Source organism: Schistocerca gregaria, chromosome 1 (genome assembly GCF_023897955.1).
Source record: "Schistocerca gregaria isolate iqSchGreg1 chromosome 1, iqSchGreg1.2, whole genome shotgun sequence".
Classification (NCBI taxonomy): domain Eukaryota; kingdom Metazoa; phylum Arthropoda; class Insecta; order Orthoptera; family Acrididae; genus Schistocerca; species Schistocerca gregaria.
The window spans coordinates 790060693-790204871 of NC_064920.1; the positions used below are offsets into that span (position 1 = coordinate 790060693).

The 144179-nt window shown below is 42.3% G+C and overlaps 1 protein-coding gene across 1 annotated transcript; it reads left to right on the forward strand.

Annotated features, from left to right (window-relative positions):
* The first annotated feature begins 29681 nt into the window (after nt 1-29681).
* Nucleotides 29682-115310, forward strand: LOC126273768 (zinc carboxypeptidase A 1-like). The gene is made up of 8 exons (XM_049977061.1): nt 29682-29843; nt 33466-33599; nt 42913-42988; nt 47180-47324; nt 52297-52457; nt 71231-71305; nt 101197-101281; nt 115111-115310. The coding sequence occupies exons 1-8, from the start codon at nt 29682-29684 to the stop codon at nt 115308-115310; spliced, it is 1038 nt and encodes a 345-aa protein (XP_049833018.1).
* Nucleotides 115311-144179: the final 28869 nt, after the last annotated feature.

The window sequence follows — 144179 nt, forward strand, 5'->3', positions numbered from 1 at the left end:
ATATCAGATTTTGTTTCTACACGCTTCTAACATAAATTTTCAACCTGCCCTTTTTTGTATTTATATGAGACAGTCACTGTAGTGGAAACTGCTGTTGTAAATATTTCGGTAAAGAAGGTAAGTGACCTTGACGTAATGCACTGTGGGTGCCCAACTGCATGACAGTCACCTGGAAAAAAACCATTAGCGTGTGCCTTTCAGAGGCACAGATATGGAAAAAGAGGCCATTAACCTAGCTATTGACATTTCTGTGTAGAAAGCATCACAAATATGAGAGCCGGTCGCAGTGGTCTCGCGGTTCTAGGCACGCAGTCCGGAACCGTGCAACTGCTACGGTCGCAGGTTCGAATCCTGCCTCGGGCATGGATGTGTGTGATGTCCTTAGGTTAGTTAGGTTTAAGTAGTTCTAAGTTCTAGGGGACTAATGACCACAGCAGTTGAGTCCCATAGTGCACAGAGCCATTTGAACCATTTGAACAAATATGACACACTCATACTTGACAACATATGATTACACTCTGGAGCTCGTGCTTTCTGATATTTATTGAAATGCCTATAAAATGATGAGAAATGTTTTACACCTACACACCTGATTATGACTACCGTCTTTCTAGTTGACAGATTTTATTGCCTTATGAAGTGCCATATGGCTTGTGAATGACATCTTTATACTTTGCCTTGTATATACTTGCTTATTTTGTTTGATATCTAGTTTCTAGCTGCGCTGCAGCATTGGTTAAAATAAAATTTATTACATGCACTAATCTAAATATTTTCTGTCTACAGATCTAGTAAATAATAATCTTATGATCTACTTTCTTAAAAAAAGAGGAGCACTAGGAAACATACAAACTGTAGGAAGGAGATGTGATATAGATTTTAGGATGTAAATAGACATTTCCCTTCACAGGAATTGCATACATATTTTTTTTAACAACTTGGTAACTTGTTTCGTAGAGTAAGCCATTGTGATGTATCACTCTTGTGTTAAGATGTGACATAGATATTAGACATTTCCTATCTTTACTGTAATATTTTTTCTGCTTGAGCTTTGTCTTGTTTAGGTATAGTTTATTCCTTTTACTGCTGCTGTTTGTGAGTCATTGTCCTACTGAATTTCACTTTGTATTACTCTGTTAAACCAGTTTTACTACTGATTTATTATTATTGTTGCTGCACATAATCTCATATTAGTTGTAATGTTTCATTTGCTTTGCTAATTTATATTTATTGCTGCTTGCTTTGCCACCTTGCATTTTTTCTCCTTCTTGTTTGTGTTAATGTTCATGCTGCTGCTTTGCCTTGTCCCTTAGTTTATGCATCTGAGCTCAGTAGATTTAAGTTAGCTTAAGAGGAGGGATATTATATAAGGAACTAACTATGAAGAATAGGGAAAGAATGCATTGAGAGTTATATGAAAAAAATATTTGGGCCAAAATGAGTACTGTACAATGAGAAATAACTATTGTGAAAGAGGACATGGACAGACAAGTAGGACTTAGGGACAACAGGGTTAGATAGGATTTTCTTGAAAACAAATAAGAAGGTAATGAATATGCAAAAATACAGAAAAATACAGAAAGCATGCATAGACAGGACTTTTTGGGAATAATGATGAACTAAGGGAGTTCTCTGAGAAGCACAGGAAGTTTTGTTTCCAAATGAAATATGATAAATACTGCAGTACTAAATGTTATACTGAAAACAAACCCTGTCCTTCCCTTTGGTGTTATTGCGATATGTGTTTACATGTACCCTTGTGTGTCTATGTTCTTCCTGTCTATGTGTTTATCTGATAAGAGTTATATTGTGGAATTTTTCTAATACTAAGCTGCATTTACTATGATGAGGAGTACTGTTATCCTCAAATACGACCTGTTTGAAAAACATGTTTAATATTACTTATTCTGTTATGCTTTCATTTTTATGATTATGTATCAGTTTTATGTGCTAATTAATATTCTTATTTTGTTCTTTTATTTACTTATGTTGCAATCCTTATTATACTCATGTATATGCTTATTTCTACTCTTCTGTAATGCCTGGATTACTATTAATGTTATCATTATACTTTTAACGATGCTTTTTATAACTTTGTAATTGTATTCTCATGTAATAAAATTAGACACCAGTTCATCAAATTAAGTATATAGTAGGGCTTCATTTCATTGCACACACTTCTGTTGGTCATAGTAAATGCAAAATATGTGAGAAGTTTAAAAAAGTAGGACTGTTAATGCTCTCACGCATGTTGATAATTCAGTAAGGGACTGGTTAACAGCATTGCTGGTTCTAAGGACAATCCAAAAGGTTTGTGACTGCACAAGCGGTGGTTCATGGACTTGCTATATTACTAGCAAGGCTCTTCGGTGGTGATTGTGCACCCGCACAGTCGCTATGTATGGCTACTAGTGATCTCTACAAGGACTACAGTGGGTCTGCACCTGTCCACTAATACCATTATCTCTACAAGAAATACTGTGGGACTGCTCAGTGATGACCTATCTACCAATATTCTTCAAAACTTCAACTGACTCTGCTGTGGGTTTGCTTTGTTGTGGCTCGTTACCTGTCTGCATGTCAAGAGTCAGCACCGACTTTCCGTTGGATGGATAACACTACTTCTGCAAGACTGCATGGAAATCCACTACTTCCATGTGGATTTTCTTTTACTGCTCAGACTTTGTGCATTTAACTGTAATTACCGCTGTGATGAATGATCAGTACTGTCTTTGTGGACTGTGAGGACAATTTTTGCTTTTGACCAACAGTGTATCAATAAGTGTCTGCTTCTGATATATTTGCTATCATTAATATGACAAATTTTAGCAAATAAGTATTGGCCACTGCTCAAAACAATTTCTAAAATTTTTTGTGGAGAGCAAGGGGTTATGTAATGAGGCTGTTTAGGTTTTTCCTTCGGTGACGCCATGTAGCGCTCTGTTTTAAAATCGCTGAGTGCTCTATGTGCAGTCTGTGGGTGGTTGGACTCACAATTGGATTATTCGCTAGTGTAGTGATGGGCAGTTGGATGTGAACAGCCCACAGCGTTGGGCAGTTGGAGGGGAGCCGCCAGCTGGATGTGGGGAGAGAGATGCCAGAGTTTTGAGATGTCAATATGACTGGACGATCTGGAAGTGTGTCCGTCAGAAAAAGGAAATTTGTCAAAATAGATGTCAAGAATTTACATATATAATATGCTTTTTGAACGCTATTAAGGTAAATACATTGTTTGTTCTCTATCAAAATCTTTCTTTTGCTATCTAGGTTTCTATCAGTAGTTAGTGCCTTCAGTAGTTAGAATCTTTTATTCAGCTGGCAGTATTGGCGCTCGTGTATTGCAGTAGTTCAAGTAGCGAAGATTTTTGTGAGGTAAGTGATTCTTGAAGGGTATAGGTTATTGTTAGTCAGGGCTATTCTTTTGTAAGGGTTTTAAAAGTCAGACTGCGGTGTGCTAAAATTTTGTGTGTCGGTTTAGTGATGATCAGAATAAGTAAAGAGAAAACTGTCTGAGTGCGCTCAGTTCTACTGAGCTGTTTCTGGATAAAAGAACGTAGAAGCTTAGCAGCACAGTCATTCTTTAGATTCAAAGGGTAAGTCTGAATACTATTTCGAACTTTGTACACAAATGAGCTATATAAGCCAAAAATAAATTCCATGTGTATGAAGGATCAGGCACAGCTACAAACAGCTACCCGGGCAACGCTGTTAAGTTTAGGTCTCAGTCGAAAGAGGCTCCTTTCCTGCTGCTTTGCGACAGATCGGAGTTGGAGGCTGCAAAATTTCTACACCTACATCAACATAACTCCATTTTTCATGCAGAGTGTGGGAGACGCAGCCCATTGTTAATTTTGTAAGTGTTTTCCTTTTATTTTGCTTTTATTTGACCACCATAAATTATGTTATGTGATGAGTCAACCATTAATTCCGTTAAGGATATCCTTGCACTAACCTGCCAAAAACCACAAAAAGTCTCCTGTTTACAATAAAGTATATGTGTGTTTGGATGGTGATTTAGAAAATGGACGAAAGTTAGTAACTGCGAAAAAACAGCCGAAAGTGGAGAGCTGAAGGCATAGCAACCTTCGTTTGTTACCTGTGTGAGCATATGATAGGGAACGATAGACGTACTTGTGGGTCCATCTTTTGCCGAGTCGACAGCTCTCAGAAATCTAAAATCCAAAAATGATAAGTGGAAAGGCAACGAAAAAATTACAATTGCAGCACCAGAATCTGACTACAAGAATTTTATTTTACCGTTCCTCCAGCACACTGGTATATGCTTAGAACATTCGCATACAGCTTGAAATTTTTCTTAAAGCTCTCCTTTTGCGCATTCTGCCGACTGACCGACTCATGAAAGCACTGACGTTGCAGCTATTAACAAGTAGTACATGAGATAGCTATTCAGTGATAATAATCACCCCACTTTCCAAAATGCGTGAGGAATAGAGATGTCGACCCTTGTTTGGGTGTCCAGTGTGGAGACCGGTGCCGAGTAGCCTAAGCGTGGTTCACTGGTAGCATTTTTGACTAGCAATTAAACCGTTATGGCTTCCACGTTCAAATCCAGACATTGCTTAAATTTTGAAGAAAAAAAAATTGTCAGAAACTGGGGCTAAAAACTTACCCCACAAGAAGCCACCCTTGTTCTACCAAAAGCCTTGTCAAAGAAGGCGGCGGGCGGACAGAGGTTCAGGGCACTCTGTTGCCGTTCGAGTGTGTAACTGACTAAAAGACGGAGGGGTCAGCAATGATCAATGGCATGAGGATGCAGAAGACAATGGGAATCACTGCATTAAAGACACATAATGTGTGTCCACAGAACATATGATCTGTAAATGAAAAAGTGTCGCGGTTATCTCTCCAATGGCAAAAGATTCCAGACTAGTCCCCCATTCACATGTCCCGGAAAGGGCTGCAAAAGGGGAGGTGACCATAAGAAGAAGATGCAGTAATCGACACTCTACGGTTCGGAATGTCAGTGTTTCTCATCTCTCGGTTCTATTGCTAAGCCCATATTCACCTATAATACTTTCTTCTGTTCTCTCCCCTACAACAACGTTCAAATGTCCCATGATTACTAGATTTTCGGTTTCCGTTACATACTGAATTAACTGTTGAATATCCTTATATACTGCCACTATCTTGTGCTACGAGGTCAACATGTATACCTGAACTGTTGTTGTCGTCGTTGATCTAGCATCAGACGAGGACAAGTCTGTCACGGAACAGTTGATAGTAGCTAACTATTTGCTCTACTTTTCCTATTCGTAACGAAATTTATTCCCATTGCACCATTTTCTGCTGCCGCTGATATTACCCTATATTCATCTGACAAAAGTCCTTATCTCTTTCTATTTCACTTTACTGACCCCCACTGTATCTAGATTGAGTTTCCATTTCCCTTTTTAAATTTTCTAAGGTAACAGCGAAGAAACCCTGGGTAATGGGGGGAAATACTTGAACTGATTGGCGAAGAAGGAAGTATAAAAACATGCAGGTAAACACAGGAATATAGCAACATAAATGTGTTTGAAATGAAATAAATTGGAGGTGCAGGAGCAAAGGAGAAATGGATGCAGGAAACATGTGAAGAAGCCGAAAAATAATTAGTCGCCGGGAGGACTGACTCACTGTCAGCATGTAGAAGTCAGAACAACCTTCAATGAAATTAAAAGCCTGGTGGTAACACTAAGAGTGCAATGGAAATTCACAGAAGAGAGAGTAGATTGGTGGAGTGAGTAAACTGGAGGCCCGTGTGAGAGGAAGTATTTGGTCAATGGCATGATGAAATAAATATGAGTGGATATGGACGGCACAGGGGATCCAGTATTAGTCAGAATTTAAAAGGGATCTGGAAGATTTGACATTAAATAAAACAGAGGGGATTACAATATTCCATCGGAATTTCTAAAATACTTGAGGGAAGTGACAAACATGTGTAGACTCTTTTAGAATGGCGACGTATGATCAGACTTCGGAAACATATCATCACGCAATGCCAAAGATACCAAAAGCAGGTAAGTGCGAGAACTGTGGTAAATTGAGCGTAATTCCCAATGTGCTGGCAAGGATAATGTACAGAAGGATAGAAGGGTGGAAGGGGGCTATGGGAGTAAATCTAATAACATTGCATGATGTCATAGGGGAAACTAGGTCACTGGAAATCTGGCAACCACGCAGGCTGCCCTGAAACTGTTCCTTGTCCTTTACTTAAGAGTATGTCGAAGACCATCTCGGCCATTGCATGCCCAAAAGTACTGTTGATGGAGATATTTTCGTGAAATGGGTGAAACTGAGACCTTACTCTGTGTGCCATCATTTCCAATTGGGACACTATTCAGACCCTCACGATTGTTAATGTGGATCCCTCTGCATATAGTTCTCCATAGTCGACCTCTACCTTCAGCAAGACAAAATGCCATTCCATCTTTCTCAAAGATGACAGTATTGTTCGAGGAATGTTCCAGAGATATAATGGTGCATGTATTCCCAACCACTACCCTTCCTCCCCATACCCAACTTTCTCTTTGCCAAAGACATGTATGATCATTCCTTATGGGGCACATCTGGTTCGCACCGCAAGATAATCTTGCCTTTGGCTCAGGTCCGATCAGTATTTATGAATTATGAGAAACCGAAAAGCGATCATGGATCATGATGGGTCCTTACCACGACTCCTCGCTGGGGACGTTTGTGCGAAATACAGTGCTGCACGCTATTCGGTAAATGTGTCTAATTTCCGACATAGTCATTTAGCAGAGATAAAGAACATGTTAGTATCATGTTAGAAGTGAGGAACACTCTGTAACGGAAACTGACGATTTCACGTATCAACAACTATGGAAGGCATTGCGTTACTGTGACGATAGAGGAGAATGAGGATTTGGTGTTCATTACCTTTTACTAACGTTATAGTGTATATATAAAGTTTCTGGTATAGAATATAGTTATTATTAAACTAAACTAGCATTTATGAAATGTTTACAAAAATAATTAATTCATTGCAGTAACTTTCAACAATACTTTCACTTTTATTCCATTTTACATTATAAATAGCACCTCAACGATTATTGTGATCAAACCAAGAAAAGTAAAACGTGAAAGCTTTTTTGAAAATAAATAATTATTAAAGAAGCACGGTCGCCACTCTGTAGGAGGTACAGACACGCACCACCGGTGTCCACAGAAGGAAACAACAAAGAACAAAATGCAGGATAATTAAACTAAACTTTACTAAAAGCGCAATAGATTCATATAAAAGTTACAGGATTAGAGTTTTATGCTGAAATGTTCAAATCTGTGTGAATTCCTATGGGGCCAAACTGCTGAGGTTATCGGTCCCTAGACCTACACACTACTTAAACTAACGTATGCTAAGAACAACACACACCCATGCCCGAGGGAGGACTCGAACCTCACACGGGAGGGGCCGAGAATTTTGTGAAAAGTCAGAGGAGAGACAAGTTTTCATCACACTAAAAGCAAAATAATATTTATAAAGGTAATACAAAGGAATAGTAGATCTATTTTGGCCACTATGGCTATCACTGCACAGCGCCGAGGGTCCGAGGTAAGCACCTGCTGGACATTGGATGGTTTGTACAGCGATAGTACACTGTCCAATCGCATTAATGTGAGCACCATCTATGCTCGACTTTAACTGAACGTCCAAAAGGGCGTGGTCTTGGGCTCTTGGGGCAGGTTTGGAAGTATTTCTGAAACAGCTATGTTTATAAGCTGTTCTCGAGCTGCTGTGGTTGAAGTGTACCACGCTCGGCAAGATGGCGCTATCCAAAATCGGCGCCGGTGCAACTGTGGAGCACTGCGGGCCATAGCTGGCGGGGTCGAGCCACTACTGGGGGATGTGTGCAGGTGAATAGACTTGCAGCTGTTGAGTAACTAACCACGCATATTAACCAAGAGGCTACCAACAGTGTCTTCTTAACGACCGTTTCAGAAACATTGGTGCATATCAGCCTCTGGAGAAAGCTCTTTGTTCATGCACCCATACTGATTGCTGCTCATCAGCGGCGAAAGCTCGAATTTGCTTGCCAGTACCGCAAGTGGACGTCTATTGAGTGGCGACAGGTGGTTCTTTTCAGATGAATGACGTGAAGCGTCTGAAAGCAAACACCCTGCAACAAGGTTGGAAGGGCACAGGATGGAGGAGGAAGCGTTATGGTCTGGGGAATGTTTATGTCGAGTGATCTTGTCATTCTGGAAGGTAGAATGCATCGTGACAAATATTCCTGTATCCTCAGGGACCATGTCCATCCCTACATGCAGTCTGTTTTTCCGCAGTACGATGGCATCTATCAGTACAGGAAAACAGCATGTCACAAAGCTTGCAGAGTATATATGAGGAGCACCAAGATGGCCACCAAACTGCTGGGATTTAAGCCCATTCGAGAATCTAAGGGACCACCTCGATCTGACTGTTCTCGCTGTGTAAGTAGTAGGGTAATGGCGGCATGAGGACACTTTGATAACTAAATTAATGAAATTGATCAATTGATTATTCCCCAGAAGATGTCATATGTTTCCTCAGCGAGCACGTTGGTCCACGTCCCCTCCCCCCCCCCCCCCCCCCCCAACCCCAGCCGCTACCCCACGTACTGTTTCCGCAAGAATTCTGAATTTTGGCGGGAGTTCCTAATTTTTGCATGTATTTAAAATTTAGAATTTCTTCGTCCCAGGGATGTGCTGACCTTCCATCCCACCATCACCCAGGAACTGGCTGGAAATTAAAAATGGCCTTGCCCTTTCTGATACTTGACCCCTGCTCCTTCTGGACAGAAAGCGCAAGTGCAACACCCAACACAGGTGGGTTAGTGTAATTTTTTTTTAGTTAATCTCTAATTATGAAGTAGACACCACTTGAATTATGGCTTTTCTGGAACCTAGAAATGATACTGTTTCATCCGAGCAGGTGATTAGAGTGTGTGAAACCAGCTGTGATGATAAAATTGCATATAAAGAGCGCAAGATTCTACTGTATGATAAAAACTTTACAGATATGTCGGTAGAGGAGTTATCAGTAAAAAATGTCAAATGTATGCTTGAAGACGGTGTTTGATTTAAATGAATCGGAAGAGAGAGACACACTAGAATCTTGTAGGAGGTTCTATTACAATACAAGGTCTCACGATTTGTTTCGTAAACGTGCGTGTGATATAACACCGCACTGGTAAAACGGAACCTGCCATAGTGTACAAAACATCAACGTCCTCTTCTATCATAGCTCGTTCTTGTCGAACGCAAAATGATTGTGGTTTTTCGGCAAAGTGACTAAATGGCGTGAAAGATTGTATGCTGTAATGTTATTTCGCGTGACTGAAATGTTTGTAATACACACATCCATGGTAGTTTATTTACAGATACTGATTTGAACGCGAGAGACAGTCTCAGGTTGTGTAATTTGTCCATCAAGCTGAAAGAAATTCCTTAATATAGAGGTGTTTTCTTTGGATTTTAAATTCTCGCTTTTTCTTTACTTCGATGACGGTTTCGAAATAATGAGGACATTCTGTGGTGATCGGTAGCATTTGCAGCAAAATTGTGGTAGATTTTTTTTTCGATTTTACGCAGGGCGGACATTTATAGGTCTTTGCTGTCTGATCCTTTGTAATCAGCAGTGGTGCGCTTTGTTGGATGACGCAAAATAATGAGATGCGAATTGCATCCTGCTGTCGAACGTTAAAACTATACCGAATTTACTCATAAAACTAAAAAAAAGGACTGAGCCTATTTTCATGGAAACAGAGCATGTATCACCGTCGTGATTGTGTTTTCCTTTTCAACAGGTGCTTGATTATTGATTATAAGAGATGCATTGAAGTTAAATACAATTGTTACAGTGCAGTGTCTTCCCCCTTAGAATGGCGGGCTCTTCGAGGGGTGGCGTATGGTTGTCCTATGCAGCTGTGATCTGACCAGAGCGTGGAATATGGGGTGGCGCTGTGCCACTAAATTTTAGATGAACAAACAAGTCCATTTATCTCCTATTTCTTAGTTGACTAAAAATCCTTTTGGGTTTACGGAAAGTTGATGCTCGATCGTCTCTTTAATGTGAGCTCGATGGTGCAAGTGTGCCGGCGGGAAGGCAGCACGTCGCAGAAAAGTGCACAGCACGCGGTAACAGTTGACCATTTGAAAAAGCCTATATCCCCTCCCCCCCCTTCGTAGTTGGCGATGGATGGACAGAGTGAGGGAGGTGGAGGGACGAGGGTAGGTAAGAGGGCCTCTAATTCCGGGAGTTTGTCATTGTACATCGAGGAGAATGCACGTTGAACTACCACTCCCTCTGCAGTCTTTCATGACGAGGATTTTTCCCAGTACATGTGCTACTCTAAGACCTGTTTACTACGAGTGCTGGTTTTTTCACGACAATTTCGATGTCAAATTAGAGCAGCGAATCATTTTCCATCGCTTGTAGTACCGTGTATTGGTTTCGATTAGCTGGACTGCAGGGTCACTGTCGAGTAGGCGCCTCTGACATCAAACAGCCATAGGTACTGTCCTCAGCTGTATGCTTACAGGTAATATTAAGCTCCTCTCTGTCCAATACTAGCATCTCGTCAGTTGAATACATTTACCACCTAAAAATATAGTACCTCTCACTCCAGCCTTTTTTCCAACCAGCTTGTAGGTGATAGGTAGAGTTTGAGTGTTTCTGCGACTAGTTTCGAGGAGTACTTTGAATTTTTTCCCAGCAGGATAACATAAGTTGTATGACATCGTCAATTCTTGAGCTGTGTTGCGATTTTAGGCACTCCTTGTGTAGCGCTCTGCATATAGTTGTGTAATTAGGACTGAACTTGAGGATTAATTCAGTAACAGTGACCGTTTTTACTTCAGTTTTCCAAACACAACAAATAAAGTGCACTAACCTAAACTCCCTCTTCTGCACGTGGTCCGTTTTTGTGTGTCGGGCGATGCACTTGGGCTTTTTGTCCAGAAGGATCATGGTTTGAGTCCCAGAAAGGTCACCATCATTTTTATTTTCCCATTAACTCACTGTTGGGGCAGGGGAGGGGAATAGTAGGACGTCAGTACAGCCCTAGGAGAGAGAACCAGAATTCAAAGTTCCCGCAAATAGGCTAGATAGAGGAGGGGGAGCGGCTAGAGTGTGGAAGGTGTTTCCATGTTCAGCTGAGGAAAATACTTGACTATATCTGGCGTTGGGGGTAACTAATTGATTAATTTCATTAACTTGCACATCAATACGGTATCAAAATTTTCCTCATGCATCCCTTACCATACTACTCATGTATCCTCAACCGAAAAACTTACTGCTGCTGGAAACAGCACTGGACTTACCCTCTCTTCACATCCCTGTCGGTATTTTCAAGAACCTTTTTGATTTTCGTCCAACACTTGGTGCAACGGCCTATGCTGCAAAATGTGGTTATTCAGGCTTTTGGAATTTGTCACGTTAATGTACCTGAGCAGTTCGTTCGCTTATTGTGACAAAAATTGAACTTTAATTCTCTCTTAATATCCTGCAGATTTTTAACTTCAATATTTCGTAAAGAATACCTGTAGATTTTTGTCTTGTAACGCAGTTACTGATAACAATGTTCTCATAGATATGCGACTGTCACCTGCCAGCTGCACTGTTTGATCAAAATTCATTACTAGACATTAATATGTGGTGTGTCCACACTTTACGTGGACTCTGGTGAAGACACATTCAGTGTCTTCTTCAAGAGCCGCAGCCAGAGAAGATAGTGTCGCTGGACAATGCAGGTGAAGCAAAGTCGATGTTACAACCCATCCCAAAAGTTCTTCGTTGTGTTCAGGCCAGTCCATTTCAGGAATGTTACTATCCACTGATCACTGCTTTAAAAACGCTGTTTTATGATGGGATGCATTGTCATACTGATACAAATAATCATCGTCTGTGAACTGTTCCTCTACTGTATGCAATACACAACGTGGTAAAATTTGTTCACAGCCTTCCATGTTCGGCATTTTCTTATGCACAATAAGGGACCACAATAAAAACATAAGGAACAGCCCCATACCGTAACATCATTTCCTCCATACATTCTGCACTATTCTGCAGTCATTCACCACACGCAAACCGTTCCATGATTTACACTCGAAATCAGTAGTTTCCAGTCATCACTGTCCAATGGCATCTCTCTTTACACCACATCAAGTGTCACTTAAAATTGACTACAGAAGCGTGTGGCTTATAAGGTGTTGCTCGACCATTGTACCCCACTATTTCTAGCTGAGAATACAGTCTGTGCTCTGGATGGAAGATGAAAGCATTTTGGAATCCATGAGTCTTTCCTTCTGCCGCTTTAATACGATTTTTTACAACCAGCCTCTGCAACGCTCAATGCTCCCTGTCAGTACATGAAGTCCATGTGGTCTTGGCTTGTATTGCATTGTATTATATGGAATCGAGGACCTAGAAATGATGGAGAGACTTCGTCCCCGCCATAGCCAGCAGTGGTACTCCAACTCCACTCACCCCACCGCCACGCCACACCAAACCCAGGGTTATTGTGCTGTTCGGCCCCTAGTGGACCCCCCCCCCCCCCCTCGGGAACGTCTCACAACAAGCGAGTGTAGCCCCAATGTTTAATGTTTGCGTGGTAGAGTAATTATGGTGTATGGTTACGTGGAGAAAGTGTTTGTGCAGCAATCGCCGACATAGTGTAACTGAGGCGGACTGGCACGTCTTCCCGCCCGGAAAGCAGTGTGTTAGACCGCACAGCTAACCAGATGGGCTAGTCACAGTCTAGCTGTGGTTGTTGTTTCAGGCCTCAATTTCACAATCATATTACAAACAGCTGACTTGTCCTGCTATAGAAGGATTGAAATATCAGTAATGGACTGTGAGAATTCTGGTTCAGTGGTTTATGATGTCAACCCTATCTCTACTATAATCTGTGGTCTATGGCCCCTTCCTATATCCCTCACGCTTACTTGTGTAAAACACAAATGGCAGCTGTTATGCTATTGGCTGAGTTGCTGACCTTGAACATTTAGAGACTTCCCCCTCCCTCCCCCTCTCCCTCTCACAGTACAATATTCTGGCTGACTATCTTACGATCTAATTTATTACCCAATTAGGACAATCCTTTTCCTTATCAATAAAACTTATTGCCTTCCCCTCTCCCTCCCCTCTAGGCCACTTGGGTTGTGTTAATGTATCATCAACCAACTAGACCTACCCTTTTCCTTATTTCAACAGTTTATTATGCTTATTGCTAGTATTTATTGTCCAATTACTCTTAATTTATGGTAGTGTCCACATGGCCATCACTATGACATCACTATGAAAATGGCTCCCCAAGGTAGTGGAAGATCGAAGCGTCACTCACTGACAAGTGTGTGGCGGTAACATGTTCAAAACATGCTACTACTCGCATGCACGATATCATTGGGCTATGATAAGTGTAAAAACAAAAATTCCAAGTGAGAGATTGTTTGATAATTAATATTTCATGTTCTAATTATGTTAACATTTCATAACATTTTGGTGCAATGTAACTCATTACACTTTTTAAGAGTATGTGTGTAGCCATCTTTATTTTATATGAAGTTTTCTCTTGCTATGTAACATTTGCTCTGAGTAGGTGCTGACATTCATTTTTTAAACAAAGTGTTGTAAACTATCCCTCAAAAATGAAATCAGTGAAATGCCAAGGTGTTTTTTTTAAAGGTTGATCATTAGAGAAGGGCGACACATCATATTAATGACTCCAGGAGTACAATAATAATGACGTGGAGACATAGAGTTCTATATTAATGATAAAAATGAAACTCCTGCTGTATTGAATGATATCACATTAACTGAAATTCACAAATTCTTGTAAAAGTTAGACACATAAGTTCTCATAGGAAAGTGGAAAAATTTAGTGGCGCAGGACAGCGTCAGTATTGAAATGTAATAAATTATTTGCAGAATAATAGCAATGATAATAGGACTTCATAAAAAGCAAACTGGACTGCTGGATCGACTTGTGAATATGTAACTATGCACTCAAGGGTACTCTGATGTCATGTAATCGTTGTTTCACCAAACTGACCACTTCCAATGAGTTACTTAGTTGGAAACATAAAAATGGGTCACAATTGGTAGGATAGGGTTATAATAATTACAAAACAGAGTGAAATGCATATCTAATTGTTAAGTAAATTACAAACTAGCTACAGAACATATGCGCACCTATTCAAGAGAGTGAACAAGGGGAAAAATCAAGAGTTGTGGCAAGAGTAAGACATACATAAATTTTTTGTTTTTGAGAAACACATAATTCACCCATTTAACATACATTTTGTCCTATACGCTTCCGACGTACTCTCTGGATGATAATTTCGTCTTTGACTTGGAGTAACATTTCGTCACAATGTCATTCAACTGCAATTCATATGAGACTGAATACTTCATGAATCTTTGAATCAGGAACATGACAAAAGCACTAACGAAGGAATTTAGTAGAAAATATAACGAACACAGTGTCAGCTATTTAGTATTTCTCACAGAATAGTTCTTTTTATATTACATATTTAACAAGAGAACTTTCTGCACATTTCTCAAGCAGCCTGTGTTTGTTGTAGTTGTCAATCGCCTTTAAGTGCTCTTTCCTTGTCATGAAATTTTAAATAAGCCATATATCTCAAAAGATCACTTAAAGCTTTAATAACAAAATATAGGACATCATGACTTAGTGTTAACGTCTGGAATTTTAGTTAATTGGCTTCTATTGGCGCGTAGTCAACAAGAAACCTGAGGAAACTGCGACAAGGCGTTTAGAAATAACTACATTACAACTGAAGACTGTTAAGTATAGTTCTATGAAAAACAATTTGTCATAATGTGCAGTTTATAATAGTGTTGATATAATTTCGATCAGTTTATACCCTAGCAGATATTTCTTGTAATTACATCTTCTTATATCATAAAAGTTTTACATATTTTAATTAAGACAAGTATTATTCAACTCAACTGTTTCTGTAAACAGTACAGTGTCGCTGTAGTGTGCTACATGAGGTGGTCTCAGTGGAAGGATGGTTAGGGTTTCTTTCTTTTTTCAAACAATAAGCGTTTAAGTTCGTGAGTTGCCAGATTGTAGGTATGGTTGGATATCTCTGTAGGTGATGACCAGGTGTGATGGATCCAGGAATAGGGCGCAGACGATATTGTCGGCTGTGGCGGGACCTATCTAGTTACCAGGTTACTAACAGAAAGGTCGTCGACCAGAGTGATAGGTGGGTAGTGCCCGCTTAGTACTTCTTTCATCTCAGGTTCGCCTCAGAGAGTTTCTTCGTTACCAGATCATGCGAAACAGTTACACAATGCAGCTATTACTGCATACATATTCTATGACCCATATAGGTTGTACTGTAAATTTTTTACACAAATAGAAATAACAAAGTATATGGCTCTAAAAATTTCTACTAACATAATTGGTTAAACCAGTTGCTAGATCCCACTTAATAATCAGTTTGATTAAAAATATCTCACATGATGTGAATAAGACTAATCATTTGTGTACATATCTTTTAAGACCCTGGTGGGCATACAATCCCTTAATTTTGTTGGTTTTAAGAGACGCCTGGAGATAACTTACTTCATGTTGGATCCTCACTATTTTGTAAGCACACATAAACGATAGCTGTCATTTACAATTTCTTTTGAGGAGAAGCAAATACTTCACATGGATCTTTTAGAAGAATATTTTCTCTTACCGGATATCTTTGCGTTTGCCATAATCTTTTATTACAGTAGGTCTTTCTCAACTGTACTTGCTTGGTGAATGAGACTAATGCTTTTATTACCTTTTCTTCCAGGAAAAATTCTTGGCCCTGAAGTTGTGGAAGAGGACCCATATATTCATTCTTCTCTTCTGTACTGCTTATGAGGTCGACTGGAGTGGATTGTGGGTGATGAACAGTGGCAAATTATTTACAGTCCGTTCAAATAACTCTAAATATTCTATGCATTGTGTCTAATGATGTGCACATGTTCAAATGAACTTGATAAATTCACGGATAATACGTGCTGTGGGATTGCTTTCAAAATGAAATCGTGATATAAGCTTTTTATTTAATCTGATATTTATGTAGAAATGTTTTCCATGATCGACAATAAAGTTTTATGTTTTATCTGACAGGAAGGTGGCATGCTTGTCAACTGTAGGCATGTAATCGTTTACAATTATTTTAATGATTATATGTGCTACAGTAGACTTAATAGCATAGAATTTTACATACCTTGTGAAAATATCATATACTGTAAAAACATATTTAAGCCCAACTCTAGCTGAGGACAAAGGTTCTGCAATATCAATTGAAAAGATTCATAGTTGTTTTATTGGTACAATAAGATATAATTCTGTGCAACAGCATTTGTTTGTGAGTTTTGCTTTCTGACTGTGACCGAGCAGTTCTAAGCGTTTCAGTCTGGAACCGCACTGCTGCTACGGTCGCAGGTTCGAATCCTGCCTTGGGCATGAATGTGTATGATGTCCTTAGATTCGTTAGGCTTAAGTAGTTCGAAGTCTAGAGGACTGATGACCTCAGATGTTAAGTCCCATTGTGCTTAGAACCATTTGAACCATTTTTGAGCTATTCTATTCGTCTTTACATGTTGGGAAAGTGGCGGTACAATTTGATTTTCTTGCACTTTTAGTTGTGTCCTAAAGCCCTCACATATGGTATATGTACCAAATTAAGGTATTCTCAGATGCAACTGGAATACAAACACACTACGAGTCAGATCGTACACCACACGTGTCAGATCGTACACCACTGATAGAATAGAACCTCACTGCGTTTCATGTAATGTTGTTTGAACTTTTCTGTAGGGGCTTGTGAACATAGTGTCTTAACTTTACACCAATGCTTGTAAACATTTTGTAAATCAGCTGTATTATTGCACATGTTTAAATAATATTGTCAATAATTACTGTCCTTCATTAGGAATACACAGCAGCCAATGGTTTTTACTATAAGTTCTGTGTACTCTGGTAAACCTTGTGGTAGGTGGGACAGAGCATCTACCGCTATACTATCATTGTGTGAACTGCGCATGTGTTCAAAAATGTGCTCTTGTAAAAACAGTGACAATGCACTAAGTGTGCATGGAGTAGTTTGAATGCCATAAAAAAGTTTAATATCCGATAATCATGGAATACCTTGATTTTTTTCCATAAATATTGTAAAGCACTTATTAAATGCCCAAACTACTGCAAGAGTCTCCACCTCGGTAGCAGAGTATGCTCGTTCAAATTGTGAAAATGTGCAGCTAGGACTTTTCGGGAGAGACCAGGTTCCCCACCTGAGACTATGAATGGTCTCCACTCATCTTTATTTTTCATTTCCACTATTTCTGTCTCCACCCATCTCTCTTTCTCTTTTACTGCCGGTGTTTCTCACTGACTATGAATATCTCCTCCCTCGTTCGCGCCCAGTGCTACTCTCTTCATCCATCTCTGTTTCTTTTTCACTGCCATTCTCTCCCTCCCCCCCCCCCCCCCCCATCACTGTCTTCTCTCTCTTTCCCTCCCACTGGCACTGTCTCCTCTCTCTCCTACCGTCACTGTCTCTCTGCTACTCCCTTTCAGCGTAAACAATATGCGAATACGTCCGTATGAGAAAATTTTTGGTGAAGAAGGCAGAAAGAGGACTGCAGCAGCTGGTTCCCCATTTTTCTGTCAGAGTCATTGAAAGAGGAATATATTCACCTTTTTTGTGCTCTAAGAGGAGCATTTTTTTCGCTTAGTCTCTTCTTTTCCCTGCTACAGAAGTGCGTTCTGCTTGTATAAAACGAATTCTGTAGGTCAGTAAAGTTGAGCATATACTTCGACACATTACATACTTCCACACATACGAAGAAATAAGTACGTATAATACAAGGTTAACGCAAAACTATTTGATTTACATTTTTAATGGACATTTTGCTCATATTTGGAAATGATTTCCACCTTAGAAGAGTAAAAATGTTAGTACAAATATTTTAATAAATTTCAGACTTCCCAGAGTACATAATTTTTTACAATCATTTTAAGATCTTTTCTCGAATGTTAAGACCTTTTGGTACATTTTTGTCACTGCAATACCACTTTAGGCACATTTATATAGATGTGAAGTGCCCTTTGCACATTATGAAGTTTTACTGATGAACAAATGCGTAATGAAAACTTAGTTTGGTGACCTCAGATCCCTTGTGATGACCCTAGAACACTTGGCGTGTGTTCACTGCCGCAGTTAAAACTATATTTATGCCTCAGGCCGGATATTATTTGCTTAAGTACGGTAACTTTGAAGCTCTCTGTTTCGGTAATGGTTAATGAAATCAAAAATAGCTCGTCGAGGACATCATTTTGAGACGATTTGCCACTAATGGAAATTACAGAAGTCACGATTCTCACAATGGTATCCAACAATTATGGTATGTTGATAACGGATATAAACATTCGAAAATGGATATTGGCGTTTCTAAATGAATGCCTAGCTTAGTTAAAATTTGAGCCATCTGCCTAGGTTCGTGATTTCGATAATTACAGGTCACGCTGGAAAAGCGGCTAAAAATCGGTTTTTGCAGTTTTATGCACAAGTATGATAACTCTAAATGTTTGGGTCTTGGTAACAACTAATGATATCGAAAAAAGTTTCAAAGTTTCCGTAGAATATCATCTTAAGAACATGTAGTAAAAATATCAACGAACTGCATGAACATAAATTATATAAGTGGCCTTCCTCTTTATTGGTACATTTCGTACCCAAAAATCACGGTTTTTCGGAGTATTCTCAGGAGCCATCCATGAGCAGTTGGTTGGTTGGTTGGTTGGGGTTGAAGGGACCAAACAGCAAGGTCATCAGTCCCTTGTTTCAAATGTGGTCCATTCAGATAGTGTGACATCTCAGAAAAGTCAGAACGATAAAAGGGAAAAGGCTAAAAAATGTACAAGGGCAGTCACGTTGTCAATGGTAAAAACAAAATGAGGTAAGTCAGCAAGACAGCGAACCCAACGCTATGCTAGAGGCAGGAAATATCCCACCTGTAAAGCAGCAGAGGCAAGACCACCTGCGACTTAAAAGGTGCAACCACTAAGATGTAGAAGTGCGTATGGGAAAAGGAGACTAAGCAATAATAAAAAATTATAAAAACAGAGTAAAAGGGGAAGCAAAGAGGATCTCGGCCAGGGAGGGGAGTTGGGAATCTCCAAACACGGCTTACAGCGGGAGATACCCCAACACTCACAACCCTGCCCCAACACCAGAGAGAGATTAAAAACCTTGAAACTGAGAATGAAAACCACTTTCCCGGAGGAAACTGTGAACCAGGTCTACCATCCGGGAATCGTCAGCCAACATCAAAGGTAAAGCGCGGAGGAGTCTGTATTTAGCACGCAGAGCCAAAAGAAGGGGGCATTCAACCAAAATGGAGGCTACTGACTGGAAGGCCCCACAACCGCAAAGTGGGGGTGGCTCATCACGCAAAAGAAAACCATGGGTCAGCCTGGTATGGCCAATATGGAAACAATACAGTGTGGTCGAGTCCTTTCAGGAGAGGCGAAAGGAAGAATGCCACAGGCCTGGTGTCACCTTCATTGAACGACGTTTATTAGATAGGGATGTAGCCTCCCAAGAGTTGGCCCATGATTATGCCAAGTGGAATTTGATGCGAAGCCGTAAATCCGCTGCAGGAGGGGTTACAGAAAACTGGGAGTAAGTGACTGCTCCCCAGCCAAACGATCAGCGAGCTCATTACCCGGGATACCCACATGGTATCCAAAGGAAGTCAACGGAACAAGCAGCACGGTGAATATCAGCGAGATGGTCATGGATGGCAGAGACCAAAGGATGGCGCGAAAAACACCGGTCAATAGCCAGGAGGCCACTCATTGAATTCGTACATAACGAAACGCGGTTGGGTTGGGACTGTTTAATAAAGGTAAGGGCCTGGGAAATTGGCATCAATTCCGCAGTAAGCAGCCCCACATGTAGGTGGCAGCAGATGATTTTCCGTTCCAACAGAGGAAGTGAAGACATATCCCACATGATCAGCAGATTTAGAGCCATCAGTGTAAAAAACAACAGCATCACGAAACTACCATAAAATTCGGCGGGAAAAAGAACAGAACACCATCGGGGGGATGGAATCTTTCAGACTTCGTCGGAGATCCATCCGAAGTCGAGGCCGGGGAACTAACCAAGGCGGGGTGGAGGGGAGGGAGCGAGGAAAGTATACGTATACAAACGGTCGATAGGCCCTTATCTCTATGATCAATAGAACCTGACATTTGAGCCTCTGAAAAATCGCATTTTGACCGATTGACAAAATATGTTCACATGGTACCTGTCTAACAACCATCACCCATTGTAAACACAAATTTTGTAACCCTGTATAGAGCTGGCCACATGCACCGTGAAAGAACGCTGCGCAGAACAGTGCTAGGGCCACATTTTACAACCAAGAAGTCTGCCATTGCTAAACATTGTATTTCAATTAGACATACAGGGGAATTTAATAAATTAATGCACGTGGCTCCAGAAACACAGTCTTTCATCAGAAAACCAAAATCCCTACTTAAAGTTAAGTTCTAACAAAATTGTCGCCAATGCTACCTCCAAAATCCTGTTGTCTCCACTGACCACGTGCCAAGTACTGATGAGCAGCGAGATTCAAATGAGCGAAAAACCCAGCTTATTCATTCAAATCAGAAGCGTTCTTTCTCGACTGGCGTTAAAAATTTTACTGAAGCCGTTATGTATGTGGAGGAAATTTTCACTAATTTGAGCCGCATACTCTTAGGATTATTTGACGTTAGAATAATGTGGAAGACTATATCATAGCCAGTTCAAATGCCTTTAAGACATCCTTCCTGTACGAAATGCATGTTCGCAGTCTGAAAGTGTAGACAAAGAAACAAAAAATACGACTTAGCGGTCAACACACTTTGGCGTAATGAGCGGGATAGCGGATAAGTAGTTATTAGCAATTCAGGAAGATGGGAACAGTTTATCTTTGCAGATATTCGAAACCGCTGCAAACGTACTTAAAATGCTTCAGTGCTCCCACCGTTTTCATCATACACGTTTGTGCATTTTCACAGTAAGTACTACTCTCATTGTTTATCGTAAAATGTCTCGTGCATGCTACCTTAGCCTCGAACAATGTGCTACGAATGTTTCATAGGATGGAAAATGGTATACAGCTACAATAACGGATAGAATTTGTTTACTCCGTTTCATTAAAGGTGTTTCTCAATGGGAAACAAGAAACGGATGTCAGAGACTGGAACGCAAGTAAGGTACAGTGAGATCTGTAGCAAACATGATCCAGGCATTCATTGCGGTGTTAATATTCTGGAACCCATCAGTTCTTAAGAGCTGATGTGACACACATTCCGACTTCTCCGGAATTCGGCAATGCACTTCACGTAAATGTGACACTACGCTTTGTGCCTCCTAAGAAAGCAGGCGAATACGTAGCGAACGCGGCGCAGTATTAGGGCAGCAGTGAGCCTAAAAATGTTTCTGAAATAAATATAAAGGCGGGAAAAGGAGCCACAAATTAAAGTTAGCCTGAGTTAATAACGAGCATCAAAATCGATTAAGGGATTAATGAACGCAGGGCTGTCGTAGCAAGATTGAATATTGTAATCCCCAAATCCTCAAAATAAGCGAAAAATTACCTATTAAAAAAATCACATAAAAATTCACTTGACGCCTTCCTGAGAGACAACCTCCACTCATTCCAAATTAATAATATAAGTATTGACCAGATGTGGCTTAAATTCAAAGAAATAGTATTCGGCAGCAATTCAGAGATTTATACCAAATAAATTAAAAAACGACGGAGCTGATCCTCCTTGGTACACAAAACTGGTTAGAACACTGTTGCAGAAACAACGAAACAAACAAGCCAAATTTAAACAGACGCAAAATCCCTAAAATGGGAGATCTTTTGCAGAAGCTCGAAATTTAGCGCGGACTTCAATGCGAGATGTCTATAACAGTTTCCACAACGAAACTTTATCTCAAAACCTGGCAGAAAATCCAAAGAGATTCGGGTCGTATGTGAAGTATGTTAGCGGCAAGAAACAATCAATGCCATCTCTGCGCGATAGCAATGGAGATACTATCGAAGACAGTGCTGCCAAAGCGGAGCTACTAAACACAGCCTTCCGAAATGCCTTCACAAAAGAAGACGAAGTAAATATTCCAGAATTCGAATCGAGAACAGCTTCCAACATGAGTAACGTAGAAGTAAATATCCTCGGAGTAATGAAGCAACTTAAATCACTTAATAAAAGCAAGTCTTCTGGTCCAGACTGTATACTAATTAGGTTCCTTTCGGAGTATGCTGATGCATTAGCCCCATACTTAACAATCATATACAACCGTTCGCTCGACGAAAGATCCGTACCCAAAGACTGGAAAGTTGCACAGGTCACACCAACATTCAAGAAAGGCAGTAGAAGTAATACACTACCTTACAGGCTCATATCGTTAACGTCGATATGCAGCAGGATTTTAGAACATATATTGTGTTCGAACATAATGAATTGCCTCGAAGAAATCGGTCTATTGACACACAGTCAACACTGGTTTAGAAAACATCGTTCCTGTTAAACACAACTAGGTCTTTATTCACATGAAGTGCTGAGTGCTATTGGCAAGGGATTTCAGATCGATTCCTTGTTTCAGGATTTCCAGAAGTCTTTTGACACTGTACCACACAAGCGGCTCGTAGTGAAATTGCGTGCATATGGAATATCGTTTCAGTTATGTGACTGGATCTGTGACTTACTGTCAGAGGGGTGACAGTTCGTTGTAATTGACGGAAAGTCATCGAGTAAAACAGAAGTGATATCTGGCGTTCCCAAGGTATTGTTATAGGGCCTTTGCTGTTCTTTATCTATATAAACAATTTGGGAGACAATTTGGCAACTGTCTCTGGTAGTTTGCAGATGACGCTGTCTTTTATCGACTAATAAAGTCCTCAGAAGATCAAAAGAAACTGCGAAACGATTTAGAAGAAATATCGGAATGGTGAAAAAAGTGACAGTCACTCACATGAGTGCTAAAAGGAACGCGTTAAACTTCGGTTACATGATAAATCAATCTAATCTAGAAGCCGTAAATTCAACTAAATGCCAAGGTAACACAATTACGAACAATTTAAACTGGGAGGAACACAGAAAATGTTGTGGGGAAGGCTAACCAAAGACTGCGTTTTATTGGCAGGACACTTAGAAAATGTAACAGACCTACTATGAGACTGTCTACACTACACTTGTCCGTCCACTTCCAGAATACTGTTGCGCGGGGTGGGATCCTTACCAGATAGGACTGACGGAGTACATCGAAAAAGTTCAAAGAAGGGCAACACGTTTTGTATTATCGCGAAATATGGGAGAGAGTGTCACAGAAATGATACAGGATTTGGGACGGACATCATTAAAATAAAGGCGTTTTTCGTTGCGACGGAATCCTCTCACGAAATTCCAATTACCAGCTTTCTCCTCCGAATGCGAAAATATTTTGTTGTCACCGACTTACATAGGGAGGAACGATCACCAAGTTAAATAAGAGAAATCAGAGCTCGTACGGGCAGATATAGGTGTTCATTCTTCCCGCGCGCTATACGACATTGGAATAATAGAGAATTGTGAAGGTGGTTCGATGAACCCTCTGCCAGGCACTTAAGTGTGATTTGCAGAGTATCCATGTAGATGTATAGAATAAGCGGCAGCCGGCACCCACAATACATTCGTTAAGAGTGTATTATTGTGGAACATTTAGACGAGTACGTCAGCTGAATATGAGTGAAAGCTCTAAACACGTTTTGGCATAAATAAGTGTTGTATTTCGTCAAGTAGTACAATATTTTAAACCTTAAAACGAATACTAGACCATGATTGTCCCAGATCGTGTGTCAGAGGCTTCTGGATACACCCATTATTTTATCACAACATCATTTCTGTTTTGGAAAACTCCGTAGCTCTGTACTTTTTTCCCTTTATTCCCAAAAATACCACACTCAAAGTTATATGTCAGCGAAAATCCGAAAAACTGTTACATAACAGAAATAGGGGAAAGACAACAGATGTATCGATAGAACAAGAGTTGGGTGTGATTCACAAGTATCGATATTTATATTCTGCTCTGAGATGACAACCTCTGCTGCCCTTTTGTTGACTACAGTTCGATCAAAACTTACCTCGGATTGTTACTATGCTTCAGACTTTTTTTTTCAGTTAGGATCACCTTTAAGTATATTCACGAACGGTGTTGACGACATTGGATAAACTGCCGAATAAAACATTCAAGGTAATGACAATGGCAATGGCTAGTAATGAAACCTGAGGCCATGTTATAACGATAACGAGTTTTTCCTGATACGTCTGAGATGTAGAAGAAGACTCGCAAGAAGTAATCGATTAAGATTATGTCTCTAATAATGGCTATTGCTAAAAGCAAGGAGAAGATATTTCACTTTCATAAAATAGTCTCTCAGAGCTAATCAACGTTCGTACAAAATTCCATTAATCAAAAGGGTAAAACAGAAGTAAGAATGTTGAAAACGAAATATTTGTGTTAAATAGAAAGCTCAAACAGTATTATCAGGAAATGGAGAGTTAACGTCTGAACTTCAGGGTGAAGAGGAGAAATTAACAAAATGAAGAAAGTGACGGGTTGAAAGAAAATACTCTACAGGATGAAATAGAACTGCAGTTGTTTGCCAGTTTAAACATTAGAAACATGTGTGATATTTAATTACATGTTCCATATGTAATATTAACGATAAATATAGAAAAAGTGTAGTGGATAACAGATGCGTACATTCCATTAACAGATGTGCGTGGTAACATACATCTGCTACTTGCATATAATCATTTGATTCCTTTTATTGAAGAACTTATGTACGATAAGAGAAGAAACTATGCATTGAAACACACTATCTTTCTCAAACTTTTCATATCTATGTGCATTTTATAAAATGCTTTTATTGTAGAATATCTTCTCCTACCAGAGTTAAGTTCACTAAAGGTTAGATTACACAAGTTTTTCTTCCAGTGTTGCATGACGAACATTACATGTATTTGCAAAGTCAGCTTCATTGTAAACAACAAATTATATAAAATAAATATTGCTTGGCGCCTCCATGGAGTGCTGTGTGCACAACGACCACATATGTTAAATTAAAAGGAAGCTCAGCGTTGGCCGTAATATTGATGTTTTATTGATGGCAGAATCTATTTTCGATCACATGGTGACCATCTTCAGTGCTGTACAAATTAAACTCAAATCAAACAAGTTAAACTTGATAACTTTATACCAGTGTCTGAGTTTAATTTGTACAAGAGTGAAGATGATCACCATGTGATCGAAAATCGATTCTGCCATCAGTAAAACATCAATATTACGGCCAACGCTGACCTTCCTTTTAATTTAAAATAAATATGATGTCAAGCCTGACAACTAAAGTAGACGAATACGAGAAAAATGTTTAAATCCATAGTTAACTTGTAATTTATTTAGGGTCATGAGCACTAGGCAGATAGCTATCCTAAAGTTTTTACCACTGTATATGAATGAATCAAGATACGCTATACACCTACGTTAAGTTACCGATTTCTGTGTCTCAAACTTTGATTGTATCCCTACGGGAGGAAAACATTGAAATCATTTTAAAAAACTCTGTTTTTCAACTTTGTCTCTTTTCATTAATACATACAACCTAAATGTAGCATTAACGTTACACTTCTCGTACATGTACATAGAAAGAGCTGTTTGTCCTTCCTATTTCTGCATGGAACATTAACTGTAATTTCTTATCTTTGAGAAAGACTTTTGCACATTGATGAATCATGTAGCATTCATAACTGTTACATCATTTTCCTTGAATCACACATACACAAGGCACGTGCTGAACAACAAATACCAAATACAATTGACTTATCTTACATCATGTTACGGAAGGTATCATAGCATTCCTTGCATTAGTCTTGAAAGACACAAATACTGACTTTTACTGTGTGAAATCATTATATATTTTTCAGATTTTTTTGTTATGTACCTACAGAATGTAATCTGTACATACTAAGTTTAGGTTTCAATGTTTAGGAGATGACGCTACAACTGCATACCAAAGAATACAAAATTATTTTATAGAAATAATATCACAATGTAATTCTCAAAATCTGCTAACATATATTTTATTTGGAAGCTGCTTCAAGGGATCCATGTGTGAATAAAATTAAAAATGCAATTTCCATTTAAATTCATTGTGTGGGAAGCCATATAATTATGTAAAACTTAGTCTCAACAAAAGGAAATGCCACCACAATGATACCTTTCAGTATCGTGTCATGAGCACTGCAGATCCTCAGGTCAGCTTATGCAGCTTCATACTATTACATTGCTTGTAACAATGCGATTATAAAGAGCAGAGTGAACTGCTCAAGCAGACGTGTTAAAGAAATTTATGGTAGATGTTCAAACTGCAGTCTACGTTCCCGAATTGAGTTTTATAGTCTTCTATACACAAACTAGAAAATCTGTTCGTTTGCTTGAAGTCATCTTCGTGTGGATTTACGATTCACGTTATACAAAAACTCTGACTAGCTAACAGAGCAGAGAACAAACTGCCAAATGGATCGTCATTTGACAAATCTTCATTTATCTCCATAGTTCTGTATATTTCGATGAATTTTCATCTATTCTTGAAAATAATTATTCCGGGAAATTATATGATAAAAGTCGCCATAAAAACTTTATCCTAAAAGATAAAGATAAAAGCAGAAGGCATTGGTCCATAAATAAAGCATTTATTCGTAGCTGTAGCTCGTATTAGGATACATTCAGTCAAAATCAAATGAGATAGAAAGTGAAACTGCCTGGCAGATTAAAACTGTGTGCCCGACCGAGACTCGAACTCGGGACCTTTGCCTTTCGCCCGCGAAAGGCAAAGGTCCCGAGTTCGAGTCTCGGTCGGGCACACAGTTTTAATCTGCCAGGAAGTTTCATATCAGCGCACACTCCGCTGCAGAGTGAAAATCTCATTCTGGAAACATCCCCCAGGCTGTGGCTAAGCCATGTCTCCACAATATCCTTTCTTTCAGGAGTGCTAGTTTCCCAGGAGAGCTTCTGTAAAGTTTGGAAGGTAGGAGACGGATACTGGCAGAAGTAAAGCTGTGAGTACCGGGCGTGAGTCGTGCTTCGGTAGCTCAGATGGTAGAGCCCTTGCCCGCGAAAGGCAAAGGTCCCGAGTTCGAGTCTCGGTCGGGCACACAGTTTTAATCTGCCAGGAAGTTTCATATCAGCGCACACTCCGCTGCAGAGTGAAAATCTCATTCTGGAGATAGAAAGTGATTGTTTGTTGTTAAAGAAGAATTAAGATTTTTAATGAGTCCTTTTTAAATTAGTTCAGATAAACTGGAAACTGGTGAAATATCTTGATATTTGGTGAAATGTTCTTCAATCCTTTCAAGAAAATAATGAATTTTCTCCATAAGTTTTATATAGGATGAATGATATTTCACGGAATTTTCTAGATAGTTTTGATCCTACTTAGTGTTATTTGCTAAGTCCTTTCTCCCAGGAGTGCTAGTTCTGCAAGGTTTGCAGAAGATCTTATGTGAAGTTTGGAAGGCAGGAGACGAGGTACTGGCAGAACTGAAGCTGTGAGGACGGATCGTGAGTCGTGCTTGGGTAGCTCAGTGGGTAGAGCACTTGCCCGCGAAAGGCAAAGATCCCTAGTTCGAGTCCCAGTCCGGCACACAGTTTTAATCTGCCAGGAAGTTTCAGATGAAGATATGTTTCATTGTCGTCATGAGGGTCGAGATAAGAAAGGTCATAATGAAGTGTGCACCTTACTATACCATTACACTGATAACTTTGTATCCTACAACATAAAAAGATTCAACATGTTCAGCGATGCATGTGGAGGCCAAAATCGCAGTCATGTGCTGATAAAAACGTTATTGAGCTTAACAGAAAATTGTAAATCAAGCAAAATCTACCACTGTTTCCCCATTGGAGTGTATTCTTACCTATCACCTGAATGCGACTTTGGTGTCATGAAAAGAAAATGGAGATGTGCGACCAGTGCTTTTTCCTTGTAAGTGTAAGTGACTTATCACTGAATCCAACTTTATGCAGCTATAACAAGCGAAAGAGTGGACTTTGAATGATGGTAGATCCTTCCATGGGAAAGATCATCATATGGTATGAAACAATGAGAAAAGACAGTAAAATTATTTGTTCATCATCTGTGTCTGTACTATGAATACACATCAGGAAGGAGAGGGAAAGTAGTTCCTAACGCCTATATCAGAGGACTTGAAGTCCATACCTTTATGTCAGTGAAATTCAGATCATATTTTCCCCAACAAGGGGGCTGAGCTTCCTCAAACAGAAGCATATAATGGCAGAGTTTCAGTAAACAGGAAAAAGAAAGATTTTCTTGGGAAATTACTATATATACACAGTATCAAATCTTTTATAATTAGGTTAAGATGTGGCCTAACACAGGAGCAGGTGAAGTTGACTAAGAAGTGGCAGGAACCAATCATCTTTTTTAACATGTTTTGTATTAATTTTTGTATGAACCTAAGACAGCTTTGTGAATAAGTGTTCTAATCAGTTTTTGTAACATGTTTTGCTTTCATTTAATATGAACTTGGAAAAATTTTATGACTACTTCAGAGTTATACAGTTAGTTTGCATTAAAAATCACTGAGAAGCAATAAGTTATTTAGTCACCATTTCAATAAATACTTCATAAGATGATTATATATGATAATAATGCATTTATCTGTGTAACAGTACACTCAGGACACATATATTTATTTACATTTATCACATTTGGAGTACATTAACAAAAGCAAAACGAGGATAATGGAATGTAGTCAAATTAAATCGGGTGATGCTGAGGGAATTAGATTAGGAAATGAGACACTTAAAGTAGTAAAGGAGTTTTGCTATTTAGGAAGTAAAATAACTGATGATGGTCGAAGTAGAGAGGATATAAAATGTAGACTGGCAATGACAAGGAAAGCGTTTCTGAAGAAGAGAAATTTGTTAACATCGAATATAGATTTATGTATCAGGAAGTCGTTTCTGAAAGTATTTGTTTGGAGTGTAGCCATGTATGGAAGTGAAACATGGACGATAACTAGTTTGGACAAGAAGAGAATAGAAGCTTTCGAAATGTGGTGCTACAGAAGAATACTGAAGATAAGGTGGATAGATCACGTAACTAATGAGGAGGTATTGAATAGGATTGGGGAGAAGAGAAGTTTGTGGCACAACTTGACTAGAAGAAGGGATCGGTTGGTAGGACATGTTTTGAGGCATCAAGGGATCACAAATTTAGCATTGGAGGGCAACGTGGAGGGTAAAAATCGTAGAGGGAGACCGAGAGATGAGTACACTAAGCAGATTCAGTAGGATGTAGGTTGCAGTAGGTACTGGGAGATGAAGAAGCTTTCACAGGATAGAGTAGCATGGAGAGCTGCATCAAACCAGTCTCAGGACTGAAGACAACAACAACAACAACAACAACAACAACAACTTGTAGTAGCTTGTAGATATTCGGTAATAGTGCTGTGGACCATCTTAGAAGTAAGGGTTTACGCGTAGTTAGTTAAAGGAGCTATCATTTTGCCTTTCAGTGAGTGCCAGTACTGCAAGACATGGCCGCCGTTTCCTTCTGCCTGGCAGTTCTGCTAATTGTCGCTAGGGGCGCGGCTGGCGGGGAGAGGGCGCGTTTTGACCACTACCAGGTGTTCCGACTGAAACCCAGCTCCGCCTCGCTGCTGCACCTACTCAATGCGCTCAACGCAAGGCCTGACGGGGTACGTGCAAACTGCTGCTACGTTTCTGTCTCAACTTTTGTTATTGAAATTTGCGCTAAGTAGAGGTTAAGAACTGGATGTTACTACGCTGAGGAACCGCCAGAAAGATAACTGTAATACAACCTAGGAACATCTCGAAGACAACGCTATATCAACCAGATCTTTTGAGCACAACTTATGTCTCTACTTACCTTCTCAAACTGCCGGGGCTGGCCTCTTTCAGCTCCTAAATTCACCCCGTCGTCTCTGAGCCTCATGTTGCTCAGAATCGAAGGAAAGACCTTGTGTAGTTAGGCACTGTAGAGGAGAAGCATTGATAGACTGGAGCTGAGAGTGCAAACATCAGGAGTAGCCTGATCACTCAGCTGGAAGATCACATCCAAATACCGAATGCACCCTTTCAAAACTTCTATTGGCTTTAAGGGTGGGCAGTACAGAAAGAATTATTTCCTCAATTAAAAGTAACATTTCTCAGAATCTTAGCACATCCTAGTTACATACAGTAAGGCTGTTTTGGATCTGTGGAAGAGACCTGTGATCTCTATATCAGAATAGGTTGTAATCTATTTCCTACTTAAATTGACACTAATTTAATAAAGTGTGATGGAAACTGACGGAAGTTCTTCATCAGAATAGTAAGCTGCAATTGGTTCAACATATCAAGTGAACAGTTGGGAGGTATGTTCATTTTTAGCACAATGGTCCTGATGTAGAAACCACTCTCTGAGGTATGAATTCCTGTAAAAACTGTTTGCACTGGTATCTTAGAGCAGAAAGTCAAAAAACGTGTGCAATGTAAACTTACACTTGAGAACTAGCTTTACTTGCCACAGTTGTATTGTACTGACTATGGAATATCAAATGCTCCTAACGAGCGACGTGGCTCAGTGGTTAACACGTCATTCCCGGAATTATTCAATGAAATCCAAGGAAATCCGTCAGGCGAATTTCAGCAGACCCTGCTTTGAAGCATTCCAGCGAAAGTCACCATCTGTACGAGATTTGTGACAGAAGGTGGACTTTACGAACCAGATTCTGACATTGATTGATAATCAAAGATTTGATGTTGGGTACATATAGTGAACAAATGAAACAACCTTCCACCTGAATCGGGTGGTGTGTTAACAAAACTGGCGATTTTGGGGCTCCAGTGAACCCCATTTGTATGAAGTGAAACCACTGCATTCTTCCAAAGTTACTGTTTGGACTGTGGTACGCAGCAGAGGCATTATCGGCCCATTTTTATGTGATAAAACATCATCACCAGCGAACGTTATGCTGCAATTTAGGAACAGTTCGTTACCACACAGGTAGCCTTGGAGGAGCGACCAGGCACCGAGTGGTTCATGCATCGTGGTGCTGACCACATTGCATCTAACAGATGTTTCTCTTTCTTGATCAATACTTCGGTATTAGAGTCATTAGTTATATTAGTGCACATTTACTGTCGCAGGGATGGACTTCCCACCATATTCGCCCGATCTGACTTCTTGTTATTAGTTTTCGAGGGATACTTTAAAAGATTGTCTACTGGAACCGTGCCACCAAGCTGGATAAGCTTGAATCGTCGATCTGTGTGGCCTCTGAATCCATTTCCGTTGGCACGCAACAGGATGTGATGACAAATGTCATTGTTCGTTTGTGCCACCTCCACACTGCTAACGGTGGAGATTTCGAAAAGATTGTGCTGTAATTGCAAAGATTGATTGCAGAGGACGAGTTTAATTATGCACGTTGATATTGTACGCCCTAAACGGAATACAGCGCCATCCGTTAGCAGCTTTTTTAACCATTTCGAAACTTCTGCATAAATTTTTTACAGCTTGCACAATAAGATACCTTTTGTTGCACTCATCTATCGCTCTTAGTTTTTGAGATATTTAATTTTGGAATCAGGGAATTCTTTGTCGGATACCATGTACCAACTGTTTTGTGCACATTAGCACGAGGGAAAGCCACCGTCAGCATTCGTATTATAAAGCGTACTTCATACTGGCTCCTCATGTCAGTTGTTAATTCCCGCACATTCCACCCTACTACAGGGGTGTCCCAAGGTTCCGTCCTCTCCCCTCTTCTTTACCTCTTATAAAATGCCGATAGGCTCAGACTACCTTCTCGCATCCATCTTCTTCAGTATACTGATGACACCGCCTTCCTCGCCCTGTATCCTACTCTCCAGCAATCCCGCCAAATCCACCTTAATCAGTTTATCTCGTGGTGTAACCAATGGCTACCTAAGATTCACCCCTCCAAAACCTAGGCAATAATTATAGGACGCACCACCTACACCTTCCATCTCCGCGACTTCTACTTCACCATTAACGACCGTCCAATACAACTACCATACTAGAATGCCTTGGAACAACCTTCGGCCGGCAACTAACGTGATAACCTCATATACTAACCATTCAACAGAACCCCAAAGTAAACTAAAACTTTTAAAACTAGTAACTGGGCGAACATGAGGACTGCACTGTTCTTCACACATAGAAATCCATGATGAATCCCAACCTTCGTTATGCAAATGTTGCATGAATATCCGGCCCACCCAAGTTCTGTAAGGCTCTCCACATCCTCGAACATCATGCTATCCGCATCACATTCTACGTTCACTTATCTCCCCCCGAAAGGATGCTTTACCGATGTATCAAATTCTCACTTTTCCTCACTCACACTGCTCATCTCCGAATAATCTGCACCATTCGCAAAACGACTCCAATAGTACTATTGCGTCCGCTCTCCTTTTCAATCGTAGTGAGCTGCCACGCCTCTACCAACACATTTCACCAACCCTGCACCTACACACCCTACACATCCTCTCTCAAAGAAAAATTACAACCGTCTCCCTCTCCCTGACGACGAACTCCATCCTGACATACACCCAGCCTACCAACTCTGAATCCACCCCACCCTATCCAGCCCCTCCCCCACCCCCTCTGCCCCTAAGGCCTCCCTCCTCGTCCTCTCTCCATACCTCACCCATTACTTTTCATCCTTTCACGTCACCCCCTACCCATTTTCCTTTCAAATTTATAGAACCCAGTACCGGGTACCCCTCTCTTCTTGTCCTCCATAGCCACTCCTGTCTGGTCCCAACCTCTTACCAGTCCTCAGTCGTGATCCCCACCAATCTCCCTCCATACCCACCTTGTTCGTTATCAACAATCAAACATCCGAGGACAGGTCCTATTCCAGCGCGCAGTGCCCCGTTTTTAATGGTCAGCGCTTCTTCTGTCGTGTTTAGTGTTTTTAATTGTTTTTCTTCACGTGTTTAGTGTTCTTCAAGAGTTTATCAAGTGTTTTTCACTGTACAGCCTGTTAACACTTTTCATTACCGTTGTAAACTATTCATGATGGCAGCATTACTATGTACATTCTTCCACTAACGTCACTTTTTAAAATAATTTTAAATTCATGGTAAATTTATGCCTCTTTTTGTGTTTGGTGTGTAAGTTGAGAAATAATGTCCATTGGCTGAAAAGCTGCCACAAGGAAAAAAATTGTTACCACTTTCAATTCCTGAAAATGGCGAGACAGTGTCGTAGAGGGTAGCTGCGCCGCTGCCTGTGCGTCTATCATCAGACTGGTGCCTTTTCATCTGACATCTCGTTGCTGCGCGCAGCTGGAGTTCCTGAGCGAGCCCAGCGCCGTGGCGCGGTCGGTGGACGTGATGGTGCCGCACCAGCAGCCCAGCTTCAGAGACCTGCTGACCACCAGCGGCATCGGCTACAGCGTCACCATACCGCACGTCCAGAGGTACGGTTCAAAATGGTTCAAATGGCTCTGAGCACTATGGGACTTAACTTCTAAAGTCATCAGTCCCCTAGAACTTAGAACTACTTAAACCTAAGTAACCAAAGGACATCACACACATCTATGCCAGAGGCAGGATTCGAATCTGCGACCGTAGCGGTCGCGTGGTTCCAGACTGCAGCGCCTAGAACCGCAGAGGTACGGACCACCTCCTACTTGCCGTGCTGCACAAGTTTCCAACGTATACCCTCCGGAGATAATGAACTCATTTCCCATGTTGTGTGCACCAAAGGCAGATGCCCAGTATGTAGTTAACAGGAAGCGAACCTCCTTCCACAGACATCCGTAGTTGCATGAAAGTGGCCTGCTTGCGAGCAAGCTACAAACCCTTCACGGCGCAATAAATCTAAAACACAGTCACTTGATATCACATGAGAGGCAATAACAATCACTTGACTTGCAGAGGACTCATGACACTGACGTAGTGTTCTGCACCTAAGCTAATGTATCATAGTTGATGATGACCAACTAATGAACTGAACTTCTGTGTGGACGCAATTTAAGTTCCATCTCTAAATAGGTAAACATTTCGACAGTCACTTTTACTTATATTCGACAGACGGCGTAAATTGTCCGACGACTGCACCGGCCGGCACTGCAGACAAGTTGTAGGAGCTGCCCAAATAAAGAACTGCTGGATTTCGGTGATAAGTGCTGGAACGGGACAATGACTGCTGGAGAAGGTTGATGACTGTCGGAGTGTCATCGTGCGGTCGCTTAAATCGTAAGGCCCGCTAACGAATATCGTCTCTTGAACTGTTTATCTAATGCAGAAAAATAGTTTGGGGTTTCAGCGCTCTCTGCAGTGTCAGACGTAATTGTTGTGTGGAAGCATAAAATACTTCTTGGTACGATCATCAGTAAGGAAGTGACTCACCATAATGCTTACGTCGCCTCGCTGAGACTGATATTTACTGGGCGCTCTCTGATGCTTCTGCCGTGTACCGCGGCTGGCGGAAGAACAGCATTACGGCAATCACTTCACACAGTGAATGAATTACACAGCGTAATGGTGACCAAAAGCCAATAGGATTAATAAATCTGTCACGTATCTAGCATATTTGGGTGCAGAATTCCGGCGCACACACACACACACACACACACACACACACACACACACAGAGAGAGAGAGAGAGAGAGAGAGAGAGAGAGAGAGAGAGGGGGGGGGGGTCGCCTGATCTTATTACCAAGAAATTATTCTTGTTTGATACGGCGTATTAGTGCGAGACTATTTTTAGAGCTTGCCGAGGTTCATCAAAATGGATCAAATCAGTGGCAGTCTACGAGCATTTTACTATGAAAATGTTCTTGCACACTGTTGGAAAATATCGTGTATAGTGTCTTACGAAAGGGAAACAAGGCGATCGCTGCGGTCAGTCAGAGGTTGTCAACTACCACCTCTAAAAACATTTCTGTAGTTCGCTTTCCGTGAGGCTGCTCAAGAATTCCGTCTTTCTTGCTACTACACGAAGTCCAACAACACACTTCTAAAAACTGTCATCCACTGACTTTATCGATTTTGATATCAATTATTACACAGTAACCACACAGTACCGTGTCGGTAAACAGTAGTACACTAGTGCGTCGAGACAAATATTTTGTCATCGAAGCTGGTTTGTTCTGTTTTGCGTGACCTCGTACACTTACATCAGCAGTCCGCAAATCAATGGTCAGCGCTACATGATGTGTCTGAATCATTTACCCCATTTCTATTCCTATCGTGTACGCTACACAGGGAGAAAGACTGCCAGTATCCATTTATAAAATCTGTAATTTATCTAATTTCACTAATGTAATGAGACATTGGAAGAAATAATGTTGCTTACTTTCCTTGGAATCTTTAGCCCCTCCGAATTTTCCGAGGCAACGCCCTCTGCGACACGCAACATCTTTCTTGCACTCCAATTACGAGCAACCCACGAAACGACGACAGATCATAATCTTCCATGCTTTTCATAGGGATTTATTCTGTTTACGCGAAGTGTGTGACATACATGAAAGAAAACTCGAAAGCACACACGTCGTTGTTTCCTACTATCTTTCTTCTCATTTAGACTGTTGGTGTACCGTATACAAATGTTGGCACAGCGCTTCATCTGAGAAGTGACAGTCGTCTTGAACTTTCCATCCATTGTGTGCTTCCATTTCTTATTCTGTGGAGTTCCAGTTGTACTGAAATCAGTGTGGGTTAGCAACTTTGAAAATAATTTGTTAATTTTGTATGGTTTCACCAGCTAAATAAACAAGAAGAAACTGATAGATACAGAGTACCGTTCATTTAAAAATAACAGACTGTGGAATTCTATTATTTGGTTCTAAATAAAAGGTTTTCCACATATGTGACATACGAGAGACCCCTACAGCCTGATCACACTTCGCTTCGAGACTACTGATCAAAGCAAATGGGACAAGGACAAAACTATGAAACAGAAGAGGTAAATAATAACAGCAGATGTACAGGAAACAAAGACGAAACATTCGCTAGAGACGTGGCACGAACTCAGACTGGTGACGGGTGGGTAAGGAAATCATCCATGTCCTGTTTTAAAGATCCCATCCAGGCAATTTAATGAAAGAAAACTGGCGAATGTGTGCTGTATGCAACAGGCATAATATCCCATGAAAGGACAATTATTTTCTATTGTGTAGGGGTTGTGTAGCGATGTAGTCAGTAGTTTAACAGTCTTCCATTGGTGCTTTTATTACTCTCCACAGAGGACATGAAACCAAGGAATTGGTTGAGGGTTTATGAGACCCACTGCAGTGTGGTTCCAGATGATGTTCCTTATGTACTACGCCATCATCCAACATGAAAATTAACAATGACAATTCAGTACTGTAGTAATTTTGCCAACATGTGGTTACATTTTATTAGGTACCCCATCCCACACAGAAACTTGGCTTGTACAGGATATAGCTTCTGTGGGCAGTATATTGCCTCCCCGAATATCAAGCACTCAACCAAATGTTGCTTTCCGTGACTTATATTTCAGAATTTTTGCGCAAACAGTTCACAACTAATAAGCTTGAATTTTAATTCATCTGCATCATACTCCTCAAGCCACCTAATGCAGTGTGGCGGGGTGTGCTTTCGGTACCACTGTCTGATCCCTCCAGCATTGTTCCACTCGTGAATAGTGCGTGGGAAGAATGATGTCAGTACGCCTCTCTATTGGCTCTAATTTCTCGAATTTTCTCGTGGTCAATACGTGAGATGTATGTGGGGGGGGGGGGGGGGGGAGTAAGAAATATTATGTCCTACTCCTCCTGAAAAGTGTTGTATCGAAATTTCAATAGTAAATCTCTCGGTGATGCACAACGTTCTCTTGTAACGTCTGCCAGTGGAGTTTGTTTAGCATCTCCGTAATGCTCTCTCACCAGCTAAGCCTGTGACGAAACGCGCCGCTCTTCATTGGATCTTCTCTATCTCCTCTGTCAGTCCTGTCTGATAGAGATACCAGACAGATGAACAATACTCAAGAATCTGGCGAACAAGCGCCTTATAAGCCACTTCTTTCGTGGATAAGTTACATTCTTCTGAAGATTCTGAGTCTTGTATCTGCTTTTCCCGCTATCTGTTTTATATGGTCGTTCCACTTAAGGTCCCTCTGGATAATTACGCCTAGATATTTTACGACAGACGCTGTCTCCAGTTGTCTATCAATAGTGTAGCTGTACAGTAGTGGATTTCTTTTCCTATGAATGCGCAATATGTTACATTTACTTACGTTCAGGGTCAACTGCCAGAGCCTGCACCATTCACCAATTCTCTGCACGTCGTTCTGCAAATTCGTACTATTTCCTGGCGTTGCTACTTTGGTATGGACAACTTCATCATCTGCGAATAGCCTTAAAGAGCATCCGTCGCTTTCTACTAGATCATTTATATATATTGTAAACAGCAACGGTCTGTCACACTTCCCTGTGGTACTCCAGATATTACCTTTATATCTGTCGATTTAGTTCCGTTAAGAGCGACGTGTTGACTTCGATTTGTAAGGAAGTCCTGAATCCAATCGCAGGTTTGCTCCTATACTGAGTAAACTCGTATTTTTTTTTCATTAAACGGCAGTGCGGGACGGTGTCAAATGCCTTACTGACATTGAAGAATACGGCATCAACCTGAGCGCCGTTGTCCACTGCGCTGTGGATCTCATGGAGGAACAGAGTTACGCAGGATCTCTGTTTGCGGAATTCATGTTGATTTTTTAGAGGAGCTGTTAATTTTCCAAGAACGACATAATTCTTGAGCATAAAACATGTTCCATTATTCTACCACAATTGACAACGATTTAGGTCTATAATTGTGTGGATCTGTCTTACGGCCCTTCTTAAAAACGGGACTGACCTGCTCTTTTTTACAGTCGTTCGGTACCTTTGGTACCTTTGCTCAAGTGACCTGCGATAAATTACTGCTAGAAGGGGAGCAAGTACTTTCACATAATCTGTTTAGAATCTTATAGGTATCTCAGTCTGGTCCTGAAGCCTTTCGGCTACTAAGCGATTGTAGCTGCTTTTCAATTCCGTGATCGGTTATCTCAATATCTGCCATTTCGATGTTCGTACTACGATTGAAAGGAGGGAGGTGTTACGATATTCCGCGGTGAAACAACTTCGGAAGACCGAATTCAGTATTTCGGCCTTCTCTTTGTCATCGTCCGTTTCAGTGCCGATGTTGTCGCTGAGAGAATGAGTATATGATTTTGACCCACTTACTGATACCACATACCTCCGAAATCTCTTAGGATTTTCACTCAGGTCGGTTGAAAACGTCTTACTTGCAAAATCATTGAACGCTTCTCTCGCTCTTCTTACGCTCATTTTCGCTTTTATCAGCTTTTGTTTGCCAGCTAGGTTTTTGCTTTCCTTGAATCTGAAATGAAGTGCCCTTTGTATACGTGGCGCTTTTCTAACACGATTATTAAACCATGGTGGATCTTTCCCGCCGCGCGGGATTAGCCGAGCGGTATGGGCGCTGCAGTCATGGACTGTGCGGCTGGTCCCGGCGGAGGTTCGAGTCCTCCCTCGGGCATGGGTGTGTGTGTTTGTCCTTAGGATAATTTAGGTTAAGTAGTGTGTAAGCTTAGGGACTGATGACCTTAGCAGTTAAGTCCCACAGGATTGCACACACATTTGAACATTTTTTGGATCTTTCCCATCCCTTAAAACTTTACTCGGAACATACTTGTCTAGGGCATATTGAACGGTGCCTTCGATTTTTTTGCATTTGTTCCCCACATCTTCGTCTTCATCATCGAATATTTTATGCTGACTGCTGAGATGTTCTGAAACTATTATCTTGTCACCCTTGCTATGCAGATATATCTTCCAATCTTCCTTAACATTTCTTGTGGGACCCGTCGTCATAAATGCTGTCACAGCCTTATGAACACATACTTTCCTCTACATGAACTGATTCGGTAACTTCAGGTCTGTTTGTTGCCAGGAGGCCTAAGACGTTACCCCCGCGAATTTGTTGTCTAGCTATCTGCTTAAGGTAAGACATCCAGAACATTGCCACACGATTCCCTGTCACTATCACCAGTTTTGATGGCATAACACTTCTAATCTATACCTGGTAAATTGAAGTCCCCCCTATTACAACGGCATGATCGGGAAAATTACTAATGATATTTTGCAGATTCTGTCTGAAGTGCTCAACAACTACAGGTCCTGACCCAGATGGGCTATAAAAGCACCCGATCACCATTTTTACCGTTCTTTGATACTCAGTTTCACCCAGATTAATTCACATTCGGAATCCGTGATAACCTCGCTTGATTGTATCCAATTTTTTACGGCAATAGACACAACGCCACCATTGGCGACTAACTTATCCTTACGATAAATATTCCAATCTGAGTTTAGTATTTCGTTGTACTGGTTTCAGCCAGCTTTCTGTTCCAAATACTATCTGTGCATTATAACCTTCAGTAAGCGATACTAATTTACGAGGACCAAGATTCTCTGTGGTCGCTGTGGCTGATTTAATAGGCAGATCGTTTTTCATCACAAGGGAGGGGTTCTCTAAACTAAAAAATCCCCATGGGCACGCCACACGTACTCCGCTACCTTGGTAGCCGCTTCCTGTGTGTAGTGCACACCTGACCTATAAGGGGAACCCTACAATTCTTCACCCGACAGCGGAGGTAGAGAAATTCGCATCCGTTACCGCCAGAGTGTCGTTTGAGCCTCTGGTTTAGACTTTCCACTCTCCCTCAGACCTACTCTGGGTATGATGCTACAAATAGATAGCTTAACCTGCACCCCATGTGCGTTGCTTGTTGCCTTCACCAAATCAGCCAGCCGCCGAAAGGAGCCGAGGATGGCCTCAGAATCCAAGCGGCAGGCGTCATTCGTGCCGACATGTGCCACCACATGCAGCCGGTTGCACCCAGTGCGCTCGATAGTCCCCGCCAGGGCCTCCTCCACAACATGGACGAGACCTTCCGGCAAACATACCGAAGGCACACTTCAGTTCTTTCCCGCCTTCCCTGCTATTTCCCTGAGAGGCACCATCACCCGCCAAACATTGGAGCTCCCAGTGACTAGCACCCTCCCTCTGTACTTCTCCGGACTCAACAGGAAAATCGACCACTGCCCCAACAGGAGAGGCATCCCTTGCTGGTTCAGAGTTATCATCGACACTGGGTAACACCTCGTACCTGTTGCTAAGACGCACGGACTGCTTCCTCTTTCGCCTTCAGCCCAGTGACGTGCGAACCCACCACTTTCCGCCACCCACTCTGGAGTGTGGACTGACGTGTCAGATGTTGCGTATCAGAAGCCACAGCGACGTCGGGATCATTCGGGGATTCCAGTGGCACCAAAGGTGTCGCAGGTCTCGTCACTGGAGCCCCGACGTCACCGCAACTTTGAGCATTAGCTAGAAGCTTTTCAACGGTAGCCAACGCAGCTTCCAGCTGTTTACGGACAGCAGCAAACTCTCCTTGTATCCGCTCACAACAAGCACAGTCCCTAGCCATATCGTACTGTGAATAAAGTAGATATAAGGTTTCAAATGGCGCTACTGAGTTTCAAAATATACTAATGGAGAATAAAGTAACACTAAAAGTTGCTGTGCAGATTTCTCACTGTATTCTGAGACTGCAAGCTACTGAAAGAAAGAAATTTCTTTACTGAAGTTGACGTATTTACAGATACCTGTTATTAGTAATCCTGTTTGTCGAAAATTTAATGCAAGAGATATGGTTAAAATGGCTCTGCGCACTATGGGACATAACTTCTGAGGTCATCAGTCCCCTAGAACTTGGAACTACGTAAACGTAACTAACCTAAGGACATCACACACACCCATGCCCAAGGCAGGATTCTAACCTGCTGTTTGTAATCGGTGTGGTGAAGTTTTGTAATTGTCATTTCGTTTTCATATGAAAGAACTGTCCATTTTTTTTACAAATAAGTTGAAATACTAATGCAGGCTAGATTTTAACCAGCGCTCTATCGTAATCACCTTTAAATATTCGACAGCCCACCGCTCTATCAAGCGCCCTCTCAACGACGTCCAAGGAAGTGGGTGAACTAATTTTTACTAAAAGTTTCATTTCGTCGAATGACGCTATCCTTCTTAGTAACAATGGGAAAGCGTATCTCGGAGGAAAATTAATGTTACTTCAGAGTGCAAGACATTTTTAATTAAATAAGGGAAATTCGGCGTCGACGTGGTGGCATTTTGCCGGTACAGTGTAACCAATTTTTACGCACCTACTCCTTCTCTGAAACACACAAAAACAATTTCTTCAAAAGTTTTTATGGATATATCTATAGGGTGTGGTATTACACACCATTTATAATCTATTTTCCGAAACGCAAATTCCAAAACAAGACATCGCTGCTAATTATATTTATGACAGTAGGAGCAGTGAGCTAGCCAGTGACGTCACAGGCATCACGTGACTCGAATGGAGCGTTTTGCGGGAGTTCAGATTGGAATTTCACTTACGTTTTCATAAAAGAATAATGAAATTCAAGAAGGAAAACAGCATGTTACGAGTATAAAATGACATTATTAACAATTTAAGACGATTTCGAGAAAGTTAAATGCCCTATTGTCTTACCAGTTGTATCATGTAGGCAAGTTGCGTGTTGTGGTTTCAAATTCTGATCCAGTACGCAGTCTCATTCTGTTATGGAAGTTGCAGTGATTATTCACACATGTTATTCCGTTGAAAAATGTAAGTCAATCTTTTTTTCAGAGTATTTCAGTGAATCATGGTAGTGTGGTTTTGGGGCTTTAATGACAGCTGCACTGGCAGACTAAATTATAGAAATTCAGCTCCTCCTGTTATGCACACAACTGTTCTTTTTTTCTTTTAATGCGCAAAAGTGTTTCAGTGTCTCGTTACCTTTATCTACACTTTTATTCAGTTCTTACTTACTAGAACATTAGGTTCTTTTTGTGGTATCTGTTCTCATCTGCTGAAAAAACTGCACACAGGAACACAGAACGTGTTTTTGATGAATCACACTCCCATGTTACAATTCTAACTTCACCGATAACAATGTTTATGTTGCTGCTGTAGAGCCATAAAAAAATAATATTCTGTATTTCTACGGGAGGTGAGAGCACATACCACGAATATAACGCTGACAGCTATGTTATGACAATGTAAGTAGTTTGGCCGAGCGGTTGTAGGCGCTACAGTCAGGAACCACGCGACCGCTACGGTCGCAGGTTCGAATCCTGTCTCGGACATGGATGTGTGTGATGTCCTTAGGTTAGTTAGGTTTAAGTAGTTCTAAGTTCTAGGGGACGGATGACCTAAGAAGTTAAGTCCCATAGTGCTTAGAGCCATTTGAACCTTTTCTTGTAAGTAGTTGCTACTGAATGTAACATTTTACAACATAAAAACTGAAGCAAAGTAGCCGTTCATGATGGCACAAAGCTGTTTAAACATGTTTATCGATGAAAAGGTACAGCTGTTGGCATAATAAGAGGATCAGGTTCCCACAATTTAATTTAATCGTTTTTACTCTGCTGTGTCACATTACCTAAAGTTCTGTGTTCATATTAATTACTTTTTATCTTCTGTGGTTTCAGCAGCGTATTGTTTGGTTACCTCGTACAGCTGCCGCCACGTTTGCTGTTATATATAAAGCACCATTTTGACTTTTATAAAGCTAAACCTGTTACTGAGTAATCTCTTTTCTGCCGGGCGGGATAGCCGCGCTGACCTCAGCAGTTTGATCCCACGGAGACCTTACCACAAATTTCCATTGAATTTCTTCCCAACAGGCTCTTAGAGGACGGTGGGAGCAGTGGCAAGAACAGCACGGACTACGACTGGGAAACGTACCAGCATCTGCCTCAGGTGAGAACTCCCGCTCTCTACCACACCATGGCTTATTTTTAACAGCTACGGTAGCACTTGTTATACGAGTCACAATAAAAGACACAATTTCAAAACCTCATTGTTGATGCAAGTTGAATATTTTCTTTTGTTGGTGAAGACAATTCTACTTAATACTTATTTCTTGGGAAAACTGAAACTTAGCAATTTTCTGTCTTATGTCATAAATAGCTGTGAAGCAAGTTTATCCCACAAGTCGTTTCTATTGTTAACATAGCTGTTATACTAGACAGTAGCAGCAACAATACCCTTATAAACGTTTATTCTTTAGAGAATTTCAATTGTAATGGCACTATAAAAAATAAGTATCTAACATTAAACGTAAATGGGCGTTATTAGGTGAAGATGTTAATAGTTCAAAGATTTCAATTACTTGTTCGTCTTAACTGGGCAAAAAGTTGTATGCAATCCAATTAAAACCAATTTTCGGAACTATTAGGAGTTATAAGTCTTGATTTGACTATATAAGTGATGTTTTACACAGTCTTGAACACATGGTGGGAAGCAAGCTGAAAACAATTTTATAAACGTTGTGTATACCCAGTACACTCTAAGCCATGAATTACAGTTAAGTCCGTCTCCATGTCTGATCAGGGTGGCAGAATGCACTAAGAGGAGCACGGGTACGATTTACGATCGCGACGGACTTTTTTTCCGCTCAGGAACTGTTATGTTACCTTCATCATAACTTAATCCTTATCGACACGCAAGTTGTCGAAGTGGCGTCAACTACAAAAATCTTGCATAAAGCTATCGATCTAACCGACGGGAGGCCCTAGCCGCATGGACGTTTTCACTCACATTAGAGACAAATCATGAAAAAATCTATAAATCGTGAAAAGAAGGAGCGTTGAGGACAAAAGCAATACTGTAAAAATCTTATAGAATTTTACCTGACATTATAGGCAGGTGAACATGGGAAATTTGGATATCAGGCCATTAGGACTGAGGGAAGACATCAATGACAGCCAAGTTGTTTCAGCAGCGACTCCATTTATTGAATGTACTGCGACGAAGTACCATTGGAATCGTTGTCAGAGATAAAATGAGTCTATCTCAGAGATAGCAAGGCAGCAAAACGTCCATCATTTTGTTGTTCGTCGACAGACGTATAAATTTCAAATACTAGGTTCAGTATCCAAAAAGCTCTACCAAGGATGGTTAAGAATTACAGCTCGTGTATGTTATTGCTATTTGCTGTCGTTCAATCTGAGAGGGACCGCGACCTTAGCGTAGACAGCAGGAATGATAAGTTAGCGACCTGAGTTACCCCAGCTTTTGAGTGTCGCAGTGAGTTCGTTGTACACGTGATTCTAGTTCTACTAAAGAAATTATTTGTTATAAACTTCTGCTGCTCTAGGTGATGCCTTCCCACTCCACAACTGTTTCTATACACTTCCCATTATTTCGTCTACAAGTGGCATACCACTATTTCATATATTTCTACCAGGATCAGCAAAACACCCAAATTCAGCCGAGGAACCGTTTAGTGCTCTCAAAGGCACCACGCACGGAACTCAAGAAACAGACGCTACGAGACATACCTAGGTACGTCACAGAGAGGTTTGGCGTTAAAAAGCTAAGGCAGATTTTCGGTAACATCAGCAGTTCTCATTATAACATTATCTGCAATTATTTGGTGAAATACACGATGCTTCACCTTAGCCTCTCATGGTTCGTACTTATCTCATCACACATTGCTACCTGTGCCTCCAGGGAAATTATCCAGGGTAATCATAGAATTTTAATTCACATTCGAGGAAACCAAGCTGCGGCTATGAACGCTGATTATGTTAGGTGGGCTTCTCTACAATTTCACCATTCAGTGTGACATTTTTCCGGTGATGATTGAGCTGCCCGACACTGTGGTATAGAAGACTACATTTTGGCTGTTCAGAATATGTCCCACCTCGAAAATCACTTCATCATTCTGGAAACCACTGTCACACAATGTGTAGCAGGTAAAGTGGTTGGGGAGAAGAGCAATGGGTTGTATACGACCGAGGGTGGTTGAGCTGAATGGTTCAAATGGCTCTGAGCACTATGGGACAACTGAGGTCATCAGCCCCCTAGATCTTAGAACTACTTAAACCTACTAACCTAAGGACATCACACACTTCCATGCCCGAGGCAGGATTCGAACCTGCGATCGTAGCGGTCGCGCGGTTCCAGAATGAAGCGCCTAGAACCGCTCGGCCACTCCGGCCGGCCAAACTACTTACATTATTATAACATAGCTGTCGGCGTTATATTCGTGGTATGTGCTCTCACCTCCCGTAGAAATACAGAATATTATTTTGTGGTTGGGAAGAAACAAATTTATTTTTCAGTTCTTTTTCTTTTGTTTTTCCCAATCCAAACTTCAGTAAGAAGACATGAGATTCGACGCCACTCTGGAACAACCAACATCTGTGCAGTGAGGTAGGCGCCATACATTGACATGAGAATTTTGTGGGATAGCGATTTGCACACATACGGATGGAGGTAGTATTACGTACACAACATATAAAAGGGTAGTACTCATCTGATTCACTTGGAAAGGTTTCCGACGTGATAAAGGCCGCACGACGAGAATGAACAGACTCAGAACACAGAATGGTAGTTAGAGCTGGACGCATGGTACATACTACACTACCGGCCATTACAATTGCTACACCAAGAAGAAATGAACGGGTATTCATTGGATAAATATATTATACTAGAACTGACATGTGATTACATTTTCACGCAATTTGGGTGCATAGATCCTGAAAAATCAATACCCAGAACTACCGCCTCTGGCCGTAATAACGACCTTGATACGCCTGGGCATTGAGTCAAACAGAGCTAGGATGGCGTGTACAGGTACAAGTGCCCATGAAACTTCAACACGGTACCACAGTTCATAAAGAGCAGTGACTGGCGTATTGTGACGAGCCAGTTGCTTGGCCACCATTTACCAGACGTGTTCAATTGGTGAGACATCTGGACAATGTGCTGACCAGGGCAGCAGTCGAACATTTTCTGTATCCAGAAAGGCCCGTACAGGACCTGCAACATGCGGTCGTGCATTATCCTGCTGAAATGTAGGGTTTCGCAGGGATCGAATGAAGGGTAGAACCACGGGTCGTAACACATCTGAAATGTAACGTCCACTGTTCAAAGTGCCGTCAATGTGAACAAGAGATGACCGAGACGTGTAACCAATGGCAACCCATACCATCACGCCGGGTGATACACCAGTATGGCAATGACAAATACACGCTTCCACTGTGCGTTCACCGCGATGTTGCCAAACACGGATGCGACCATCACGATGCTATAAACAGAACATGGATTCATCCGAAACAATGACGTTTTGCTATTCGTGCATCCAGGTTGGTCGTTGAGTACACCATCGCAGGCGCTCCTCTCTGTGTTGCAGAGTCAAGGGTAGCCGTAGCCATGGTTTCCGAGGTGATAGTCCATGCTGCTGCAAACGTCGTCGAACTGTTCGTGCAGATGGTTGTGTCTTGCAAACGTCGCGATCTGTTGACTCAGGGATCGAGACGTGGCAGCAATGTCGCGATACGATAAATCGCATTCGCGATAGGCTACAATCCGACCTTTATCAAAGTCGAAAACGTGATGGTATGCATTTCTCCTCCTTACACGAGGCATCACAACAACGTTTCACCAGGCAGCGCCCGTTAACTGCTGCTTGTGTATGAAAAATCGGTTAGAAACTTTCCTAGTGTCAGCACGTTGCAGGTGTCGCCACCGCCGCCAACCTTGTGTGAATGCTCTGAAAAGCTACTCATTTGCATATCACAGCATCTTCTTCCTGACGGTAAAATTTCGCGTCTGTAGCACGTCATCTTCGTGGTGTAGCTATTTTAATAGCCAGTAGTGTATGATTAATTTATTTGCCGTGCATTATATTAAGTCATAGTTTCTCATATATATGTTTTCTTTGTAGAACATCTAAGCAATGGGGTGAAAGATGCACTTTGTGCCTCTCCTAGAGGTTTGGTGGTTTCACGAGGAATATACCATCTTAGTGGTATGTTGTGGTAGGACAAATGCCTGTATTACCCAATATTGTGCATGTGGAGCTACAGTTAACAGTACCGAAATTTCCTGGGCTGATGTGAAATGAGGCAGATGAACGAATCTGTGTGCTCGTGTTGGAAGGTGAACGCGTGGATAGGCGCCACCGTGGTCCGACACCCTGAGGCGACTTCGATCCTGGTGGCGGGCAGCTCGTTCGAGGGGCGACCGCTCAAGGGCGTCCGGTTATGCCACGGGCCCGGCAGACCCGTCGTCTTCGTGGAGGCCGGTGAGTACCACTTAAGATCTTTTATTTCTTGTTACACTTCATCCCTTTACATTTTCTTGTTCGTTGGTAGCATATCGCGACATTGCTACTCGCGTTGGTCGAGATCCAATGACTGTTAGCAGAATATGGAATCGATGGGTTCAGGAGGGTAATGTAGACGCCGAGCTGGATTCCAACGGCCTTGTATCGCTAGCAGTCGAGATCACAGGCATCTTATCCGCATGGCTGTAACGGATCGTGCAGCCACGTCTCGATCCCTGAGTCAACAGATGGCGACGTTTGCAAGACATCGATGATTTCTCTGACTTACGCTATAGTACAGGGAAGGAACATTGGTCACTTCAGTAACAGTGCCAATACAATAGAGAAGTGTTTCATTCCGACAGCACCTTGGTGTTATAGGGCAGTAATATGGCTCTTATTCGGCCTCGTACTAGAAAGTAGACAAACAGATTCCCACAGATACCTGATTTTGAAGACCGAAATGTGCAACCCCTGTCGTTAAACGTTACGGTGATCGTGAAAACAAAGGGCTGAATTATTTGTTTTCTGGATGATTATCTGTGTCGGCGGTGGAGGGGGAGCCGTTATTTGTGGGTATAATAGGCATTTAAGTGCTTATGACATCGGAAAGGAAAGCACTACACGCTCATCAACACAAGTAAGATATCTATTCAGCCCCAATGCAGCAGCTCTGGTTACGAATAGCCTACACCAGATATTCACTCACTTTTCAGTGATTTCTGCTTCTGGAGTCCAGCCCACGCTTAATCTCTCAGAGGACGAACAATGATTCTCCACTTGATGAACTGCAGTGGAACAGGTCGCACTATTCGTGCTTGCAGGGTAGAACAAATCTTTTTCCTGGTTTCACGATAGCTGAGCTATTGCAGGATAGATAGTTTTGTGAATGAACAGTTCGAAGTTTCAGCAGTTCGTTATGTTGCTACTTCTTTGATATAAGACACCGCCATGCCCGTGCTAGTCTGAAGTTTGAATCTCGACATCCACACGCAAACACAGTCGTTCGTAATAACCAGCTTATCGTATTTAACCGATCCTGTTACCGACAAGTTCACAAACTGATGTTGTTTTTGAATGATTGCTCTATATTATCCAAATGGATCCTTCGAACTTTGAATTATCGGTCATGCTTTATACGACATGCCAAGCCGATTTTACTTGCTTCAATACTCACAGTTTACGCAGAAAAGGCAGAATTTCGCTCGTTCGTTTCTCTCACTCATACGCGATTAGTTTGCGGCACTACGCGGTCAAGTTTAACTAATGACTCCGCAAAATTGGTAGGTCTACTCAGAGCTGCTCATACACACGTCCTATCGCTATGTTGGATGACATGCGCATCTCTCTAGACTCCACGAAGCAGTTCAATAGCCCACAAAATACGCGCGTATCTTCTCTGTCCTCGTTAGCTGGGAAACATGATAGTCAATGATACGTCAGTATTAAATCGCGCCATCTCCCGTCTTTTATTACGAGCCCTTCACAACATAATATCTTTTTAGCGCGATTTCTTAGGTGAAGAAATTTAGAAAACGGGGCTTAGCGCCATTCCTTGGATTCCTACCAAAATGGATTGTTTTACAATCACTTACAGAAAACAACATCAGTAATGTCAAAACAATCTCATCTGTATCTAAGTGAATTATCGTAGTATGGGTTTTGTTTCCCCAGCACCATGAACTGGATAATTACATGTTATAAAATTTCCCCAAAGCAAATGACTCACTCATACTATCTAGATACAGTTCTCACGCTACAAATACATTCCGCGAGTAAATAGATCAATATTCATTTATCATATTACTTCGCATTTACCCCTTCGCTCACACCAATAACTAAACGTATTAAATTTGTAACAATTAATCAAATATATAATATTCACAGAAGACAACATTTAGTTTGCAAAATACGTTATTTTGAATGTTCAAAAATGTTCAAATGTGTGTGAAATCTTATGGGACTTAACTACTTAACTGCTAAGGTCATCAGTCCCTAAGCTTACACACTACTTAACCTAAATTAGCCTAAGGACAAACACACACACCCATGCCCGAGGGAGGACTCGAACCTCCGCCGGGACCAGCCGCACAGTCTATGATTATTTTGAAACGTTATGATTTCATTGACTGTACTATACCTACGTCGTTTGGTCACAGCCATTACTACTTGGAACTTGGAGGTTCTCTCGATCATAAGCACACATCCGTTACGCTTTTATAAAACAAATATCTTTTAATTTTAGATGAAAATGGGTATACAAGGATTTAGCTTTACCGCAGCGAAGTGTTCTCCAAATGATATAATACAGTAACAGCTTGATCCATTGTTAATTATTATCTAGATATGCATTCATAAAAATTAATTTCCACTTGTATCTTATTCCAAAATCATTTCAATTAATTGTTCATGAGCCCATTCTGATTCCACCAGTCGTTGCCGTGCAGCCCAACGCTAGAGAGTTGGGACACCTGTGAGCACAAGTCTAGAATCTTTCCTGAATGGACTATTTGGATCCTTCCACTTTGCTGTTTCACCAACATCGACATTAATAAAGTGAATTGCTAATGTTGAACTCTTGAGTACCTTGTCGATAATACTTCAGCTTCTACACATCTGGATACCAGTTCTTTCCACCATAATTCCTTGAGCCAGAAAACAGAACATATATCGGTTGTCCTGCGTCTTCCACTTGCTTAATCGACCCACAGAATTCGCCATACCCTTCCGCGCTATGAAGAGTAGCCATTCTTTCTGTTGAAAATTGTGTCATGAAGAAAAAACAAATTTCCTCTTAATGTCTTTCGTTATCTACAGCACAATGTTTACAGCCTCACGTGATTACAGTTTATAGATAACAATCATCGTTGACCAATCGTCAGGCTAGAACCATGACTCATCTCTACCTAATTTACTTTCCTTAATTAAGTGCCACAAATGCTACGCTTCAGTAAGTAGTTCTGGATGTCTTCGAATATCGACGTATCATACTAAAGGTATGCTATACCGTTCCAGAAAAGAAAACATATTTTCCTTATATAGCGAACAACATGGGCGGCGCAATCCGAGAACTAGTAATGACTAAAGAATCGTTTGTTCGATGATATTATTACTGGTTGTCTCTTCAGCCAGGTGATCAGAGGTGGATTGCGTATTCAATAAGCATGAAAGGGGGAAGCTAGGCACCCAGCTCTAGACGAGATAATGATATTTGCCCTTTCTAGCGAGTTCCTCTTTCGATATATTTTGTGGCCTCTCCGACTAAGAAGAAAGTGAGAACATGTGAAAAATTGTCACTCCTTAAAAATAATTGAAATTATATATGACGGTAGTCTGTTCCCGAAAGAACAGTTACCGTAGATGACCATGCAGCTTTGGTAGAAATGACATGGTAATTAAATGGACACCCTAGCTGCAAACAAGAGGTGATGTACTTCATTGGGGACATGTTGAATATGTGTGCCCCGACCGGGACTCGAACCCGGGATCTCCTGCTTACTTGGCGGACGCTCCATCCATCTTTTTTTTAAAATCTCTTTTTGTTCTATATTGTTCGTTGAATATGTTCGGGGCATTGATCTCTTCACTCAGTTTTTTGTTACAGAGGGTGGCTAACCCTCTGACCGAACAGCTGAGCTACCGTGCCGGCGATCGATCTGAGCCACCGAGGGCACAGAGGATAGTGCGACTGCAGGGACTTATCTCTTGCACGCTCCCTGTGAGACCTACTTTCTCAACATGCCCACACTACTACATTCGTAGTGCGCCTAATAGATGTTCGAGTCTTGTTCGGGGCACACATGTTCAACATATCCCCAATGAAGTACGTCAACGCCTGTTTGCGGCTAGGGTGTTCATTTAATTATCATTTCAATTGAAATAATGGTTGATTTGAGGTACCGTGTGTCACTACTGCTTGATAATATTTCGTTAATAACCCCTCTCGGGTGGCGTAAAAATCTGTGCTCGTAAGTGTATCTCAGTGTGTTGCTACGAAGCATTGTTAAGGCCCTCATAGCCGAGCACGTGTGCTCGCCACTTAGGAAACTCGGAGAGGTGAGTCGGGGCCAGATTGAGTCTACCTCGCCGTTTAACGAAGAGGACGGCTGAGCCGGCTGGCCTGGGTGTAGATTAGAGGCGGTTTCCTACATAGCCGGCCAGGGTGGCCGAGCGGTTCTAGGCACTACAGTTTAGAACCGCGCGACCGCTACGGTCGCAGGTTCTAATCCTGCCTCGGGCATGGATGTGTGTGGTGTCCTTAGGTTAGTTAGGTTTAAGTAGTTCTAAGTTCTAGGGGACTGATGACCACAGCAGTTAAGTCACATAGTGCTCAGAGCCATTTGAACCATTTTTCCTACATCCACGTAGGTGAATACAGGACTGCGACCCACGTCTCGCCTCCTGAACACACTAGACAAACATTTAGAAAACCTTATCGCACCTGAACATGTGGCTTACTCTAGACCCAGACAGGCGGGGTATACAGATTCTGAGTCGGAGGGAGTTCTGACGCCAGGAAGGGTATCTGGCCGCCAACTAACACTAAAGTCGTGAAGATTCAAATAACAATGGCCACACCGTAGAGGAATGGGAAAAAGCGACGAAGGAGATTCGTGACGAAGAATTGGGTGTACCCCATTTCAGTACTGACCGAGTTGGCGCAGTGGTTAGTACACTGGACTCACAAACTTAAGTCTCCCGTGACTTCCCTGAATCACCTAAGGCAAATGCCCGGCTGTCTCCTTTGAAAGGGCACGGCCTATTTCCTTTCGCATCCTTCCCTAATCCGATGGGACCGATGACCTCATTCTTTGGTCCCCCCCTTAAGTCAACCAACAAACCGTTTTAGTAAGGAAGCCCTCCTTTTTCCCGCCTTTTTGCCATTATTTCAACTCAACATGAGTGGGGCTCCACATCCGCCTGCTCGTGACGCGGCCTGCTCTGTGCTCAGGCAGACGAGGCGCGGAGTGGCCGTCCGTGTCGACGGCGACGTTCCTGGTCCACCAGCTGCTCACCAACGACAGCGAGGCTGTGCGGCGCGTGGCCCAGGCCTCCGACTGGCACGTCCTGCCCACGGCCAACCCAGACGGCTACAACTACGCGCACACCACCGTACGTACCTCGCGCGCTCGCCACAAACCGTGGGCGCTGCCAGCGTTTCGTGCACCTTGTAATGGCCTATAATAAACGCGATTTGGGTCAGTCAATGTCTTGGCGTTCGTGCTCTGTCGAACAGTGGCGTGCACTTGTGGTAGACGTGCAATCAGTTAATATTGACCAGTGCTTAAATTTTTGCCTGTCTGTCGTCCCACATTACACCGCTTCTTTTCGCCTTTCTTACTTGTCACTTCCTCTTCCCTGTGTTTTTGCTTTTAGGAAGCATTAATTGTCGAGTGCTATTAATAATGTTCCATAGATTTCTTGTTTGTTTTGAATACAGCCAGAGAGAGTCCCTTTAGTCAACCATAGTGCCAGTTGTGCTAGTGTTTGTTTTCAATACAGTCCAGAGACAGGTAATGCTATTTTGTGTTGTTTTCTACAAGAAGTGACTAGCAATCACAGTTTAGTTTATAATCAGCCGCCTTTAGTGAATTAGCAGTCTAGTTAAAAGTTGATTAACTCTCTTCAGTAAATTGATTCCTTAGGATGGACAGGATGTGTGACTGCTGTGTACGGACGCATGAGGAGCTGGCCACTGTTCCCGAACAGCTAAACGTGTTGATGGCCGCGGTGAGCCGTCTTCAGGCTGTTGCCTCGGAGTGTAGTGGCAGTGAGGAGTCTGGTGCGTCGCAAGGTACACCCGAGGTGTTACATGCTTCACACACTGTCCCTGCTGTCGAGACATCTTCGCGGGTACCGGGCGCGGTTTGACCACCCTCTCCCCAAGGAGAGTGGCAGGTTCAGCGGCATTCGCGGCGCACGAGGCGGAGGGTAAATGTGGAGGCTGGCCGTGTGGCATCGCCCGCTCTGCCTGTGAGTGGACATGTGGCCGCTCCTTCAGCAAGGTCCGAGCAGGCACACGGGGGGAGGGGTTTATTAGTTATTGGGAGCTCCAACGTTAGGCAGGTGATGGAGCCCCTTGAGGAAATAGTGGAAAGGTCGGGGAAGAAGGCCAGTGTTCACTTTGTCTGCTTGCCGGGGGGTCTCATCCGAGATGTGGAGGAGGCCCTACCGGCGGCGATAGAGAGTACTGGGTGCACCCGACTGCAAATTGTTGCTCATGTCGGCACCAATGACTCCTGCCGTCTGGGTTCAGAGGTCATCCTCAGTTCGTACAAGCGGTTGGCGGAATTGGTGAAGGCGGAAAGCCTCGCTCGGGGGGTGGAATCAGAGCTAACTATTTGTAGTATCGTTCCCAGAATCGATCGCGGTCCTCTGGTTTGGAGCCGATTGGAAGACTTAAACCAGAGGCTCAGACGATTCTGCGGAGATCTGGGGTGCAAATTTCTCGACCTCCGCTAACGGGTGGAGAAATGTAGGGTTCCCCTGAATAGGTCAGGCGTTCACTACACGCCGGAAGCGGCTACGAGGGTAGCGGAGTACGTGTGGAGTGCACATGGGGTTTTTAGGTTAGGCCCGACAAGACGCCTCCTGAGACGCGTCAAGGTAGGAGTAGGCAAAATGCAACAAGGAATAACAATATTAATGTGCTAATAGTAAACTGCAGGAGCGTCTATAGAAAGGTCCCAGAACTGCTCTCATTAATAAACAGTCACAACGCCCATATAGTACTAGGGACAGAAAGTTGGCCGAAACCAGACGTAAACAGTAATGAAATCCTAAACTCAGATCGGAATGTATACGGCAGAGACAGGCTGGACAGTGAAGGGGGAGGCGTGTTTATAGCGATAATAAGTGCAATAGTATCGAAGGAAATTGTCGGAGATCCGAAATGTGAAATGATTTGGGAGAAGGTCACGGTTAAAGCGGGATCAGACATGGTAATTGGATGTCTCTATAGGCCCCCTGGCTCAGCAGCTGATGTGGCTTAGCACCTGAAGAATAATTTGGAAAATATTTCGAGTAGATTTCCCCACCATGTTATAGTTCTGTGTGGAGATTTTAATTTGCCGGATATAGACTGGGAGACTCAAACTTCATAACGGGTGGCAGGGACAAAGAATCCAGTGAAATTATTTTAAGTGCTTTAACTGAAAACTACCTTGAGCAGTTAAACAGAGAACCGACTCGTGGCGTTAACATATTAGACCTTCTGGTGACAAACAGACCCGAACTATTTGAAACAGTTAACGCAGAACAGGGAATCAGCGATCATAAAGCGGTTACGGCATCGATGATTTCAGCCGTAAATAGAAATATTAAAAAAGTAGGAAGATTTTTCTGTTTAGCAAAAGTGACAAAAACTAGATTACAGAGTACCTGACGGTCAACACAAGAGTTTTGTCTCAAGTACAGATAGTATTGAGGATCAGTGGACAAAGTTCAAAACCATCGTACAATATGCGTTAGATGAGTATGTGACAAGCAAGATCGTAAGAGATGGAAAAGAGCCACCGTGGTACAACAACCGAGTTAGAAAACTGCTGCGGAAGCAAAGGGAACTTCACAGCAAACATAAACATAGCCAAAGCCTTGCAGACAAACAAAAATTACGCGAAGCGAAATGTGGTGCGAGGAGGGCTATGCGAGAGGCGTTCAATGAATTCGAAAGCAAAGTTCTATGTACTGACTTGGGAGAAAATCCTAAGAAATTTTGGTCTTATGTCATAGCAGTAGGTGGATCAAAACAAAATGTCCAGACACTCTGTGACCAAAATGGTACTGAAACAGAGGATGACAGACTAAAGGCTGAAATACTAAATGTCTTTTTCCAAAGGTGTTTCACAGAGGAAGACTACACTGTACTTCCTTCTCTAGATTGTCGCACAGATGACAAAATGCTAGATATTGAAATAGACGACAGAGGGATAGAGAAACAATTAAAATCTCTCAAAGGAGGAAAGGTCGCTGGATCTGATGGGATACCAGTTCGACTTTACACAGAGTACGCGAAGGACCTTGCCCCCCTTCTTGCAGCGGTGTACAGTAGACCTCTAGAAGAGCATAGAGTTCCAAAGGATTGGAAAAGGGCACAGGTCATCCCCGTTTTCAAGAAGGGACGTCGAACAGATGTGCAGAACTATAGACCTATATCTGGAACGTCGATCAGTTGTAGAATTTTGGAACACGTATTATGTTCGAGTATAATGACTTTTCTGGAGACTGTAAATCTACTCTGTAGGAATCAGCATGGGTCTCGAAAAAGACGTTCGTGTGAAACCCAGCTCGCGCTATTCGTCCACGAGACTCAGAGGATCATAGACACGGGTTCACAGGTAGATATCGTGTTTCTTGACTTCCGCAAGGCGTTCGATACTGTTCCCTACAGTCGTTTAATGAACAAAGTAAGAGCATATGGACTATCAGGCCAATTGTGTGATTGGATTGAGGAGTTCCTAGATAACAGAACGCACCATGTCATTCGCAATGGAGAGAAGTCTTCCGAAGTAAGAATGATTTCAGGTGTGCCGCAGGGGAGTGTCGTAGGACCGTAGATATTCACAATATACATAAATAACCTGGTGGATGACATCGGAAGTTCACTGAGGCTTTTTGCAGATGATGCTGTGGTGTATCGAGAGGTTTTAGCAATGGAAAGTTGTACTGAAATGCAGGAGGATCTGTAGCGAATTGACACAGGGAATGGCAACTGAATCTCAACGCAGACAAGTGTAATGTGCTGCGGATACATAGAAAGATAGATCCCTTATCATTTAGCTACAAAATAGCAGGTCAGCAACTGGAAGCAGTTAATTCCATAAATTATCTGGGAGTGCGCATTAGGAGTGATTTAAAATGGAATGATCACATAAAGTTGATCGTCGGTAACCTGGGTTACAGTACGCTTGTTCGCCCACTGGTTGAATACTGCTCAGCAGTGTGGGACCCTATCTGGATAGGGTTGATAGAAGAGATAGAGAAGATCCAACGGAGAGCAGCGCGCTTCGTTACAGGATCATTTAGTAATCGCGAAAGCAGGAGACTCTGCAGGAGAGACGCTCAATAGCTCGGTACGGGCTTTTGTTAAAGTTTCGAGAACATACCTTCACCGAAGAGTCGAGCAGTATATTGCTCCCTCCTACGTATATCTCGCGAAGAGACCATGAGGATAAAATCAGAGAGATTAGAGCCCACACAGAAGCATACCGACAATCCTTCTTTCCACGAACGATCCGAGACTGGAATAGAAGGGAGAACCGATAGAGGTACTCAGGGTACCCTCCGCCACACACCGTCAGGTGGCTTGCGGAGTATGGATGTAGATGTAGATGTAGATCAGCCACTACACTCAAGAGAACGCGCTGAAATCATTCGTAAATAATGGTATCCATGAGAATGGCAAATATCGGACACGTTGAAACGTACCCTTAGTAAAATTATAAATGACTGTGCTTAAACTGACACACAATATTTTTAGCGCAACACAGTCTGACTTTGAAAAATCCCTACAAAAGAATGGCCCTGACTAACAATAACCTATACCTTTCATGAATCACTTATCTCACAAAAATCTTCGTTACTCAAACTACTGCAATACATCGAACGCCACTACTGCCAGCTGAATAAAAGATTCTAAATACTGAGGGCTGATAGGCATAGTTAGCAAATGAAAGATTTTGATAGAGAACAAACAATGTATTTATCTTAATAGTGTTCAAAAGTCATAAAATATATATATATATATATATATATATATATATATATATATATATATATATATATATATATATATATATATATATCAGTTCATGATATCCAGTATTACTAATTTACTCCCTCTGATGGACACATGTCCAGATCATCCGCTCACAAAACTCCGCCATCTCTCTCCCCACGTCCACCACTGCTGGCGGCTCACCTCCAACTGCGCAACGCTACGCGCTGTTAACAGCCAACTGCCCAACACTACAATAGCAACTATTCCAAAAATGTCAACCAACCACAGACTGCACACAGCACAGTCAGTGATATTCATACAGAGCGCTACGTGGCGTTACCAATATAAAAACCTGAATAGCCTATTTACATATATCTATGAGAATGGTAAATATCGGACACGTATGTGAGTAAAATTATACTGACTATGAATTAACAAGGCTAATACTGGCCTTACTTGTACTACTGCAGCTGTAGCCATTAATAGTGATTAATAACAATAATAATAATAATAATAATAATTACAATAATTGTGAGATTAATAACAATAATGATAGTGGCAGATATAAATAGAACTAATAGGTCTACAAAATAGATATTTCTGATTTAGCGAGTTCTGGGGATATGGAATTTAAGGAGACTACATCGGCTAAGAATACTGGGAAATGTGTAAGATTAGCTTGTAAAGAAGGATGTGCAAACGTAAAGAGTGCGTACAGAGACAATGGTAATTGTATTGATGCTTTAGTAGATACGTCATTACCTGTCTTTTGAAGCTGGAGATATTTAGTTCTCTCACATAAGGCGGGAGGCTGTTTCAGAATCGGTTTCCTGCTACTGAGAAGGACTTCGAGAAGATAGGTGACCTATGGAGTGGGACAGAAAGGCTTTCGCTCTCATTGGAATGTGTGTTGTTCAGGCCAGAGCATTAAGGTCGAGGAGAGATATGAGCACAGTGTTCATTGATAACACAGTAGAAAAGGCGAAGAATATGGAAATCTTTGTACTTGCCTGGACGCAATCAGGATACCTATGAATATAAATATGATCAAAGAGTTTTACATCACAGATACAACGAACTCAGGCATTCATAACCAGTTCCAGGCGACGTGAACGAGGATAACATCGCTGTAACCAGTTTCTAAAAGTGTTTGTACAAGTTTCATTTCTAGGTCAAGAAAGAAGAGTTTTTTATATTTTTATGGAGTTTGGAAGGATGCTGATGCCTTCTTGCACATTGCGGTTATCACTCTGTCATTTTCATCTGTTATTACTCGTATACTCTTTGCTGAAGGAGAGAAGTTGACATTTGTTACATTTAGGGTTAAAGATGATAGGGACTCCCGACATTTCGGGCTAATGAGCCTTGAATCACCAACTAGTACCTCTTCAGTTTGGGATGGATTGAGTTTGAACAATACATACCGCTCTTATTTCGATAGTGCACATATGTCGGTATTGAGATTCTCTACAGCTGACTTCAGGTTTACAGGTTTTGCACTTAGATACAAGTGGAGGTCATCGTTGTACATGTGATATTTACAATAGGACAAGACTGATGACACATAATTTACATACAATGAAAAGAGTGTAGGACATAAACCGAATCCTAGGGAAAACTGTTACTATCTTCCTCCACTGTGAATTTATGGTGACAGGACGGATGGATTGCTGGCAAAACTTCAGGTATGAGCATAACCACTGCACTGCACTTGGCAAGAGATTTAGCCTGCTAAGTTTGGCAAATAAAATTTCATTGTCGACGGTGTCAAAAGCCTTGCTGATGTCTAAGAGGCACATAGTAGTTGCCTCTTGTGCATCCATGGCAAGCCTCAGATCATCTGTTAACTTCATTAAAGCAGATGTTGGGCTTCGAAGTTTTTGGAAGCTTGATTTGGATTCGGCTAGTAGGTTACTTGTAGTTAGGTAGTTTGTTAGCTGGTCGTAGACTATATGTTGTAAGGATTTGGACAGTTAAGGAAGAACACAAATAGGTCAGTAATCAGAGGTTGCTGTGGCAGAGTCGTTTTTAGGTAATGGCTTAACTAGCCCCTTTTCCAGGCCTCAGGGAAAACACGTGTGGTTAAGGAATGGATGAAGTGTGTTATACTGGGCAGTACAGAGTCAATATTGTTGTTGTTGTTGTCTTCAGTCGTGAGACTGGTTTCATGCAGCTCTCCATGCTACTCTATCCTGTGCAATCTGCTTCATCTCCCAGTACCTACTGCAACCAACATCCTTCTGAATCTGCTTAGTGTACTCATCTCTCGGTCTCCCTCTACGATTTTTACCCTCCACGCTGCCCTCCAATGCTAAATTTGTGATCCCTTGATGCCTCAAAACATGTCCTACCAACCGATCCCTTCTTCTAGTCAAGTTGTGCTACAAACTTCTCTTCTCCCCAATCCTATTCAATACCTCCTCATTAGTTACGTGATCTATCCACCTTATCTTCAGTATTCTTCTGTAGCACCACATTTCGAAAGCTTCTATTCTCTTCTTGTCCAAACTAGTTATCGTCCATGTTTCACTTCCATACATGGCTACACTCCAAACAAATACTTTCAGAAACGACTTCCTGATACATAAATCTATATTCGATGTTAACAAATTTCTCTTCTTCAGAAACGCTTTCCTTGCCATTGCCAGTCTACATTTTATATCCTCTCTACTTCGACCATCATCAGTTATTTTACTTCCTAAATAGCAAAACTCCTTTACTACTTTAAGTGTCTCATTTCCTAATCTAATTCCCTCAGCATCACCCGATTTAATTTGACTACATTCCATTATCCTCGTTTTGCTTTTGTTAATGTTCATCTTATATCCTCCTTTCAAGACACTGTCCATTCCGTTCAACTGCTCTTCCAAGTCGTTTGCCGTCTCTGACAGAATTACAATGTCATCGGCGAACCTCAAAGTTTTTACTTCGTCTCCATGAATTTTAATACCTACTCCAAATTTTTCTTTTGTTTCCTTTACTGCTTGCTCAATATACAGATTGAATAACATCGGGGAGAGGCTACAACCCTGTCTCACTCCTTTCCCAACCACTGCTTCCCTTTCATGCCCCTCGACTCTTATGACTGCCATCTGGTTTCTGTACAAATTATAAATAGCCTTTCGCTCCCTGTATTTTACCCCTGCCAACTTTAGAATTTGAAAAAGAGTATTCCAGCAACATTGTCAAAAGCTTTCTCTAAGTCTACAAATGCTAGAAACGTAGGTTTGCCTTTTCTTAATCTTTCTTCTAAGATAAGTCGTAAGGTCAGTATTGCCTCACGTGTTCCAACATTTCGACGGAATCCAAACTGATCCTCCCCGAGGACTGCATCTACCAGTTTTTCCATTCGTCTGTAAAGAATTCGCGTTAGTATTTTGCAGCCGTGGCTTATTAAACTGATAGTTCGGTAATTTTCACATCTGTCAGCACCTGCTTTCTTTGGGATTGGAATTATTATATTCTTCTTGAAGTCTGAGGGTATTACGCCTGTCTCATACACCTTGCTCACCAGCTGGTAGAGTTTTGTCAGGACTGGTTGTCCCAAGGCCGTCAGTAGTTCTAATGGAATGTTGTCTACTCCCATGGGCCTTGTTTCGACTCAGGTCTTTCAGTGCTCTGTCAAACTCTTCACGCAGTATCATATCTCCCATTTCGTCTTCATCTACATCCTCTTCCATTTCCATAATATTGTCCTCAAGTACATCGCCCTTGTATAAACCTTCTATATACTCCTTCCACCTTTCTGCCTTCCCTTCTTTGCTTAGAACTGGGCTGCCATCTGAGCTCTTGATATTCATACACGTGGTTCTCTTCTCTCCAAAGGTCTCTTTGATTTTCCTGTAGGCAGTATCTATCTTACCCCTAGTGAGATAAGCTTCTACATCCTTACATTTGTCCTCTAGCCATCCCTGTTTAGCCATTTTGCACTTCCTGTCGATCTCATTTTTGAGACGTTTGTATTCCTTTTTGCCTGCTTCATTTACTGCATTTTTATATTTTCTCCTTTCATCAATTAAATTCAATATTTCTTCTGTTACCCAAGGATTTCTAGCAGCCCTCGTCTTTGTACCTACTTTATCCTCTGCTGCCTTCACTACGTCATCCCTCAGAGCTACCCATTCTTCTTCTACTGTATTTCTTTCCCCTATTCCTGTCAATTGTTCCCTTATGCTCTCCCTGAAACTCTGTACAACCTCTGGTTCTTTCAGTTTATCCAGGTCCCATCTCCTTAATTTCCCACATTTTTGCAGTTTCTTCAGTTTTAACCTACAGGTCATAACCAATAGATTGTGGTCAGAGTCCACATCTGCCCCTGGAAATGTCTTACAACTTAAAACCTGGTTCCTAAATCTCTGTCTTACCATTATATAATCTATCTGATACCTTTTAGTATCTCCAGGGTTCTTCCACGTATACAACCTTCTTTCATGATTCTTAAACCAAGTGTTAGCTATGATTAAGTTGTGCTCTGTGCAAAATTCTACTAGGCGGCTTCCTCTTTCATTTCTTAGCCCCAATCCATATTCACCTACTATGTTTCCTTCTCTCCCTTTTCCTACACTCGAATTCCAGTCACCCATTACTATTAAATTTTCGTCTCCCTTCACTACTGAATAATTTCTTTTATTTCATCGTACATTTCTTCAATTTCTTCATCATCTGCAGAGCTAGTTGGCATATAAACTTGTACTACTGTAGTAGGTGTGGGCTTCATATCTATCTTGGCCACAATAATGCGTTCACTATGCTGTTTGTAGTAGCTTACCCGCATTCCTGTTTCCTATTCATTATTAAACCTACTCCTGCATTACCCCTATTTGATTTTGTGTTTATAACCCTGTAGTCACCTGACCAGAAGTCTTGTTCCTCCTGCCACCGAACTTCACTAATTCCCACTATATCTAACTTTAACCTATCCATTTCCCTTTTTAAATTTTTTAACCTACCTGCCCGATTAAGGGATCTGACATTCCACGCTCCGATCCGTAGAACGCCAGTTTTCTTTCTCCTGATAACGACATCCTCCTGAGTAGTCCCCGCCCGGAGATCCGAATGGGGGACTATTTTACCTCCGGAATATTTTACCCAAGAGGATGCCATCATCATTTAATCATACAGTAAAGCTGCATGTCCTCGGGAAAAATTACGGCTGTAGTTTCCCCTTGCTTTCAGCCGTTCGCAGTACCAGCACAGCAAGGCCGTTTTGGTTAATGTTGCAAGGCCAGATCAGTCAATCATCCAGACTGTTGCCCCTGCAACTACTGAAAAGGCTGCTGCCCCTCTTCAGGAACCACACGTTTGTCTGGCCTCTCAACAGATACCCCTCCGTTGTGGTTGCACCTACGGTACGGCCATCTGTATCGCTGAGGTACGCAAGCCTCCCCACCAACGGCAAGGTCCATGGTTCATGGGGGGAGGGAGTCAATATTAGCCTTCATTATTTGGACTGTGATGTCTTCATGCTGACTTTTGTATACAGACTGAAGCGACGAATGGTCAGTTTTCTGACCGATTGAAATTTTCAGTAGTGCACCCACATTATTAAAAAAGAGAAAGGGATAATGCAGATAATTTTAGACATACTTCTGTCCCACTGGTGTTTGTTAAAGTTACTGAAAAGGTTGTATGTACAAGGGTAATTGATTATTACAGTTCACATAATTTGCTGTCAGATGTACAGTTTGGTTTTATAGGTAGTTTAACAACAAATGATATATTCTCTTTTCTCTGTGATTCTCTGGAAGGATTACATGAAAGGTTGCGAATATTAGGTGTCTTCTTTATTGTAAGTAAGGTGTTTGATTGTGTTAATCACAAAATAATACTTCAAAAGTAGGCCCATTATGTGATAAAGGAAGTAGCTCACATTTCGCTCAGCTCTTACATTAAGAACTGTCAGCAGAAGGTCATTATCCACAGTACTGAGAATGCCTATGATGTGCAGTCTCAATGAGTCATACTTAAGAGGGAGGGGGAGGTGGAGGGAGGCTGGTTATGTTGGTGCCACAGCTCAAATAGTGATAGATATAGAAAGCAGACTAAGGCCGGAAATAAGTTCAGCCGAAACTTTTTCAAACGATCTAACAGTGTCCAGAGAGGATAGGTTAAATACATTTGGTGGTGGAGTATTTATTGCTGTCAAAAGCAGTTTGCCTCGTAGTGAATTGAAGTAGACAGTTCCTGCGAAATAGTATGGTTAGAGGTTATACCTGACAGTCGGACTAAACTATTACATCTACATCTACATGATTACTTTGCAATTCACATTTAAGTGCTTGGCAGACGGTTCATCGAACCACGAACCAATTAACTGGATCGTTTTACCGCCCCCCCCCCTCCCCGATTCAGAAGATGTAGTTGCTGAACAGTTCAAAGAGAACTTGAGTCTCATTTCAAAGAGGTGGCGACTTCAATCTACCCTCAGTATGCTGGAAAAAATTTACGTTAAAAGTCGGCTGCAGGCACAAAACCTCATCAGAAATTGTACTGAATGCTTTCTCAGAACATTATTTTGAAACATTAGTTCATCAACCCACTCGAAGCGTAAATGATTACTAAAGCATACTTGTCCTCTTAGTAACAACTAATCTTGGACAAATAATGAGTGTTGTGACGAATACAGGGATTAGCGACCACAAGGCAGTTGCTGACAGGCTGAATACCATAACACCTACAACCATCATAATGGAACGCAAAGTACATCAATTTAAAAAAAGCTGATGGAAATGCTCTTAACGCCTTTTCAAGCGACAGTCGTCACTTTTTCCGATCTGATCATGTAAGCTTAGAAAAGTTGTGGAATGCTTTCAAAGAGATAGTATCGACCGCAATTGAGAGATATATACGCAATCAATATCTTCACTGTGCGATAACAACGATGAAGTCACTGGTGATAGTGCCACCAAAGCAGAGTTATTAAACACGGTTTTCCGAAACTCCTTCGCCAAAGAAGACGAAGTAAATACTCCTGAATTCCAATCAAGAACAACTGCCAAGAAGTAGATATCCTCGATGTAACAAAGCAGCTTAAATCACTTAATCAAGGCAAGGCCTCCGGTCCAGAAAGTATACCGGCAGGTTCCTCTAAGAGTATGCTGATATAATAGCTCCATATTTAGCATTTATATGCAACCGCTCGCTGACAGAAAGATCTGTACCTAAAGACTGGAAAATTGCTCAAGTCACACCAATACCCAAAAGGGGAAGTAGGAGTAATCCGCTGAATTACAGGCCCATGTCACTAACGTCGATTTGCAGTAGGTTTTGGAACATATACTGTATTCGAACATTATGAAGTACCTCGAAGGAAACGATTTATTGACACATAGTCAGCACGGATTCAGAAAATATCGTTCTTGAGAAGCACAACCAGCTCTGTATACTCATCTACATCTACATTTATACTCCGCAAGCCACCCAACGGTGTGTGGCGGAGGGCACTTTACGTGCCACTGTCATTACCTCCCTTTCCTGTTCCAGTCGCGCATGGTTCGCGGTAAGAACGACTGCCGGAAAGCCTACGTGAGCGCTCGAAACTCTCTAATTTTACATTCGTGATCTCCTCGGGAGGTGTAAGTAGGGGGAAGCAATATATTCGATACCTCATCCAGAAACGCACCCTCTCTAAACCTGGACAGCAAGCTACACCACGAAGCAGAGCGCCTCTCTTGCAGAGTCTGCCACTTGAGTTTGCTAAACATCTCCGTAACACTATCACGCTTACCAAATAACCCTGGGACGAAACGCGCCACTCTTCTTTGGATCTTCTCTATCTGCTCTGTCAACCCGACATGGTACGGATCCCACACTGATGAGCACTACTCAAGTTCAGGTCGAACGAGTGTTTTGTAAGCCACCTCCTTTGTCGATGAAGTAATGAGTGCTATTGACAGGGGATGTCAAATTGATTACATTTTTTTAGATTTCCAGAAGGCTTTCGACACGGTTCCTCACAAGCGTCTTCTAACCAAACTGCTTAGCTATGGAATATCACCTCAGTTGTGCGACTGGATTCGTGATTTCCTGTCAGAAAGGTCACAGTTCATAGTAACAGACGGAAAGTCATCGAGTAAGATAGAAGTAATATCCAGCGTTCCCCGAGGAAATGTTATAGACCCTCTATTGTTCGTGATCTATATTAACGACTTAGGAGACAATCTCAGTAGCCACCTTAGATTGTTTGCAGATGATGCTGTGATTTACTGTCTTGTAAAGTCATTAGATGACAAAAAGGAATTCCAAAATGATTTAGGTACGATGTCTGTGTGGTGCGAGAAGTGACAGTTGACCCTGAATAAAGGAAAGTGTGAAGTTGTTCACATGAGATAAGTCACACAAATCTGAAGGCTGTAAATTCAACTAAATACTTAGGAATTACTGTTACAAATAATCTAAACTGGATCAATCCCATAGATAATATTGTGGGTAGAGCAAACCAAAGACTGCTATTCTTTGGCAGAACACTTAGAAGGTGCAACAGGTCTACTAAAGAGACTGCTTACACCACGCTTGTCCGCCCTGTTCTAGAGGATTACTGTGCGGTGTGGGATCCGCATCAGGTGAGACTGATGGATGACATCGAAAAAGTACAAAGAAAGGCAGCTCGTTTTGTATTATCGCGAAATAAGGGAGATAGTGCCACAGACATGACACGTGAATTGGAGTGGCAATCATTAAAGAAAGGCGTTTTTCATTACGACGGAATTTTCTCATGAAATTTCAACCACCAGTTTTCTCCTCCGATTGCGAAAACATTCTGTTGGCACCCACCTGAGTAAGGAGAAATGATCATCACGAGAAAAATGCTCGTTTTTCCCGCGCGTGGTTTGAGAGTGGGACGGTAGAGAGACAGCTTGAAGGTGGTTCATTGAACCCTCTGCCAGGCACTTTATTGTGATTTGCAGAGTAATCACGTGGATGTAGATGTACCAGCTTGGTCGTGAAGGAAATTGTGTGCAATTTTGACACAGTATCAAATACTGCAGTTCAGGATATACGATCATGGCTTGTAGGGAATTGATGCTAAATCCCAGTAAGACTCGGTTTTTACAGTTTCTAACACACAATTCAACAAAAATTGAAATTTTAGTTACACAGAGTGGACATATGATTAGGAACACTAAACAGTTCAAACTCCAAGGCCTTCGGACAGATAGTTAACTGTCGTGGAAAGCCCATGTTCAAAATCTAAATGCTGCTTTATTTACCATTAGAACAACATCTGAAGTAAATGATCATTCAACGCGAAAAGTAACCTGCTTTACTTATTTTCAGTCGCTCATGACGAACGGTATTATTTTTTGGGATAACTCTTGTGATTCACAAACGGTATTTTTGGCTCAGGAACGGACGGGTCGAGCTGTGTGTTGTACGTTCGCGAACCTCTTGTGGACGCCTGACCAGTAGTGAGGGATTCTGACATTGGCGCCTCAGGACATATTCTACTTAATGTCGCTTGTTGTTAACCATACCAGTTTATTCTCAAGAGGTAGTAGATTAGAACAGAGAGATTAGATAGGCTTTCGGTTCCATAGACCCAAAAATGAGATTAGTCTCGTGGTAGTGGAAGATGTCAGAAAGTGTAAGAAAAAACATAGAACATTTGAATATAATACTTTCTACCCTGATCATTTGTCAGGCGTTCACTCATTTAATACTAGGCAGAAATCCAGTCTGCATTTGGAACGCACCCCCTTTTCTCTTGTGTAGAAATGCGTGCAGTATTTTGCCGCGTTCATTTTCCATAAGCTATCACATGAATTTAAAAAATCTTAGGCGTAATCCAAGCACTTTTAAGTCTAAACTGAAGACTTTCCTCATGGCTCACTCTGTTTCTGTTGAGAAACTCCTGGAGAAATTTTGAAAAATATAATTCCTATCTTACGTTCTTGATTTTGTTTATTTAGGCTTATGGTTTATCGTCTGCGTAGGATTCATACTCGTTTCGTTTTACCTATAACTACTCTTCTGTTATAATTTCATGTACTGAGTCGTTCCATGATCATGGAGACTTGCTCCTCAATTTGGTCCTAATGAATATGTCAAAAAAAAAAAAAATTACTGAGGCTGGGATTAGAAACACGGTCCCTTTCTAAGTAGACAGAAACGCTAACCACTACGCCACTAGACCACAATAGCTTTACACAGCTGCACTGAGTACCTTACCATGCCTTTGTCCTCAGTCCACCTTGCCATTCATGCCTAAATCCTCTTGGTGTTTCCTCTAAACTGGAACAGCATTGCATAGGTCTCCACCTGTATTGGAATAGCATCTCAACATCGAACGAAACGGTGGATCCTGCCTGAAACACAGACATAGGTGAGTTAATCAATTGAAGCTGTGTGTTTCGAATCTCGATCTTGGTACAAATTTCTATTTGTCGCTTCAGTCTATACATATGTTTGAGACTCGAGAAGGTCTCTGAAACTATATACACTCCTGGAAATTGAAATAAGAACACCGTGAATTCATTGTCCCAGGAAGGGGAAACTTTATTGACACATTCCTGGGGTCAGATACATCACATGATCACACTGACAGAACCACAGGCACATAGACACAGGCAACACAGCATGCACAATGTCGGCACTAGTACAGTGTATATCCACCTTTTGCAGCAATGCAGGCTGCTATTCTCCCATGGAGACGATCGTAGAGATGCTGGATGTAGTCCTGTGGAACGGCTTGCCATGCCATTTCCACCTGGCGCCTCAGTTGGACCAGCGTTCGTGCTGGACGTGCAGACCGCGTGAGACGACGCTTCATTCAGTCCCAAACATGCTCAATGGCGGACATATCCGGAGATCTTACTGGCCAGGGTAGTTGACTTACACCTTCTAGTGAACGTTGAGTGGCACGGGATACATGCGGACGTGCATTGTCCTGTTGGAACAGCAAGTTCCCTTGCCGGTCTAGGAATGGTAGAACGATGGGTTCGATGACGGTTTGGATGTACCGTGCACTATTCAGTGTCCCCTCGACGATCACCAGAGGTGTACGACCAGTGTAGGAGATCGCTCCCCACACCATGATGCCGGGTATTGGCCCTGTGTGCCTCGGTTGTATGCAGTCCTGATTGTGGCGCTCACCTGCACGGCGCCAAACACGCATACGACAATCATTGGCACCAAGGCAGAAGCGACTCTCATCGCTGAAGACGACACGTCTCCATTCGTCTCTCCATTTACGCCTGTCGCGACACCACTGGAGGCGGGCTGCACGATGTTGGGGCGTGAGCGGAAGACGGCCTAACGGTGTGCGGGACCGTAGCCCAGCTTCATGGAGACGGTTGCGAATGGTCCTCGCCGATACCCCAGGAGCAACAGTGTCCCTAATTTGCTGGGAAGTGGCGGTGCGGTCCCCTGCGGCACTGCGTAGGATCCTACGGTCTTGGCGTGCATCCGTGCGTCGCTGCGGTCCGGTCCCAGGTCGACGGGCACGTGCACCTTCCGCCGACCACTGGCGACAACATCGATGTACTGTGGAGACCTCACGCCCCACGTGTTGAGCAATTCGGCGGTACGTCCACCCGGCCTCCCGCATGCCCACTATACGCCCTCGCTCAAAGTGCGTCAACTGCACATACGGTTCACGTCTACGCTGTCGCGGCATGCTACCAGTGTTAAAGACTGCGATGGAGCTCCGTATGCCACGGCAAACTGGCTGACACTGACGGAGGCGGTGCACAAATGCTGCGCAGCTAGCGCCATTCGACGGCCAACACCGCGGTTCCTGGTGTGTCCGCTGTGCCGTGCGTGTGATCATTGCTTGTACAGCCCTCTCGCAGTGTCCGGAGCAAGTATGGTGGGTCTGACACACCGGTGTCAGTGTGTTCTTTTCTCCATTTCCAAGAGTGTAGTTTCATTTGATGAAGGCATTTATGCATTTATTTCAGGCACGATCCACCGTTTCGTTAGATGTTGAGGTGCTATTCCAATATAACTGGAGATCCTCTGGGATTAACGAGTTGGCTGAGAGGTGAACAGAAATTTGTATTGAGGACAGAGGCGTGCTGTGGTGGTCTGTGCAGCTACCGCAGTGTCGGGGTGGCGCAGTGGTTAGCGCGTCTGCCTAGTGGGCAACAGACCGTAGTCTGAAGCCCGGCCTTCGTACAAAATTTCATTCGTTACTCCAGTCTGCATGTATACATCATAGATGTTTGAGACTTGATAAGGTGTGTGGATCCACACACTTTCATTTGATTAGGTGCTGATCTGATAGGCTTTTTTTTGGTATTTCAAATAATGTGTTACAGATAGAGTTTTCCGTGGCTGGAGCAGTTTACCTCTACGAAATGAGTTTCTGTTTAGGTTGTGATTAAATTGTCGTTGTAGATAACGTGCATTATCGGTTCAGTTCATCTGCTGGGACAATGGAATCATTGCTTATACCAAGACCATATACGTTTTTCCATAGGGCAGCTGATCTATTTGTGCTGTTGGTTAATGTGTGGGTAATCCTGTTTTCTACGTTTCTCACAGCTTGACTGATTCTGTTCCGCTTTTACTTGTAAATAATATGATTTTCAGACGTGGGAAATAATTTCCGGATATTGCCACATCATTGTATTTCGCTTAGAAGAAAGATTAAGAAAAGGCAAACCTACATTTCTAACATTTGTAGACTTAGAGAAGGCTTTTGACAATGTTGATTGAAATACTCTCTTTCAAGTTCTGAAGGTGGCAGGGATAAAATACAGGGAGCGAAAGGCTATTTACAATTGGTACAGAAACCAGATGGCAGTTACAAGAGTCGAGTGACGTGAAAGGGAGGTAGTGGTTGGGAAGGGAGTGAGACAGGGTTGTAGTCTCTCCCCAAAGTTATTCAATCTGTGTATTGAGCAAGCAGTAAAGGAAACAAAAGAAAAATTTGGAGTAGGTATTAAAATCCATGGAGAAGAAACAAAAACTTTGAGGTTCGCCGATAACATTGTAATTCTATCAGAGACAGCAAAGGACTTGGAAGAACAGTTGAACGGAATGAACAGTGTCTTGAAAGGAGGGTATAAGATGAACATCAACAAAAGCAAAACGAGGATAATGGAATGTAGTCGAATTAAGTCGGGTGATGCTGAGGGAATAAGATTAGGAAATGACACACTTAAAATAGTGAAGGAGTTTTGCTATTTGGGGAGCAAAATAATTGATGATGGTCGAAGTACAGAGGATATAAAATGTAAACTAGTAATGGCAAGAAAGCATTTCTGAAGAAGAAAAATTTGTTAACATCGAGTATATTTTTAAATGTCAGGAAGACATTTCTGAAAGTATTTGTATGGAGTGTATGTGGACGGTAAATAGTTTAGACAAGAACAGAACAGAAGCTTTCGAAATGTGGTGCTACAGAAGAATGCTGAAGATTAGATGGGTAGATCACATAACTAATGAGGAGGTATTGAATAAAATTGGGGAGAAGAGGAGTTTGTGGCACAATTTGACTAGAAGAAGGGATCGGTTTGTAGGACATGTTCTGAGACATCGAGGGATCATCAGGAGACCAGGAGATGAATACGCTAAGCAGATTCAGAAGGATGTAGGCTGTAGTAGGCACTGGGAGATGAAGCAGCTTGCACAGGATTGAGTAGCCTCTAGAGCTGCATCAAACCAGTCTCAGGACTGAATACACAATAACAACAACCTGCTTGCTTCGTCGAGCAGATGAATCTTTATGTAACAGGCGTATAACAGGTGCCACTAAATCCCAGAAACAATTCTGCTGGCACAATTGGACGCAAGAGATTAGTTATATAATGGAACTACGAGTCATTGTCATTAGATTGTGAATCCATCTTTTGAGAAGTTTTCGATTAATGCATTCTCATTGTCTTCACTGGGATTTCCGCCAGGGCAGGCCTCATAGGGATGACTTCGATTGTATCTTTCTAGTTACGCTCCGCCATTAGGCGTCCAGCAGTCACAAGGATATGACCGTCTGTCATCACAGCGTTGACTTATTTCTTGTCTGTGTAGCTACTGTCCATACTGCTCTCTTTTATTATCTTTAATATTGGCAGTTTCTCGCAACAGTATCATTAGATTACGTTACGGAAACACACTGACAATATAGAGTGTCCTCCAGAAACTGATTATGACTAACTAACATAGTACTAGCATCGCATGTGTTCTGCCTCAGCTGACGAATTTTCATTAGTTCTGTCGCTTTCAGGACCGCATTTGGCGTAAGGAACCGGCGTCCGGGTCCCAATGGCTCCAAATCGCAACTGGGACTTCAACTGGGGTGGTGAGTTTCCCAATTCACTCTCCCACTTGTTAAGTTCTCGACACATCTTGCATAGTGTTAATGGATTATATACAGACAGCAGCAACAAGAATGAAACGGCCTATTAGTCTTATCTTGACAAGTAGGGGAGGTGTTGAGTAGCGGAAGGCTCTGCAGTGTTTCTCTAAACTAAATTTTAATTATCTTCTTCATAAATTGTACTTCGAATTCTTGAACTTAATTCTAGAGTCTGTTACTCAATCCCATCATATCAAAACATTCCACCAATTTTCGTCATTGAACGGTAAATACCGATCTCTATCACATATCACTGTAATATTCTATAATTTCCAGTAAAATATGCTGTCATAGTTTTTTTACGAATATAAGCGTTTTGTAAAATTTTTCGAACTATGCTATAACGTTACTGGGAGAAAAGTAACTTTAGATATCCAACTGCTGTGTCACGCTACTTAAATTGTTTGGTTGATAGTTGCATCATAATGCCATTTGACATGTACATTATTACTTCTTTTATTCATGGCCTACTGAAACTTCCCTTACAGCAGGTAACACGTTTCGAGTTCAGGATAGTCTATATACCTTCGTACAACGGAACACCAGTATCGAATGTGACCTCAACATGTTACGCCATGTTGTTTGAACATAAATGGTTCTCTTTTGTTGATTGTCAATAATCTCACCAACATTAGACTAACATTTGTACATACTGCAGAGTTTTAATATTTCACACCTAAAATTAGGACAATTATAGCAATCATAAAAAGAAGGAATAGATGTATGAATATCTTCGTCACTTCAAACACAAAACAACGACACATCGCTTGGTATGGCATTATAGAAGAAGTTCATGATATCCTACCTGCAAATACAAATACACTGCGGAGCAAAATTAATTGTCACGTTTTCAAACCCCGACACGGCACCCCATTGCGAAGCAAAAGTCTTAAATTTGGCTCAAAGGTGCCTACAACATTCCTCTGTAATGGTACAAAAACACATCGACCTGGAACGTCACCCTCAGCTCGGCGGCGCCTCAAACAGAAAGGTGTTGACACAAGCGAAAGAAGGCCAGAACTCAGTTCACGTGAAGTGTAAATTGGGTTAATGATGCCACATGGGCACCAAAATCTCAATGTAGACAAGTGTAATGTGCTGGGAATACATAGAATGAAAGATCTTTTATCATTTAGCTACAATATAGTAGTCAGCAACTGGAAGCAGTTAATTACACAAATTATCTGGGAGTAGGCATTAGGAGTGATTTAAAATGGAATGATCATATAAAGTTGATAGTTGGTAATTCGGTTGCCAGACTGAGATTCATTGGAAGAATCCTAAGGAAATGCAATCCGAAAACAAAGGAAGTAGGTTATAGTACACTTGTTCGCCCACTGCTTGAATATTGATCACCAGTGTGGTATCCGTACCAGACAGGGTTGATAGAAGAGATAGAGAAGATCCAACGGAGAGCGGCGCGCTTCGTTACAGGATCATTTAGTAATCGCGAAAGCGTTATGGAGATGATAGATGAACTCCAGTGGAAGGCTCTGCAGGAGAGACGCCCAGTAGCTCTGTACGGGCTTTTGTTGAAGCTTCGAGAACATACCTTCTCCGAGGAGTCAAGCAGTATATTGCTCCCTCCTACGTATATCTCGCGAAGAGACCATGAGGATGAAATCAGGGAGATTAGAGCCCACACAGAGGCATACCGACAATCTTTCTTTCCACTAACAATACGAGACTGGAATGGAAGGGAGAACCGATAGAGGTACTCAAAGTACCCTCCGCCACACACCGTCAGGTGGCTTGCGGAGTATGGATGTAGATGTATATTCAGATGTAAAATTCGCCACAAATCTGCCCAACGCCACCGGGGACGTCTAAAACTATGGGAAGGTCTTCACATCCTTTCTTACATACATTTCACCCTTCCCTTCAGGCCTCTGCGATGTAAGTCAGAACAGCGATTCTCAGCATTGGAATCACGCGTTTTTATGATGGGTGTTCGTGGGCAACATTTCAAACACACCGCCACTCAGTAATAACGAGCATCAAAACCGACACAGGGATTGGTAAGCACAGGGTTGTCGTAGCGACACTGAATACTGTAACATCCAAATCCTCCAAAAGTAAACAAAAAATATACCCGTTCAAAAAAGCAGAAATTCAGTTGACGCTTTCCTGAGAGACAATCTTCACTTCTTCCAAATATAAGTGTAGACGAGATGTAGTTTGAATTCAAAGAAATAATATCGAGACCAATTGAGAGATTTATGCCAAATAAATTAACAAACGACACAGCTGATTCTCCTTGGTACACAAAACGGCTCAGATCACTGTCGCAGAAACAATGAAAAAAGCATGCCAAATTCAAACGAACGCAAAATCTCAAGACTGGCAATCTTTTATTGAAGCTCGAAATTTACCGCGGACATCAACGCGAGGTGCTTATAATAGTTTCCACAACGAAACCTGGTCTCGAAACCTGGAAGAAAATCCAAAGAGATTCTGGTCGAATGTAAAGTATTATAGCAGCAACACACAATCAACGCCTTCTCGGCCTGATAGCAGCGGAAATACTATCGAAGACAGTGCTGCCAAACCAGGGTTGCTAAATACAGCCTTCCGAAATTCCTTCTCTAAGGAAGACAAAGTAAATCTTCCAGAATTCGAATCAAGAACAGCTGTCAACATGACTAACTTAAAAGTAATTATCCTCGGAGTACTCAATAAAAGAAAGTCTTCCGGTCGAAATAGTACAGTAATTATGCTCCTTTCAGAACATGCTGATGCAATAGCTCCCTATTTAACTTTCACATTCAATCACTCGCTCACCGAAAGATCCATACCCAAAGACTGGGAAGTTGCACAGGTCACACCAACATTCAAGAAAGGTAGTAATCCAATAAATTACAGGCCAATATCAGTAAAGTCGATATGCAGTAGGATTTTGGAACATATATTGTGTTCGAACATTACGAATTATCTAGAAGAGAACGATCTATTGCCGGCCGGTGTGGCCGTGCGGTTCTAGGCACTTCAGTCTAGAACCGCGTGACCGCTACGGTCGCAAGTTCGAATTCTGCCTCGGGCATGGACGTGTGAGATGTCCTTAGTTTGGTTCAGTTTAAGTAGTACTAAGTTCTAGGGGACTGATGACCTCAGAAATTAAGTCCCATAGTGCTCAGAGCCATTTTGATCTGAAGAACGGTCTATTGACAGTCAATACGGATTTAGAAGACGTTTTAGTGAAACACAACTAGGTCTTTACGCACACGAAGTGTTGAGTGCTATTTAGAAGGAATTTAAAATTCGTATTTTTAGATTTCCACAAGGCTTTTGACAGTGTACGCTTTAAGTCAAATTACGTGCTTATGAAATATTTATGTTATGTCACTGAATTCGTAATTTTCTGTTCAGGAAGTCATAGAGTTAAACAGAAGTGATTTCTGGCGTTCCGCAAGATAGTGTTATAGGTCCTCTGCTGATTCTTATCTATATAAAAGATTTAGGAGACAATCATAGCACCCGCCTAAGGTTGTTTGCAAATGATGCTGTCGTTTATCGTCTAGCAAAGTCATCAGAAGATCAAAACAAATTGCAAAACGATTTAGCAAAATATCTGTATGGTGCAAAAATTGGTTATTGAACCTGAATAACGAAAAGTGTCAGGTCATCCACTTGAGTGCTAAAAGGAATCAGTTAAACTTCTGTTATCCAATAAATCAGTCAAATCTTACGGCCGTAAATTCAACTAAATAGCTAGAAATTACTATTACGGACAACTTAAATTGGACAGAACACAGAAAATGTTGTGGAGAAGGCAAACCAAAGACTGCGTTTTACTGGCAGAACACTTAGAAAATATAAGAGATCTACTAAGGAGACTGCCTACACTACGCTTGTCCGTCCACTTTTACAGTACTGCTGCGCGGTGTGGGACCCTTACCAGATAGGATTAACGGAGTACGTCCAGAAGTTCAAAGAAGGTTAGCATGTTTTGTATTATCGCGAAATAGGGGACAGAGTGTCACTGACATGATACAGGATTTGAGGTGTACATAATTAGACAAAGGCGTTTTTCATTGGGGCGGAATCTTGTCACGAATTTTCAATCACCAACTTTGTCCTCCGAATGGGTAATTATTTTGTTGAAGCCGACCTACATAGGGAGAAACGATCATGATAATAAAATAATGGAAATCAGAGCTCGCATGGAAAGATATAGGGGTTCGTTTTCTTCCATGCGCTCTTCGAGATTGGAATAAAAGAATTATTGTGAAAGTGGTTCGATGAACCCTCTGCCAAGCAATTACATGTGATTTTCAGAGTATCCATTTAGAGGTAGGTCGACACGGTTAGGTTTCAGGACGTGGCATGAAAGGCTGGAATCAAACCACCTCTTCCCTTGGGGCATTCATGCCCACACGTTTCGCGACCGAAAACGACAGTTCGGTATGTAATGAGCAAACGGTCGACGTCCTTGACAACCTTTGACACTGCTGAAACTCTGCAAACGATACATCTCTTCTCTATGAACATCGTGGACCTGAACGTGATCTTATCTCTTTGGAATGTAGTGTGGCCGCAATTTTGGTTCAGGTATATAGGATGTAACCACTAGGGACCGTTCAAAGCCATTCGAAAAAAATTGAGCGTAATCCGAAACGGCAAAGTGTTCTTATACTTCGCCAGTGCTTCTATTTCGCTTCCTCCTGTGGCTTGATCAAGGGGGAATACGACATTGCCGGCCACTGTGGCCGAGCGGTTCTAGGCGCATCAGTCCGGAGCCGCGCGACTGCTACGGTCGCAGGTTTGAATCCTGCCTCAGGCATGGATGTGTGTGATATCCTTGGGTTAGTTAGGTTTAAGTAGTTCTAAGTTCTAGGGGACTAATGACCTCAGATGCTAAATGCCATAGTGCGTGTCTTAAGACAACCTAGTTGAGAAAACCCTTGGTGCCACTCACACACTTTCGCAGAGCACTTAAAAATGCACCTGCACAGAGACAGCCAATCACTGATTACTGGGCACTCGTCTCACAAGCAGCCAGTTCGATACCCCTGAGCTGAGTGGCGCTGTGGCGCTGAAGCAGCGCCTGCTAGCCGCCTGCGAAATCTAACTCTTACAACAACCTCAGAGCTCCGGCGTTTTTTTTCGCATGTGTTGATGCACTGCTGTTTGGAGGGACGCCGGGTCTGACAGTGACGTCACAGGGCGCCACGATTTGCACTATTACATAGGAAGGTTGTAGAAACCTCTGAGGCAAATTTCATTTCTGTGTCGCAATGGTGCGGGGCTCCGAGAAAAGTGATCTTTTAATTGTGTTGCGCAGTGTATATCTGAAGGGTGAAGCATAAAATATTCATATGTAGGCTGTAACACAGCCACGCTATTAGACTTCCCACAAGACAGATATATTTATTGTGAATGAAGAAAGATTTTAAAATAGCGTCGCGTATTATAGAAACACAAAGGTCTTTTTGCTGTCTTCAACAACAACAACGACAAAACACAGATCTAACAAGAACTCAGTAGGAAACGTTGAAAAATGAAAATAAAATGAGCCCTGTATAATAACAAGAACATTTATGCAGTCAGCTGCACAGATTACTAGCAATAATAATGGTTAAGTTTGACTAACACACCGAAAATACACTGAAATTGAAAATGTAGTGCCACCAGCAAGCATGAGTTCTGTACTCTTAAACATTCTTTCCCACGCCGGCTGCATTCTTCTCGATTTAAAACGACGAAAAGGGTTTAAAAGTGTTGCATTGGAATAGTTTACCCTGAGTCGTTTCACTCTCAACATGTTGAAAAGAAAAAAATATATAAATGTGCTTGTATGTCATTAATCTTATAATTCGGTTATAAATTAACATACGTTTCAGACGGCTCGCTCAGAAGAAACATCAGGATTTTTGCGATCGCACGCCCGAAATTTAATGGCTCATTCACTGCACCGCGAAAACATGAAGTGCACATCAAACATCGATATATTTATCAGGATTTAAGGTATTGTACTAAAGAATATAGGTAACTTGCATTGTATTTCATACTTGAAACAACACACGTCATAGCACCATAATCACCAGGCCATGGACTGAAATTACGAGAAGAATTAACTATGAAAATGTACGTACGTGTTCAAAATATAAACTCATAGAAGTGCAGTCCAACAACAATAATATATCAGGTATAGCCCTGGTTCTCGAGAAGCATAAGATTTAAACATTGCTCTTAGTTGATATCAAATGTGCTACACTGCAGGAATCAAATGAAAACATGTAGAATGATACGACCGAAGACACTTCAAAAGTCATACGATTCACGCCCGCCTTAGTTCCCTTGCATATGCAAAATCCTGTTTAAAACTTTTGGACCATTGTTGAAAATTGGTAGCCTGTGACTTGAAGCAGAAGATTTTGAAAAAATTCAGAATACTGTAAAGAAACGTTCATAAAAAAGATACAGCAACGAAAAGGCGATATTTCATGTGGATGAACGGGAAGAGTTGAGAAGTGATACTATAAATTTAATGTAGAATCATAAGTCATTCTTAATTACTAGTTCAGGCGCTGTGGTATCAAGGCGGGGGGGGGGGGGGGGGGGGGGGTGCACAGTGGCTTCTGAAATCACGGGTCAGACTGGAAGAAATAATAGAATGTCTAACTGAAAAACTAAAATCTTACACCAAAATGGACATATGTGTCAATAAAGTATGAGGTACCCTCATAACAGCTGGCCCTTTCAAATGTAAGCTCGTGGAGAAACGAGGTGCGCAATCTTGGGTTATCAAAGACAGGCCATGTTACTATTAATTCCCTCCTCTATACCCTCACGGACATATACAGCTTAAGATGCCCCGATATACTTATTCATCACTTTACTATATACGCAAAGAATTATACCGTGTTATCGATTAAAGGATTGTGCTCCCTGCCACCGTTGGATAAGCAGCTGCAGCAGCAAGTCGTATAACCCTAGCTTACTTATTTGTTAGATAGTTTAATTAATTTCTTTGCGTGTTTTTGGGTACTTACATTGTTTAATTCATATATTTTGGGCGTATTATAGTATTTGAGGGTTGTAGCATCGCGCCTTAGTACCTGAATAGTGTAAATTCGCGTAGCCGTCTGTCTTCTGTTTTTGTTTTGAACAGCCAGTGTCGGTTGGTCACAGCCATTGTGCTCCCTGCCGCCGTTGGATAAGCAGCTGCAGCAGCAAGTCGTATAACCCTAGCTTACTTATTTGTTAGATAGTTTAATTAATTTCTTTGCGTGTTTTTGGGTACTTGCATTGTTTAATTCATATATTTCGGGCGTATTATAGTATTTGACAGTTGTAGCTTCGCGCTTTAGTGTTTACTTGGTAGATTCTTATTTAAATTGCGTGTGAGTTTCGTATAGGAGGTGCAATTTCGAGTTTTAGTTACTGTAATCGTAAATTCAGCAGATTGTAACGCAGTCGTTAGGCATTTGTACAGGTTAGTTGATACATTCTTTGCGTGTTTCGCTTGCGTTATCTGGGCACGGACTCATGTTTCAGTAACTGTTGTTCAACATCGATTAGAATGGACAGGGACTGCGACTGCTGTGTTCGAGATGAGGGCTGACTTGGCATCCCTTCGCTCACAGCTGCAATCGGCGCTGACTTCGGTCGCGCAGCTTGAGGCTGTTGCCAATGGGCACCACTGTGGGGAGCCGGACTTGGGTATCACGGGGATGTCAACCTCTTCCCGTCTGTCCCCAGATCGGTCTGCCGCTGTGGTTGCCCCGGTTGCTGCCGGCAGTGGGGCTGAGCCCTCGCCTGTGGTTGATTGGGAGGTCGTTCCAAGGCGTGGCAGGCAGCGAAAGGCGTCCCCAGAGGCTGATCAGAAAGCCTCCCCGGTGTGTCTGACAAACCGGTTTCAGGCACTGTCTCTGGCTGAGCCAGATGCAGCTGCCTGCCCTGTTTCAGAGGATCATTCTCAGCCTTCAAGGTCCGGGCAATCGCAGAGGGTGGGCTTACTGGTAGTTGGGAGCTCCAATGTTAGGCGCGTAATGGGGCCCCTTGGGGATACGGCGGCTAAGGAGGAGAAGAAATCCAGTGTGCACTCCGTGTGCATTCCGGGAGGAGTCATTCCTGATGTGGAAAGGGTCCTTCCGGATGCCATGAAGAGCACAGGGTGCAGCCAGCAGCAGGTGGTGGCACATGTCGGCACTAATGACGTGTGTCGCTTTGGATCTGAGGAAATTCTCTCTGGGTTCCAGCGGCTATCTGATTTGGTGAAGGCTGCCGGTCTTGCTTACGAGATGAAGGCAGAGCTCACCATCTGCAGCATCGTTGACAGAACCGACTGCGGACCTTTGGTGCAGAGCTGGGTGGAGGTTCTGAATCAGAGGATCAGACGGTTTTGCGACCGTGTTGGCTGCGGATTCCTTGACTTGCGCCATAGAGTGGTGGGGTTTCGGGTTCCGCTGAATAGGTCAGGAGTTCACTACACTCAGCTGGCGGCTACACGGGTAGCGGAGGCTGTGTGGCGTGGACTGGGCGGTTTTTTAGGTTAGAAGGCCTCGGGAAAGTACGGGGTGGGCTGCAATGTCAAAGGGTGCATGGAAATTACAGGACGTGCTTGGATCAAGGAACAGTCGGAATTATAGTTGTAAATTGTTGTAGTTGCGCTGGAAAAGTCCCTGAGCTTCAAGCGCTAATAGAAAGCACAGAAGCTGATATCGTTATAGGTACAGAAAGCTGGCTAAAGCCTGAAATAAGTTCTGCAGAAATTTTTACGAAGTCTCAGACGGTGTTTAGGAAAGACGGATTAGGCAGAATTGGTGGTGGAGTGTTTGTGTCAGTCAGTAGTGGTTTATCTTGTAGTGAAGTCGAAGTAGATACTCCGTGCGAATTGGTATGGGTGAAGGTTATACTTAACAGCCGAATTAAGTTAATAATTGGCTCCTTCTACCGACCCCCAGACTCCGATGATACAGTTGCGGAACAGTTCAGAGAAAGTTTGAGTCTCGTAACAAATAAATACCCCACTCATACGGTTATAGTTGGTGGGGACTTCAACCTACCCTCGGTATGTTGGCAAAAATACTTGTTCAAAACCGGTGGTAGGCAGAAAACGTCTTCCGAGATTGTCCTAAATGCTTTCTCCGAAAATTATTTCGAGCAGTTAGTCCACGAACCCACCCGAATTGTAAATGGTTGCAAAAACACACTTGACCTCTTAGCCACAAACAATCCAGAGCTGATAGAGAGCATCATGACTGATACAGGGATTAGTGATCACAAGGTCGTTGTAGCTAGGCTCAATACCATTTCTTCCAAATCCATCAGAAACAAACGCAAAATAATTTTATTTAAAAAAGCGGATAAAGTGTCACTCGAAGCCTTCCTAAAAGACAATTTCCATACCTTCCGAACTGACTATGCGAATGTAGACGAGATGTGGCTCAAATTCAAAGATATAGTAGCAACAGCAATTGAGATATTCATACCTCATAAATTGGTAAGAGATGGAACGCATCCCCCGTGGTACACAAAAAAGGTCCGAACGCTGTTGCAGAGGCAACGGAAAAAGCATGCGAAGTTCAGAAGAACGCGAAATCCCGAAGATGGGCTACAATTTACAGACGCGAGAAATTTGGCACGTACTTCGATGCGAGATGCCTTTAATAGGTTCCACAACGAAACGTTGTCTCGAAATTTGGTAGAAAATCCGAAGAAATTCTGGTCGTATGTAAAGTACACAAGCGGCAAGACGCAGTCAATACCTTCGCTGCGCAGTGCCGATGGTACTGTTACCGACGACTGTGCCGCTAAAGCGGAGTTATTGAACGCAGTTTTCCGAAATTCCTTCACACGGGAAGACGAATGGAATATTCCAGAATTTGAAATTCGAACATCTGCTAGCATGAGTTTCTTAGAAGTAGATACCTTAGGGGTTGCGAAGCAACTCAAATCGCTTGATACGGGCAAGTCTTCAGGTCCAGATTGTATACCGATTAGGTTCCTTTCAGATTACGCTGATACTATAGCTCCCTACTTAGCACTCATATACAACCGCTCGCTCACCGATAGATCTGTACCTACAGATTGGAAAATTGCGCAGGTCGCACCAGTGTTCAAGAAGGGTAGTAGGAGTAATCCATTTAACTACAGACCTATATCATTGACGTCGGTTTGCAGTAGGGGTTTGGAGCATATACTGTATTCAAACATTATGAATCACCTCGAAGGGAACGATCTATTGACACGTAATCAGCATGGCTTCAGAAAACATCGCTCTTGTGCAACGCAGCTAGCTCTTTATTCGCACGTAGTAATGGCCGCTATCGACAGGGGATCTCAAGTTGATTCCGTATTTCTAGATTTCCGGAAAGCTTTTGACACCGTTCCTCACAAGCGACTTCTAATCAAGCTACGGAGCTATGGGGTATCGTCTCAGTTGTGCGACTGGATTCGTGATTTCCTGTCAGGAAGGTCGCAGTTCGTAGTAATAGACGGCAAATCATCGAGTAAAACTGAAGTGATATCAGGTGTTCCCCAGGGAAGCATCCTGGGACCTCTGCTGTTCCTGATCTATATAAATGACCTGGGTGACAATCTGAGCAGTTCTCTTAGATTGTTCGCAGATGATGCTGTAATTTACCGTTTAGTAAGGTCATCCGAAGACCAGTATCAGTTGCAAAGCGATTTAGAAAAGATTGCTGGACGGTGTGTCAGATGGCAGTTGACGCTAAATAACGAAAAGTGTGAGATGATCCACATGAGTTCCAAAAGAAATCCGTTGGAATTCGATTACTGGATAAATAGTACAATTCTCAAGGCTGTCAATTCAACTAAGTACCTGGGTGTTAAAATTACGAACAACTTCAGTTGAAAGGGCCACATAGATAATATTGTCGGGAAGGCGAGCCAGAGGTTGCGTTTCATTGGCAGGACACTTAGAAGACGCAACAAGTCCACTAAAGAGACAGCTTACACTACACTCGTTCGTCCTCTGTTAGAATATTGCTGCGCGGTGTGGGATCCTTACCAGGTGGGATTGACTGAGGACATCGAAAGGGTGCAAAAAAGGGCAGCTCGTTTTGTATTATCACGTTATAGGGGAGAGAGTGTGGCAGATATGATACACTAGTTGGGATGGAAGTCATTACAGCATAGACGTTTTTCGTCGCGGCGAGACCTTTTTACGAAATTTCAGTCACCAACTTTCTCTTCCGAATGCGAAAATATTTTGTTGAGCTCCACCTACATAGGTAGGAATGATCATCGAAATAAAATAAGAGAAATCACAGCTCGAACAGAAAGGTTTAGGTGTTCGTTTTTCCCGCTCGCTGTTCGGGAGTGGAATAGTAGAGAGATAGTATGATTGTGGTTCGATGAACACTCTGCCAAGCACTCAAATGTGAATTGCAGAGTAGTCATGTAGATACATTGTAAATGAAAAAGGAAAGGTCTTTTTAGACATAAGTATTGTGAATTCGATATCAGAATCTAAAGTAGTTACAAATGCTACTCTGAAATTGAGATGTTGGGACAAGAGTGGAATTCGTGACTGGCTTCGTGAAATCTGTCAGGAGACTCAGTACTATAAAAAATCTATAGCCCAATACCGGAACAGTATGACAAGTTATTCACCCTTCCCCATTCGTACCCTGTATGAACATGCACTTCGTCGGTAGTGTACCAATACCAATGAAAGGTCGGATAACGATCTCATCTCAAGGTCACTCCACACTTATGAGGAAACTCCCTCCCCCCCCCCCCCCCTCCACCTCTGCCAAAGCTTGAAGTACTTTCATGGTCAGGACGTAACCCGATATATGTCATGTAGGATCCTTGAGTGTGGTACATTAAGGGTCAAGGTGAATCCTGATACTCCACCCACCCCTCCCCTTTCTCCAACAGGAATCAAGTCAGCCCTCCACTGAGCTTACGTTATTAGTATTATAACTATGTGTGTTTCGTTAATCGAGGTTATGTGCACGCCATAGGGAGAGGCTCAGCACCAGGAGAGTTATCCTACTTATAAAGTGGCGCTAAATATTACCAATAATTTGCAAGGTAAAACACTTTGAAATCACAGTATGTGACTGTGACGCAGTTGAATTACTATAATTTAATGATGTCATGGAATATTCTCCAAATTTACTGCATAACATAAGACACTTCGACAACAGAGTGTGCAGGTGATTTACAAAAATTGATTGAAGCCATTGCAAAATTCTACAAATTGATGGGGAATATTAACATACTTTATTATGTAAGACACTTTGACAACACAGTGTGTAGCTGCAGTACCATAATTCAACTACACCCTAACACTTTGACACTTTGACATTACAGTTTGTGACTGGGGCGCTGCTGAAATGCTATTAATTAATGATGTCATGACATTTTCTGTAATCACACCAAAGCATGACCATCTCCCATTGATATTTACACTTTTTGGCTGATTTCTTCCAAATACCCACTTTTTAAGAGAACACATGTAGATACAGGTCTGCTCAACTAGCGTAGTGCGATTTTTAAACAAATGCACCATATCCCATTAAAAATTTCTGCAATAAATACGATCCTCCAGTTTCATGCAGGGATCTCCGCTGTCTGAGGTAGGTTTGGTATAGAGGTAGTGCCTGGCGGTGCGTTTATCCTTTGTTCAGTCTGAGATAGCTTTTGGGGGTGTGTCCACCCATGCTACATTTGGGGTAGTGTCTGGAGGTGAAACCACCAGTGTCACGTCTGGAGGAATGGAAGGTAGGTTCTGGGGGATCTTGCAAGAAACCAACACATTTATACACAAGATATTGCATTTGGCTTATGTGTGTTAACAAAATAATAAAATCATTTCCTCTCAAACATTATTATTTCCATCTGTAACATACATACATCCTAGATCTATAGTATAAAAGCTTTGACAGCTGCAGTTGATCATATTCAGAGCACTATTTCCATCTGTTAAATACATCTTGTAGAATTCAAACATATATAAAGCACTGACGGCCTTATCTTGTGTAATTAACATACGAGAAAATACAAATGGATGTCTTCGTTGTTAAGTGGTCATAGATTCTCGGCATACAGCTGTATTTAAAGTACCTCAAGGCTGCATGCCATCTCCACAAAAATTCGTGTGTGTTTTAGAGTATATAAGAATTGGACATGGCAGTTAGTACTGAGTGTGTTGACAGGCGTTTTTACGGTTCGACATTTGTAAAAATAGGAGGAACAATGATCTTGCAGATACTTTTGTAGATTCTCTACGGCTTGGTGGATCCAAATCACTGTTAGATTCTAAAGAAACATGATAGGGCATGCAATAAAAGCACAAATATTGTTCTATATTAACAGATAGCATATGGATAATATAGAAAAATGTGGAAAAATACGGAAAACAAGGGGAAAATATGGAAAAAATAATAAAATATGAAAAATACGGAAAAATATGAAAAGAATATGGAAGACATTGTTGAGTGAATAAGAAACCTTGATGCTGATAAGCACATTGTACTCGCTTTCCTCTTAGGAGTCTACAGACCGTGCAGGGACAAAACACATCTATAAGAGTTATAAAGATGTGTGGAAGTTACATCTCAGGTGGTAACGTGCTGCAGTATGAAGCAAAAAGTGGGTTACCTCCATTACGATACCAAAACTGATTGTAATCGACTTAAATTAATTCATCCAAAGATAGGTTACCATCCCTATAAGTGACTGGGTTGCAATACCCACGTACATTGTATCTTCATTCATCTCCATGATTTAGATTAGCAACTAATATCCCAATTCTGAGGCTTTTACCATAATCTTACTTATTGTTTGTTTGTTTTACGATACGCGCATTAATTTACATGACATAGAAAATAAGTTGCTATTTTGGTTATTGTGTGTAGAGATACATATTTGTAGATTCTTGAGTCAGTTCCTAGGAGATGGTCAAAGAGGCATTCCACACTAATACTGTCCACATCACATCGCTGTACAATGGGTAAGGGATACATCCACCAGTGACTCATCAGAGCCCTAACGTTATCTATCAACCATCCAGCGAGCGCCTGTTGATGCCTATCATCTAAAAATTACCAAAATGTATTATTTAAACAAACAAATACACTTCTGCAAGAAAGTGGAACTGGTTCACCTTGAAAAAGAAATCGTTAATCTAATGGACGAACAAAAATGTCGCGTGACTAGGGCCTCCCGTCGGGTAGACCGTTCGCCGGGTTCAAGTCTTTCGATTTGACGCTACTTGGGCGTCGATGGGGATGAAATGATGATGATTAGGACAACACAACACCCAGTGCCATAAAAATATGAATGTTACCAAATCACGATTGCTTGCTTTCGAGCAGTACTATCATTCTTCAGTTTTAACACACAAAAGTTGGCTGGTGTAGTAATACACCTTCCAGGTAATCTTGACTGAGGAAAGGTTACAAACAAAGGTCTGTCTGTCTACAATTTCTCGTTGTTTGTGTGTATACTATGTGAAAACCTACGCTACTAATCCGATTCTTTTGATTTGCTGTGGTGCTGGGTATTCTCTGTAAGCAAATTGCATTTCAAAACCTGAAGAAATCGTATATGCTGTGGAAGACCGTAGTTTTAATGGAAGATTTTTGGTTATGCCAGGAGACAGTACCTCAAACACAGCATTACTCTACTAGGAAACAGCACTGAGAGGAGCATTATAATCTCTCTCCTGATAGAAATCTTTTTATGAATCTAATTCCATTTCTACAGGTTATTCTTCATAAGCATATTGTATTTCAAAACCAGTATGGTTCTTATATGTCACAAAAGACTGTAGTTTTAATGGAACATTTTGTTAATGATGGCGGGCAGTACCAAATATTAGCACTCTACTGAAAAATGGGGACTGTCAGGCGTATTTTAGACTATTCTAGGTGGAAAAATTATGTTATGCATCCTATTGCTCTGCTGGAGTACTGGCTATTCTTTGGAAGCAAATTTCATTTCAAAATTAAGAGGGTATGAATACGCCGTAAAAGACTACAGACACTGAAACTTTGGTGCTGCTAACAGCCTGAACACACTACCAGAATTTCTTTGAATTTTGTGAAAGATTTTTGAATAATAATCTGCTATGGTAACCACTGAAGGCTTCACGCATTGCTCTCTTGACAGCCAGACGCGTTTCATTCAGACCTATCTATAGCAACGCTTTATTTTATACCTATTGCGCAGTAGTCTCTGTCCCCTTTCAGAAGTTTCTTTACAGTGACTGTATACCAAGGAGGGTTCCTCCCATCATGAACTGTTCTACTTGATGTTTATCTGGCCAGTGCATGAAATGTGAGCTACAGTTCCTCTGCTTGCTCCTGTCTTGAGCTGAAAGTTTCCAGTTCCTCATTGAGAAATGACACTACTGCTTCTTTGTCTAGTCTGATAAACATGTAAGTCACTCTGCTTGCGTTTGGTTGCCCTTTGTAACTTGGTGTTCATTGTTGCTACAGCTGCATCATGGCCACTGAACCAGTTTCGATGTGGACATCCTCAAAGAAGTGAGGTTTGTTTGTTGCCATTTGAAATAATACGAGGGTCACTCAGATAATAGTAAACGTTATGCTTTAACATATGACTGCATCCTCTCACCGCCATCGTTGACCGGCCACTGACTTTGGTACTCATCCACTTCAGTTTAACGGCAGCTGTGATCCAGTACGGCGGCTCACTTCTTAGCTGCCACTTTAAAATGTGTGACAAAATTGACGATCCCGCCAAGTATGAGGTGTGCAGTGTTACACTCTTTTTAAATGTGCAAAAAGTCTGACGTATCGAAATTTATAGACGGATAACCGAGATTTGCGGTAATGGGATACATGAAGCGTAAGTTCGGAGGTGGTGTGTCATATTGAATGGCGGATGGACGAATATTCGCGACGAAGATTGATCGGGCTGGTCCTTGGTGGTGACTGACGGACTCAAAGCAAGGACAGACGTAAGATACAATACGATAGGCGTTTCAGAATTAGTGGGTTGCAGAGGCCCACAGTCAGACGCTTCGACGACCATTAAAAACACGTGGCGCGGAATACTGACCAGTTCAATCATCCTCCTTCCAGATAACGCACGCCGGCGTGCAGCGGGACCGACACAGGACTGAGTCCAGTGGTTTCAGTGGGAAATGTTTCAACATACTCCATAGAGTCCGGTCTTAGACCCAACTAACTATCACTTATTCATCAAACTGAAAGACGTTTTGACTGGACAACGCTACGGAAGTGGTGATGAACTTAAGGAAGTCATCCGTCAGTGTTCAACAACTAGGTAGCAACTGCACAAGTGCCTTTTTGAACGGTAACTACTTAGAAAAGTAGCTTGGGTATTAAACTGTATGCAAAATACAGTTTCGTTTACTTACATTAATTAAAAATTTCTGTAGAAAAACCCCTCTTTATTTCCCGAATGAACCTTCTATGTTTGCATCATGACTAGGCTTCCGAACTATCTGTTCTACGTAGTTTTCAGACAGAGTTATTAGTAATGTTTCACAGGATGTCTTATCACGCACTTCACTAACAAAACTCTAATTATTCTAACTGTGGTTGGATGATTATAGTCTCCTCTCATGATTATTCTATGATTAGGGGACCTAACGTACGAGCGAACAGAGGTTTTCTCTAAAGGTTTCGTTTACTCCAGGGGTTGAGTCTGGTAGTCAGTAGAAGGATCCTATTATAATTTTATGCCCACCCCTATTACTGAGTCTTGTCCAAACAATCTCCCCTGCAGTGTCAATTTCTGCCTTGGTGCATCTGAGTTTCTTGTCTACTGCGACAAATACACCACCCCCATTTCCCATTTCACTATCCTTACTGTAGACGCTTAAATTTTCGCCGAACATCTCACTGCTGTCAACTTCAGGTTTTAAGCAGCTTTCTGTGCCTGGTACTATGTGCCCTTCAATGCTTTTAGGAGCTCTCCAAACTCTGACACTTTGTAAGCAATGCTCGGCACGCACATTTCTTTGGATCTTACACTGATACTTTTGGATTTCCTACAGCTGTTGTTAACTGTATTGGATGGACAGCCGCCCAGTCAAAAAGAAAAGAAAATGCAGCTGCCTCTGATGTTTGGTGCACACGCACCAGACCCAATTAATGGGACCCTGCAACCCGCGACCGTATGACACAAGTCTAGGAAGTTACAGCCTAGCCTGTTACAGAAACTTCGCTGGATCTGGTTCAAGCGTTCCACTTGAGTCAGAACCAGGGGACCACGATCTGTTGTGAGGAAAATGCTGCAGATTGTGAGCGGTGAAACTACGTGAGCAAGGCTGGTAGTCTCAGATTTCTGTGCCAGTCACTGGAATGATCCAAGTATGACCTCAAAGCGAAGACGACAGGCATAAATTTTTACAAAGCGCGCCCCACTCTGCAGTTGGGCGCATCCTTCTCCCTCAATGGCTGTCAGAATAACCTCTTCAATATGCTGAATGAGGTGTCAAGGCATACACATTGAGCGCTCCTGGAGTTCCTTCCCGTCCGTTGCTGCCATTTCCCTAAGGGCTGCGATTAACCGCCGTACGTTAGACCCGCCGACGATTAATCGACCATTGTCCCTTTGCATTCACTGCCCGTTACCCAGGACACAGCAAGTTTCCGAGAAGGTGAGACGAAACTCACTGGCTCAGTTTCGGTTTCAGTGGAAGACAACACGTCGAAATTGCTGTTTATTTGGATGGATGCAACATCCTGAGTTTTCCTGCCCCGTCTCCCCTGTACAGTACGCTTAGACCTCCCATTGAGAGGCCACTTACAGTCAAGTGGACGAGTAACGACGACTGCTGTATTTCCTCTCCACAGGAGAGGATAGTAATTGAGGTTCTTGATAGCCCTCCCGACATACCAGTTCGCAGCAATTTCTAATCTCTTGAGTGTAATAGGAGTCGATTTCCAACTGATTACGAATAGCAATCACCTCATCCCCTACCCGAGAAAGCACACACAGTGAGGCTGCTTTTTGTCTCGTGCAATATTTTAAACAACAGTAAACAAATAGCTTATGTCTGGTGCAATATTTTACAGAATAATAAACAAATAAGTTGATACTGAGCTTGCTGATTGTCTTTTTAATTTATGAGTGTGGTATGCGGCAAGTATTACCAGCAGCCTTCTGGAACTAAAGCGATTTAAAGCCAAAAACGAGATACGTGTTGCGACAACAGAAAACCTGGTACCAGTTTTATTATTCCTCCGAAACGTTTTTCGGGTTATGGTCATTAAGAAACTTCGACAGTAGCGTTAATTTATGATAAATGCAGTATACACTCCTATTAAAAGAGATAACTAATGTGACACGATATGTTACGTATTTGTAGTAACTGTAAATCACAAACACCGATTACAATATAGGTTATGCAAACATTCGTAATTTACGAATACCTTTGCAAGCGTCCGAAACTCCTCATAACGTTTTCCCGTAAATATATAATTAAAAGTGGGAGTTGTTAATTGTGATTGAGGATGCAGTGGGCAATGTTTCTGAAAAGCACAGTTAAGTTTATAGTTGAAATTAGAATACTACACAGTGTGTCACCTTCCTGAAAAGCACATGGTATGTTTACAATTAACGATTAGGTACTACACAGTAAATCACGACACACGCACGGGTTTTGGTAAGATTAACAAGAACAGCAGGTTTAAATGTTACGCCAAGTTTTTGTACCTAAGTTTTCGAAAGGAATTTATATGATGCACGTGATTTTGCTCGAAGACAAAGAAAATACAGGGAGTCGGCTTATACGTGCAGTTATACGTAAATTTCGAGCTGCATGGAATTTGCAACTTACGAGTAGATGATATGGCGTCCCCCTTTTACACTAATGTGCCAAAGATGAATACTGCAACGTGAAATGTAGAGCACAATAAACGCTCATTCACTTGAGACAGTTAGGATAAATACATAGCACAAATAAAAACATACATTGGTAGGATCATGTGGAAAGGTATGCTGTTTCGTTTACCTACAGATCTACTGAAGAAATCACCTACAAAACGTGCCGTAGGTTTTTTAGCAGACTGAGAGACAAAATGTTCAGCACTTGCTGCGAGAAACTACGGGCAACTTTGTCGGATTTGCAAAGGACTGCCTGGGGTATCACGGCGGAAAAAACGTAGGTTACAGACATGCCCTACCTCGGTTTTTATAAAACGCAACGTATGTGTTAGAGAAGATTCCTAATGAAAGGTATTGTACGAGAAAGATAATAATCGTGAATGTTCCTAAGAAAACTCCATGCCGGATGAAGCACACAGACCTAAACTGGAAGATGGCATGGGTGAATCCATCAGTTCACAGACACGCTCAGAGGCATATAACAGTATCGAGTAGCATAATGTGAAACTCACAAGTGATCCATACTATGCACTATGGCTGTCACACTCATACCCGAACAGTAGTTTAGTGCAAAATTACAGTCCTGTTCAAATGAATAGTGTTTAAATCAAGAAGAAACGTATATGCACATCAAACCATTCAAGACAAGAACACTTGCATGGTTTAGATATTCGTCTTCGATGAGAGACGAGTAGATGTAGTGGGTGTTTGCTGTCATGAGGAATTCAAAGGAACCCCCAAAATTCCTAGTTGTGGTGTGCATTTTACGGACGAGAATCTATAACTGTTCTTTGCTGTTACGCGAAATTCCAAAGAAACCATAAATTTCTTACTTATGCTGTGCATTTTAGGAAAATAATGAAGGAATATATGCTGACAAATTATCCTTGTGATGAGATGATTTTAATAACAGCCCATCACTGGAAATATTCTTGGTATGTAAAGAGTGTGATAAAAATAGCACGATGGGTAATATAACTTGCATTGTGGCGAATTGCAACTTGTCGATGTTGGGCCTGCATTCTGAAGCATGGGCTGTCCCCCGTGATCTATGCGCCTCTGCCGGCTACTTCCTGCTGACCACTAGCTACCACACGTGATCGAATTTCTTAGCAGCTAGTACCTTGTGCGACAGAGAGAGAGAGAGAGAGAGAGAGAGAGAGAGAGAGAGAGAGAGAGAGAGTGTAATGCTATAACCGTTATCTACATAAAGCGCACGTTCTGGTCTGCGACAAAGGTAGACGAATTTCTCTCTCTCTCTCTCTTCTCTCTCTCGCTGTCTAGTTGCCCATGGGACGCATCCACTTGCTAGTGTTGGCCAAGACTTATGATGTCGAGATGGCTTTGGCATTGGGTGAGCGGCAGTTCGCCAGGTCAGACGGTGTACGTGAGGCAGCAGCGCTGGCAATGCGCACTCCACCGGCTATCTATTCAGATACTACGCAACACTACTCCTCGTATTTTTTAAAGTTTCTCTTAAGTATAGTGCATTTCTGTACCGTTACTACCTTATGTCTGTGTTGGGTTTGGGCAATCGTTTAAAGAGTAAATTTAGCAATGCGCGTAAATTTTAGGACTTTTCTATCGTTATTTACAAGTCTGCTACACTCCTCCTTCTCTAAGGCGATCTTACAGTGATGTGGCCTACTAATAATGCAGAGGCGAGTTTCTCGTAGACTTAATTTTAATGTACGGCATGAGCACAAAGCCTTGCCCTGATTATAAAAAGTTATAACAGAATAATCGTTTGACACAGTAATTTACATTTGATGCCGTTACATAGGTTAGTGTTGTGACCAACAGATGGCGCCAGGGCTCCACAACACCGACGCGGCCTCTTAGGTCACGTTAGTTGCTGGAGAAATGGCGACAAAGGAAGAGAAAGCGCAATGTATGCTTTGGTTTCACGCAACGAAATCGCCCATCAGTGTTCAGCGTAAATTTCGGGCTTCTTACAGACGCAGCCCTCCTGACGTTAAATCAATAAAACGATGGTATGCAAAGCTTAACGAAACAGGCGCCGTTGAAGATCGTCCTCGAAGTGGCAGGCCCCGTGTGAGTGATGCAACTGTTGAGAGAGAGAGAGAGAGCTGGTCTGATGGGTATTTAACCCCTGTGTTCGAAGGACCGGATCTGTCTTGATCCCTGCCTTCTGTCTGATGATATGTGGTAACAAAATGATGGGATGATAGGGTCATGAGTGTATGTAGATGTTTGTTGTTTAAGTTTAAGTGAGTGTTATGATGTTTTTATTTTATTTTATTTTTGTTTTGTATACTGTTTATCATGGTATGTTGTAGTTTCTGGTGTTTGTCGTGATGGGAAATCTCGTTCTTGGGTCGGGTGGATTTTGTCCCAGATTTCTGATGAGTGGGTGGTTCGAATCCGTGGTTTGGTGGAAAAACTTTATGGACTTTCGTTGGAAGATTTCCGGGATTTTGAGTATGTTATGATTTGTGTATATGTCTCGGTTTGTCTGGTACCGGCTAGCATCAGCAGCAATTCTGAAGAATTTGTTCTGCACCCTTTGTACTTTTGTTATGTTGGTGTCTGCGGCCATTGACCAGATTTCAGAGCCGTAAGTGATGGCTGGTTCTATGATGGTTTTGAAGATCTTCTTTTTGGCGCGCATATTTATTCTGTTACCTTTAATGATGGGGTACAGTCTGAATATTGCTCCTGCAGCCTTGTTACAAATGTGTGTAACATGGTCTCTAAATGTCAACCTCTTGTCCAGCTTGATACCTAGATACTTTATTGTGTCTGACCATGGAAGATTGTTATTTCTGAAGCGTATATGTAGGTTAGGAGGTATTCTTTTGAATGTGAATAGTATTGCTTGGGTTTTCTCCGTGTTTATTGTTATTTTCCATTGGTTAGCCCATTTCTGGATGGATTGTAGGTGTTGCTCTATTTTTGTGACTATATATTGCAGGTTTGAACTGCTGCGGTACACTGCAGTGTCGTCTGCAAATAGTGATAAGTGTCCTCCCAGCTGTTTGGGGATATCATTTGTGTATATTGAGTAGAGGATGGGGCCCAGCACTGAGCCTTGCGGGACTCCAGCCTCTATGGATCTAGTGTTACTTGCCGCTCCTGGTACATGGACATAGAATGCTCTGTTGCGGAGAAAAGAAGCAATAATGTGGATGATGTGGTTGGGGCAGTTGTAGTGATGAAGCTTGTAAATAAGGCCCTGATGCCATACCTTATCGAATGCTTTTTCAATGTCAAGCAGGACTGCTCCAGTACTGTGTCTAATGTTTCTGGCCTGACATATGTGCTCGACGAGTCTGGTCACCTGGTGGATGGTACTGTGTTCTTCGCGGAATCCGAATTGTTCTGGGATGATTATGTTGTTATCCTTTAGGAATTTCTTCAGTTCCGTTTGAATGAGCTTTTCGAGGACTTTTCCTAGGAAGTCTAACAAGGAAATTGGCCTATAGTTTTGCGGAAATAATAAGTCCTTATTTGGCTTTGGTAATGTGATGATTCGGGCCTGTTTCCAAGTTTTGGGAAAGTAATTTAATCTTAAGCAAGCATTATATATTGATGTTAGATAATTGATAGTTGCTGGAGGTAGATGATGTAGTAGTTGCGGTTTGATGGAATCTGGGCCTGATGCCTTCTTAGGATGTATGTTTCTGATGTGGTATGATATGGTTTCTGCGTTTATTGGATTGAAAGATGTTCTGATCGGGGCACTTAGGATGCGGTTTACCCTTCTGAGTACCATTTCCTGGTGGTCATCACTTTCGTCATCTACCGCTTCTGGTGCTTGGAATTGCCTTTCTAGCGAATCCGCCAGTGCTTCAGCTCGGTCTATGGGGTCGTAGACTATTCCACGTTCCCCATGGAGCGGCTGTATAGATGTTTCGTTTAGTTTACGAGTTTTAAGAATTTTCCAGAATTTTTCCTGGTTCCTTTCTGCTTCTCGTAACGTTTCCTCCCATGCCTCGCTACGGTGGTTTTGGAGCTCTCTTTTGATCCTCCTGGCCAATTGTTCTGACTTTCGTCGGTCGGCTGGGTCCCTGTAGTTTTGCCATCTCTTTCTGGTGTTTCTTTTTTCCTCTATTAGGTTCCGGATGTGTGGGGGTAGTGTGTCTCTACCTGTGGTGTGGGTTATTGTTGTTGTAGATCTTTTGCTGCAATCCTTTATGATTGTGGTGATTTCTTCTATGGCTATGTTGATTTGGGCTTTTGATTGAAGAGGAGGTAGTTCTGGAGTGTATGCTGTAAGTAGTTGGTTGTATTTTATCCAGTTTGTTGTGGATTCCTTGATGGTTCTGTTGTCATGAAAGTTAACCAGGTTTCCATTGATTTCTAATATTACGGGGTGGTGGTCTGAGTCCAAGTCGTTGACCACCTCCGTTGTCGTATTCCATGTCAGATTTTTTGATAGAAAAATATCCAGTATGTCTGGGCGGCATCTTGTGTCGTAGTGAATGTGTGTTGGCCTGTCTGGAGCTATGATGGAGATGCTCGGCTTGTTGTCCAGAAATCTACGGAGCGTTCTGCCATTGGTGTTTGTGGCATGACAATTCCAGGATCTGTGTCTAGCATTTAGGTCACCACCGATCAGAACATTTTGATGCATTTGGAAAAGGTTCTCAAGGTCTTGCGGACATATGCTCCTTCCTGTAGGTGGATTGTAAGCTGCTGCTATGGTAATGGTTTTGTTGAATAATCTTGTTTCAATTGCTGTTGATTCCATTCTAGTGAGATGAGGTGAGGTGATACGTCTGTGTACAATTTTGTTTTTGACCAGAATGGCTGTTCCTCCACCTGGTCTGTTCGGTCTGTCATTTCTGTGGACCACATAATTCCTGATTTTGAAGGTCTGGTTTGGTTGCAGGTGAGTCTCTGTGATGAGCGCAATGTCGATCTTTTGCTCATCTAGGAATTCCGCTAGAGTATGTTTTTGAGTTATAATGCCATTGGCATTCCAATTCATGATTTTTACTGCTCTATTTGCCACCAAGAATGCTAACAGCGGCTTGAAATAAAATTGTGATTTTGGTGAAATTGTCCTGTGCTTGTCTTAGCTGCTCTGCTGCTGTCTTGATTGTGCTTAATATGTTTGGAATGTCAAATTGTGTGATGAAACCTAGAAGTTCTTTGATGTCTGAACCAATTCCTGATGCTGGTTGTGATGTGTGTTCGGAGGTGTTGCTGTTTTCTTCTGTTGTGGGGGTAGCGTTTGGTTGTGCCCATCCTCTTGTTTTCCGCAGTGCTGGAAAGTTTGTGGGATTGAGTTGTACTGTTTGTTTGGCTCTTTCCTCCTCCAGCCTGTTTTGTGCAGGGGTTTTCGCTTTCTTTCTCTCTTGCTGAGTCTGCAAGAGTTTTAAATATACTGGGCATTTTTTGAAGCTACTCGTGTGTTCTCCTTTGCAGTGGTAGCAAGTTGGTTTTGCTTCTGGTTTCTTTAGGCAGTCTGCTGTTTTGTGTTGTTGCCCGCATTTGACACAATTTGGACGAAGGGTGCAGTTACGCGACCCATGTCCATAACCCTGGCAATTGTGGCATTGGGTCAATCCCTGTGGACTTCGATATGTTTCAACTGTCACCTGCATGTGAAACATTGCTTTGAGGTCGTATATTCTTTTCGCCTCTTCGGTATTTTCAAGTGTAACTTGAAAGTGACGTAAAGTCACTTTTTTCTGAGTGTTCTCATCGAATGATGTCATGTGCGCTACTTTGATGACAGGTAAGTTGTGATCTAAGAGGACCTCATGAATGATCTTGGGGTCTATGGTTGGTAGTAGCTTTTTGATACCTACTTTCAATGGCTTAAAGGCGTGCATATCGTGTGTGTAGTATTGTATGTTGTTTTCGGTCAGATATCCCTTGAATGCTAGGAAATCATCTGGGTGTGAGAATTGATATGTGATTTCGTCACTGTGACTTCTAGTTTTGAGGTCCCCTTTCAGTTTGTTGCGGAGTGCTTTGACTATTTCCAGGTATTGGGATGTTTCCTTGACAACGATCGGCGGAATACGCAGTCTCTTTGTCTGGGTTGCTTGCTGTTTTTCCCCTGTTCTGGAATTTCCCGCATCGTTATCGGGCAGTAGTTCGAACTTGTTAGAGACGGGGATCTCGTACTCCATTTGTTCGTTGTTTTCGTCTTCTGAGTTGGGAGTGGGATCATCTGTTGAGTCCTGGGTTTTCTTTTTGTTGCTGTTGTTCTGCAACTTCGTCTGGCTGTCAATGGTTGCTTTGCGTTTCCCTGCTGTTTGTTTGGTAGCCGGTACAATGTTTGTGTTGTGGCTATCATTTGCTGGTGGTGTTTCTACCTGTGTTGTGGGTGAGGTGACTGGTGGTGATGTGAATGATGATGTGGATAGTTGGGGCGGCGGTTCCCCATCTGTCATGGAAGTCCCGTGGGACTCCATGGCGGAATTTGTGGTGTTACCTTGGCAAGGTGAGAATGGGGTGGCTGTTGAGAGAGAACAATCTGCCTTTGCCTCAGAGTGCGCGGGTTTACCCAACGTGAATGGGGCCCTGGTACTCTATATTCCCTGACTATCTTCCTAGCGTCCGGCTAGCCCGGAGGCATAATCTCGACACGGCGGTAACCAAGTACACAATCTCCAAGCTTCGAAGGCGGCTCGGTCGAAACGAGACGCGAGCAGCCGTCTGAGTATTCCCAGCCGTAACAACACAAAGACACGCGAGCGCTGTGATAACAACGTCCGCTCTCTCCGCGCGCACGACTCGGAATTGATGCAACTGTTGATCGTGTTCGACAGTCGTTTCAACGGAGTCCGCATCAACTCGTCAAGCATCACGTGAACTTCAAATACCGCCAGCAGATTCTTCATGAAAGGCTTAGGTTGCACGCTTACAAAGTGCAAATCGTCCAGGCTTTGCAACTGAATGATTTGCTGACACGTGCTAAATTTGCATATGAGGTTCTCCACAGGATTGAATGCGACAACGATTACATAAATCGCATGTGCTTTACCGATGAATCCATCTTTCATGTCAGTGGAATGGTAAATAGGCATAATGTCCGTCTATGGTGTTCAGAGTCTCCACATGCTAATGTACAGATACAGCGAGACAGCGAAAAAGTGAATGTTGGGTGCGGCCTCATGCATAACACGGTTTCTGGACTATTTTTCTTCGCGGAAAAATCCATTACCGTTAACATTTACTTAGACGTTTTGCAACAGTTCATTGCCCCACAGTAGAAGAATATCAACGACTGATTATTTTCCAGAAAGATGGAGCACTCCCAATGGGCTTTGATAGTGCATGATTTCCTGGATGAAACATTCCCGGATCGGTGGATTGGAAGGAACGGTCCAACACCCTGGCCACCCCGCTTTCCAGAGATTATGCCCCTTGACTTTTTTTTCTGGGGCTATATCAAGGACAGAGTCTTCGTCCCACCAGTTGCTGACGTTGACGAACTGAAGGCTAGGATACAAGCTGCTGTGGGTACTGTGACAGAACACACGTTACGAAACTCCTGGCGGGAACTGGAATACCGTCTCGACATTTATTACTAAATTAAGCGGTCTTAAAAAAAATAGTAACACTAACCTATGTAGCAGCATCAAATGTAAATTATTATGTCAAACGGTTATTCGGTAAAACATTGTTATAATCAAGGCAAGACTTTGTGCTCACCCTGTATATCTGTTGCAGTATTAAATATTGGTGTGTTTCTGGCAGTATGACCCTGCGCTAATTGTTTATCACAGGATATGGCGTATTTGTTTAAATATCATACTAGGCAAATTATTCAGTCTTATATTTAATGTCAAAGTGCTTTATGTCATAAATTATGTTAATATTTTCTGTCGTTTTGGAGGATATGCTATGACCTCTTAAATTACATTAATCTAGCCAAGTCTGTCATGCTCTGTAATGTCAAAGTATCTTATGGTAATATTTGCTGCCATTTCTTAACTAGGATGACTCTTCTGGTGATGATTCACTATGGCGTAAGGACCTCAAATGACAAACCACATATAATTGGAATAGTAATAGAAAGGGGGAGAGGAGGGGGAAATTGATTCCTAATGGTGAATGGGGTGAGTGGCATAATGTTCCATTTTCCGCGATTTTTATGACCCACAATTGCCCTAGATGCACTGACCAGATATCAGGCTACATCGTGACCTTGAATGTACCACACAGAAGTATCCCTCAGGTGCGGGTGTCGAAAGAGAGGACACATGACACATATCTGGTTACATCCTGACACTGGAAGTACCTCACGCAATTGCCGAATAGGCTTGGGCAGAGGGCGGGCGGGATTCTCCGGACGTGTTGTTGTGACGCTGGGATAAGGTTGTTATGTGACCTCTCATTGGTACTGATACTGTACTTGCGTCTCTAAGGACACTGTCTTCCAAGTGTGGTTTAACACAGATCCTCCTTCCTCTCCTTTTTACATGCTTTCTCCAATGAGGAACCTTTTGCTTCAAATCAATGGATGCCCATGAGCCTTGTGTGTGTTCAACAGTTTTAATGCCAAAAGTGGGCTTGGACCATTGTGTGTAGGTTTGCATGTTACATTGCTCTACTCCAATCCTTGTCCAGGCACTGTTGTTCGGGGATGAGGTGGCTGTTAACTCTCACGGCTTTTCTGTCCTCTGCTTTGCGAAGACTCTGGATCCAGCGACAACCCCTGCTCGCCGCACTACAGAGGATCTTCGCCATTCTCGGAGCCAGAGACGCGGTCGCTGTCGGATTTCCTGCGAGGCCTGAAGGAGCGTCTGCTGGTGTACGTCTCGCTGCATACGTATAAGCAGGCACTCATGTGGCCCTACGGGCTCAGCTAAGAGCGGGCGGACAACAGCCAGGAGCTGGTGAGTGCTGCTCTCCGCTGCAGCTCATGAACTGTCGACTTACATATGGTCTGCTGTAACTGAGGCCTACCTTACGTATGTTAACGCTACACGTGGATTTCTGTGATCTTTCCTTGTATTTCTTCCTCTCAGTATGACAGCCGGCCGGTGTGGCCGAGCGGTTCTAGGCGCTTCAGTCTGGAACCGCGTGACCGCTACGGTCGCAGGTTTGAATCCTGCCTCGGGCATGGATGTGTGTGATGTCCTTAGCTTGGTTAGGTTTAAGTAGTTCTGAGTTCTAGGGGAGTGATGACCACAGATGTTAAGTCCCACAGTACTCAGAGCCAACCAGCATGACATATTGTACAACAGGAAAAAAATATTTTTGTCCTTGTCTTTATGTTACCCCACTACAGAGCCACCACCATATTTTAATCTTTCTCATAATTGACTCACTACCCTGCCTGTCGCATTGAAACTTCAGTGCAGCAAATACTGTCCTTTCCCTCCAAGGCCAATGGATGGTTTTCCAAAATCCAAATTCTAAATATGTTTTGAAATGTATTACGCACGTCCACTCCTATCCGAACAAGAAAAAAATTGTGTAGCTAGTGGTCTCTGGTTAAAGCGTTTGTTGGTCAGAAGACGTTACGGTGTTTGTCGAACACCATAGGGATGAAATCCACTCACGAGTCCATTTCTGCCTGCCATGTTAGTTTTAATGATGTGTGTTAATCGCTTGAATGATTGTTGGCTATGATCCTAGAGAGGGCATGCAGTTGATGACAAGTTTTATAGTATCCAAACACGTAACATAATGGAACATCCGCGTACACTTCCGCCACTGACGGCGCCATTTTACACTTAAATAATCGGTAGACATGTGGATATGAGCTGGAGACGATAATAAACATATGCCAAACTAATGTGTCACAGTCATTAGTTCCAGACGCTTTTACGGAGTCCAGCGAAGATCTGTGCCTACCGTAAATAGACATTTTTCATTCTTTCCATAGGGATACATGAAGAATGCAATGCACTCAGTGCAAAAACGTTGGACAGTTTCGACTGAACTAATAGGAGACTGCGTCAAAAAATAATTTTAACTTTTTTCCCTAAAACACAAAACCTCTCACTTTGGGATCAAAACATTTCACTTTGCTCTTGCTGTTGCCGCAGAGCCCGCACATGACGCATATGACTAGTGGTTTAGAGTACCAGCGACAGACTTTGAGTCCTCCACGTTGCAGCTGGGTATGTCCACTGTTTCGCTAAGGAGGTGGGCCACCAAAAAGGTTTCAGGAACCTAAAACGGCTACGATATCGTTCATATACACTTCATAATCTATTAGGAATCCTTATAAAACACACGTTTCTCCTGACGGAACGTCCACAGCTGTTGATATAAATTCCGCTACAGCTGTAAAAATTATTTATTTCTGAAAAGGAAGTACGACCTCATTTTAGGATCTGTTTCCCATCTTCAGGTGCACATTAAAATGTGAGTCCATAAAAGATGCATAACTGAGGTTAAAATATGTTAAAATATATTAAAATAATGCGTCCATAGTACATAACGTGACCTAGGATTGATGAGGATGCTTTTTCATGCCATGTACCAGGGATGCACTGCTTTAACGTATTTTAACCACAGTTATGCGTCCTTCATGGCTCACATTTTAATGTGCACCTGTGCACAAGAAGCTGGGACGCAGGTGCTGAAAGCGGATTATGCCTCCCTTTTTAGAATTAAATAATTTCGATGACTGTAGCGGATTTTGTCATTCATGACTTTATAAAACATTACGCTAACAACTAATTTTGTTTCTTTACGGAGATGTATTTTTCAATTGCTATCAATTTGCAAATTGTTCCAAGTGGTTAAGGGAACTTATGTGACTCTGCTCCGTGAGGCAAAGTAATTCCTCATTCTCCTCCTCTATAATTTGGTCCTGGTTCGTGTTAAGGTCTACTTTCTCTTCTGTTTCGGTGTGTGAACACGCTTAACAACAGCCCAAACCTTGCGGCCTAGCGTAAAGCGATTGCTTAATGAGGACGGTTTTATAATTTTAGTTTGCTAAGAGTATTATTGGAAATGTTTCTTTCCTGACTCAATAACAGTAAGTGTGCATTAGTACAGTGGAATTTGAGACAGTTAGTTGAAGATTTGGGTGAAACTCATGTTCATAGATGTAAGGTACGAAGCTAAGAAAAGTTTACATTTTGCAGATGGAAGTGGCCAACATATCGGCGGAAGCACTTTCTAGAAGATATGGCACCAAATATCAGACAGGAACTATCTTCGACATCACCGGTAAGTATGAAGCTTTACACAGATAAAATACCCAATCTTTCAATAACGTGTGAGCATACGAGTTCTACTTCAACCCGCAAACTACTTCTCAGCTTCCTTTTTCATTCTCCGCAAGTTGTAGCTCAGTAACACACTTGATAGTGGTAGAGAACAGAAATAACACATGAAATATTTCCCATCTTTCTTTTGTTTCATAGAAAATGATCTTAAATTTCTGAGTGGCACCACAATGGGCAGTTGACTCTCTCCCAGAGAAGATACAGACGATATTCACATTTCTGCACGAACTGTGGCGACATATTCTAGTGACGAATCCATCAATATAAATTCTTTGTTTGTACATTAACTCTGTTTACAATTTAGCGCTTAATATTTCTCAGCAATATTATCCGAAAATTGTTCGTGCCGTCGAGATCATTTGATACTTCATGCAATCAAATTTGTTAGTAAACGTAGGACAACTGCACCTGTATTAGTAATCAGAGTTTCTCAGTCGTATACGAGTAGTTCGACCGCAGTTTTAGAAAAATCTATATTTTTCTGTCTGAAGCCTCTGCGGCAAGCTTGCACCAAAGCGCAAATCATTTGACAGTTTATTATATTTTACTCTAAACTACAAGTAAATCATTTACAGAAACTACAAAACATAAAATGATTGGTTGATTGTTTATAAGAAATCATAATTTATTTTATTGAGCACTTCAGGTGCACCTCTAAATGAGTTAAAATGAATAAAATTGCAGAGTTAATGTTGACAAATAGTTCATTGTTTAGTTAACATTTTTATCATTTTTTTTTCACGCTCATTACCAGGATGAACAGTAGTTACAAAAGAGAAGGAGAGTCCAGTTTGTGGTATTCATGCACACATATTCCAATTCACGAAGCCTGGCGCACTCTGTGTAATTTTACACCAGCATAAGCGGTGTTACATAATCGAGGCGCGAGAACATTGTTTGTCAAGTGGTGTGACCGTGGCTGACTGAAAGACTCTGGGAAGTTCTCAATGACTCACTGCCTTCCACGCTTGCTCCTCTTCCTGCAACGGTGCTAAAGATATTGTCCTACCGTCTATTTGGCACCTAATTTCTGAAAGATATGCTCAACGAGGAGGAAACACTCAATTACAAAGTTCGAAGACTTTCTCGAGTAAGTGTGAGAGACACATACTCTCTTCTTCGAATATACAGGGTGTCCAGAAAAGGGCTCCCTGATTTCAAAATTAAATATCTCGAAAACAAAGATCGATAGAGGAATGCAGTAAGCGGTATGTTTATTGTGAAAGCTGTAAGAAGTTTATACAGCAGTTTGAAATAATAGTTACAAAAGCTGCTAACAAACAGCGCTCTACGCTGTACAGCGCATATCAGCATTTGTTGTTGTTGTGGTCTTCAGTCCTGAGACTGGTTTGATGCAGCTCTCCATGCTACTCTATCCTGTGCAAGCCTCTTCATCTTCCAGTACCTACTGCAACCTACATCCTTCTGAATCTGCTTAGTGTATTCATCTCTTGGTCTCCCTCTACGATTTTTACCCTCCACGCTGCCCTCCGATACTAAATTGGTGATCCTTTGATGCCTCAGAACATGTCCTACCAACCGATTCCTTCTTCTCGTCAAGTTGTGCCACAAACTTCTCTTCTCCCCAATACATATCAGCATACATAAGTGAAATAATTGTATGAAAACAATCTTTGCAAACAATCACATCACAATGTTTTCAAGATGTTCACCGTTGGCACTACAGAGGTGGCGCAAACGAAGAATGAAATTCGCCATCACATTTCGCAGTGTGTCAACCGAAATGGATTCACATGCCACAGAGATCGCCGATTCAAGCTCGTCCAGCGTGGCGTGATGCTTCGGGTAGACCATGTCTTTCAGTGTGCCCCACAAAAAAAAAAAGTCACAGGGAGTCAAATCCGGCGAATACGGAGTCCAATCCATGTTGCAACAGTAAATTTGGGATATTCCAAACGAATGACTCGATTGCCAAAGTATTCCTCAAGAAAGCAAAACACTTGTTCGGTCTGATGTGGTCGGGCTCCATCTTGCATAAACCATTCAGTACCTCGTCGATCCTCCAACGCTTGCTGTGTGGCGACAAATTGTTCCAAAATTGCAACGTAACGTGCACCAGTGTCCGTTTCTCGAATGAAAAAAGGGCCAATAATGCCTCTGCTGCATACTGCAGCCCACACAGTAACTTTGGGAGAATACAGGGGTTTCGCTTCACACCAATATGGCTTTTGGGAACCCCAAAATCGCCAGTTCTGCTTATTCACGTATCCATTCAGGTGGAAGTGTGCTTCATCTGTAAACCAGATGCAGCCAACATCAACTCCTTCACTATCAATCATGGTGAGCATCTGATTAGCAAAGGCAACCCTTTGTTGCACAGCTCGTACGGGTATGGCCTGGTGCGTTTGAATTTTCAATGGAAACATGTGTAGGCTCTTTCTCAGTATTTTCTGCGTGCTGGAAAGCTTCAAACCAATCTCACATGCAATTCTACGGACGGATGACATTGGATTTCGCTGAATAATTCCGGAAACTGTGGCGATATTTTCAGGCGTAACTGCGGTTTGCTTGCGGCCAACATGTTCCACTAGATCATCAGTTACGATGCCTGTTCGTTGAAATTTTGCGAAGAGCGTACGAATGATTTTCGCATCGGGACCTTTTGGAACATTAAATCGTGCTTGAAAACTTCGCCTTGTTGCCGTAGGACTCTCTTCTAACCTGTGGTACTCTAGCACCAGTAAAACGCGTTGTTCAATGGAGTACATGGTTTTAATCTCTTCCTTCGGTACGCTAACTTCCTTTCACGTTTCAATAGTGGAACTGATCGCTCTGGGCTTCGGATCACTATTTATACTAGGCATTACGTATGGCGATTACAGCGCCATCTGTTACCAGCTTTTGTAACTATTATTTTAAACTGCTGTATAAACTTCTTACAGCTTTCCCAATAAACATACCGTTTACTGCATTCCTCTATCTATCATTGCTTTCGAGATATTTAATTTTGAAATCAGGAAGTCCGTTTCTGGACACCCTGTATCTTTGACTTTGCTATTGACTGGACACAATGCCGTTCCCGTAGGTTACGCAAGCACGGAACGAAGTTTGGTCCCCTGCTTGAGCAGTTGAGGGTAAACTGTGTCAGGAATTTCCATTCGCAAACACATTCCAGCTTACAAGAAAAGATGCCCCAAAACTTCGTTATTTCTGCGGAGCCGGTAAGCAGCTGCACACTGCATCTTCACAAAATCTAATATTTCCGCATACTGAGCTTCGTCCTCTGTAATGTAACGTTTATAGTTACTGTCTGGCGACGTGCGGGTCAGTGGTTCAGTTCCCACGTGAGGCAGTTATTTATGATTTGAGGTTTCTAATCTCTAGTTCTTACTTATTTACGAAATATTATTTGCTGAAATATCACATATTTGTGTAAATACGAGCACTCTCTACTGAAGCAGAGACTTCGTTCAACAACCGTGCTTTCAGTTTTAAGTGTCACTTCTTGTTGAATTTGCTTTGTTTACTGTTACCTGATTTCCGATTTAAAGTGAGAATATCAACTCATGCGCGTCCTGTAACTTCTACAAGAAATGTAACTGAGGAATTTTTGCAGTCAAAAGTTGGGTTTTTGGAGCGCTCCCGACCATATTAATGACATTCTCATGTGCCTTACCACTAATGTTGGTCACGACATCTGGTTAAGAATACTGACATAATTCAGCGTCAGTTCTGGTTAAGAATACTGACAGAATTCAGCGTCAGTTCATTTAAGTAACGATCTACGTATTACAAACCTTTACTGCAAGTCTTACTTACCTGCATGTTGAAGAAAATACGAATGCTTAACACCAAAGCTGCTGTTTATTTACTGGCTGACTAGTTTTGGGCTTTGTCTATTTCCACAAGATCAGAGATTATTGATAATAAATTGATAATAAAATAATATTGATAATAATATAGTAATATAACAATAGAATAATAAATAGTATTGATAATAAAATAAATTTATAAGAAAATTTTTTGCATTACGTCTACATCTACATGGTTACTCTGCAATTCACACTTAAGTGCCTGGCAAACGGTTTACCGAACAATTTTTTACCGAACAATTTTCTTCTCTACTATTCCACTCTCAAATGGCGCTTGGGAAAAAGGAGGACCTAAATCTTTCCGTTCGAGCTCTGATTTCTCTTATTTTATGATGATCATTTCTCCCTACGTAGGTGGGTGTCAACAAAATACTTTCGCATTCGTAAGAGAAAATTGGTGATTGAAATTTCGTAACCTTTTCGATGTCCTCTGTCAATCCTACCTTGTGAGAATCCCACACCGCGCAGCAGTAGTGCAGCAAAGGACGGACAAGTGTTATGTAGGCTGTCTCTGTAGTGGGTTTGTCACATCTACTAAGTGTTCTGCCAACAAAGCGCAATCTTTGTTTCGCCTTCCCAAAATATTATTTATATGATCTTTCCAGTTTAAGTTGTTCGTAATTGTAATTCCAAGGTATTTAGTCGGATTGAGAGCCTTTAGATTTGTGCGATTCATCGTATACCCAAAATTTATCGGATTTCTTTTAGTAGCCATGTCGATGACCCCGCACTTTTCTTTGTTTAGTGCCGATAGCCACTTTTCGCACCGTACAGAAATTCTCTCTAGAACATTTTGTAATTGAAATTGATTGTCTGATGATTTTAATGGACGGTAAATGACAGCATCATCTGCAAACAATCTAAGGGGGCTGCTGAGATTATCACCTAGATCATTTATGTAAATCAGGAACAGCAGAGGGCCTATGACACTACCTTGCGGAACACCAGATATCACTTCTGTTCTACTATATGATTTACCATCTATAACTACGAACTGTCTCTTCTCTGAGAGGAAATCACGAATCCACTCACACAACTGAGACGATACTCCATAAGCACGCAATTTGACATATGTCAAAATTACGGTAACACGACAAACAAGCCAGCACCACACGGAGTCTAATCCAATACGTACAACTTCTTCCTAGTATATAAATATCGTTGTCCTTTGGATCACATGATGATGGGCAATGAAGGTACCACAATTAAGAAAAATACGAGTATATACCTATGGAATGTGCATTAACTTAATACTGTGAGAGTTAATTACAGCTGCAGCTGTAACTTCTTTTAATGTAGATGTGAGATAGAGTTAAGTGTGATAAAATAAATATAACGGTCCACACCAAGAACATCCTCAATACAAATTCATAAGCAGTTACGATATAAACCATGGTATCACTGATAGCTATATTACCCGCATTTGACACATCGACTCGCAATAAATTTTGTTTTCTTTAGTAGATGGCGTTTTAAAATACGCAAAGCCCGAAACTAGTCAGGCAGGAAACAAACAGTAGCTTTGGTGTTAACCATTTAAAAAATTTTCTTCAACCTGCAGGTATTTGCTTGAAAAGATTTAATGGAATCACAGTAGACCTAAATCAGGATGGTTGGATGGCGGTCTGGGACCTGCTCCTTCCAAAAGAGAGAACGATATCTGGCCGCTGCTACTCAAGATCGATCTGTCTCGTGTAGTTCTTTTGTCTGATCTTCTAAGTTAAACTGCAAGAAGTGTGCCGTGGACTGTAGACTGGACTAATTTAGTGTTTATCTTAGAAATGTAGTACAATTGATGGAAGGCTAATTTCCAAATGTCAGTAAAGAGCAAATAAAAGATTCTTTACATGTGAAGCGAACTTGTATCCAAATAGGTTTTCCTTTTCTGTAAAAAATCAAACTGGTGGGAGAAACAATTACCACACTGGTATTTCATTATTTACTCTAACGTGGCAAGATACCTTGCCGTATAGTTGTAAGTCTTGAATTATTTCCCGCAAATGATCAACTGAGTGCCTACTGTGCAAGCCACAGCAAGATTCCCTTTCGTTGTTCACAGAGTACCGGCTCTCTTTAAGCGTGTATTCATGCACTTTGTCGAGTGGGAATTTGATTGCACTAGGGTAAAGTCAACAGAGAACGGTCAGATAATGAAGACCATGTTTTTTTATTAAAAGTGCACTTATTTTTCGGCATCGTACCCTTTTGAGTCGTTGCAGTTTTCGACGTTTCACGAAATCGATAAAAATAAACAGTTCCATGTGCTTGAGAGTTGCTACAGATACCATTGGTTCCCTTACCATTTGTTTCAACGCAGACTATAGTTACCTGATAATGGCCCAGATCAACCTCGGAGAAGTAATTTGGTATCCATCAGTGCACGCACTCGTTTGAGGTGTCGGGTCACATACTCTGTGGGATCGATCCGCATTTAAGAGAACTTTGTGACTTCGACGACGAATTTAGAGCTCGAAACATCAGACAGCGACGCAAAATATCGGTTGAATTTTCGTAACAGTGGAAACATTTCTGAGTAATTCGATTTGTATTTGATTTCGATCAGCATCCAACAAGCAATATAGTAATTTCGTGTGGTTCAACAGCTTGCTGCAGGTCTTTCAATTTGACGCCTAACCTACACTAGTTATCCAACTGGCGAAAGGTGACGTATAGCTTGACTTGGAATCAGAACTGCGCGTCGTTCCTGACGAATTTTCACATCAATTAGAGGTGAAGATTAGGTTAAAGGTAGACTGAAATATTCTGCAGTTCGCCCGGGATTCGATCCCCGACCTTCCGGTTTCTATGTGCGTGCTTTATCTCTAGACCATCATCTGTGCTTGCAGCTTTGATACGACTAGCGCACCTATCACCATTAAGAGAAGTATGACACAGAGTGAATTCCTCTTTATTATTTAAAAACAAAGAATAGTGGAAAGACATACCACTTTGTCCTACTTGAAAGAATTCACACCTCGACATTCTTAAAAATCCGAATAAACAGAACTATTTTGCACATCATGTTGTCAACTGTATGTACCAACACAATAAAAATAAAGATCAGTTGCATAAATGGGAACATTATGTCTCTAAGAACCGTGACCACTGTAACTATAATGAAAGAAGAGACGGTACGGGTCACTTGGAGTGTTTTATATGGATAACCGGCTTCGACCCGTAGCGTCGGTAATCTTCAGATCCACATAAGTATTACATTGAGGCGGAGCAAGTCATCAAGCCGGGAATTAGAACGTATCAAGCGTCTCACGCGGTGTCTTTCCTCGTTAAAATTCAGTTGCTAATGACTCCATGCGTGTGGCAGGCCAGGAACTTTCTATGAAGTGTTGGATTAGAAAAATCATCCTATTGGCGGGTCGAACCCTCCGAAGAGGAGCACATTTAACCACCACAAACAGTGATATGGCTGGTAACCAGTACCCAGAGACAACCGCGTGCAGGTAGTGCCACTGTTGTATACCTACCGTCTGTGTAGATCAGGGGTCGGAATTGGCCCGACCTTCCAATTGTCATGCGCAGTTTACGCAGGTTGTCAGCTAGTTACCGTAGTGAATTTTCAGAGGAAGGAAATCCTCTAGGACACTTCAGATCTTACAAAAATTATTAGCAGGTTGGTTTCAAAGTGTTACAACCCAATTATCTATGCTCTGTACAAAGTGTCCAAGTTTTCACAATATACATGAACATTAAGAAAACCGACAAGCTACAGGAGCGTATTCGTGACTGCAAACAGAGAAGCATAGAGTCTACGAACATGTGTCCGGAAATGTATTGTAGATATTGTAGATGGCCCTGATGAACATCAATTCCTCTGGCCACATGCTATGTATTCATTGTGTGTTGCAGGCTGGGTGACTGTCGCAGCGTACTGTAAGCAACAGAATGGTCGGAGTTTTTGTACGGCCCAGCAGATGGAAATGGTCGAGAGGCAGCACGGTTACGCCAAAACAAGTACCCTCACAAACACCAACCACACCACACAACATTTCAAGCCCTTGGCGGGCGACTGTCTGAAAGGAGCCATGATCACACAAATGCCAAAAAAGGGCTTGAAATGTTGTATGATATGTCTGGTGTCTGTCAGGGTACTTGTTTCGGTGTAGCCGTCCTGCCGTTTCCACCTGCCTGGACGTACAGAAACACCACCTCGGCTTGTTCCCAACACGGATACGGAACATTCTGCTGTTTGCAGTATGCTATGTCAATCATACAGCCTGCGTCACACAAGAAACATACGGCACGCGCTCAGAGGAGCTTTCATTCGCCAGCTCCATATACCGTGGCAACGATACATTTCCGGACACACGTTCATAGAACCTATTTTCCTCCATTGCCAGTCAGGAATTCTTCCCTGTAGTTTGTCGGGGTTTTATTCATGTTAAACCTGTATATAGGAGTAGGAAATGTAAAATTCCAAAAACTGTCAAAGAAATTTGTTCCATGTTTCACTCAGTCTTCCCTGGCGAGTACACATACGCGCTACACTTACAGCATATTATTGATGTGAGTCTGCTCCTGTCATCCACGTATGAGGGCTTCGGTAGTTCACAAACAACTTCAGAGGTGTGAATATCTTGCTTTCAACCACGTGCTACGTCGTAGTTCCGAACGGCTATCGGGTACTACTGGCAACCATTGTATGTCCAGTCCGATACTTCAAAAAATTGATGTAATGATCAAAAACAGAATTCTGTCTCCACAATCACCATGTTTGGATTGCATTTGTGAAGTGTGTTGGAAAAACAGCGATAGAATAAAAGACCATTTCTCCCTGCAGCATTTCCACAGCAAGCCATAGATTTTATCGCATGCAATATTATTCAAATAGCAGTGGAGTAGACCACTCTAGGATTTCATGCTTGGATATCCACGAGGATCATGAAGGCAGGTACAACTAGTGCCAAATTGGCATGATGCATACTACTGTACGTGTTTGGACGTGCAAGTGATTAGCATTCCAGCGTAACCGCACAAAATAGGTAGCGGTAAGTAAAATTTGCACAGCGGATTTCTCATTTAGATGTCGAATTTGAGTAATGCCTATGACAAAATAGTTTCATAGCTAGTGCAAGGAAATGAAACGTGTGGCAGCACGTATCGGTATTGGACAGAAGTCGAATCGTGATGTGTGCCCTCGGTGTCTCAGATGGATAGAGCGTCTGCCATGTAAGCAGGAGGAAGAATCGTGATGTATCGAGACGGTGGTTTCTGGTCTCCGATACTGCGTACAGACAAGTTTTGTTGCCTGAGTCAAGGAGTAGACTTGTTTACAGCAAGACAAGCGTCCATGCTGGCAATACAACGGCATCAGGAGCAGTACGGGCTGTCATCGTGGCGACGTTTTTGCGGCTTCCTTTGATGGGGCGGCAAAGAGAAGCGCGTCGACAACAGCGCTGCACACAGGAGTGGCACAGCGTCTTCTCTTCAGACGAGTCCCGACTCCACGTGCAGTCCGTGTGTGGAATTTCCGCGGAGAACGTACGTAGCCAGATAGCGCCCGTCATCCTCATACAGACGCAGTTCCAGGCTGTGAGGTTCCGATGTGGACGTAACACAAACACTACAGGTTCGCATAGCTGGTGATTTGAGGAGCATCGGTTAAACTCTTAAAGTGTTAAGGCCACTGAAGTGACGTTAGTCTTCCACAAAATAGCGCCAGCCAGCGTGCTGCCCATGCTGTTCTGACCAACCTCGATATAGAGCGTGTTTGGGTAGCGCCCTTTGCAGCATTGTCTCCTGATCTCACCCACTGAAAACACATGGTCTTGGGTTGGCGAGAGACTGGCACCCCACCACTCTGGAAACACTGTTATTGATAAACTCTCGCATAGATCTGAAGCAGCATTGGATGAAGTATCTGCTTCTGTCATCGAAGCTCACTTTGACGCGTCGAACTGTCGAGTTAGAGCGACTGTTGCTGCGACAGGTAGCAGGACACGGTGGCCCTTGCGCAGTGACAATTTTCGTCCGAAGCGCTGTGCGAGTTTATTCGTTTGTTCGGAAGGTGTAGTGTAACGACGTAAGTTTTGTATAAATGATTTTCTTTTGACATATGACCATGTGCAGACTTCGTCACCAACGTCAGTTAAAAGACACTTCAGAATTATTTAAACTCTTTTTATAAGTGGTCGCTGAATGGTTCTTGAAGGAAATTGTAATTAAAACATCATCATTTGTGTCGTATGAGCAGAATTACGTCACTCAGTCCAATTGGATTGCGCAAACTTTTTTCAATTTAGATGTCATTTGTTTTTTCTCAGACATTATATTAACGCAAGAATCTGCTTTAATAAATATTAAAACCACATTGAATAAACTTTCAAGACTCAAGCTCGCAATGAACGTTGTCAAAATTAATAATCTTGTCAAATAAATCAATAATTTTTCATAAAGAATTTCTCGGAACAAGTCTTTAAACTTTTGTAGTATACACTAGTTTATTATCTTCCTATATACTACATATAGACGTGAACTTGAGCCTTGACAAGATAGGACTGAACATTTACAACATGATTAAACTTTCTATGACGTCATTGTTGTAGAAACATTACAAATTCTTATTTTTTCAGTTTTTAGAAGCACGACGCAACAACTCGGTTTCAGGATCCTCTGTTGCTGTTTGGCTGCCGACCCGCGACGTACAGTAGCCAGCAGTTTTCTCTCTGGCCCCGTCAGCGAAGATGCTGTCTCCGTTCGTTGCGCCGCCCTCTCCGTACATGAGACGTAAAAATAAATACAAAACTTTAGATAATTCACAACAGTTGTAAATATTACAAAATACCTAAACAAAACACTAAATTAAACTTACATTCACCTGCAAACTGGGCTGACAATGGTGGATGGGTGACGCTTCAATTTCACGTCCCACTACAAAGGGCTCAGTCCACTGCTGTTTGGCGTCCAGTGAACGTTTAGTGATAGTACTGCTATACGCAGCACGACATCGCATTCTCCAAGCATCATAGGTGTAGGAAGGAAGAATTCTGCATAGCCAGGTACGAGACATTGTGTACAACATAATTAAATTTACGTTGGAAGAGGAAAAAGAGCGGATAAAAACCCCATTAAAAAGTATCATAGAATGACTTCAGGCTGCAGGTGGTATTTCACTTCGGACAACAAGGAGGGTAATGAAAGAGGGCGTAAATTAGTTACCACACCTCTGAATGTTTCTCTACTCCAGAAAAAAAATTGGAGAAAGAGAAAAATCTTTCAATTTGATTATTTTGACAAGTAAGTTGTAATGTTGATGCATTAAGTTGTTCTGAAAGCGGTGCTGATATTCAAGACAATACAAGCGGGTTAAAAGCTGTGAGCTATCTGGGAAGTTAACCTTGCATTACTGAGCAACTGCCACACCAGGTATCCAGTGCAACTTACCAAATTCCCAACCAGACTAACATTAATTATAATCTTTTAATAGTCATCTTACAACAACCGGAGATATATATATGGGAAGAATTGCTATATAGAATTTAAATAAAAAGAAAAAAAGAAAAAAAGAAAAAAATTAGTTTATATTTCGACATTTATTTTAACATTGATCATTGTTCCGTTAAAATTTCAGGATATTAAACATGATTCATAACTAAACTGGTGCCTTATTTAGGACTGTGGAAATGTGAGTTTGTAATCTTACGGAACACATCAAATATCGAGCCAAGATTGGGAGACTGCATACAACACTGCATTCATAAAATAACACACGAAGAACGTTGAAATATATTCAAGAGGAAATTAACCACAACCAACCGATTTAATTTTCACCCAAAGAAGTTACATTCGTAGCGCAATCCTGTCCGTCATGAAATTACCACACGCTGGTATACTACAACCATACTAACTCTCTGTGAAAACTTCCCGAAAAGAATAGCTGAGGGTTACTTTGCTGATTACACCACATGTTTCACGTGGTCAACTTGGTTTACACGAAGAATATAACTCCACAATAATTTTGGTAATTGAAATAAATTACATCGAAACGCAACTTACAAAAGAAAAACCTCGAACTGGTTACTATCGTCTTACTATTAACCTGATGGGTCAAACAATTGTATAAGCACGTGGTACTGGTCTCACAAAGTACACCCCACGTGAGTTGAACATAAAGCAAAGTTGCTATATTGAAAAATATTGTCAAAACGAAACATTGTAATCTCACGCACATTCGCATATAAGATTGATGATCTTAATTAGAGTTACGAATCACCAACACGTGGTTCCACTTTACTCACAAAGTAGTGACAAAGCAACTATTGGAAGATATCCTGAACTTCACACTCGAATTACGCTGCGTTTCAGTTTAAGATAACATTAGATACTTTAGATCTAAACCTGAAGTAAAGGTGATTAAATTTGCAGTTAGGCTGAACTTAAGAGATCCATTGTCCTACGGACTTAGCAGAGACGCGCTTAGCCAGAGATCTTACCACTTCAGACGCTCGCCGCCGACAGACTGCCGTGGGCCCATGCCAACGATGCTTCCAGATACAAAACGGAAGTGATCAGAGAGGCAGCTTCCTATACCAACATGACAAGGGACGGACAGGACCATACTAAGAATAGAAACCTCTTTGCTTTTAGAAAGCGCAGCTACCTGTTCCGACGTTGATTCTACTGTTCTCTAGCAGACAGGCTTGTCTGCTACCATCAAGCATGCAACTAGAAATACATTTGCTCATTCATTCTTTCACACAGAAGGGAAGGGGTATGACAGTATCCTATCATATACAGTATATAAAAGAAAGCGGATGTAGGTTCCGTATGAGACTGTGTGACATGAATTACATATAAACTGTCTTTTAAAGTGTAGTAGTGTGACACGTCATTCTTGTTTATGTGTAAAATTAACACGTTCCACTGCTCAGTGTCCTCCCAGATAGAGTCAGAAACACCACAGTAAATTTAGAAGTGGAATGTATGCCGTAAATGGCAACAGAATTAAGAAATTAACATGAAAGGAATCCAACAGAGACCTTTCAAAGTTGTGCGGAGACTGATACACAATTTCCAGACGATAAGGAAACAGCATTCCACATTAAAGTCCTTTTTTCCCATAATAAGAGGAAATTTGTGTTTTAATGGCTGTATTTCTTCATTACCGTAAGCCTCAAGTACGTCAGTTTTTTAATGTCAATGTATTACTTAGACGTTTTTTTGTTATTAACTTATCTAATACTAGCTGTTACTCACCGCATCCCTCGCATATCAATAGTTTTGTTATAATGAACGATGGTGAATAAGTAAGCTAGAAATTTTACGAGATGTCTGTGTACGTAGTGGTGTAGAAACATATGTATAAAAAATTTTAGTGTCGTTATGTAGGCACATAATGAATGTAATTCTATGATTTTGCAGCATGTCAAATTTGAACGCATGCTTTATATTTTCGATTATATTTGAAAACGCCTGAGTTCATTACATTAGAGCAGAAGCAGAGTCTTTAGGGGTTTCTCTGGCTCGCCTAGTACTGCATGTGAGATTTGTCCTTACAAGCAACACATCCCACCGAATACTTTCTGTAAAACCGTTTGACAAAGACTGCAGGTTGAGCGCCTGTCATTGCGGACAGCGGATCAAGAGTGTGTCGGAGCGTCGGCATTTTCCCGCCCGCAACACATACCCCATCCAAGTTCAGTCGGCTGCGCGTCTACCGACCACGTTATTCTGCGTGGACTTCGCACCCTGTATTCCCCAGCTTACCTAAAATATTTCATCACATTTTTTTGGTATTATACTGTATATGTACAATAAGTACAATTTAGTTATTTGTTGTCCTTCCTGATGGCGCAATTTCAGTTGCTGGGACTGTAGTTCAATCTTATATTACTTTGTTCAAGGTAAAGGCTGGAGTGTAGAGTGACTAGCTACATTCCAAATGAATCTCTTCCCGCGGGTTGACCCGCCCGCTTCGTTGCAGGAGGCGCGTCCGGCAGCAGCGTGGACTGGGTGAAGAAGTGGCTGGGCGCGCGCTTCGTGTTCGAGTACGAGCTGCGCGACGCGGGTGACTTGGGGCTGCTGCTGCCCGCCGCGCAGGTGCGGCCCACCGCCGAGGAGGCGGCCGACAGCCTCGTCGCCATGATGAGAGAGGTGCTAGCCCCCACCGCAGCTCCACACTAGCTCCGCTCGCTGCAGTAGTGTACGTCTAATTTCCAGTGTAATAAATACAATCTTCGGCCTACCAATGGACCTACCATGTCAGCCACTGCTTTCTTTTACACCAGGGGTGTTCAACCTGTCGATCGTAGTCCATCGGTCGATCGCCGTGGCTTTAGTCAGTTAGTGAGTTAGTTACGTGTTCCATTGATCAATAGCACGGAAAAACCGTTATGACGTGGAACGTGTCAAATGCACAAGAAATGAGCACAGGAAACAAGCTTTTTTTACATTATAGTGTTATTCCTAAATATTTCTATTATCTATCCCATTCCCTTAAATGACACAAAATGCATATATTATATCTCCAGATTTATTTACTCATATTCAAGAATTCATGTATGGTACAGAAGGAGTTGTCAAGGAGGTATGACTTCAATTTGTGTTTCAAACTATTACTGCTGTCTGACAGATATTTGATTTCATCTGGTAATTTATCAAAAAATTTTATAGCAGCATATTTTACCCCTTTCTGTGACAAAGATATGTTACGCAAAGGATAGTGTAGGTCTTTCTTTTTTCTGGTATTGTAATAATGAATGTCGCTGTTGATTTTAAACTTGTCCATATTGTTGAAAAAAAGTTTCGTTAGTGAGTAAATGTACTGTGAAGCAGCTGTAAGAATTCCTAACCTTTTAAACAGATGCCTACAAGGTGTGCGACTATGAACCCCACACACTCTTCTAACTACTTTCTTTTGAGCAATGAGTACCTTTTGCCTAAGTGTTGAGTTGCCCTAGAATATTATTCTGTATGACATCAGAGAGTGGAAGTATGCAAAGTATGTTAGCTTACTAATTTCTACATCCTCAAAATCGGCAATTATTCTGACTGCAAAAGTTGCTGAACCTAGTCGCTTTAGTAGATCCAAAATATGAATTTTCCAATTAAGATTCTCATGTATAGGTGCACCGAAAATGTTAGTATGCTCTACCCTGGCGACTGACATCTTTTGATGTGTTATGTTTATTGAAGAAATTATACTTTTTGCAGCAGAAAATTGGATGTACTGTGTTTTTTTCAAAGTTCAGAACAAGCCCATTTGCAGAAAACCAATTAATAACTTTTCTAAAGACTTTATTTGTATCATTTTCCATCGGACTTTCTTTTACTGGATTAATAATTATGCTTGTATTATCAGCAAACAGTGTCAGTTCAGCATCTTGTTTCACGCAAGAAGGGATGTCATTCACATATATCAAGGACAGGAGGGCACCCATGATCGAACATTGTGGAACACCTAATGTAATTTCACCCCAGTTAGATGAAGTGGCAAACTCCTTCGAATCACTTGAAGCACATAAAGAGACTTTTTGCTTCCTGTTCTGTAGATATGGCTTAAACCACTCATATGCTGTTCCGTTTATACCATAGAATTGTAATTTCTCTAACACAGTGTCATGGTTCACACAATCAAGTGCTTTGGATCTGCATCTACATCTACATGACTACTCTGCAATTCACATTTAAGTGCTTGGTAGAGGGTTCATCGAACCACAATCGTACTATCTCTCTACTATTCCACTCCCGAACAGGGAGCGGGAAAAACGAACACCTAAACCTTTCTGTTCGAGCTCTGATTTCTCTTATTTTATTTTGATGATCATTCCTACCTATGTAGGTTGGACTCAATAAAATATTTTCGCATTCGGAAGAGAAAGTTGGTGACTGAAATTTCGTAAAAAGGTCTCGCCGCGACGAAAAACGTCTATGCTGTAATGACTTCCATCCCAACTCGTGTATCATATCTGCCACACTCTCTCCCCTATAACGTGATAATATAAAACGAGCTGCCCTTTTTTGCACCCTTTCGATGTCCTCCGTCAATCCCACCTGGTAAGGATCCCACACCGCGCAGCAATATTCTAACAGAGGACGAACGAGTATAGTGTAAGCTGTCTCTTTATTGGACTTGTTGCATCTTCTAAGTGTCCTGCCAATGAAACGCAACCTTTGGCTCGCCTTCCCGACAATATTATCTATGTGGTCCTTCCAACTGAAGTTGTTCGTAATTTTAACACCCAGGTACTTAGTTGAATTGACAGCCTTGAGAATTGTATTATTTATCGAGTAATCGAATTCCAATGGATTTCTTTTGGAACTCATGTGGATCATCTCACACTTTTCGTTATTTAGCAATCTTTCCTAAATCGCTTTGCAACTGATACTGGTCTTCGGATGACCTTACTAGACGGTAAATAACAGCATCATCTGCGAACAGTCTAAGAGAACTGCTCAGATTGTCACCCAGGTCATTTATATAGATCACGAACAGTAGAGGTCCCAGGGCGCTTCCCTGGGGAACACCTGATATCACTTCAGTTTTACTCGATGATTTGCCGTCTATTACTACGAACTGCGACCTTCCTGATAGGAAATCACGAATCCAGTCGCACAACTGAGACGATACCCCATAGCTCCGCAGCTTGATTAGAAGTTGCTTATGAGGAACGGTGTCAAAAGCTTTCCGGAAATCTAGAAATACGGAATCAACTTGAGATCCCCTGTCGATAGCGGCCATTACTTCGTGCGAATAAAGAGCTAGCTGCGTTGCACAAAAGCGATGTTTTCTGAAGCCATGCTGATTACGTGTCAATAGATCGTTCCCTTCGAGGTGATTCATAATGTTTGAATACAGTATATGCTCCAAAACCCTACTGCAAACCGACGTCAATGATATAGGTCTGTAGTTAAATGGATTATTCCTACTACTCTTCTTGAACACTGGTGCGACCTGCGCAATTTTCCAATCTGTAAGTACAGATCTATCGGTGAGCGAGCGGTTGTATATGAGTGCTAAGCAGGGAGCTATAGTATCAGCGTAATCTGAAAGGAACCTATTCGGTATACAATCTGGACCTGAAGACTTGCCCGTATCAAGCGATTTGAGTTGCTTCGCAACCCCTAAGGTATCTACTTCTAAGAAACTCATGCTAGCAGATGTTCGTGTTTCAAATTCTGGAATATTACATTCGTCTTCCCTGGTGAAGGAATTTCGGAAAACTGCGTTCAATAACTCCGCTTTAGCGGCACAGTCGTCGATAACAGTACCATCGGCACTGCGCAGCGAAGGTATTGACTGCGTCTTGCCGCTTGTGTACTTTACATACGACCAGAATTTCTTCGGATTTTCTACCAAATTTCAAGACAATGTTTCGTTGTGGAACCTATTAAAGGCATCTCGCATCGAAGTACGTGCCAAATTTCGCGCGTCTGTAAATTTTAGCCCATCTTCGGGATTTCGCGTTCTTCTGAACTTCGAATGCTTTTTCCGTTGCCTCTGCAACAGCGTTCGGACCTTTTTTGTGTACCACGGGGGATCTGTTCCATCTCTTACCAGTTTATGAGGTATGAATATCTCAATTGCTGTTGCTACTATATCTTTGAATTTGAGCTACATCTCGTCTACATTCGCATAGTCAGTTCGGAAGGAATGGAAATTGTCTTTTAGGAAGGCTTCTAGTGGCACTTTATCCGCTTTTTTAAATAAAATTATTTTGCGTTTGTTTCTGATGGATTTGGAAGAAATGGTATTGAGCCTAGCTACAATGACCTTGTGATCACTAATCCCTGTATCAGTCATGATGCTCTCTATCAGCTCTGGATTGTTTGTGGCTAAGAGGTCAAGTGTGTTTTCGCAACCATTTACAATTCGCGTGGGTTCGTGGACTAACTGCTCGAAATAATTTTCGGAGAATGCATTTAGGACAATCTCGGAAGACGTTTTCTGCCTACCACCGGTTTTGAACAAGTATTTTTGCCAACATACCGAGGGTAGGTTGAAGTCCCCACCAACTATAACCGTATGAGTGGGGTGTTTATTTGTTACGAGACTCAAACTTTCTCTGAACTGTTCCGCAACTGTATCATCGGAGTCTGGGGGTCGGTGGAAGGAGCCAATTATTAACTTAAACTCCACCCATACCAATTCGCACGGAGTATCTACTTCGACTTCACTACAAGATAAACCACTACTGACAGACACAAACACTCCACCACCAATTCTGCCTAATCTATCTTTCCTGAACACCGTCTGAGACTTCGTAAAAATTTCTGCAGAACTTATTTCAGGCTTTAGCCAGCTTTCTGTACCTATAACGATATCAGCTTCTGTGCTTTCTATTAGCGCTTGAAGCTCAGGGACTTTTCCAGCGCAACTACAACAATTTACAACTATAATTCCGACTGTTCCTTGATCCAAGCACGTCCTGTAATTGCCAAGCACCCTTTGACATTGCAGCCCATCCCGCACTTTCCCGAGGCCTTCTAACCTAAAAAACCGCCCAGTCCACGCCACATAGCCTCCGCTACCCGTGTAGCCGCCAGCTGAGTGTAGTGAACTCCTGACCTATTCAGCGGAACCCGAAACCCCACCACCCTATGGCGCAAGTCAAGGAATCTGCAGCCAATACGGTCGCAAAACCGTCTGAGACTCTGATTCAGACCCTCCACCCGGCTCTGCACCAAAGGTCCGCAGTCGGTTCTGTCAACGATGCTGCATATGGTGAGCTCTGCCTTCATCTCGTAAGCAAGACCGGCAGCCTTCACCAAATCAGATAGCCGCTGGAATCCAGAGAGAATTTCCTCAGATCCAAAGCGACACACGTCATTAGTGCCGACATGTGCCACCACCTGCAGCTGGCTGCACCCTGTGCTCTTCATGGCATCCGGAAGGACCCTTTCCACATCAGGAATGACTCCTCCCGGAATGCACACGGAGTGCACACTGGATTTCTTCCCCTCCTTAGCCGCCGTATCCCTAAGGGGCCCCATTACGCGCCTAACATTGGAGCTCCCACCCTCTGCGATTGCCCGGACCTTGAAGGCTGAGAATGATCCTCTGAAACAGGGCAGGCAGCTGCATCTGGCTCAGCCAGAGACAGTGCCTGAAACCGGTTTGTCCGACGCACCGGGGAGGCTTTCTGATCAGCCTCCGGGGACGCCTTTCGCTGCCTGCCATGCCTTGGAACGACCTCCCAATCAACCACAGGCGAGGGCTCAGCCCCACTGCGGGCAGCAACCGGGGCAACCACAGCGGCAGACCGATCTGGGGACAGACGGGACGAGGTTGACATCCCCGTGATACCCGAGTCCGGCTCCCCACAGTGGTGCCCATTGGCAACAACCTCAAGCTGCGCGACCGAAGTCAGCGCCGATTGCAGCTGTGAGCGAAGGGATGCCAAGTCAGCCCTCATCCGAACACAGCAATCGCAGTCCCTGTCCATTCTAATCGATGTTTAACAACAGTTACCGAAACACGAGTCCGTGCCTAGATAACGCAAGCGAAACACGCAAAGAATGTATCAACTAACCTGTACAAATGCCTGACGACTGCGCTACAATCTGCTGAATCTACGATTACAGTAACTAAAACTCGAAATTGCACCTCCTATACGAAACTCACACGCAATTTAAATAAGAATCTACGAAGTAAACACTGAAGTGCGATGCTACAACTGTCAAATACTATAATACGCCCAAAATATATGAATTAAACAATGCAAGTACCCAAAAACACGCAAAGAAATTAATTAAACTATCTAACAAATAAGTAAGCTAGGGTTATACGACTTGCTGCTGCAGCTGCTTATTCAACGGCGGCAGGGAGCACACAGAATACTCCTATTAGTGACATTTTGCTATTAGAGACTCTATTATGTGGACAGTGAAATTGTAGAATGCTGTCTTAGTGGAACAGCATTTCTGAAATACGAACTGTGATTTACTAAGTATCCCACTACTGCTGAGATGGCTAACCACTCTTGAGTACATTACTTTCTCAAACATTTTTGAAAATGCTGTAAGCAAGGATACTGGCAGGTAATTTTTGACATATATGGTTTCCCCCTTTTTGTACAGAGGTCTGACAATGGCATATTTTAACTTGTCTGAAAAAATATGTAGATCATTCGAAACCTTTGTTCGAAATTTGTTTAAATGTGCTGTTTTTGTAAAATATAAGTTCGTTGACAGTGAGTGTTTCGTACAGTATTTGTATGTAGTAAATCTGACTAGACTGTCTCCATCTCCTTCACCTCCATTTCGATTTCACCGTCCTTAACTCTTGCGAGAAGCAGCAGTCTTTTCTCTTGCATTTGTTCGTGAAAAATGGGTGCAGCTAAACGCAGGAAAACATGCCAGTATGGAGACCTGCTACTCCACATCCAAGTTCGATGGTTGAGTACATGTATGGTTCTAAACAGATTTAGAGGACTTCAGCCAGCTATATAATCTTTTGTGTCCGAAAGAGAGGAAGATTGCTCACAACTGTACCGTCTGAGCTGCTTGTTGCAACTACCATTTGTAACTGATATGACAGTTAAACTAAATGGATTAAACAAAGAACTTCAACGGAAAGATCAAAGTATGGTAACTCTTACTTTTTTCATACGGTTTTTCATGCAAAAACTTGACCTCTTGTAAGCGCAGTTACAGAAATTACACGTGCAACACTTTCCTCAAATACAGTCAGACGGTCGGAATTTTTTTCACATGTGTAATATCTTGAAAACTGGGTAGCGCCGCGCCAAGCTACAATGAGCCTCCGACGTTTCTGAAGACATACGCCCTTCTCCAGTCTTCTGGCAAGCCGTCGGTGTCTCGCAGTTTGTCACCTTATATACGTAATAGGTGATGGTTAAAGCTTAAATCCCCATAACGGCCGCCTGACCCTGTTACTGTGCGGCCTGCAGCTCGCGCCCTATGTGATGCGAAAATTAACGAGTCTATAGCGTCTTCCTGTGTCAAACAAAAGAAGAATTTTCAAGCACATGTCTCAATGGCACCCTTTTTTCAATATGTTGATTGTTCTCTTACATCATCATTTATTTAAGGCACCTCACTATGTACCTGAATCGCATACTACCTTTTATCTACAGAATACTCAAGTTTCTCTACGGTCTTCGTTTTTGAGTATTTAGCTGTGGGTGAAAGATTCCCTTTATTATTTCTCCTAGCAGACATTTCCCATAACATGAAACTATACACATGGAGAATATCTGCCGATCAAACTGCTACTGTTGCCTGTATGTTAAATTTCAAGATGAACCATGTACATTGAGATGACAGTGCTTATTATTGTAAAATACTTGTGTCAGCTGAGAACTTCACGTCTGATTGGGCTTTTCTAAGCTAGATAACAATCAAAAGCTATGTTCTTCCATAAAAAGTTGCGCTCTTATATCTGAGCCATCTGACCCCACCTTGTATTGACTAAAGTTCTTGTTACGTAAATTGAATATGGGGCGGGGGGGGGGGGGGGGGCAAGAGGGAGAAAGCGAAAGAAAATGCACAGTCAGCAGTGACGAATGAAAATGTGTGCCAGATCGAACCCAGCACCTTCTGTTTAAGGGTCAATTGCATTAACCACTGCGCCACACAGACACAGTATTCACGCAGTTGCGTGGACTATCTTGTTACGCCCCTCAACCGACTTACATTCCCACCTAGCACCACCTACTCCCATGCTTGCTACTTTCAGATTGCTGCAGGAGGTCGAACGTGATTGTGCATTCACCCTGAAGGTGTTCGATTTGTAACCTATCAAGGCGACGCAATTATATGAATGCTTGGAATCTGTTCTTTCGGACATGTCTGGAAGAACAGACCCCATACACTCAAGTAATCACGTTCGAGTCACTTGTCTATCTGCATTCCTTCCCATTGGGATCCTTTGTGGCGTTTGGCGGGTAAGGAACGAAGATACCAAAGTCCATCACTCCCGTATGGCTCAACCGCGACAGCACTTCCCATAAAAGCAGTGTTCAGTTATTAATACCAATTTAAAGAAGTAACTTTGGAAGAATGAAGAAAGTATACAATCACAAAACAGAGCCAGGGCAAGCAGAAAAATCTTCACTAGCAATCTGGATTGCCTTAGTATTTGTACTCGGAGTTCAGCTTTCATGATATGAATGCCCAGCTTTCTCTGTCGAGTTGACGATAACTTCGCTTCTGCGGCCATAAAACAACAAATTTTATGTTGCTTCCTATCACAAACTGCCAATAGTAATGCGTATGGCCTTTGCTCTTGACAGCTGTCTAATAGTAAATACAGGATGAGCCACTAACTATTGTCACCAAGAATAGCTCCGAAAGTATGATAGTAGTTCAAATGTTTGTGCAACAAATGTTGCATGGGACAATGGGGGCCATAATATGAAGTTGGTTTTTCATTGCGAGGTGGGGCCGCGTCAGAGATACGAAGGTCAACTTTATTTTTTTAATGGGTTGCTATAGTGTGGTACTTATTTTCTGATAGCGGCTATTGAGACGAATCCAGTGATGGGTAACAGTAAGGTCTTTGAAGGTCAACGAAGGCTATAAAGGTGGCTTTAACGTCCATTTACAGAAGGTGTTCGAAATGATGACCATAGGTATCAATGCAGTGCTGCGATCTTCTTACCATGGTTTGGGTGGTATTCCAATTCACATCGGCACTTATCGAAGCACGTGCTCTGACAATTCTCTTTCTCATATCTTCAGATGTAGCTGGAAAGTCTTTATAAACACAATGTGTTTTACGAATCCCCACAAGAAAAAAACCAGACACGTCAACCCTGGTGAACGAGCCGGTCACGACACATCTCCGCGTCCAGTCCTATGATTTGGGAATTGCATCTGCAACTCATCAGCGAAAAATGTTCCGGACACGCATCGTGTTGATACCACATTATATTCCTTGCTCCTGAAGGCATTTCTTCCAATGACAGGCCTAATGTTTCGTGCAGGATTTTGGTGTACTTCCTACCATTAAGATTTCGTTCGATGAAATAGGGGCCAATAATTCTGTCCTCCAGAAACTCACACCATACATTCACCGACCACGGTTTTTGGTGCGCAACTTGCCGAGGTCATCATGGATTTTCGCTTTCCCAATAATGCATATTATGCAAATTAATATTTCCATTGCAGCCCCGTCAGTAAATAAAATCAAATTAATAAATGTGTCATCCCTTTGAATCTGAAGTTGAGCCCATCGGCAGAATTCAGTGCGACGCTTACAATCAGTACCAGTTAATAGTTGGTGGAGACTGATATGGTGAGGATGATATTTATGGCGAGCAACACTACTCTGGCTCATGCCAGATTCCCTTGCGATTTGACGCGAGCTAACACAACAATCTCGAACCACAGTAGCAAGAGTACCGATTTCCGTTTCCTCGTTAGTAACTTTCAAAAATGGTTCAACTGGCTCTGAGCACTATGGGACTTAACATCTGAGGTCATCAGTCCCCTAGAACTTAGAACTACTTAAACCTAACTAACCTAAGGACGTCACAAACATCCATGCCCAAGGCAGGATTCGAACCTGCGACAGTAGCGTTCGTGCGGTTCCAAACTGAAGTGTCTAGAACCGCTCGGCCACACAGGCCGGCTAGTAACTTTCCTTTGCCGGATATGTTTCAATGCGTTAAAGATCCAGTTGTTCTCAGTTTATCATATAAATATTTAAATGTACGATGTGTAGGGTGAGTACATTGAGGATATCTTTCTAGCTCTCACTGAATTTCGTTGGCATTCTCCTTAAATGAGAAGCATATCGACTTGTTCTTCGAAGTAATACATTATTCACATTCGCGTCATTCGACGATACTAATCTTACCGTTCCTATTAGTGTTGTATTGCGAAACCGTCAATTGGTGTTTACATCTCAATGGCACGTTAGATGGATACGCCGTATTCGGCGAATATTTTCTATTTGCACGACAGAATTGTCAGAGCATGTGCTTTGTTAGCCGGCGTTTATGTCTGGAACCGCGCGACCGCTACGGTCGCGGGTTCGAATCCTATCTCGGGCATGGATGTGTGTGATGTCCTTAGGTTAGTTAGGTTTAAGTAGTCCTTAGTTCTATGGAAGTGATGACCTCAGATGTTAAGTGCCATAGTGCTCAGAGCCATTTGAACCATTTGCTTCGATAAGTAACGATGTGATAAGGAATACCACTTAGTCCATGATAAGAAGATTGCAGCACTGCACTGATACCAATGGTCATAACTTCGAACATCTTCTGTAAATGGACGTTCATGCCACCTTTGTGACCTTCGTTGACCTTCAAAGACCTTACTGTTACACATCATTGGATTCGTCTCGATAGCCGCTATAAAAAAAAAGTACCAAACCATAGCATCTCATTTTTAAAAACAAAGTTCACCTTCATATCTTTGAAGCGACCCCACCTAGCAACAAGAAACCAATGTCATATTATACCCCCCGTTATCCCATACGACATTTTTCCCCACACACTTTTAATATGCTATCATACTTTCGGAGTTATTGTAGGTGGAAATAATTAGTGACTCACCCTATAAATCATAATCCGTGGGATAACGCATACATGGCAAATCTTATAGCGACAGCGTTACAGTCATGAACTGTGCATGGTTTAACCATGCCTACTCAGCGATCGGTAGAGAGGGTAATTCGATGAATCCTCTGACAGGTACTTAAGTGCAAACTGCTGAGTAGTCATGTAGATGAAGGTGTAGATGTAACATGTTTCGGATCGTCTTTGGCTCGCTGTCCGCAAGATGACGGAGACGTGGCTGCTCGAGCCTGCCCGCTGTTCGGAGGCGGCGTTCCTGGGACATTCCGTGTGTCAGGAAGATTCCTGCGACGACGCGTAGTAAGTTTTAACCATTTCCACATTATGTCCACTCGTGTTCATGTCGACACATCCAGTAGGCCATCCTGTTCGGTTGATTCCTATCTGCCAGATGAAAGGGTTCACAAGTCGAGCTCGAGAATTACAGTCTTGAAAGACGAACACGTCCAGACCTACGTAACTGCTCTGCAATTCACACTTAAGTGCTTGCCAGAGAGTTCACCAAACCACCTTCAGACTATTACTCTATTATACCATTTGCGAAACGCGAACGTCTTTCCGTGTTTGCTCTGATTAATCTTATTCTATTACTACGATCGTTTCTCATTATGTAGGCAGACTCCAACAAATTTTTATCGCATTTGCAGGAGGAAGTTGATGATTGAAATTTCGTGAATAAATCTCGTCGCAACGAAAAACTTCTCGTATCTCCACTGACTCGCGATTATAAAAAATTATCGGTCCTTTTTTATACTTTTTTTTAATTTCCTCCTTCAATCCTACCTGGTACGGATCTCATACCGCACAACTATATTCCAGAAGAGGATGGACAACGGTAGTACAGGCAGTGTATTTAGAACATTTGTTGCTTATTTAAGTGTTCTGCCAATAAAACGCAGACTCTACAGCGCCTTCCCCACATCATTACCTATCTTATCGTCCCCGTTTCAGTTGTTCCTAATTGTAATTCCTAGGTATTTAGTTGAATTGACAGCCATTAGATTTTTAAGATTTGTCGTGCAACCGAAATGTAATAAACGTCTGTTAGGACTCATGTGGATCACCACATACGTTTCCTTTATTAGAGTCATCTGACCAGATATCGGATCTAGATCATCTTCCAATTCGTTTTAATCTTCTGATGATTTTACGAGATGGTAAAAGACAGCATCATCTGCAAACAAACTGAGAGGGCTGCTCAGATTGTCTTCTAATTTTTTTGGGTAGTTTAGGAACAGCAGAAGGACTATAAGACTTCCTTTGGGAATGCCAGAAAGCATTTGCCATTTACTTGATGACTTTCCGCCAATTACTACGGACTGTGAAGTATGTGACACAAAATCACGATTCTAGTCTCACAACTGACACGATTCTCCATAGGCTGAACAATAGACTAGAGCACACCTTGACAGCGACGAGAAGCGCCTGATAATGCTGTCCCGAAACGTGATTGATCCACCTCGAGGTAATATTCCATCTTCTAACGAAAAACTTAACTAATAGTTAATCTTAAAACACTTTCGGACTGCTTTCAACGTCCAGCAGCATTACACAAACTTTTTAGTTCTTTAGATTTAAAGATGTTTGTCTTTAGCAGCCACTGAGTTCTTACTTTGTTCAGTTATTTTGTACCACTACAAACACGATCAAACTTTGTAATTACACCAGTAAAACATCGATATCCGTTTGTGTCAGTAATCTTGGTACAATGCAGGAAAGTGTTGTAGATTAAGAGTTTGTGTTGAGTGCATTCTCATCTTTGGCTATATAAGTAGAGTAATTTCTCATGTCAGTAAGGGGAGTGCAGAAGTACTGGCAACTGCAGTCATTCGAATTGAGCCACGCCGGCATAGTAACTGCTAAGGCCGTCCGTCTACAAAGCATTTTTATGTTGCATTTATTGCAATGCACAGCGAGTAACGCTGCTGTGGCGCACAAACAGGTACAAGCAGAAGGTTGCTGTGAGTCGTGTGGCTATAAATCAGCAGCAATCTCTAAAGTTATTTATTAATCAGTGGCCTTACTGTAATTGAAAACTATAAGATCTTTGTAAGTAACTTAATTTTACCAACCCAGAAACACTCGTCTGCACTACAAGACTAAACTTGTTATAACCAACACAATTTCCTTTAACCGATGAAGCAGAAAAGCCACTACAAGTAACAACACTAGACTCCTGGCTGTGCTGAATTTCCTGGATCCACGAAGCCAAGCTCCGTTTGCTGCTCCAGACTGGAACAACGACCCACGTTGACAACAAGCCGCCGCAGCCCTGTCTGCAAGTCCACCAGGGTGCCTCGCTGCTTTGCTCCACGACTTCCTGTTCCGCCACCTCCAGCCGGCTGCTCTCTTCAGAAGTTGTCAGTTCTGTTGCCTTCCAACTGCCTGTCTTGATACTGCCTTCTCCCTTGCTGTCTTAATACTGCTTCTGGCCATCTTAATATTATATCTGCTCCACCGAGCATCCGCTCTGATGATGACAGTGGCCACCCTATTCCATATACATGGGGCCATTACCACGGAGAACTTCGCTGGGTCAGCCACATCCGCACAGAAACAAGCTCGGCCGGCACCTTATGCCTGGTCCGGCGCTGAACACGAAGACACGTCAACCATTGTCCATGGCGCCTGACGCTGGCTCCAGGCTGCTGGTGTTGCTAGTTCACTTCCATAAGCCAGAACGTTTCTCTTTGTGACAGCGTGCTGTTCTATGCCTCGCCGAAGGGTTGTAAGCGGCAGTTTTGCTTCAGCAGCTGATCTGTGCCCTGGCAGGAGCCAACACCCACGCTCCCGTCAACAGCCCAGCAGTGCGGGAATATGACTGTGCTGTGAACTGCTAATTCACAACACAGTGGGCTCAACCAGGAGGTTGGTTTGAACACTACAGTGGTTTATTGGCCTTGAATTCCTCCCACCTCTGAACTGACAACCAGAAGGAGACCTATTAACTCAGCACTTACTCCAAAACACAGTGTAACTTGACTTGGCATGTTTCTCATTATTAGATGTGAAAGAGGCGGTAAGTAATGGAAAACAGTGTAGTACCCACATGTGCTCACACCCTAGTCCCTTAGCGTTGTAGTCTGTAACTTAATCGATTGGGCCACCAAAGCACTTTCGTGCACAAACCATTTATAAGTTACTTATCAGACAGGAATTGTACTCAGACCAGGGAACAAACACTAGTTATACAATTCTGTACAAGAAGCAAAAAAAGAAAGTATGTTAGCATTCTATGGTTCATTCCATATTTAAGTTGTGGATAATTTATATGTGAATAAATATATTTAAATTGTCTACTTATTCCAATAATTATTTAGACGGAAATTTATTCGAATAATGACTATCTCCACTTACCACTACACCTTACGCTTGCTTCTCTTCCCGTTCAGTGCAGTTAATATTACCAATGTTAATGAATCCTACTGCTTCTTTTCCTCGATTTACTCACGAGAGCCTACAATGTAGCTGGACTGTAGACTTTCTGTTAAATATAAAAAAGTTGAAGATATAACTGGTTGTCAAGCTCTTCAAATAAATCTTTTTCGTTTGTTCTGTTCAAAATATGTCTTAAGTCGGTGTGACTTAACCTGCAGACTCAATGTGGGCATTATTTCACCAACTATTCATTCATATAAATTTGCAGTTCCACAGCTAAATCAACGACTGTCAATAATATTCAGTGTTCGATTATCACTTTAATTTTCGTTATACATAATCTTATTTAGTCGCTATGGTAATTCTTGGTGAGTCTCAAGTATACAATGTATACAGGGTGGGACAAGTAGAGTGCCTTGGAGAAGAGAGTTCCAACGTGCAAAGAACAGCAGAGGAAAGGAAATACAGTAGTAACCTGACTGGAGCAGATGTTGAATTAACCGTCATTCGTCTCTTGGTACTTCTGGAACTTGGTCAGCAAGTTGCTGAAGGCAGATCGAAGCTGGACTGCTGGAATTGCTACAGTCTCATCCGAAATGTTCTGCTGCAGTTCTTGAAGATTATGAGGGTTGTTGCGATACACCTTAGACCTGAGGGCAAACCACACAAAGTAATCGAACAGGACAGATCAGGTGACGTGGGTGGCCAGCTAGGGGCCGCGACCAGACCGTCCTCTCATAACAACTCTGTTAGGTGTGAAGATCGTGAAAATGTGCTAAAAGGTTCGGCCAGCTGTGTGGGTAGTTGCTCTGTCCTGTTGGAAGTAACTGGAGGTCTTTCCTACCTCCGTTAGTTCTGCCACAAATTGCTTAAAAATGCTGGCAATGTAATGGACCGAAGTCAGCGTCTGACAAAAGAAGGTGGGACCAATAATGCGGGGTGCAGACATTGCACGTCAAACCTCTACCTTCTGATCATGCCATAGTGTTTCGTGGAGGTTACGTGGATTCTCCGCTGCCCTGAACCTGTGATTCTGTGAGTTGACATAACCACTCAGGTGAAACCGTGTTTCATCACACATCCATGTCCAAGCCGTTCATTGTTATCTTACTGAACAGCCATTCACAAATCTGGAGGCGCTTAGGAGCAACTGCTGGTTCGCATGATTGACGTGATATAACTGTTTCTTGCGTCAGGCGTTGGGTTGCTTTGACAGGACTCTGAAGCATTTTGTGGTGAACTGTAGCCACATTTTCTGATGTGCGAGTACGTTTCGCAATGTCTTTTCGCTTGTTCAAAACAGATCTTGTCTGACGTCATTTTCGGACTAAACGTTACATGGCACTCTTTGCTGGCACTTTGACACCGTTAAACTGCTCAGCTGACCACACAGTTTCCACGAATGTACTGTCACATAAATTTCCACAACGAACGATCGCTGTTCCACAGTGAGTACCATTGCACTGCTCCACTCACATGACATATCCTGCACTACAATCTGAACCGGTGGGGATCACGTGGCGGGCGTACACGTGGTGTACGTGTCACGGGATGTGATTACACGCATACGTTGAGATCCAATCGCATCCACTCGTCCGGGCCACTTTTACTTGCCCCACCCTGTACATAATCTGTAGGAAACATTGATTATAGATACTTAGAAATTTCTAATTCTAAATGCATTCCAATACTTGCAGATCGATTAGTGCCGCTAAATTGTGATGAAGCCGCATAGAGCCCATATTTCTTTAGCCGTACTGCAGTGTCATTCGCCTGTTGCCGTACACACAATGAGTGCACACCCGCGCGATGGCGAGTAATGAAACTGCTGGCCGCGTGCTTTTACACCACGTGCAATGAGAGCGGTAGGGAACGAGAACACTGCTCATGCTGGTTCGCTGCATGGATGCAATGCTCTAGTAGGTAGTAGTCATCAGCTGGTGGTCTTGACCACACGTGACGTCTACAACGCACATCTTCAGATTAGCAGATGACGTACTGATGACGTAGCTGTGGTGTACTGCAACTCGGCTGGAAACTTACCTGTCTTACAAACTTTTTGCCATAAGTAATGATCCGCAAACTGTCAAAGCTTGAAATGACCCTTCGAGTCATGCACACTCATGAACAATGTGTACAAGCTGATTTTTTGTTCAAAATTGGAGACGAACCGTTCATAGCGAGCTACATGGAAAAGTTAGATTTTCACTTGCATTACACTAGTGTCTGTGTGAACCGATTACGTGCGGTAAAACGAATACTGAGAAAGGCGTTCCCATTTATTAAAAAATCAACCTATACAAAGTATTCTAGAGGGTGGTGCAAAACGTTTCTTGAGCAATTTATGTGGAAAGATTTGTTATGGCGTTCATTGTCTAATATATTTTAACTGGAAAGGTGCACGGGAAAGTATGGACAGTACCATCTTGTAGGCCTCATCACGGCCCGGCGTAGTCATAACTTGATGAGCGCCGCTTTGGTGATATCTAAGGTGTTCTGTCATATCATTTAATCCCTGCAGTCTACATTTCTATATAAGGCATTGCGAATTTAAAGCTGTGTCGAGTGGTTGAAAGGTAGGTGGTCTTATGATGATTTGTATACCCAGGTCTCTAATCATTTACTGGGATGAATCTCATTTTCAGCCTACGTTTCGCTCATCCACTGTCATGCTTGCTCCATCAAGTAAATTTACGTAATCAAATATGGTCAATGAATACGATTCACGCAGGGGATAGCTTTGTTGTTTATACACAAGCAACAAGCATTTAGTAGGAATATTAGGTCATGGCAGTTGCTCTGGGAGTTGAATTTGTTAATAATTCGTTAATTTCAATCGTATTCTGTTTTCAGAGCACACAATCATTCAGTTTGGACTATCAGTTAGCATTTAAACGGGTAGGAACGGATGGGGATCGGAATTTCATGATTAAGCATACGTCTGTGGAGAAACAAGAGTCTCTGATCATGAATGACAGCTTATTTTCAAGAAACAATAAGCTCTTATCGACGTACATTTGAAGACACGTGCGTATGACGTAATTTACAATGCAATGGGTATATAATTTAAGCAGAGACCCGGGCCCCTATCTCGCCCATGTTAATTCACCAATGTTAATGACCCATTATCTTAGAGACAGTTGTAGATACGCATTTGAAATTTCTGCATTATTTTAACTACTGTCTCTCTATTCTACTGATCTACGATTGAAGGTCTTGCATCAAAACAAAAGGTTTTACAAATTTTTACTCAATGCCTGTATTTCTGGAAAAATTTTGTTAACATTAAATATACATAAAAATAGCTGAGCTGAACGCATATTCTTGGTTGTAGATCCATAGCTTACTGGATAGCTGTGCAGGACTATGTAAAAGTTTCAGTGCAATAGGATGAATAGTTTCTGAGAAAACGGGGAATTTGTAGTGAAAAATGTATAAACTGAGGAAAGGACGTTCAAAGTTTTCATATTAAATTCCTTGCCTTTATTGTTATATGATGTTATTAAAAATACCCTGCTCCATATTCTAGGTCATCTTCACCACCAGTTCTATCAAGTAACAGCTGCCTTCACCTTTTCCTTGCCTCTTTGGTCACATGTTTTGCTGAAACCTCAGCTTTTTCCACTCTTCTGTTGTCCACTTTGTGAAGACCTTCCACTGTATGCTTCCCCAAAATCACTCTCAGCTCCTCAAGTACTCTCAGTCTGCCACTGCATCCATTATTAAACGTGATTACCGTGTCATACGTTCCTAACTTTATGATCTTCATCCCAACAAATACACATTTTGGTATGCAAGTCCAGAGACGATTTTTGAAGGATTCGTTGACGTTTTGTGTTTTCCCATGCAAACACTTTTTCAACAAATCTGGATGGGCCAGATCTCTAAATATAGGCTTCAAAGCCTCCACTGCTGCTTGAGGCACACTGTTTTTATGCTTAAAATCTGCCAGAGATCCTTCAGCTTCATATTTTCTATGTTTGCACCATATTTCAGTGGGAGGAAGACACAAACAATGTTCGGGGTTGTTATCAGTTGAAATTTTATGATAGTAGATAGCCCACACAGCTCTCACCATCTTGTGCAAATCATTGGTGTTGTCCCTGATAGCTTTACCACAATAATCTTGCAACTGATCTATCACTTTGTCAGTCAGTCTGCCAGGACCTTTTATTGATTTACCATCTGGTAGCTTTACGTTGCTAAGTTTTATTTTCAACTGTCTGACATGTGCACCCATTGTCTTTCTCACATGGCCTACACACTCTAGTTTAGTTATTGGCACACTGTAAGGTTTTCTGTCCACTACTGTTTGAAAGGCTTGCTGTCTCCATCTCCGAAGAACTGAATGTTCCTACTCTCCTTTCTTCCTCAGTTCGCTGAAAAATATTTACTGCAGCAGCCACTTCCATCCCTCCACTTGCTCCCTCATAATTTTTCCCACAGTTTGGCTTATGGTCTTCTACTCTCTCTCTATCCACGCCAGCACATGTGCATCCTTGACAATATTTTGTCAAAATCTCAAGATGTAGGACTTTTCCTGTGTCAGCACTTGTTGCCGTTGCAACTCCATTCTTAGATTTGTGTCCTCGTCTCTGCCAGGAACCATTAAAGGCGATACTGATATCAGTGCAACCATCATTTGCTTCCACTGCTTCTTTTGTCGCAGATATCATGGAATCTGTAGCCACTTCCTTTACACAACCATCAATGACATTTGTGTAGTGTTCATACTCTGTAGGAGGACCTGGCAAATTCATAATGCTGCACAACATTTTCCTAGCTGCCTGACTCTTCCCAATGCACCTCAGTCCATATACTAATCTTACGTTATTAGTATACAAGTTGTTTTTGCACTTGTCTGATGTGCAAAACGATTTAGAGAATTCGCAGTTTTGACAGGAAATACGCAAATGACAAACAATTCCTTTCCTATCTGATTCACCTTCAGACAGTGTTACTGCACCACTACAAAGAGAACAACTCACTGATTAACTTATAACATGAGCCAAAATACCGAGCTCTACAATTATATTCCTATCTATGACCTTTTCTACACTGAGCTCTTCATAAACTTTAAAGTCAAGTTTCCTTTTTGAAACCCTGGGGGGGGGGGGGGGGGGGGGGGGAGAGGGTGTAGGCACTGCACTTCATTTTCGGTAAAACCTGTTGTCTTTGTTTCTTCGCTTCTTGAATATTCCGCGTGGTTTTGTCATTTTTCTTCCGCAAAATGGTGTCAATGTCTGCTTGCTGAGCGAACTAAAACCCACTATACAGAAAGTTATTCACGAAACACTTCGCTCCATTCAAACCAAGAGCTACTGAAACAATACACTGTGTAGAACAGACTGTCAACTACAAAAACAACAAAACCGCAGCCTTTTGTAGTGATTAGTTTCGGAAACATGACCGTTGAAATGAGTCGATGTAAGTCGCGAGGAGGAAAACTGACAATGCAGTAAAGGACGATAATACCAACAAGATAATATTTCCACTAAATAAATAACATATCAGAATGTTGAGGAGATTCCGTAGATTTTAATGAAGCAAAAAAATAAAAACATTTTTTTTCCTTTTTTTTGCCCTGGTCTCCCCTTAACAAACGATTGGATTCCGTAACAATTAATTAAGTGGATGGTCTCCTAATGCACATCCACTCTAAGTGGAACCAGCCTCGTATTTAAGCCGAGAAAATGAACACAACGGACAGTAAAAGAAACATTTAACACACACACACACACACACACACACACGAGCGCGCGCGCATGCAGTAAGACAGCGGCCAACGCTTATCATAGTAATCTGCTTCCATAAAACACTGACACAAGAAGAAGAGAGAGAACAAGGCGGCATGGTGTATCTGACACACGTGGCCGTAAAAATCTCGTTACAATTGAAAAATGGAAACCGATGGAAAATTCCCGACACATATAGGTATTCATTTAATGGGCAATTTTGAGTTCTAAAATATGCGTAGCAGCATTTTGTGATAGCTACTGAACTACGAATATCTACCTTGGTTCACATTTGCTGAGTGCTACAAAGTGTGGATAATTCATCAAGCTATTTGAAAAAGCATCTCGTCCGAATTATGAAAAAAAAAAAAGAACTGAGAATGAATGGGGGTTGACTGCTGAACGCATTGCCACTCAACACTTAATTGTTTCGCGGTCAGTTGAATTCAACTTGGGCAACACTTGGCGATCTAACGAATGAATGTTAGATCATGACTGAGCACTTACAAGAAGAATATGTACAGAACACTGTTTATGACATGATGAAATCAAACTGATTGAGTTAGGCAGCTCGTTTATGTTAGGTAGCTTACGATAACCTGCCACGATGAACAACATCCGCGTGTGATTAGAGTTCAGAACGAACAAAGTACGTTACACTAAAGCGCGAAATTAAGTAGAAGGTATCAAAAACAAAGATCGCGATTCAGTTCTCTGACGTCACTGAAATAAAGAAGTTTAAACACAATTTCAAATTAATCTACGTAATTCCAATACCTTGATGCATACCCTAACAGGACTGCCCACAGGAGTGAAAAGCGTGTGGCCCAAATGTCTCTCTCTCCCAGACAGGTAGAAGGGGGGAGAGGGGGTTGCCTGTTGAAAATTTTTGAAACACATTCCTTCTACATCTGTGCCCTCAAGGTCGTTTATAGGAAAAAATTTGGAAACACTATGACTTGCTCAGACGAAATGAATGAACAGAAATCTCACCAGTTCTCCAGACTGAATGATGTTTGCTTTGAATTCACAGAAAAAGCATATATTGACGTGATATAAATATATCGAGTTCATGAAATGAATCTGATTGACTTGTTTCATGGTTGCAGGTTCATTACTGGCTAAGTGTTACACGGCACACAGTTCACACATTTTGTTGTTGCACTCAGCATCAGCATTGCCACAAATCATACCTGAAAGTGTTGACGACTATGCTGACTTTGAATGACATTCCACATGTTCATGTACTACATTTGAGTAAATGTTAACGATATTTCAGTTATATTAACTACTTGCATTGCAAACATAAAATTATCACAAGAGTTTGGCTAGAGCACGTTCTGCATCTATAGGCCTCCAGATACATCTGTTCTCGTTTTATCTAATCAAGCGACTTTATGGTACAATACTGATCATTCACTACTGAGCTCGTCAGTTCTGAATACTCTTCCCAAGATAAGATCATACATCGTAGTGGCATACTGTCAATTAACACCTTTCTACCACAGAGATACCATTCAGTTAGTTAATGTTGGTAAAATTTATGAACAGGCTAATATCGTTACACTGCACGATAATGATTCATGACTGCTCACACATTATCGTTACAAGAGACAGTACTTTCCGATAATTAGTGGTTAAAACATATTTTTATACACTAATTTCATGTAGTTATTCATAGTATTTCATTCTCATAGCAACAAAACGTGCAATATTAGTAGAAGTGACTTTTCACAGAATATGATCAACGCTGTCTCGCTACAGATCCATATTCCGACTAACTCTGATAAAATAAGTCTGTTGAAGACAAACACAGGAACAGCGTTTTCAATCGGTCGCTTGCTTTAATCATAAATATATGTGCACGTGATGCTAAATGTTACTATCTTTACATAAAGAATAGTATTATCTTCTCAACAATCTTCAAATCGTGACCTACACCCTTAATTTTATATATGAAATTAGTTAATTTACTCGTAGCACTTTTGTTGCCTATGCCTGCGGTCACTTTACGAACTCAAATTAATTATAAAGTTCACTAATTTAATGCGATTGCATTTTGAATTTCTGGTGTATCCATGTATCACCACAATAAAATAAAAACAGTGAATGGTTGCAGGAGTATGATTGAGAACAGTGGAGTGTCTAAGTTTACAAAAATAATGACAAGTTTTTATTCATAACTACAATCGAGCTGATAAATCTTACAAAATACATGACAAACATAAATCATGGAAAGGGATGGTGTTTGATTGGCAAAGCATTTATTGGGGTGGAAACTGTACAAATTACCCCTGAATTAATTCTGCTTCCAACGCAATCTGACTTTGTTTACGTGGATCCACTGTGAGGCCCAATTCTGTTCAAATGAAATCAACTACGAGCAAGTGCACCAAAAACTATGGGTGATCTCACTCACTATTATAGAAATTAAATAAAGTTCCCTTAAGAAAATAAAAGAAAAAGTAATAAATATTAAACGACAGCAAAAAAGAAACCTATTGGGTCATCCCAAGTCATCCAGATACTGATTCAGTAACAAACACTGACACCTGAGAGGGGGGCGGAGGGATCCATGCCAATAGGGGGGGGGGGGGGGGGAGCTGAAACGTGGTACTAGGGAACATGGAGATCATGACCTAAAATATGAATATTATTGAGACTGACGGTGTAGATAAAGTGAGTGAGTGGCGTGCCACATCTCACTTTTATTGATGGATGTTGCATGGCATCCTTTTCACTTCTTCGTGAATTTTAAGTACCCTGAATACGACAGAGCAACTGCTCATAGGCCAGGATACAGCTACATATAATTAAAGGGGAACTTCATTCAATACCTTGCTAAAGCTTTTTCCGAATACGTGTCCAGTTAAGCGTTGGAGAGATATACCTTCGTGCTCAAGGTCTTTCGCCTTATCGGTAACTTCTAGCACATATAATGAGCCAAAGAAACTGGTACACCTGTTTAATATCGTGTAGGACCCCTGGGAGCACACAGAAGTTCTGCAACACGACTCGACTAATGTCTGAAGTAGTGCTGGAGGGAACTGCCACCATGAATCCTGCAGGGATGCCCATAAATCCGTAAGAGTACGAGGGGATGGAGATCTCTTTCACGTTGCGAGGCATGCCAGATATACTCAATAATGTTAATGTCTGGGGAGTTTGGTGGCCAGCGGAAGTGTTTAAGCTCAGAAATGTGTCCCTGGAGCCGCTCTGTAGCAATTCTGGACCTGTGTAGTGCCGCATTGTCCTGCTGGAATTGCCCAAGTCCGTCGGAATGCACAATGGACATGAGTGGATGGAGGTGGTCAGACAAGATGCTAAGGTGCGTGTTACCTGTCAGAGTCGTGTCTGGACGTAACAGGCAGGGGTCCCATACACTCCAACTGCACACGCCCTACACCATTACAGAGCCTGCACTAGCTTGAACAGTCCCCTGCTGACATGAAGGGGCCATGAATTCCATACCCGTACACGTCCATAAGCTCGATATAATTGAAACGATACTCGTCCGACCAGGTAAAATGTTTCCAGTCATAAACAGTGCAATGTCAGTGTTGACGGGCCCAGGCGAGGCGTAAAGCTCTGTATCGTGAGGTCATAAAGAGTACACGAGTGGGCCTTCGGCTCCGAAAGTCCATATCAATAATGTTTCGTTGAATGATTCGCACGCTGACACTTGTTGTTGGCCCAGCATTGAAATCTGCAGAAATTTGCGGAAGGGTTGCACTTCTGTCACGTTGAACGATTCTCTTCAGTCGTCGTTGGTTCATTTCCTGCAGGATCTTTTTCCGGCCGCAGCGATATCGGAGATTTAATGTTTTACCAGATTCTGATGTTCACGGTACACCTGTGAAGTGGTCGTACGGGAAAATCCCCAGTTCATCGCTACCTCGGAGACGTTGTGTCCCATCGCACGTGCGCCGGCTATAAGACTACGTTCAGACTCACTTAAATCTTGATGACCTGCCATTGTAGCAGCAATAACTGATCTAATAACTGAGCTAGACACTTGTTTTAAATAGGCGTTGACGACCGCAGCGCCGTATTCTGCCTGTTTACATATCTCTGTATTTTAATAAGCATGCCTATACCAGTTTCTTTGGTGCTTCAGTGTGTGTCACAATTTTCGCAAACTAATTTTCTCAGAATGAGCAATTATGTTGCCACTTTTAGTACTCGATGAATTCGTTCAGTTGCGACCAAAATTAAACTAGGATACCACTCCCATTATTGAGAAAACTTAGATTCAAATGGTTCAAATGGCTCTGAGTACTACGGGACATAACATCTATGGTCATCAGTCCCGTAGAACTTAGAACTACTTAAACCTAACTAACCTAAGGACAGCACACAACACCCAGTCATCACGAGGCAGAGAAAATCCCTTACCCCGCCGGGAATCGAACCCGGGAACCCGGGCGTGGGAAGTGAGAACGCTACCGCACGATCACGAGATGCGGGCAAGAAAACTTAGAATCTTATAACAAGGTAAACAGATCGTTTCTCCGTAAGAATGCTAGAAGGTATAATTGTCGTTATAATGGGTTGTAGGGAAGTACGATTCCCTTCGAAGAGCCGGAAATGGCTGATGTGGATTCCTATTGCTGCCAAACAGGATCAGTCTGATGGACAGCGAGATGGTCTCAATGTCTTTACACAAAAAGTACGAAAATGACGAGTCTTGGGAAGGGTGAATGAGTCCAATATTAACGTATTCAGTTGTAGATACTGACAGCCCAGCAAAATTTTTAAATAATTGAAAAACTCGTATGTAAGGAAGCAGACACTACCTTGAAACTTGTGCGCTTTGAAGGTAGGTTTATAAACAAAAGCCGACCGTTGTGGTCGAGTGGTTCTAGGCGTTTCAGCCTGGAACCGCGCGACCGCTACAGTCACAGGTTGGAATCCTGCCTCGGGCATGGATGCGTGTGATGTCCTTAGGTTAGTTAGGTTTAGGTAGTTGTAAGTTCTAGGGGACTGATGACCTCAGAGTTTAAGTCCCATTGTGCTCAGAGCTGTTTGAACCATGTTATAAACAATAAGTTCATAATCCAGCCAATAAACTGACACCGAAATGTCGGCGGCATCTAACACGATGTTGATTACATTCTTGCTGTTATCATGCTCTTTGTTTTCTGGTTCACACTTTCAATCATTTGATGAAGGAATTTGCTGGTCTATAGCAGCCAGTTATAGCGGACAGCTTCTGTCGATATCGGTCTTTGTTCTTTTACTGCTCAGTGTGTACAGTTACTATGTTAAGTTCACACACACCATGCTCACCGTCTAAACTTTCATGCAAGAGGTTTGCATCTGGTATTTACCGTCGCTCGAATTGCTCTGTGCATTTTGATGTGACGCTTACACCGACACAGGAAAACAGTGAGCAAACTTTACAAAAGTATATAAACCAAGGGAGGAAAACAACTCTTTCGACAATAGTAACAATATCGCAATTACAGTGTCTCACATATATGACAGTACGGCGATTCCAGAGTCTGACGAAGTAACGCAATTAGGATCTTCATAGACAAATACACGTACATGGAAAATATTGAAAGTCTGATGATGCTGTCCTGAATAATACCAGTCTAGGGAAAGAAAACTCTATCCTTGATCCAGTCCGAGAGCAGCAGAGGAAATAACAATGAATGCTGAATACACCGGCGTCGGTCGCTACGATGGAGTTCCAGAGCGTAGTGAGACGGCGGGGCCGGCCGTAGTGATCGAGCGGTTCTAGGCGCTATAGTCTGGAACCGCGCAACCGCTACGGCCGCAGGTTCGAATCCTGCCTCGGGCATGGATGTGTGTGATGTCCTTAGGTTAGTTAGCTTTAAGTAGTTCTAAGTTCTAGTGGACTGATGACCTCATAAGTCCAATAGTGCTCAGAGCCAGAACGAAGACGGTGGGGTGAATAGCTCCCGCCCGAAGGGTAGGAGAGAGGTTCTCGAAGCCGGAAGAACTGGCCTGTGATGCTGTGGCGCCGACCGTCATAGCGGCCAGCGGCTGAATACTCTCGGCACTATTTGCTGGTCACGTGTGTGGTGGACGCGAGTAGGTGCCTTGGAAGTGGAGGCCTCTGCAAGCGCTGGTACCGCCGCCTGGTGTCCGTCCGTTGCTGCGACAGGCAGAGTCGGCGACACTGACACGTGCAGCGGCCGTGTAGGCTGCACGCCCGCCCGAGGTGCCCGAAGGGTTGCCGACAGCTTTTGAGAAGATCGCCGGTATAGCACGTGTGGTTGAGAGGAAGTCCGGCGTATATCAGTGTAGCCGGTTATGGCGTAGGGAACAATTTCACTCAACATCCTTCATGCTCGGAGAGGACCCCTTGTTCGAGTGGCCTGACCGCTTACTCCCAATATCAATGGCCGCTCAGTCGCCCGCCGCAAATTTATGCCAAGTGAACGGCAGACGAAAGAGAGTGTGAAAGAGCTAGATTCGAAAGAATATATCCTAAGTGTGAAAGGCGGTGGCCGTAGTAACATCCGAGACAGTTTCTACAGGTGATCTGTAAGGATGGAAATCATGTTGGCTATACGTATTGAGGTAAGTGCTCTGCTCTGCTCACCTACATATCCAGCTTAAGGCAAATGCCTGCAGAACTATACAAACTGCTAAGTTCTGAACCATTAGCAGTTTCAGTAAAAGCTACGTTAGCTGGAAAGAGGGCGCCAAGAATCTTTTTCCATTTAATGTATCAGGTGGAGGATTTCGCACGTTATGTGAGAAGCTTGTAAATGTCAGTTCAGAATGTGGACGTTTCCAACTATTTGTCTCATTCTTAGACAGTAGCAGGTAACATTGAACGACATTCCGAGGAAATGCGAGTGATTATGTTACCCACCATTGGCCAGGCCGTAGGCCTGAATGTACACTCCTGGAAATTGAAATAAGAACACCGTGAATTCATTGTCCCAGGAAGGGGAAACTTTATTGACACATTCCTGGGGTCAGATACATCACATGATCACACTGACAGAACACAGGCACATAGACACAGGCAACAGAGCATGCACAATGTCGGCACTAGTACAGTGTATATCCACCTTTCGCAGCAATGCAGGCTGCTATTCTCCCATGGAGACGATCGTAGAGATGCTGGATGTAGTCCTGGGGAACGGCTTGCCATGCCATTTCCACCTGGCGCCTCAATTGGACCAGCGTTCGTGCTGGACGTGCAGACCGCGTGAGACGACGCTTCATCCAGTCCCAAACATGCTCAATGGGGGACAGATCCGGAGATCTTGCTACCAGGGTAGTTGACTTACACCTTCTAGAGCACGTTGGGTGGCACGGGATACATGTGGACGTGCATTGTCCTGTTGGAACAGCAAGTTCCCTTGCCGGTCTAGGAATGGTAGAACGATGGGTTCGATGACGGTTTGGATGTACGGTGCACTATTGAGTGTCCCCTCGACGATCACCAGAGGTGTACGGCCAGTGTAGGAGATCGCTCCCCACACCATGATGCCGGGTGTTGGCCCTGTGTGCCTCGGTCGTATGCAGTCCTGATTGTGGCGCTCACCTGCACGGCGCCAAACACGCATACGACCATCATTGGCACCAAGGCAGAAGCGACTCTCATCGCTGAAGACGACACGTCTCCATTCGTCCCTCCATTTACGCCTGTCGCGACACCACTGGAGGCGGGCTGTACGATGTTGGGGCGTGAGTGGAAGACGGCCTAACGGTGTGTGGGACCGTAGCCCAGCTTCATGGAGACGGTTGCGAATGGTCCTCGCCGATACCCCAGGAGCAACAGTGTCCCTAATTTGCTGGGAAGTGGCGGTGCGGTCCCCTACCGCACTGCGTAGGATCCTACGATCTTGGCGTGCATCCGTGCGTCGCTGTGGTCTGGTCCCAGGTCGACGGGCACGTGCACCTTCCGCCGACCACTGGCGACAACATCGATGTACTGTGGAGACCTCACGCCCCACGTGTTGAGCAATTCGGCGGTACGTCCACCCGGCCTCCCGCATGCCCACTACACGCCCTCGCTCAAAGTCCGTCAACTGCACATACGGTTCACGTCCACGCTGTCGCGGCATGCTACCAGTGTTAAAGACTGCGATGGAGCTCCGTATGCGACGGCAAACTGGCTGACACTGACGGCGGCGGTGCACAAATGCTGCGCAGCTAGCGCCATTCGACGGTCAACACCGCGGTTCCTGGTGTGTCCGCTGTGCCGTGCGTGTGATCATTGCTTGTACAGCCCTCTCGCAGTGTCCGGAGCAAGTATGGTGGGTCTGACACACCGCTGTCAATGTGTTCTTTTTTCCATTTCCAGGAGTGTATGTGCATTGGATACGTGGCGCGAAAAGTATCCGGGAAGACGGCAGCTACCTATTACTGCGCACTCTGTTTATGAAGCGAAGCAACTGCGAAAAACCGTGTTGGTGGAAACTCAGTTTTCTGAGAAAGAAAAATTATAGGAAATATATTGCTTTCAGATTCTAAAGTTGCAGGGGTAACATGCGGGGAGCGAAAGGCTATGAGTCGAGTGACATGAAAGGGAAGCAGTGGTTCGGAAGGGAGTGAGACCGGTTGTAGCCTCAACCCGATGTTATTCAATCTGTATATTGAGCAAGCAGTAAAGGAAACAAAAGAAAAATTCGGAGTACTAATTAAAATCCATGGAGAAGAAATAAAAACTTTGAGGTTCGCCGATGCCATTGTAATTCTGTCAGAGACAGCAAAGGACTTGGAAGAGCAGTAGAACGGAATGGACAGTGTCTTGAAAGAATGATACAAGATGAACATCAACAAAATCAAAACAAGGATAATGGAAAGTAGTCGAATTAAGTCGGGTGATGCTGAGGGAATTAGATTAGGAAGTGAGAAGCTTAAAGTAGTAAATGAGTTTTGCTATTTGGGGAGCAAAATAAATGATGATGGTAGAAGTAGAGAGGATATAAAATGTAGACTGGCAATGGCAAGGAAAGCGTTTCTGAAGAAGAGAAATTTGTTAACATCGAGTATAGACTTAAGTGTCAGGAAGTCGTTTCTGAAAGTATTTGTATGGAGTGTAGCCATGTGCGGAAGTTAAAAATGGACAATAAATAGTTTGGTCAACAAGAGAATTGAAGCTTTCGAAATGTGGTGCTACAGAAGAATGCTGAAGATTAGCTGGGTAGATCACGTAACTAATGAGGAGGTATTGAACAGAATTGGGGAGAAGAGGTGTTTGTGGCACAACTTGACTACAAGAAGGGACCGGTTGGTAGGACATGTTCTGAGGCATCTAGGGATCACAACTCAGTATTGGAGGGCAGAGTGGAGGGTAAAACATCTTAGAGGGAGACCAAGACATGAATACACTAAGCAGATTCAGAAGGATGTAGGTTGCAGTAGGTACTGGGAGATGATGAATCTTACGCAGGATAGAGTAG

Coding starts and splice junctions, on each gene's coding strand:
- LOC126273768 (XM_049977061.1), top strand. CDS start 29,682: ATGGCCGCCGTTTCCTTCTGCCTGGCAGTTCTGCTAATTGTCGCTAGG. Junction 52,458..71,230: donor ACAACTACGCGCACACCACC/GTACGTACCTCG, acceptor TGTCGCTTTCAG/GACCGCATTTGGCGTAAGGA. Junction 101,282..115,110: donor AACTATCTTCGACATCACCG/GTAAGTATGAAG, acceptor GCTTCGTTGCAG/GAGGCGCGTCCGGCAGCAGC.